Source organism: Eumetopias jubatus, unplaced genomic scaffold, assembly GCF_037043125.1.
Source record: "Eumetopias jubatus isolate StellerSeaLion01/CBP00866 unplaced genomic scaffold, mEumJub1_p1.0 scaffold_2, whole genome shotgun sequence".
NCBI classification, from domain to species: domain Eukaryota; kingdom Metazoa; phylum Chordata; class Mammalia; order Carnivora; family Otariidae; genus Eumetopias; species Eumetopias jubatus.
Window position 1 is genome coordinate 165,664,445 of NW_028274808.1, and position 144,179 is coordinate 165,808,623.

At 35.9% G+C, this 144,179-nt stretch overlaps 3 protein-coding genes across 10 annotated transcripts; 2 read left to right on the plus strand and 1 right to left on the minus strand.

Moving 5' to 3' along the window:
• Window positions 1–35,727: 35,727 nt before the first annotated feature.
• Window positions 35,728–59,337, plus strand: GNPDA2 (glucosamine-6-phosphate deaminase 2). 3 transcript variants are annotated; one of them, XM_028088634.2, is made up of 8 exons: window positions 35,741–35,797; window positions 37,211–37,240; window positions 38,737–38,898; window positions 42,945–43,046; window positions 44,099–44,281; window positions 49,057–49,241; window positions 52,983–53,157; window positions 58,458–59,336. In XM_028088634.2, exons 3-8 carry the CDS (start codon window positions 38,775–38,777, stop codon window positions 58,517–58,519), a joined length of 831 nt encoding a protein of 276 aa, XP_027944435.1. In that variant the 5' UTR covers window positions 35,741–35,797; window positions 37,211–37,240; window positions 38,737–38,774; the 3' UTR covers window positions 58,520–59,336. The 3 variants fall into 3 exon arrangements, with proteins under 3 accessions (XP_027944434.1, XP_027944436.1, XP_027944435.1); XM_028088633.2 differs by lacking the exon at window positions 37,211–37,240 and having other exon boundaries at window positions 35,728–35,797; XM_028088635.2 differs by lacking the exons at window positions 37,211–37,240; window positions 42,945–43,046 and having other exon boundaries at window positions 35,728–35,797; window positions 58,458–59,337.
• Window positions 59,338–62,492: 3,155 nt separating this feature from the next.
• GUF1 (GTP binding elongation factor GUF1) lies at window positions 62,493–84,196 on the minus strand. Of its 4 annotated transcripts, XM_028088656.2 has the most exons (18): window positions 83,821–83,898; window positions 83,413–83,474; window positions 81,981–82,092; window positions 81,682–81,830; window positions 81,117–81,197; window positions 80,162–80,239; window positions 79,111–79,194; window positions 75,943–76,007; window positions 75,060–75,263; window positions 73,563–73,702; window positions 72,281–72,404; window positions 71,750–71,882; window positions 70,797–70,940; window positions 69,574–69,707; window positions 66,210–66,311; window positions 65,268–65,387; window positions 63,664–63,700; window positions 62,493–62,669 (listed from the first exon to the last, which is right to left on the minus strand). In XM_028088656.2, the coding sequence occupies exons 3-18, from the start codon at window positions 82,078–82,080 to the stop codon at window positions 62,532–62,534; spliced, it is 1,833 nt and encodes a 610-aa protein (XP_027944457.1). In that variant the 5' UTR covers window positions 82,081–82,092; window positions 83,413–83,474; window positions 83,821–83,898; the 3' UTR covers window positions 62,493–62,531. The 4 variants fall into 4 exon arrangements, with proteins under 4 accessions (XP_027944457.1, XP_027944453.1, XP_027944455.1 ...); XM_028088652.2 differs by lacking the exon at window positions 83,413–83,474 and having other exon boundaries at window positions 83,821–84,196; XM_028088654.2 differs by lacking the exon at window positions 83,821–83,898 and having other exon boundaries at window positions 83,413–83,814.
• A 17,485-nt stretch (window positions 84,197–101,681) lies between these two features.
• On the plus strand, window positions 101,682–126,961 carry YIPF7 (Yip1 domain family member 7). Of its 3 annotated transcripts, none has more exons than XM_028088651.2 (6): window positions 101,682–101,743; window positions 103,439–103,555; window positions 111,636–111,794; window positions 119,590–119,737; window positions 124,025–124,206; window positions 126,799–126,961. In XM_028088651.2, exons 2-6 carry the CDS (start codon window positions 103,440–103,442, stop codon window positions 126,959–126,961), a joined length of 768 nt encoding a protein of 255 aa, XP_027944452.1. In that variant the 5' UTR covers window positions 101,682–101,743; window position 103,439. The 3 variants fall into 3 exon arrangements, with proteins under 3 accessions (XP_027944452.1, XP_087876991.1, XP_087876992.1); XM_088020865.1 differs by lacking the exon at window positions 101,682–101,743 and adding an exon at window positions 102,841–102,902; XM_088020866.1 differs by lacking the exons at window positions 101,682–101,743; window positions 111,636–111,794 and having other exon boundaries at window positions 103,441–103,555; window positions 119,592–119,737.
• Window positions 126,962–144,179: the final 17,218 nt, after the last annotated feature.

Here is a 144,179-nt window from a genome sequence, read left to right on the forward strand (position 1 = left end):
GCAGCCAATCAAGAATAATTTTGAGTACAAACTGTTCATGATATATAATACTATATCTGCCTATTATCTGGCAGTCTTCTTATGGTACATGTAAATTATTGACTCTTTTCTGATTAATGAAAAAGGTCATCTGTTACTTGTATCATTGTTCGCTTGTATGTCATGTATTGTATTGTTGTCCTTTGGCTGTCTTTAATATTTTTCTATCCATCTTCGGTTTTCAAGAGTTTATGATGTTCCTACATATGGTTCTTTTTGTTTTTATCCTAGTTGGGGCCAACTGGATATTCCTGTTTTTTAATCAAATTTGGAAAATTTTCAGTAATTACTTTAATGTCCTATTCTGTCTTTCCTTTTCCTTTGAGACTTCAATTACATGTATGCTAGATTTCCTGCTACTCTCCCTGAGGACAGGTCACTGAAGCATTGGTTAGTTTTTTAAAAATCTCTTTTCTCTCTATTGTTCAAATTGAGGAATTTCTATAAATTCATTTTCAATCCTTAACAGTCTCCAAAGTAATGTTAAGGTCAATCAGTACATTTCAAAATTTCAGATATTTTATTAATCTATGCTAAATTCTTCATTTCGTTTTCTTAGTTTCTATTTTTTTCTGTTGAGATTCTTATCTCTTCAGTTATTATTATCATATTTACCTCAAGGGATTTGGACCTATTTTTCATAGCTTCTTTAAAATATTTTTCTACCAATTACAACATTTGGGTCACATTGGGGTCTGTTTGTGCAACTTGTTTATTTTCTTTTACCTACTTCTCTGCATATGTATTTATTTTTAATTTTATGTTGGACATTTTGGATGAAACTTTGTAAGGAATTTGGATTATGACATCATCCCTAGCAAACGTGTTGAGTTTTTTCCCCATGAAGCAATTAAATGGTGTATACTTTTGTTCCTATAAAAAACTAAAAAAACAAAAAATAAAAATAAATAAAGTCCTTGTCTTCCAATTCTAACTACTGAATTATCTTAAAGAATGTTTCTGCTGTCTACTTTTCTTTAGAGTATGGGCCACATTTTCCTTTTTTGTTTATGTGTGCAGTAAATTTCAATTGTATACTGTACATTGTGGATCATAGTAAAACTCTGGATTCTGGAATCTTCCTCAAAAGAGGGCTGATATTCGATTAGCAGATACCTAAATTGCTTGATGCATATCTTGAACCTGTGGAGGTTTGCTTTTACACTTTCTTAGGAAGGGTTTATTTCAGATTAACTTTAGCCTTCACCGTAGGAAGAATGCTTAGCTCTGAAGAAATAAGAATACTCCTTAGTCACAGTCTTTCTGGGGTTTCAATGAAAAACCCCTCTCATTTGAGAAGATTTAAATGTCAATTGCTGTCACTGCATGTGGTAGACAGTAATTCAAATCTTTGCTTTGCATTTTCAGTCTACAAGCTGTTGTTTTGCCTACATTCCTTAGAATCAGCCCTCTGCATATATAGTTCAGGTTTATCCAAAGATATGAGAGAAGTTTATACACAGTTTTACGGCCTTTCCCTTCTGTGACTCCTTCCTTTTCAGTACTTCCTTCCTCAATTTCCAGCTGATTTAGCAATCCTAAACTCTAGCTCTAACCACTTAAGCATTTAGCACTATGGATTTCTGCTTGAGCCTTAGCTCCCCTTCACCACATGAAATAGGATGTGCCCTCAGGAAATAAACATCCTGAACTCACCTAGGAGCTTCCCTTATTTCAAGGGTTAGATAATTTCCAGCCTTATTTTCTTTGGGTTGATTTCCAGAGTCTTAAAATAGTTGTTTTATTTTATAGCTCGTCTAGACTTATAACTGCTATCTATGAGAGAGCTAGTCATATATTAGGTACTCTACCATTACCAAAACTGGAACTACCTAGAGATTTATTTAAAAGGCTAAATTACGATGAGAAAAGGCCTCATGGAATCAGGGACTTAAATGGGTTTGTTACAACGATGGTATCATTAGAACATCTTATAGCTGCTGAATGCAAATTTTTAAAATACGGGATTTAATAAAGATTGCTGGGAAACAGCAGATAGTTAATAAGCATTGCTGACAAAGAAAGGTGACTGTTTTTGAACTTATGAGGAAATAGCCTTAGGAAAGAAAATAATATGGTGAAAAAATCAGAATAGTCCATAATGATAATCTAGTCTAATCACTTACTTACAGATAATCGAAAAGAGGTTATAACTTGTTGAAATATACTAGATAGTTAATACCCTGAGTAGATCCAGGTATAGAACCACAAGTTCCATGAGGCCATCTTCTCTCAAGCCCTACATTACTTACAGACATCATGAACCTATTTCACAGTACACAATATTTTCAGTGTGGCCATACCAATGATATCATATTTCTCTCTAATTTTCTAAAGACAGTTAGATAAAGACGAGCTGCAAAAACTCATGGCGATGTCCATAAATAAGGGAGATTTGGTAGGAAGGCTGAATCGCTATACTTATGTACATCATTTCTGTATCATTATATACAGACACTGTTAGGTCTTAGAACAAGGTTAACTTCTACTCGATAGGAGAAATTATTACGTCTAGAGCATAGAGTTAGTTTTCACAAGATATGGCAAGAATTAGTTGTACATGGTAAGACACGGTTTCCAAAGGGATTTTGGCAGAAAGGAGGGTGTAGGTACTTCAGGGAAACAGTAGGTATCAGGGATCTATTAGGTTTGTCAACAGAGTAAGGGAGGAAAAAACCTAAAGGTTCAAGGATGTCTTAGTAGGTAACTGGATTTCATCCAGATGCAATTCAGGATGATGACTAGATCCAACAAAATGGTTTATGGGGGAGAGGGTGCCTAACTTCCACTATTATTATATATATGTAGTTTTAATATATTAAAATGACATTATTTAATTATCTTATTATATATTATATTACAATTATACTATATATTATTATGTTATATTAATACATATGTTATTATTAATAATAATATTAATATATAATATTAATATTATTATTAATAACTTCCACTATTCTCTGGGCTCATCTCTACCTCTACCCCATTTTAACTCAGGCTGAGACAAAGTCTCCTCCTCTGAAACATTCATGTGAAAAGATATACATATATATCCCTATGTTCACTGCAGCATTATTTACAATAGCCAAGATATGGAAATAACATATGTGTCCATCAATGGATGAATGAAAAAGAAAATATGGTGTATATATATATATATATATATATATATATATATATATATACACATAAGGCAATATTATCACAGCCATAAAAAATGGAAATCTTGACACTTGTGACAACATGGATGGACCTCAAGGGCATTATGCTAAAGAAAATAAATCAGACAGAGAAAGACAAATACATGATCTCTCTTATATGTGGAATCTAACAACAACAACAAAAATAAGCTTATAGATACAGAAAACAGGTTGGTGGTTGCAAGAGACGGGTGGAGGACGGGAGAAATCAGTGAACTATTTTTATTTTTTTTTTAGTTTAAATAAAGTGAATAATTTTTTTTTAAAGTCTCCTCGGTACTCCCATGATTCTCTGTGCATCCCCTAACAAAGCTCAGCATACCTACCCTACAGTATTAGCTGTTTGCCTTCCCCTCCCTCCAGCACACATAATAGGATTATGAGGGCATTGAACACATGGACTATATTTTTTATGTCTGTAATCCAAAGATCAACACAGTGCTGGGCACATGTTAGATACTAAATCATTGTGGATAACAGATGGATGGATGGAATCCTAATCAGCTAGGGCCCCCATAACAAAATACCACAGTCTGGGTAGCTTAAGCAATAGAACTTAATTGTCTTACCATTTTGGAGACTAGAAATCCAAGATTAAGGTGTCAGCAGGTTTGTTTTCTTCTCAGGCCTCTCTCCTTAGCTTGCAGGTAGTCATTTTCTTTTTATGTCCTCATTAGTTTTCCTCTGTGCATGAACATTTAGACATGTGTCTGAATTTCCTCTTCTTAAAAAGACACCAGCCAAATTGGGTTAGGGCCCATACTCACAGCCTCATTTTAACTTAATCATCTCTTTAAAGGCCCCATCTCCAAATACATTCACATTCTGAGGTACTGGGAGGGCTTCAATGTACGAATTTTGTGGAGACACGCTTCAGCCCATAACGGATGGCATAGTAAGACAGTCTACTAGTCCAGAGTCTCAAACACAAGGAAACATGCCAGAACAGAGGTCTGTGAACCGAACTTTAGTATAAAAGAGAATCTGGGTCTTAAAAAAGAAAGAAAAGGGAATGTAAAATTTGGACACTGAAGATATGGTTCAAATAGTAGTCAGCTTACAAACTGGACAAATCACATGGATAAATCATTTACCTCTTCTGGATCTTGATTTCCTGAACTTCAAAAAGGGGTTGGTAATACTACTTACTTCCTTTCACAGGGTTGTTACAAAGATAAAATAAAATGTGTGAAATTCTTGGGGCACCTGGGTGGCTTAGTTGGTTAAGCTCTGCCTTCAGTTCAGGTCATGATCTCAGGGTCCTGGGATCGAGCCCCATGCTGGACTCCCTGCTCAGAGGGGAGTCTGCCGCTCCCACCTGCCCCTTGTGCACTCTCTCTCTCTCAAATAAATAAATAAAATATTTTTTAAAATGTGTGAAATTCTTTATAGAATGTACTACAGACACTAGTTATTTTTTGTATCACTGACAGATCTGAGAAACGAGATTGGGAGATACCTGGCTTAAATCTACTGCAGGAGACTGAAACACTAGCCAGCCTGAAGATGATGGGTAAAGGGTCAGTGAATCTGAGAGTGAATCTTCCTCGGCCAAAGGCTGGAAAAAAAAAACAAAAACAATCCAGCAGCTCCTGGGCCAGGAATCTTTTAACCTTTGGATCAATTAGTTGGAAAAATAGGCATAATAACATGAATTCTTTAAGCAAAACTGATCAGAAGCATGTTAGCCTGACCGAAAATGTGATAAAGACTTCCAGGGTGTAGGTTCCCCTTTGTACTTTATATTGCTACGAAAGAAAAACTTCTAGAAACAGTTATTTCATTCTGCTGTCATAAAATGTTCAAAACAACAACAAAAAAAATAGTCTTTTTTTGGTTGTTGTCTTGTCTTTGTCTATCACAGAGATGAAAGAGTAAAAATAGTTTAATTCCTTTTCATCCAAAACCTTTAAAATCAGACAGATACTGACAAGTATTCTTGAAAAGACAGGACCAGAAAGAATGCTGAAATCACGGACACTTCCACCCTCATGTTGCAAAGGAAAAAGCGGGGAGAGAGAGACTGGAACAGGTCCCTAGCCAGTGAGACATGGAGCCAGAGAAGAACCTGGCCCTCCTTCCTAAGTCCTCAGGCACATTTGTCCATTTCCTTGTTCCATGTCTCCTCGGGGGCCTTGGAAAGCAACCAGTCCAAAACTGTCTCAAATTGGTAAAGCATTTTTAACTCCTAAAATATATATATGGGTATTTTGAACATAATTACTATTTAGTTATCTCTGAATAAAATCTCTAGAAAAATCATTGGTTCTGTGGAATCATTTAATTTACCAAGGATGGTATTTTAGTCTCTAGGAACCTCTATCTAAATTTAGACTTTTCCTGCAGCAATATTTCTTTAAAATGTAAACCAAACACAAGTTATCCAGTTACATCACTTCACCTTTAAGCAACCGATTTTTCAAAATACGGATAAATAGCGACTCCCAGCGGCAAAACTTGTATCTACAAACTGAAGAACAAATAAAATGAGATGCCGTTCAGAACAATGGTGACTAATTGTGGAATGTTAGTGGCCAGTAAACACACCTTTATTAAAATAAAAAAGAAAGAGACTGGATGATTCTCTACTGAATTTTCATGAAATATCTCTAATGAGAAATAGAGTATTATTGTCTAATGATTTTGCTATTAAATGGTGTCATTGTATTAATTCTAATACACTGACACTTTCACTATATTCTAAAAATTTATTAATTTGAAAATTGACTTAAAAGCTGTAACTATGAACATAAACTTTTAAACTATGACCATAATAAAGTTTTTTTTTAAATAGCTGACCTTAAACTACATTTTAATGTTAGTGCTATTTCAGCAAAACCCAGACAGAACACAATCCATATATCTAGCAAATTGACTTGTATGTGTTCAGTGAGTGAGACACCAGTAGTGAGTGCAATGACTATTTCTGTGATAAATATTGTCTTATAGGCTGAGCCTATGAAGTCTCCTCAAATTCTTAAATACTATAACTCATATACTTTCCTTCATAATGTGTAATAATTAAATGTAGACATTTAGTGTCTTTTCATACCCTTTTTGATTTTATAAAATAGCTCCAAATTTTCCCACTTACAAAGCTATAAAAATTAATTCTCCCTGGAGCACTTACTGAAATAATATCATGATTCATATTTTTACATTTTTTAAAAATTTTATTTTGTTATGTTAATCACCATACATTACATCATTAGTTTTTGATGTAGTGTTCCATGATTCATTGTTTGCATATAACACTAAGTGCTCCATTCAATACGTGCCCTCTTTAATACCCATCACCAGACTATCCCATCACCCCCCCGCCCTAGAACCCTCAGTTTGTTTCTCAGAGTCCATAGTCTCTCATGGTTCACCTCCCCCTCTGATTTCCCCCCCTTCATTTTTCCCTTCCTACTATCTTCTTCTTCTTCTTCTTTTTTTTAATATATAACATATTATTTGTTTCAGAGGTACAGGTCTGTGATTCATCAGTCTTACACAATTCACAGCGCTCACCATAGCACATACCCTCCCCAATGTCTATCACCCAGTCACCCCATACCTCCCACCCCCAACACTCCAGCAACCCTCAATTTGATTCGTATTTTTACATTTCTATATAAAACATGTGGTGGACTTGCTCATGACATATAGCCAAACTACCATTGAATTTGACGGCCTGGTCTTAATTTTTTTTTTAAAGATTTATTTATTTATTTATTTGAGAGAACGAGAATGAGAGAGAGAGAGAGAATACATGAGAGGGGGGAGGGTCAGAGGGAGAAGCAGACTCCCCGCTGAGCAGGGAGCCCGATGCGGGACTCGATCCCGGGACTCCAGGATCATGACCTGAGCCGAAGGCAGTTGCTTAACCAACTGAGCCACCCAGGCGCCCCCGGCCTGGTCTTAATTTATCCTGAGCTTCTATTTCCTAATAAGTCATTTTGTAAGATTTTACTTTGTTATTATTTCTATCACCAGCAAAAGCCTTCATTCCTTTTCAGGCCTATTTGCAACATAACAGAAATCCACTAAATCCTTCTCTGTGTGTGTGTGTGTGTGTGTGTGTGTGTGTGTGTGTGTGTGCATGTGCTTGTGCACATGCCTTAATGCAAATGGATAATTTGCAAATATCAAGGATCTTCTGTAATCTATAAGCTTTGAATTATTGCTGAGGTTTAAGATATACATCAAAACATGCACATTCACACTGCACATGTGGTCAACAACAACTATGAACTCTCATTTAGGGTAACAGAGGTCTCAACACACTTTGAAAGGGAACTCTTGGTAATATAAACATAAACTGAATTAGAGAAAAGCATACTAACATCAATTGAAGCTGAATGTTTAAAATGCTTGCTTTGATGTCTATGAAATACAGGAAAACTAATTCTGACTTTGACAGTAATTTGTTTACTGTTTAGTTTATAAGGACTTTTCAACTATCCAAATTATTTTGCTGTGTGTGGGAAGGGATAGGTCATTCACATGTGAGGACACATTTACAAATTAATAGAACTTTATTTTGGAAAATCTGGCAAAATGCTACTTGGGGTTTTTACTTTGGGACTTCTCTTTCCAACTAAATGGTTTATTCATTGAGCTAATTATCATTAGGGTCACTTAATTTCCCTGAGATGTTAGCATAACACAAGGATGAGTAAAATACATTAATGGTTGATTTAACTCTAAGAATATATTCAGAATAAATTATCTCACTTTTGATGTTCTAATTTCCCCTATAGGACCAATACCCAATAACAAGTCATTGAATTTTATAACTGGCAAATAGAATCAGAATATACAACTCTGTGATTCTACCATTTAATCTAAGACTATAAATATTACATACTGTTGAAGGAGGTACATTAAATGTTTGTCAGGGTGATATTATATCGACTATAACTTTTTTGGGGGGAGTATTTTCATGGTTAGCAATAACTAATCTGGAGGCCCTGAAACATTCTTCTCTATGATCAATGAAAGGCTCATTAAAATGTTTATTAGTTTTTGGGCACCTGGGTTGCTCAGTCAGTTAAGCGTCTCACCCTTGGTTTCGGCTCAGGTCATGATCTCAGGTTTGTGGGGTCAAACCCGCAACAGGCTCTGCTCTCAGTGCAGAATCCGCTTGAGATTCTCTCTCTCTGCCTCTGCCCGCCCCGACCAAATAAATAAATAAATCTTTCTTTTTAAAGAATGTTTATTAGTTTTCTCTTAACTAGATAACAAACATAGCAGTAACATGAGTAGCAATGACAGTAACAGTGGCAACAGCAGCTTCCATTTGTTGAGCACTATGTGCTAGTCATGTTCTAATGTCTTTGCATTAATTAGCTTGGCTAACACAATCCTATGAGGTAAAGAAGAGAAAAATATGCTTAGCAAGGTTATAGACCAAGGTCACATAGGTGTTAAGTGGTAAAGATTAGAAGTCAGAGGTCACAAAGATATTTATGTGGTAGATGTCATGAGTCTAAAGTCACACAGACAGTAACAGGTAGAGATTATGTGCCCAAAGTCACATAGGCAATAAATGATAGAGGTTAGCTATTCAAGGTCAGATGGGTGGTCAGTGGTAGAGGCTACAAGCCCAAGATGACATAGGTGGTAAATGATCTCATCTCTCTAGCCTCCCTTCTTTCACTGATAAACTAAGGGCTTTGCTCTGAGTGATTGTGGAGGACACTGCTAGTTACCTGAAATTTATTTTTCCTTTTCTGTATAGTAAGAGAGCTAAAGCTGACATGACTACCTAACCAGGACTCTACTTCCCAGTACCCCTTGTAGACTTGCTTACTGACTGAGTTTCACCAATGGAATGTTAGTAAAAGTGACCTTACCTCTTCCAGGTCTGGCTTACAAAACCTAGCACTGAGCAAAAAAATTAACTTTTATTTTCTTTAAGCCACTAAACTATTGTTAGTTCTCTCTGTTACAGCAGACAATCCTTATCTTCACTAATACAGTGAACATTCAGAGACATTAAATTCTGAAATTCTAAAATTTAATCAGAAAAATAAAAAGATGGTAAATGTTATGCTCATAAATTTCAAAACAAACAAATTATGGTTTATGAAACTAGGATCCCCAGCACTAGACTTCTTTTACTAAGATGATTTATAATATACATCACTTCTGAAATTCACTTCCCTGGATTCTAATAATTTTGTCTTTCTTCATATCGTGGCATTGCTAAATATAACCTTAACATCCCCTATTATATTTCCTTAGACTTTTAATACATACCATAATGTTAAGTGAAACTGTAATAAAGAGATCATGCTATTTTCTATGGATAAGATATTCTGTCAGATCAATTTTCTAGCATTTGAAAAACTTTATGCTCAGAATCCATGACTAAATTGAAAAGATATTCTTTCTGTAATACCAGTCACCTGAATTCTAATGAATATAAAAAAGGGAAAAACATTGTGAGAATAAATCAATTCATTCTTTATCAGAACAGCAGTTTCCAGGAAGTAGTATATGGAATAATTTATATTATGAAATATATGTTTGATATTATCTTGTTGAAATTAGTTCTGTGGAAATTATTTTAGGTTTGGCAAGATGGGAGCACATTACATAATAGTAGCAGTTTCATCATTAAATCCCAAGTATTTTGAGGTATCTGTTAAGTGCTCCCATGGATCAGGGTGTCACAAAAATGTATAAGACACTTAGAACAAAGCTGGAGAACTTATGTCTTGATTTCAAAATTTATTACAAAGCTACCATAATCAAAACATTGTGGTCCTGGCAAAATGACAGACTGAGAGGTCAATGGGACAGGCAGAGAGCCCAGAAACAAACCCTTGCATATATACTCAAAAGATTTTCAACAAGATTTTCATTCAATGGGGAAGGGGCAGTTTTCCAACAAATGGTACTGAGGAAAATGGATATCCACATGCAGAAGAATGAAGTTGGACCCTTACCTAATACCAAAAAATAACTCAAAATGGACCTAAACACAAGACCTCAAAGTACGAAACCCTTAGAAAAAAAGAAAACATGGCATTGGATTTGGCAGTAACTTCTTGGATATAATGCTGAAGGCAGAGACAACAAATGAAAAAAATAGATTGAACTTCGTGAACATTTTTAAATTTTGTGCATCAAAATACACTATCAACAGAGTAAAAGTGCAACACACAGAATGGGAGAAAATATTTGTAAATCATATATCTGATAAGGAATTACTATCCAGAATGGAGAACTCCTAAAACTCAACAATTAAAAATAAACGATTCAAAAAAGGACCACAGGCATTCAACAGACAATTCAAAAAAGGGCAATAGATATTTCTCCAAAGATATGGCAATAAGTGCATGAAAATATACTCAACATCACTGAACATTAGGTAAATGCAAATCAAAATTATATGGAAATTCTACCTCATACATACCACAATGAGATACACATATACACACAACTTTATACCCATTAGGATGGCTACTATTCAAACAAACAAACAAACAAACAAACAAGTATTGTTGAGGATGTGGAAAACTTAGAACCCTTGAACATTGTTGGTGGGAATATAAAATGGTACAACTGCTGTGGAAACAGTATAGCAAAAAGCTAAAAATATAATTACCATATGGTCTAGCAATTCCACTTCTGGGTATCTAACCAAAAGAAGCAAACGTAGATTCACAAAGAGATATTTGTATACCCATATTTATAGCAGCATTATTCACAATAGCTAAAATGTAGACTCAACCCAAGTGTCTATTGATGGATGACTGGATAAGCAAATGTTTTATATACACACAATAGAATATGTTCAAGTCTTAGAAAGGAAGGAGAATCTAACATATGCCACAACATGGATGAAACTTGAGGACATTAAGGCAAATAAACCATTCACAAAAAGACAGATATTATATGCTTCCATTTATATGAGGCACTTATAGTAATCAAAATCAGAGACAGAAAGTAAATGACTGTTTCCAGTTGTGGGAGGAGTTATAGGGATTATTGTGTAATTGATATAGAGTTACACTTCTCTCCACTGAGATATATGATATTTGGTTTAGAAACAGTGAATCTATTGGAGTGCTTTTTTAATTTTTAAATTTTTTTAAAGATGTTATTTATTTATTTGAGAGAAAGAGTGAATGAGCCAGAGGTAGGGGTGGAGGGAGAGGGAGAAGCAGACTCCCTGCTCAGCAGGGAGCCTGATAACAGGGCTTGATCCCAGGACCCTGAGATCCTGACCTGAGCTGAAGGCAGATACTTAAAACAACTGAGCCAGCCAGGTGTCCCTGAAGTGCTTTTTTTAAACATCAGAAATCACAACCCTGGGTCAATAAATGCATGAAAAATTAACTTCATCTAATGTTTCCTATTACAACATTCCTGAGACTGTCTGTCTTAAAGCATATATGCATTCCATTCCTCCTTCTAGCATTAGGAACATTAAGTTTATAATAAGAGAACATATTAACAAAATTATATAATAAGCATGACGTCAGCACACAGCATATGTAACTTGAAAATTATTTTACTGTCAAAGATCCTAAATTTTAAATTGTATTTGTATTCATTCATAGCCACTAAAAGTGGCAGAAACTCTTCTATTCTGACCAAATCGGGCAATTTCTACATGCCTTTAGTGTTTCCATGCTCCTGAACTTCAACCTCTTCCTGGGATTTTAGTAATATTATCACCTTCCAAGTTTTTCAAGATCCATACGGATCTATAGTGTGACTCACATGAGCCCTACCTCCACCCTCTTGCCTCCGTTCAGCCCGACCCCACTGGCCTCTTGGCCTACAGTTATCTGCAATCTTCCAACAGCACCCATGGCTTTAGCATTTGAGAAACAGAAAATTAGAGCCTGATCAATATCTTCTCCTTTACTTCCTTTGTTTCTTTATAATGTCCTAAATTCATAATTAGCATTTATAAAGTTCAGAATATGTGTCAAACACTGTTTTACATGATGGAGAAATAAGACCAAATAGGACACCGTTTCTTCCCAAAAGGAACCAACAATCTGGAGTGAATAAGCCAATACATCCCATGTAAGAAGTATGGGCAGGAGACTATAGGGGCATAAATCAGGGCATGACTGATTATCCCAGTGGAGCCTAGAAAAGACTTTACTAAGATGGCACTGCTTAAGGAAAGTATTGGAAGAGAAGTAGTCATATGGGCAGAGAGGGGGACTGGAAGCAGGAGATAAGAGAGGCAGGGATCAAGTATTAAAAAACTGAAGCAACATGAATAAAAATATGGAGACTTTAAACAATATGGTACATACTGGAAAAACTGAGGGCTTTGGCTGGTATTGTAAAGAAGTCATAGTGAAATATGACTGTAGAGAGAGAATAAAAGAACCAGTTCATACTAAGGAGTAACACTGTAGTACATATATTTGAGTAATTGTGATGTGCCAAGTTCTATTCTAGACTCTACTTGCATAACCTCATTTGATTCTCACAAAAACCATCAGTTTGGTAGTATTCTTATTCCATTTTAAGTATGAGGAAACTGAAGCACAGAGTGGTTTAGGAACTTGCCCAAGGTCACATAGCCAGAAAGTGGAAGAGCCAGGAAGTCTGACATAAAAAAATAGGCTCTTGGCCATCAGGCTGACTCCCTTCTGCAGTGTGTATTATATTACATTGAAAATGATGAGCCATTAAAGGGTTTTAAGTAGAAGAATAATATGACTATTCTAATAGTAGAATGATACAGGATTAAAGCTGAGATAGAAGGCAATAAAATTGAAAATGAAATGCAGAGAAATTATATTAAGGAAGTAGCTATGATACTCAGAGACTGATTAAATAAAGGAGGCTGTATCACTTAGCTTTCACTGCATAATTAACCACCCCAAAATTTAGTGGCTTAAAACAACAAGCATTTAATTAAACCATAAGTTTATGGATTAGCTAGGGCCAGAAGGTTTAAAAGGGCCTTGCGCATGTGTCTAAGTCAACTGGTAGGTGAGCTGTAAGATAGTTATGCTGATCTTGGCTGGATTCTCATATCTAGGGCCTCAGCTGGGATGAATCTGTTGATTCAGCTCCACTCTATGTGGTCCTTTGCCCCAGTGGCTAGCCCAGGCCTGTTCTCAAGGCGGGAGAACAAAGGTCTTGGTGAGAACAGCAGAAGTATGCAAGGTTGCTTGATGCCTAGGCTTGGAAATAGCTCCAATATCTATTAATCAAAATAAGTTAAAAGACATTTCTCCAAAGAAGATATACAAATGACCAATAAGAACATGAAAAGATGCCAGTATCATTAACCATAAGGGAAATACAAATCAAAACCATAATGAGATGCTACTTCAAACCCACTGGGATGGCTCTAATAAACAAGACAGTTAATAACATGTGTTGGTGGGATGTGGAGAAAGTAGAACCCTCCTATACTGCTGGGGTGGGAATCTAAACTGGTAAACCACTTTAGAAAATAGTTTGGCAGCTCCTCAGAAAGTTAAGCATAGAGTTAACATATGACTCAGTAATTCTACTTCTAGTGGAATCTAGGCATAACTAAAGACATACATGCATATGTCCATGCAAAGACTTGTACATGAATGTTTATAGCAGCACTACTCATAATAGCTAAAGAGTGGAAACACTCAAATGTCTACCAACTGATGAACAGATAAATAAAAAGTGGTATATCTATACAATGGAATATTGTTTGGCAAAAAAAAAAAAAAACCAAAAATCAAAAATCCTAAGATATTATGGATAACCTTGAAAACAGTATATGCCAAATTAAAGAAGCCAGCACAACAGATCACATGTTATATGTGTCCATTTATATGAAATGTCCAAAAAAGGCAAAGGTAGATTAGAGGTTGCCTAGGATCCAGGGGTTGGAGGGCTATGGGTTTCTTTTGCGGGTGATGAAAATGTCCCAAAATTGGTTGTAATGATAGTCAGTCACATGGCTCTGTGAATATACTAAAAATTATTGAATTGTACATTTTGAGTGGTTGAATTTTATAATATGTGAACTGTATTCCAATAAAATTGTTAGATTAAAAGAACACTTATTGAGCTAAACATAAAGGGAATCTGGGATGACCTTAGAACCACAGACTTGCAAATATGGCTATTATACTTGATACTAGAAAAAAACTTCTATGCTTAATGTATAAATATTTGGAACAAGGGAAATATATATTGTTATGCATATTGTATAATAAAGACACACATACACACATATGTATATATATACATATATATATAAAAATTATCATAATACCTACTCAGATTCAAGGAGAGGGGAAGTTAATCCACCTCTTGCAAAGTCACCTTGTAAAAGGTGTGGATACAGAAAACAGATAATTGTCATCATTTTTTGAAACAGAATTGATAGGAAAGAGGAAAAGAAAACATCAGTAATGACTCCCTGGTTTCTTGCCTAAGAAATTGAGATGATAATGGTGTCATTTGCATAGATGAAGCCAGTAGGACCCCTCACTGGTTTTTCCCCAGAAAGTGAATAAAATTTCCATGCATGCTTCCAGTGGTAGGAAAGATAAATCTATACAAACAACAGAGTGATAACAACGGAAAGACCCATGGTAGAATATTCAACGTAAGACTCAATTTTTTAAAAAAAAGTTGTTATTGAAAACTACGTCATATGATGTAGCAGTGTAATCTACTGAACTTTTATAGCAAACAGTGACAGAATGTGTGAAAACAAGCCATGATTTCCTTTGAGGTCTGAGGCAATATAAAGTCCACTCACATCTGCCAAATCAACCTTGTGGGAATTCACCAAAATGAAACCATTGTCAAGTATGCTATATAAATAGGCTTTATATTCACTGAGCTCTCCTGTTTAAATCAAGTTAAAGGCCCTTCTAGGAATAGGAAAATTTCGTATGTGCTATTATAGAAAACAGCAGAGTAGGCTGTGAGAGAGAAAGTCTTTTGGGTCAGGGAAAATGACTGAGAGCATTCATTGTCATGAACTAGGACACACTACTGCATGACAGAAAGGAAGTCACAGTACTTGTCATGGTTCATAAACGTGCATTCATTGCTGAGCTCAAAGAGACTATCATACTATCAACTGGTTTTATAATTGAGGTTCACTTTTTTAATACAATCTGCTTCTAATTCCTGACTCCTATGTTTAGTGCAAGTTTACCAGGAACGAATGAAAGAAATTCAGTTTTTATTACCCTGATATTTAAGGCTTTCCCCCAGCTTTCCCCATTTCATATCATGACTCATATTTCTCAATTCTCTCTTCAGTTCAGACCGTGCTGGTGTCCAGGTGATCTCTGTGCTATCCACAAGCGTACCCTGTCCTCTCGTTTCTTCACCCTCGCTCAGCTCTTTGCCATCTGCCTGTGCTTCTTCCTCATTATCTCAACTCTTCCAAAATCTTACTTGGCCTTTGAGTTATGACTCCTGTACCAACCAATTCCAGAAACTCACTATGATTTTTCTGTTTCCTAAGCTTCCACTCCACATTGTACCTCACCCTTGTCGCTTATTCCACTCTGCCTTCTACTAAAGTTTTCATTTGTTGCCAAGGGTGGGGAGTTGGGGGTAAGGGAAACAGGTGAAGATGGTCAAAGGGTACAAACTTTCAGTTATAAGAGGAATAAATTCTGGGGATGTGATGTACGGCATGGTGACTACAGATAATGATACTGTATTGTATATTTTAAAGTCACTAAGAGAGTAGGTTTAAAAAGTTCTGACCACACACACAAAAATTATTAACTATGTGAGGTGATAGATGTGTTAACTAACCTTAATGTGGTAATCATTTTGCAATTATAAATATATCATCATTATATTGTATGCCTTAAACTTATACAATGTTATGTCAATTATATCTCACTAAGCTGGGGGAAATATTTTTAATAAAACATAAAAGGTTTTATTTGTCTTATCCTCACCTTCCTTATACATTTCCCAAGGACACATGAATTCACTCTTTTTCAATATGGAGTCACCAAGAGTAGGGAGTAGAGGAGTGAGGTCCGAGCTTTCCCTCTGCCAACAAAACAGTTCGGTTTTTATCAGCTTCACGTAACAGTATATAGACTTCCAAGAATATGTCATTTGAAGAAAATGTCCTGTCAATTTAAAAAATGTTCAAATCTTAGGGGTGCCTGGGTGGCTCAGTCGGCTGAGTGTCTGACTCTTGATTTCCCCTCAGGACACGATCTTGGGATTGTGAGACTGAGCCCTGTGTGGGGCTCCAGCTGGGTATGGGACCTGCTTGGGAGTCTCTATCTCTATCTGTCTCTCTCTACTCATGCCCCTCCCACTTGCTTGCTCTCTCTAAAAAAAAAAAAAAAATTTAATGTTCAAAAATTATATTTATTTTGGCATCCACCCCATTCCAAACATTATTTCTTTCCCTTGGGTGGTGGGTAGCAATGTATATGAGCTAAAATTAGTAAGATGATTAAAATTGTCCTCCACCTACCAGGAGGTAACAGTAAAGGGATATCAAGTATGAGAAAGCTCATATCAAATCAACTGGCATATGTATTGATTGCAAAATCGTTTGCTAAAAAAATAGAAGTGGCAAGCCAGCAAAAAAGCAAGTACTTAAGGTAATTGCTAGTGATGAGTTCAACTTGGATCAAACAGTCATAGAAAAGCATGATCAGAACTTCCTAAAATGATCAGAACTTCTTAAAATAAGTATAAACCTGATATGTGGGCAAATATTAAATTGTAGTGCATATTCACCCTTGAATTCCTTACCTAAACAACCATAACTATATGCTATAATCATACCATTTTAGTCCTCTAATTTTGCTTTACCCACTATGGTAGGCAAAATAATGTGCCCCCAAAGATGTCCATATCCTAATGCGTAGGGCCTGTGAATATGTTACATTATATGGCAAGGGGGAGATACAATTGCAGGTGGATTTAAGATTGCTAATCAGCCAAAATTTGAATAAGGAAATTATCCTGGATTATCCAGGTGGGTCAATGTAATCATAAGGGTCCCTCAAATGGGGAAGAGGGCAGCAGTAGGAGTCAGAACCAAAGAGATGGCATCATGAGAGAGACTTGGCTGGCTTTGAAGACTGAAGGGGGCCAAGAGCCAAGGAATCCAGGAAACCTCTAGAAGCTGGGAAAGACAAGAAAATGATTTTCCTTTGGAACCTCTAAGAAGAAGAAATGCAGCCCTGCCAATACCTTAATTCTAACCCAATGAGACCCACTTCAGAGTTTGGACTCCCAGATCTGTAAGATAATAAGTCTGTGTTGTTTTAAGCTATTAAGTTTGCAGTAATTTTTAACAGCAGCAATAGGAAACTAATATATGTGCAAAAATTATTCCAACCTTCCCCAAATGTCCAGAAACTGCTCCCTTACCAAGTATGCTGTCCTATTTCAATCACCTGTCAGTACTCCCAACTATCTTTATTTGTATGATGATAAATATAATCTGATAAGATAGTGATGTTTTCTATAAATTGCTTTGTCAAAACAATTACTAGGAAAGATATTACTTAAGACTTAATGAATATTTAAGTTATAATTATACAGCTATTTTAATTAAGGTCATTCAGACACCAGTTTAGAAGCAAAATATATTTTTAAGTCCTCAAATCGCACTTAACAATTTTTATGAGACATTTTATTTTTGAGAAGACAAACCTGCTGTTTGTGTTGTGAGTTGATCTCTTCTTAAAAACAGACTATTTAAGAAAATTAGTCATTGTATGTTTGATCTTCCAATAATAGGCATGTAAGCGAAACATAAGAGAAGGAGGAGAATAAAGGTGTTATCTCACTTCTAATGCAATTTCACCAAGATAGTAAAAATGTGTTTAGATGCCTATGAAAGTCAAACACAACTGGGAATTGCAGAACTCAAATTAATATTCATGGGGATACAGATTGCTTCTGTTTCAAAAATGCTTTCATTTCAGTATCTTTTAGAAAGGTATGAGACTCTTGTTATCTAAATGAAGAAATCATCACCAGGGAAGATTTAGCAATGTATTATGAATCCCTGTAAACCTCAGTTTTTCTTTTTTATATGATTTTACTAGACTACCCCATATGGGTTAGTTCTGAGGATCAAATGAGATGATGTATTCAAAGCAACTTGTAACCTGCCAAATTACTTTTTTCCCCCTCAGTTTCTACTACAGGTCAAACACAAAGATAGGCACACGAGAATTAAACAATAACTGAACAATTAACGTACAATGTAAGACACAGAATGCTATGAGGATCTATGGCTAACACAAGTTGAGAGGGGAATTGTGAGATATTTCCATTCCTAGGAAATGAGGGTGCCTACTATGTGCAAGGCACTATGCATACTGTTATATCATTTAACCCTCACAACAAACTGATTAGATAGTGCTATTTTCTCCTGTAACTGATGAGAAAGATCAGGCTTATGTAAAGATATGCTAACTAATTTTTCCAAGGCCTAAGAAAAATAAGAAATAAAGCCAAAACTCATTCATTTTTTTCACGGATTTATTATTGAGCACCTACTATGTGTGAGGCATGTCCCAGATCCTGAGGTTACAGAAGTGAAGACAACAGATAAAAATACCTACCTTTGAGAAACTTATATTCTAGAAAGGAAAATACACAAGATAAAAATTTAAAAAAATATATAATAGTGGTCATGATAAATACCCACTAAAACAAATGAAACACGGAAGTAATATAGAAGGGGAGTGAGATTAAAATTTTAATTAAGATGGTCAGCAAACTCCTCATGTTGAACATGTTAAATTTGACATACTTGTTAGCCATCCAAATGTATTTGTTGAGTAGGCAGTGAATATACGAGAGAAGGTGACATTTGAGTAATTGCTTAAAGGTAGTGAGGGGGTTAGACTTGCAAATGTCAAAGGGAAAAGTATTTGAGGAAGAATAAACAGCAGTCAGAAAGGTCCTGAGATGAGAGGTTGATGTGGCTAAAGCCAAGTGAGAGAAGGGAAGAACAGCAGAAGATGAAATCTGGATGGTAATGGTGGAGCGGGGCAGCTCTTGTACTTCATAGTCAGGTCTTTGGCATTTGCTCCTGATTAAAACAAAAAGACAAACAAAAACAAAAAACAAACAACCAAAACCCTGCGTTTTTATTCTAGGAGGACGTGTTTTAACAGGATCACTTTGGCTCCTATGCCAAAAATAATCTGAAGAGAGGAAGCAGGGAGGCAAGTTAGAACATGTCTTCAGATGCATGGGTAATATTCCATTGTATATATGAACCACATCTTCTTTATCCATTCAGCTGTTGAAGGGCATCTCAGCTCCTTCTGCAGTTTGGCTATTGTGGACACTGCTGCTATGAACATTGGGATGCATGTGCCCCTTCTTTTCACTACATCTGTATCTTTAGGGTAAATACCTAGCAGTGCAATTGCTGGGTCGGAGGGTAGCTCTATTTTTAACATCTTGAGGAACCTCCATACTGTTTTCCAGAGTGGCTGTACCACCTTGCATTCCCACCAACAGTGTAAGAGGGTTCCCTTTTCTCCGCATCCTCGCCAACATTTGTTGTTTCCTGTTTTGTTAATTTCTGCCATTCTGTCATCTAGGAACAAAGATGTTAGTTGAAAGATCGTTTCTCTATGATGTTGTTTCTTAGACTTACGTAGTGGGCACTTTCCTTATGCTTAGACACATATATTTCAAAACACTTCTATCTTCATTAAACAAGATGTTAGTTGCAAGTTGAAAAAAAGAAAGAACATGTCTTCAATAGTCTAGATAGTCTAGACATCAGAATGTAGGGCCTTGTGTTAACATGTTAACAACAGAGGAGTGGCAAGTTATCTCAATATATTTGAAAGTAGAGCCAACAGGATTTGCAGATAGACTGAGTATGGGGTACAAGAAAAAGAGAGGAATCAAAAATGGCAGCAAGATTTGAAGCTTGAGCAGCCAGAAGGATAAACTGCCATTAATCTTTGGGAGGAAGAAGTTTGTTGGGAAATACCAGGGGTTGATTTGGATATGGTAAGTTTGATATTCTTATTAGACACTCATGTGTACTTGTCAAATAGGAAGCTACATATATCAGATTGGAGTTTAGTGGAAAGATTCTGGGCTGGACAAAGAGATTTAGAAGCCATTGACATTTAAGTGTTACTCCAGATCTGTTTGATTCCCAAACCCAGCTCCTAACTGTTGAGAACAATTCCCCAGTGCATTTCTATATGTCTCAGATTACCTTTTTTAAGGATGTTTACACCCCAAACATCCTTAGAAACTGGAGAGAGTATCTCTCTTCCTTCAGGTTGAAAGGCTGATTTGCTTCCTGATCAAGATAATTAAAGTAATGTCTCCCCTGGAAGCAAAGATTGAACAGATTGGCTTGTAGCTTGCAAACCCCTTATGAGACTGATTTCCTAAACTCAGTGTTCCTCAGCTATGACACAAACCCATTGTGTGTGTAATGTCTACTAGGACCCAGTCTTCATCACCCACAGACGATGAAGGGGTATCAAGAGGGACCAGTACAATCATGAAGCTCATGTTGCCTGATGTCCCATGAGTAATAAGCTGTTTAGATCCACTTAAGCTCATTGTTTCCTTACCAACAAAATTTACGGAAATGTGGGAAATAAGTTCATCTAGCAGCTGAAGTAGTAGCTGCTGCTTAGGGACTGTTTGACCACTTAACCAGAACTACTATGTAAGAAAAAAACACTGAAAATTTTGTAACAAGGGCAAAGGCATGATTTGACTTCAGGTTTGAAATTAAAATCCCTCTGATACCAAAGGAATAGTTGGGCTGGAAAAGAAGAAACAAGAGTGGAAGAAGGTAAACCAGGCAGACTGCTATTGCAGTAATCCACATAAGAAATGATAAAGGCCAGAACAAAGGTATTAATAAAGGCAACTGAAAGAAAGAGACAGATTTAAGAGATATTTTAGAACTAAAATCAATTGGCTTTCAAGCTGTGTCTTTACAACTTCAAGTTAGAATAATTTTAACTTTAAGTAAGAGAATAATTTTGGGTCACTTTCTTATATGAGAAGAATGGAGATAGGCATAGTTGCTACATCCCTGTCAGAACTCTGTGCATTGTTCTCAAGCAACAGCCTGGAGCATCATATCCTTAAACAGCGACGTCCATAAGAGGAAGGAGAGAAAGGTCTTTCCCAGAAGTCTTTATGCAGGGTTCCCCTCATGTCGCATTAAACAGACTGGGCTGAATTCCCATGCCTAAATGCGAGTAAAGTTGAGAAAATGAGATCTGGCCCTTTCGGCCTCTATAATGGTAGGGAGGTTCTAATAGCAGTGAAAAGAAGGTTGGGATTGGCTGTTGGAGAGACAACCAATAGTGTCTCCCAGGGTAGCTCTGGAGGCTAAGAAAGAAGTCAAAATAATTGTTTAGACAACTGACTTGGACCGATGTGCAGATTGTATTACCATTCATAGAGGTAAGCAATGCGAGAGGAGAAGAGAGCCAAAGAGGGAAGCTTGGAAAGAGAAGCCCATTTGAGAGATTGAAAGGAAAGTCCATAAAAGTAACAAAGAAAGCAGGAGAGGGGCTACTGGGTGGCTCAGTCAGTTAAGAGTCCAGCTCTTGATTTTGGCTCAGGTTATGATCTCAAGGTTGTGAGATGGAGCCTGTTTGAGATTCTTTTTCTCTCTCCCACTTCCTCTGCCCCTACCCACCTCCCTCCCTCTCTCTAAAAAAAAAAGAAAAAAAAAAGCAGTAGAGAGCAATATTTTAAGATGGATGAGAGGTCAATGGTACTAAATGCTTCCCAGAAATCAAATAAGATGAAGAACGCCTATCAATTTTAGCAACAAATATGTCACAGAAACTATTGCCAAGGAAGAAAAACACATGGGAGGTAGTTATAGAGAAACATTTTTTTAAAGATTTTATTTATTTATTTATTAGAGAGCGAGAAAGAGAGAAACAGCATGAGAGGGGAGAGGGTCAGAGGGAGAAGCAGGCTCCCCGCGGAGCAGGGAGCCAGATGTGGGACTTGATCCCAGGACTCCAAGATCATGACCTGAGTCAAAGGCAGTCACTTAACCAACTGAGCCATCCAGGCACCCTGAGAAATATTTTTTTTAACTATTTATTATGCTGTTTATTTTTTTATGAGGGCAATGTGAGCCCATAGGGAAAGAGCCGAAAGATAGGGGAATAAGAATGATCTCTAATGGTGATACAATTGTAACATAACTGCCAGGAAGTATCCCTGCATCCCTTGGATCACTGTAGAACCAGCACAGTCATCCACCAAGAATCTAGGATGGTCTGTAGAGCTCCATCTTTCTCCCGACATATAAAATATCGGGAGCCACTTCTCATTTCTGCCCTTTGCTTCTTATTGCTATTTTATATTCTGAAGAATAAATTTTCTTTATAAAAGTTAATTTTCTTACACTAATTTGCTTCAGTTTACTACTCACAAATATGGAGAATAATTAAATTTAAGGAATATGCTAACCAAATAAAAGCACAATTCCTGTGGCAGTGATATGAGACAGAGTCCCAGTTCATGTGGAACAGTTGTTGTTTTTTTTTAAAGATTTTATTTATTTATTCATGAGAGACAGAGAGAGAGAGAGAGAGGCAGAGGCAAAGGGAGAAGCAGGCTTCCCGCTGAGCAGGGAGCCCGATGTGGGACTTGATCCCAGGACCCCGGGATCATGACCTGAGCCAAAAGCAGACACTTAACCCACTGAGCCACCCAGGCGTCCCTGGAAGAGTTGTTATTAGCGAAAAAAGAGCCTAACATTTTACATCACTCTATTTTATGTTTTTCTTTTCCTGTTCTCTGGTAAAACTTTTAAATATTATAAATGAAAGTAGATACTAAGTTGTATATTATAGTAAATTTCAGTTTAATGGATTTTTTTTTTTAATAGTCTCTATTGTCTGTTATGGCTATGCTATAGGGGGTCAGCCAGAATGAACCACTATCTATAAAGAATGATAGGAGGGCGCCTGGGTGGCTCAGTTGGTTAAGCGACTGCCTTCGGCTCAGGTCATGATCCTGGAAAGTTCCAGGATCAAGTCCCGCATCGGGCTCCCTGCTCAGCAGGGAGTCTGCTTCTCCCTCTGACCCTCCCTCCTCTCATGTGCTCTCTCTCTCTCTCTCATTCTCTCTCTCAAATAAATAAATAAATAAAAATATTTAAAAAAATAATTAAAAAAAGAACGATTGGAAAAAACAAAACTCACAGTTCTTAAGAAAATGCTGTCCTATCAGCACAGCCTGTTCTATATCAGGTTCAATCATGCCCTCTTGTGTATCACTGTAGCATAGCAGCTTCCATTTTAAATTGAAATACAATGAAAACTATGTTTTCAGGTTCTATGCTGGGCACTGAGGATACACCTGTGGATAAGACCTACAAGGTCCTTATCTTCATAGAAATTATTTAGGACTTACTTTAATCATCACATAAGTTTAAATTCTATTTTAAAATCTGGGGGCACCTGGGTGGCTCAGTTGGTTGGGCGACTGTCTTAGGCTCAGGTCATGATCCCGGAGTCCTGGGATCCAGTCCCACATCGGGCTCCCAGCTTGGCAGGGAGCCTGCTTCTCCCTCTGACCCTCTCCCCTCTCATGCTATTTCTCTCTCTCTCTCAAATAAATAAAATATAAAAAAAAAAACAATTTAAAATCTGTGTATGAAGAGTAAACATGTCATTCTATGGTACAAATAGTTTTATCAGTTACAAAAGAAATATTGTCAATAATTTCTTTAGTCTATAATCTTAAATTATCAATTCGGTTTGCCCCTAAACTTTTCTCCTTAACTTCTACCAGTAAAAATTTCATAATACACTGATTTAGTATTATAGCTATTATTTGCAAAGATATAACCTTCAATAAAGTACATCATTATGTTTAATTCTAAATCTCTTATTTAATCTCAATGTTAGTTGTCACTGAGAAGACTCCAAGGCTATAATTTCATAGTTTATGATCCCAGGAAAACTTTCTTTATTAAATTACCAACAAGAGACAATGCTTTAGTCTATGTTATTAAAATTGAAATTCCCTAAATCTCATTATATGTTCTTACATCTGCATTTTTATGATGCTTACTTAAAAAATCTTCTGAAAAATCTCAGCGCTGATATAAATTCCTCAAATTTTACTATGTGGTTTTGTGGCTTTCAAAAACAAAAGTCTTTGTTTTGATTTAAAGGAATGGCAAATTAATTGTGTTGGCCGATATTGATGGCATATTATGTAGCCCAGAATGAACCTTCCTATAATGAGTACAAATATATGATGTAAACTATGGTAGGCAGATTTGGGAGAATTTGACTTTAAAGAAATATTTAAATCAATACTCATCCATTTTCACCCTTAACAGATCATCATATCTCTGTATCAGGAGATTGTGCAGTCATTCCAAAAGTGTGAAGACCCACTGGGCATTTCTCATTTAATCAATTGCCCAATCCCTCTTATTCTTACTGTAAGAGTGCTCTCTTATTCTACTTCAGTGTTTGTAGGGATTATCTAGTTAAGGTTAGTTGTATGAGTGGTGACTTTAACTCCTCCTCTAAGTATATCAAACCCCAAATGACCCCAAATAAACTTAAATTCTAACTTAAAACACCGAGCCTGCTATGGAAATGTAGCTTCAAATCAAGTTCCCCAGTCTCTAATTACAACTAAATGACTGTTTCAAAAGCCTGCTTACATTAAAAATCTAAATGCCCCCATTGCCCTCGCAGACTGTATTATATTTTCTTTAAGAAACAAATTATATAATCATCTTCTACTTTCCCCTAGGAATGCTTTTGCCCATCTTATTGTATATATTTAAATATCTGGCTAAAATTATGAATTAAAGCTTGTCAAATTGTAATGCTCTTGCAATGCTTACCTTGTCTATGGAGACCTAAGTCATGAACTAATAACCTAATCTGACCAACATTTACTCCTGCCTGATGCAAAAGGTAAGGCAACATCTTTGCTTAGGAGTCATCAAACCCACCTCAGCAGATATTTCCAACATCTGTATGAGCTCATGTTTGAGTGTGGAGGGATCCATACATGACCACATTCTTTCTCTAATGCATTACAACAGATGTGCATCAGTTAGCAATTGCTATAATAGTAATGTGAAATAAACCACCACCAAGCCCAATCATATTAGAAAGGGTGTAGATATAAGGAAAGATAGAAAATTGAAGCCATTTCTGCAATCAGTATGCCACGAGGTATCCAGTAATAATGACTATAAAATTATCTCCTTTGTGAATCAAATCAGACCTTACCTTTGCTTTTATTATAAACTCTAAAATTAAAACACACATGTATGCACACACAAACTTTCTGAGTTCCCCCCCTGCCCAACACTCATGAACTCAGTCATGTTAATCTCTATCTCTACAGTTGCTACTTACAGCAAAAGGTTATTCAAGATTTAGACTCACTTTTCATGTAAGGGCTTACAAATGTTTTCATGTAATGGGACACATAAAAAAAGAACATATACATACAGCATACTGAAGTAAACTAGTGGAGTTTTGAGGGCATCTATGTCAGGCTAGTAGAAAGTTGTATTAACTTCTTCATATTGCATAGTTCAGAAAAGAAGAATGACAGATAAAGCATTAAGAAAGATATTTTTAATTTGTATAAAACTTCCAAATAAAATCTTTTATTTTTATTGGCTGAGGAATTTGAACTTGATTCCACGAACATAACATGTTTTTCTATTAAGTTTTATGCTTGCCATGGCTATAAGTAATCCCTGATAATGACTTTTTAATGAAGAAGTCTCTGAAAGTTTAATAGCCACTTTTGTAGGAAACAAATAGGTTGTAACACTGACAGAAGAAAATGTATTACTTTTCCACTAACCACAGCAATTCACTTCTCAGCATTAGACCGAATTGGGGTAGTAAAATTTCATTAACTGGTATTTTGAGGATCCAACCATTCTTTAAATCTAGCTGAGAGGGAGTCAGAGAGATCTGATTCACCTTTCTAGCTTAAACAAATAAAAAACTGGACAAAATATATGAAACAATAACTCTCAAGACACTGTACATTAGGCAACAAAGGGCAGTGATCTCTGGGTAATGGGAAATGGAAAGCAAGCCTTATAATTATCCCAGCTTAATGCCTAGAGAAAGCTCTCACAATGTAGTACAGGGAAAATAACCCAAGCGGAAACCCATGGTCTCTGTGTTGAGGAGAGACATTTGGGAGTCCAAGGAAGCCATGGTTCCACAGAGCAGCAAGATCACAGATAGAGAACTTAAAAGATCTGAAGAGTGCTCCCCTGAGTATTCAGCTAAGTATCGATCAGCACAAACATGTAAGGAAACTACCTGAGACTGAGAAACCCCTGAAAGGAAAGGAAAGAGGGAATGGTCTCTGAGGCACACAGAGGGACAGACATAGTTCCTGTTCCCACAACTAGGATAGAAAAATCATAATTCATGAGATAAGGTTATAATACTAACAATAAGGTTCTTGCTTTGCAAGAAGGAGAAATTAACTCTAGAAAAATCCCTGCTCTATTCCCACCTTAGAAACCTTAAGAGCAGGACCCAAAGGGAGCAAACTATTTCTAAGTAGCTTAGCCATGTCCCAGACCAATTCTCAAGGACATTTTTAGAAAATAGCAATATCCAGCACACAAGATGGTAAAATTCATGATGTTAAAGTCAAATAAATATTATTAGGAATACAAATAAGCAGGAAAATATGAACCATAATAAGGAGAAAAATCAATCAACTGAAAGAGAACCAGATGTAACATGAGTGATAAACTTAGACAAGGAAATTAAAGCAGTTATTATACTTATATTCAATATGTTCATGAAGCTAAAGGAAAGATTAAAGATGTCAAGTAGAAACATGGACAACAAAAAAAAAAATTCAAACCAATTGTTCAGGGATGAAAACTACAATGTCCAAAATGGAAAATACCCTGTATTTTGTTAGGTCACAATACATGTCTTAACAGATTTAAGAAGGCTGAAAACATATCAAGTATCTTTTCTAACCATAATGGATTAGAACTAGAAATAATAACAGAAGGAACATACACAAATATGTGGGCATTAAGCAACACCCTCCTGAATAACAAAGAGGTCACAGAAGAAATAGAAAGAGAAATCAGAAAATATCTTGAAACAAATAAAAATGAAAACAACATACCAACCTAAATGGGATGCAACAAAAACAGTTCTAAGAAGGAAGTTTATAGCCATGAATGCTTACATTAGAAAAGAAGAAATGTCTCAAATAAACAACCTAACTTTACACCTCAAGGAACTAGAAAAAGAAGAATAAATCAAACACAAAGTTAGCAGACGGGAGGAAATAATAAAGATTAGAGCAGAAATAATCAAAATAGACAATAGCAAAATAGAGGGTGAAAATTGTGATCATTTCAATAGATACAGGAAAAAGCATTTGACAAAATTCTACACCCTTTCATAATAAAAACTCTCAACAAACTAATTATAGAAAGAATTTACCACGGGGCACCTGGGTGGTTCAGTTGTTGGGCGTCTGCCTTTGGCTCAGGTCGTGATCCTGGTGCCCCGCATTGGGCTCCCTGCTCAGTGGAAAGCCTGCTTCTCCCTCTCTCACTCCCCGTGCTTGTGTTCCCTCTCTCGCTGTGTCTCTGTCAAATAAAGAAATAAAATCTTAAAAAAAAAAGAAAGAATTTACCTAAACATAATAAAGGCCATATATGATAAGCCCAAAGCTAACATCATAATCAAAGGTGAAAAACTGAAAGCTTTTTTTCTAAGATCAGAAACAAGACAAAGATGCCTACTCCCACCACTTCAAAACATAATAGTGGAAGTCCTAGCAAAAGCAATTAGGCAAGAAAAAGAAATAAAAGGCATTCAAATTTTAAAGTAAAAAGGAAATTATCTGTTTGCAGATGGCCACATTTTATATGCAGAAAACCCTAAAGTTTTCTTCAAAACTTTAAAGCCCACAAACTATTAGAACTAATAAATGAATTCAGTAAAGTTGCAGGATACAATACTAAAATATAAAAATTGGTTGCATTTCTTTACATTAACAAAGAACTATCCAAAAAGGGAAATTAAGAAAACAATCCCATTCACAATATTACAAAAAAGAATAAAATACTTAAAATAAACTTAACCAAGCATGTGAAAGACATACATTTTAAGCTGTAAAACACTGATGAAAGAAATTAAAGAAGAAAAAAATAGATGGAAAACCATCTCATATTAATGGATTGGAAGACTTAATATTGTTAAAATGTCCACACAACCCAAAGCAATCTACAGATTCAATGCTATCCCCATCAAAATCACAAGGGCATTTTTTACAGAAATAGAAAAAAACAATTCTGAAATTCATATTAAACTACAAAGATTCCAAATAGCCAGAGCAATCAGAGAAAGAGCAAACCTGGAGGCATCACACCTCCCAATTTCAAAATATAATACAAAACTATGGTAATTAAAACAGTATAGAACTGGCATAGAGACAGATATGTAGGCAAAGAGAACAGAATAAAGAGCCTAAAAAAAAATGCATACATCACCCAGCCAACTGAACTTTGACAAGGGAACCAAGAATACACAATGGGGAAAGGATAGTGTCTTCAATAAATGATGCCAGGAAAGCTGGATATCCATATGCAAAGCAATGAAATTGGACACAAAACTCAACTCCAAAGAGATTAAAGACATAAATGTGAAACTGGAAATTGTAAAACTCCTAGAAGAAAACATATGGGAAAACTTTCTTGACATTGGTTTGGTGATGATTTCTTGGAGCACGTGCAGCAATACAAAATAAACAAGCAGGACTACATCAAACCCAAAACCTTTACATAGCAAATGAAATAATCAACAGAATGAAAAGGCAACATGCAGAATGGGGGAAAATATTTGCAAACCATATGGCTGGTAAGAGGCTAATACCCAAACTACATCAAGAATGCCTACAACTCAATAATAAAATAACAACTCAATTAAATAATGGGCAATGGATTTGAATAGGCATTTCTCTAAAGAAGACACACACAGAAATGGCCAACATGAAAGTATGCTCAATATCACTAATCATGAGGGAAATACATATCAAAACCACAATGAGACATCATGTTATACCAGTTAGGATGGCTATTATCCACAAACAAACATAACAAATGTTAGTGAGGATGTGAAGAAATTGGAACTTTTGGACACAGTTGGTGTGAATATAAAAAAATGCAGCCACTATGGAAAATGGTATGGGAATTCTTCAAAAAATTAAAATATAAAACTACCATATGATCCAGCAATCTCACTTCTGGATATATATCCAAAAGAATGTAAATCAAAATCTCAAAGAGATATCTGGAGTCCCATGTTCATTGCAGCACCATTTAGAATACTCCAAAATATGGAAACAACTTAAATATCCATCAATAGTTGAATGGATTAAAAATGTGATATATACATATGATGGAATAGCACTGAGCCTTCTGCCTATGGAATGACATGGATGAACCTGGGGCACATGATGCTAAAAAAGATAAGCCAGTCATAGAAGGCAAATATTACATGATTCTACTTTATATGGGGTATCTAAAAATAGCCAAACTAAGAGTAGCACACAATACTTTGTTGCATGCCAAAGGCTGGGGATAGGAGAAAATGGCAATTTGTTGTTTAATGTATATAAGGTTTCAGTAATGCAAGATAAATAGGTTCTAGAGATTTACTGGATAACATACTATTATGTTAACAAAACTGTACTATACACTTAAAAAATTTGTTAAGAGGGTAGATCTCATGTTAACGGTTCTAACCACACAAAAAAGTAAGGGACAGGGAAGAAACTTTTGGAGGTGATGGTAATGTTCATTTCCTTGATTGTGATGATGTTTTCATGGGTGTATGCATAGGCCCAAACTTATCAAACTGTATACATTAAATATGTGAAGTTTTTCTATAAAAGTCATACCTCAATCTTTTTTTTTTTTAAAGATTTTATTTATTTATTTGACAGAGAGAGACACAGCAAAACAGAGAACACAAGCAGGGGGAGTGGGAGAGGGAGAAGCAGGCTTCCCGCTGAGCAGGGAGCCCGATGCTGGGCTCGATCCCAGGACCCCGAGATCATGACCTGAGCCGAACACAGACACTTAACGACTGAGCCACCCAGGTGCCCCAATCTGTTTTTTTTTTTTTTTTTTTTTTAAGAAGTAAACTTAAAACAAAGACTTGGATAGGTTAAAAGTAAAAAGTAGAAAATACATACCATTTGAACACTAATCAAAAGAAAGTTAGAATGGTGATAATAGTATCAAAGCGATATCAGAACAAAGAATATTATCAGGATAAAGAAGATCCTTTCATAATGATAAAGTGGTCAATTCACAGATTCCAGGTAGTTCTGCTTGTAAGCATTTTCACCACATAACTAATTGGCCACAAGGCAATTTTGCTATAAAAGATAAAATCATCAAAAATAAAAAGGCATTCACTAAAAAAGACATAATGAAACACAAAAAAGGAATAACAAAATTAAAAAGACTCTTGTGAAATATGAAATATTTGAATATACTTAAAATGTGTATGGATTCATGTCAATGCTGTGCAAATAACAGATTTTTTTTTTGTGGATTGTAACTAAGCACTTGTCTTCAAAGTCTTTCATTCATAGTATTATACATTTTTTTTGCTTGCTAATTTATCTCTTCATTCAGCATCACACTTTTTTTGCTCAAATTTCTTCCTTCTTTAAGAGAAGTACCAGTTTCCAAATGCTAAGGTGCAAATATGAACTGAATTTTGTATTGCATTGTGAAAGCCTTCAATGCCGTTGTTTGGTTTTGGCATATTGTCACATGTCCATTGATGAATGTTCCAAAGGCCTATGGAAAATGTGAGTTCAACACTCTGTGCCACTATACAAACCGTTATGAGGGCTAAGATTTCTGTAATATAAAAATGGAAGTACTGTGCTAAAAGGGAAATGAAACAAAACTTCAACCAGTTTTTGTTGTTGTTGTTATTTTTTTATGGAAAAATTGCCTTACGGCCAATTAAATATTCGGTGGAAATGCTTGTGGCCGGTCTACGGAAAAGATGCTTACCGTGAAAATACTGGACATGCCTTGAAAGAAGCCACCAAAAGGCTTGTCTTTTATTTTATCAAACTCAGAACTTTCATCTAATGCTACAGCCAGTCCAGGGGGAAGGAGCATTTGTCAAATACTTCACAGTCAAGTGTTCAGGTGCTTCTGGTTGAAAGACCATTACCAAGAAAAACTGTGCCCAAGTCAGGTTTGTCTCAGCAATGCAAGGTATATTTAACATTCAAAAATCAATCACTGTATGAATCATGGAACACTACACCAAAACAAATGATGTAATATATGGTGATTAACATAACAATAAAAAAATAAAAAATAAATCAATCACTGTGATTCGCCAACAGACTAAAATGGAAAACCGTACTATAAAAGATGCAGGGAGTATCTGATAAAACCTAATGTCCATTCTTCATTAAAAAAAAATAATAAAAACTACCAGCCATTAGTGAAATGTCTGATACTAGGGCTGGGGCAGGGGAAAAAAAATGAGCCTAGTCTTCCTGCATCTAGATCTTTGCTTCTATAATACAATCCTCAGCCATTCTACCTCCTTCCTAAAATACAATCTGCTAGTCTCTTACCACATTCATGAAGTTTAAGAGGCTCCCCATTGCTTACAATAAAAGTCTAAGTTCAATGCATAGTCTACAAGGTACTTCATTTCACCTCTCTCTCTTTCCAGATTCAATTTCTGCTAGTTTTTTGAAATATATTCTACTCTTAGCTACTTGGGAGTCGTTCAGAATTCCATATGTATGTTTTTTCCTTTCCTGGCTGCATATTTTGTGCAAGCTATTTCCTGGGCTTAGAGGGCCTTCTCTGTATTCTTTCTGAAAAAAAATCCAGCTTACGCTGATCTACTCCTGAAACAACTTCAATCTGTTCTTTCTTTTTTTTCCCTTACATACAAATTGGATCATGGTTTACCCTACTAAAATATTTTGGAGCATACAGAAATCTCATAGGCCATACATCCCAATATGCTAGTCTTACTTTTCTTTAATAGCTCTATATAATCTACATCTTAAATATAGCTTTTACTTAAATCTTTCCCTCAAGCCCCTTCTCATGGGAGTAGGAAACCTAAGTCAATTATTTTCAGGTTCATCAAATTATTTTAGTGTTTTCTTAGTCGTCTCAAATATAAATTCTGTCCTGGGCGCCTGGGTGGTTCAGTCAGTTAAGCTTCTGCCTTAGGCTCAGGTCATGATCCTGGGATCCTGGGATGGAGTCCCGCATCAGGCTCCCTGCTCAGCAGGGAGCGCTTCTCCCTCTCCCTCTGCCCCTACCCCCTGCTCATGCTCGCTTGCTCTCTCTCTTAAATAAATAAGTAAAATCTTTAAAAAACGTGTGTTTGTGTGTGTGTGTGTATGTATAAATTCTGTCCTTTCTGAGTACCCCCCTTCCCTACCTTTGACCGGAATGGAATCTAAGGTAGAAAGACTACTGTTAATTACAGCAGTAGAGGCATTGTACTGGTGTCATTCTCTCTTCTCTGCCATCCACTAAAATGATAGTTATCTCTTCCTGTGTATTTTTAGTCTTTGGCATATATCCCCGTTGGTATCTGCTGAAACATTTTTTGCCTGTTGGCTTCCATTTGCATGATCCATGTTGACTAAAACACTACTTCATGCTCTCTGTCAGCCAAATTCAGCGTATGTCAGCTACTCAGGATTACAGGGTATGACTGTTGTCTGATGCTTCACTCGGTGCCCTGTAGTAGACCAGGGCTGTCATCAGCCATATTATCCTGTCACCTACACAGTCACCTCTACTATAGTGCTCCTATGGCACTATAAATCTGTCATCTTCTTTGGGTGACAGCCATTTAAAACTTTTCTTCCAAACTCTCCATCCAAAGCCTTGGTTCAGGGGACCTTTCTGTTAATCCTGCCGTTCCTTGGGGCTTCATTTGGAGAACAAGACACAGGTCCTTTCTTGCTCAAGCCATCTCCAAATATAAAGGAAAACCTTAATTAGAGTCTCATGACTGAGAATACTTGGCCTTTTTAGGATTTGCTGGGTGATTTCCATACCCCCACAAGACTTACTTTATTGCGAGCAAGGACTGTGTGTCTGTTTTACTCCTGTATGGCACATAGTATGATCTTGGCAAGTATTTTTTGAATGGACAAATGAATAACTCAAATGTCCCTGTCTTTGTTGAAAACAATTTTCCTGACTAGTATTGGGTATTTCAATATTTTTAAAGATTTTATTTATTTATTTATTTGAGAGAGAGAAAGAGAGAGCATAAGCAGGAGGAGAGGGAGAGGGAGAAGCAGACTCCCCGCTGACCAGGGAGCCCGATTCGGGGCTCAATCCCAGGACTCTGGGATCATGACCTGAGCCGAAGGCAGACGCTTAACCAACTAAGCCACCCAGGCACCCCAGGTATTTTTCTTTTAATGGCAGTAACCCCTTACTTTAATCTTGGTACAAAGAGAATGGCATATGGGTTGCAAGAGGTGAGAAACACCAATTTGAGAGAAAAGGAAGACAGGATATGATATAGGGCAGTCAAGGCAGATTAATCATAGTAAGTACCTACAGTAGGGGCAGAACTTATATTTCTTGTGTCAGAAACACATAAAGAAGTAAAACCATTGGGAAAGAATATATTACACAAATATCCTTCTATGCTCCAATAATATTCCCAGCAAAGCTCTTTTTTTTATTAGTTGCAGGTCTTTTTGACCACAGTAGATGTATAGTAGATTTTTGTTAGATGATAAGTTATACTGGGAAGGTGTTAAAAATTGCTTTTGTAAAATGAACTCAAGCCTACAGTTCTAAGAAATCTTGTCCTCTAATCAGTTCAGGAGAAACTCTGAAGTATTACCATTGAAAATGGAACATCCCACTCTTGCCTGAAGCATTTCAGAATTTGACCCTGAGAAAGGATTTACAACCCATGTGCAGAACTTCAGATAAAGAGTTTAAGGACATAGCATTTTTCATTTATCTTAACCTTGTCATGTTCAATGAAACAGTTCCTTTGAGTCCGCTTGTCACCTCATGCTTGTCACCTCATGCTGGTAGTCAGATAGTATTGTTCCTAAAAGAACCCTAAACAGGGTTTAGGGAAATGGGAACATTAGTGAGGCCACACGACCCTTCTTTTGAGTGACTGCTGTTTTAACAATAACTTCCCTATCCCTGCTTCCTTCCTTCCCCATCCTGAACAAAGATCTGTGATACCCAGTTCATAGCTAATTCTGCTTCCTACCTCTTCTTAGAATCGTTCAGCACAAGTCCATATCCTATTAAAATCCTGAGCCCAGGACAAGCTGCCCTGAAATGTATCGTAATGGCATATTAATTATTTTGAATTGAAGCTAATTGAGGAAAAACTTGTGCAAGGATACTGAGACCCTCCTGTCACCCCAAAAGCAGGAAACCAACCTCCATGAAAAATACCCTCCCTGTACTAAGAAAGGACACTCCAGGGGCACTTGGGTGGCTCAGTGGGTTAAGCCTCCTACTCTTAATTTCCATCCAGGTCATGATCTCCGGGCCCTGAGATGGAGTCCTGCCAAGGGCTCTGAGCTCAGCACCAATCAGCTTGGGATTCTCTCCCTCTCCCTCTGCCCCTCCCCCCCTTGCTGGTGCGCAAGCTCTCTTTCAAGGAAAAAAAAAAAGACACTCTTATCACCAGAAATAAAGTTGAGAAAGCTGTAGAAATAAAACTTGTTACATTTTTACTAATCTACAACCTTAGCCTAAATTCCCCTTGGTAAGCTCCCAAATGCCTGTTTTACTTAGATTTAAATTCCTCACAAATTTATTGTGTCTAAAATGTATAAAAGCTGCCTGACTTGGTCATTTCTTTGTGTCTCAATATATTATTGGTCCTCTATGCATGGATAATAAAACTTTGTGTTTTTTCCTCCTCTTAATCTAGGTCATGAAAATTGAATTCTTAGGCCAGCTGGAAGACGGTGAAGGGTAGAGGGAGAATTTTGCCCCACAGTGTCCTTCTAGGTTTATTCCTAGTGAGCCACTCCAAGGCTTCCCAGGGTATACGCTTTGCTTTTCTGCAGCATGTAACAAACTTAACTTTGATGAGCTTATTGATAAAAGGCACTCAGTAAACATTCAATAGGTTAGAGATCAAGATGAATTCATATTGCTATTATAAGCAACAATTTAAGTAATGCTTATGTATGAGCACAACAGTCCTACATATTAAATTTCATAAACCCAAGAATCTACCTCAATTCAACCTCTGAGAGTTGATAAAAAGAGTAGCTGCAAGCTGATGGCCCAGGAACTGGAAACTCCCGTGTAGGAAAAGGTTCCTGCCTCACGGAATTCTTAAGAACCTCCGCACCGCTCATCCCTAGAGAGCTAGCGGTATGCGCATGCGCAGTACCCGCGGGCTGCGCCGCGGTCCTTTCTGAGCCTGGGGTTTACATCCGGGTCTTTGGACTTCGCGCTCCACACGCCGGCCCCGGGTTGCTGGGTGCTGGTTGTTTCCGCCGTTCCGACATCGGAAGTGCGGGTGGGTCGGCAGGTGAGTCCGGGCTGGGGACCAAGAAGGGGAGTCAGGCGGGGAACGGGTTGGTCATTGCCCCCTGGGGTGGGCTTTGTGCCGAAACGGGGACGTGCGGCCAGGACAGATTGCGGTCCCAGGAGCTTCGAGGCGGGGCTAGGGATGACGCGTGGCTGCTGGTGCCCTTCGAAATTGGGCCTCCGGGGGCAGGTTCCTATCCCTTCCTCTCTTTTGGCGGCTTTCTCCTGACACTTGTTAAAAATCAGTAACAGTCACCCTCATTTGTATTCGTTATAGTTTGCGGAGTGATTGGGCTCAGCAGCCACGCAGCTAAGGTGGGTTTGCAGCCCTGGTCTTGGCCTTCTAGGTAGGGACCACAGCCTTCTCTGCTGCTTCTCGCCCCACAGTGGGGATGGATGGGGCTCCCCTGCCCTGCACTTCAGAGACATTTTCAGGTCAGGTGCAGAAAAAAAGCTTAGAGCAGGAATTCTGAAGTTCAGATGCTAGTGTAGCTCCTAGACTAACTGTGCACAACCTAAGTCTTGTGCAAGTTCTCCTCCTGCTCCAAAGTTCTGAGATTTGTATTCAGCAGCCCATTCTCCAAGTTAATGCACATTCAGAATGAATCAGCACCAGAGGAAGGTGAGGGAATGGGGAGGGGGGAGCTCATTTTTTTGAGTGCTGTGTGGTTGTGATGCCAGAGAATTGCCCAGAGCCACACCAGTTTGGATCTATGAGGATTGGCAAAAACTGGCAAAAACACATTTTTTAATCTGAATAAATGTGACCAAAACATTCTGCTTTCCTCTGCGTGGGATGATTCATTTGAGACTTGTGTAATGAAGTCTGAGTACTCTGAATTTAAAACAAACAAAACTTGCCTGTACCTGATCTGAAAGACTTAACTTGAACTTCTTTGCAATGAAGTCTCTTCCTGTGGTGGTCTTTTCAAAATTTAACCTGATTGTAATAATCATCCATGATATTTCTAAAAGTGCAGATTCCATGGATCCCATTTCACATCTGTTGAAACACTTATGACAGGTGAGAGGGGCCTGGGAATCCATATTTTTAGCAGGCATCCCAAGTGCTTCTTTCAAGGCACATCTGGAGCGTGGGTCTTTCAGTCAGATAGACCCTCTACCATTAATAGCTTCATAACTTCAGCAGTAAATTTCTGAGTTACAGTTTTCTATATCTGAAAAATGAGGATGATAATTTCTACCCCAGAGACTTCAGCGATTCTAAGCCCTTAATAGTAGGGCCCCTATCTTAATCATTTTTGTGATTACACAGCTTAGTGCTTGGCATTTAATAGGCCCTCATAAGTGTGTTGAATTGAGAAAAAGAGATTGCGTGCCCAGAACACAGAAGATACTTGGAAATTCTAATGCTCTTCCTCCTTACCTTGCAATTCTTTTTTCTTTTTATCAGTAATCAGTTTGCTGAATATTCTTGTTAGAAGTAAGTATATCTCTTGATGGCATACTTATTAGAAGTTAAGTATATCTCTTTATGGCCAGGAAATGTTTCTGATTCTTGGTGTAACTTTGAAATTGTTTCTGGCATTAGATCATTTATGAATTTAAATAGAGGCGAAGTCCATTTGTGTTGGAGTGAATTTATGACTTCCTATGTAGATTATTGTCTGTAAATGCTATTTGTCTCTCGTTACTGTGCCAGAATTTTAAATCACGGTGATCATAATTTCTTGTTGTTATGCCAGAATTCTAAATCTTTATGTTCTTAAGGATATCATTTAGGTTTCATATATTCATTGTAATAAGACCTACTATTCCCATTAATTTCAAGAATTTGACTTATTTTTGTATGTAAAGTATAGAAACTCAGGACTGCTGAAGCCATTTGTAAAAGGATTGGTGTGGGTGACAGATCCATTTAAATATGAAACTAAGAATTAAAATCTGGGAATTATGGTTATAGGATACAGTGTAAATGTTATAAATCTTGTCAATATAAAAATAATACATTTTACAGAAATCAGGGGTTGTGAGTCATGGTAGTAGGTCAATCCACATTGTCTAAAATGGAATCATAGTTTTTAAATGACTCTGATCTCTTAATATTTTGTCTTAACCTTAGATTACTCTTTTAGGAACTAAAATTCCTTTTTATGAAGAATTTTTTTTTTCAGAGATCAGTTTTAGTTCACTTTTTCTTTTGTTAAATTCAGGAAGAATTAAATATTATGCTTTTTATTAAAAACAGCATGTCTAGTATGATCTCATTGTTGAAAATTATTTCTATACATTCTATTTATATGTGTGTGCATTAGATAGACATCTGGAATGTTGTATGCCTAATAATAATAATTTTTATTTATGAGTGTAGAATTTGAGTTGATTTTTTTCTTCCTCTTATACCTTTCTATATTGAAAAATGTTTAAGTGCAGGTATCATTTTTACAAAAACATCTAACAAAAGGGAGGTTTGGTTATTACAGTATTTATGGGGGTGAGTTCTGGATTTTAGTAAGTAACCCAAAGGTTGCTAAGTATCATTATTCCCTTTAACTTGCATTCAAGAAATGAGTACTGCTTTGTTTGCCTTTAGGCTTGTTTTATGTTGCTTTATATAACAACCCTGTCAAGACAGTGTAGTGTCATGGCTTATAAAAACTTTTAAGTTTGCCTTGATATGAATTCTGGCTTTGTCATTTAGTAACTTTGCGACCTCAGTCAAATTATGTGAGTTCTTCTCATCTAAAAGTGGGTGTTGTATTTAATTCAGAAGACTGTGTATGTACTTAAATTATGTAGGCCACTGCTCAGAACGCAAGGTCTGTTCAAAAGAGAAAGGCTATTACTATTTTAAAAGTACAGGTTGTATTTGTGTATGTCTTTTTTAAGTGATGTCCTTTTTAAAGTCATCAGTTTTAATACACTTATGTTTGAGTGTCTGTAAATTACTTAAAATGCTCTACAATGGAATTTTCTTAGGTTTGAACTTCTTGTCCTGGAAGCTGTGCATCACCATAATGAGGCTTGTAATTCTTGATAACTATGACTTGGCTAGTGAGTGGGCAGCCAAATACATCTGTAATCGCATCATTCAGTTCAAACCTGGACAGGACAGATACTTTACATTGGGTTTACCAACAGGTAATATACCTTTTTTTTTTTTCCATTTTAGGTACGTAAAATCATGGGATGGAAGGGTTTCTTTTAGTAAAGTATGTTTCCCCTTTATTTCTTGTCATATCACTGATTGAACATATTAGTATATAAAGCCAGAAATGTGTATTTAACTATCTGGTATCTGTGTTTCATTACTGTTTTCTTGTATTAAAATTATGTATCACTTACCACTCCAAAATGCAAAAGGAAATTTCTTGCATCAAAATTATACATCACTTTCCACTCCAAAATGCAAAAGGAAATATCCTAACTTAAGTGATGGTCATAATATTTTTGTACCTTTATCTAGTCATCTTTTGTTTTTTAAGGATATTACTTTCACTACTCATATACTTAATTAGTAGATTAGCCTTTCTAATGATTGTTAAGAGGTACCTGAACTATGTACTCTTGTCTCTTCATTTTACTTCCCCCGCCTCATATTCTTTTATTATCTTATTAGCCTTTTATAATTTGTGTTTATTTTCTTTTTATTATAGAAGTATTATGACTGAAAAATTGAAGACTGGTATGTCTTCATGACAGAGTAAACCTAAGTATGAATTGCACGTTTTGTTGTATTTAGTTCCTTGTTAAGGTTTTTCTTAAAAATTAACCAAGTAGTGTCATTGATCTCATGGCACTTAATTTTTTTTTTCATGGCACTCAATTTGATATTGTTGACTTCCACAGGAAAGAGTATTGGACATGGAATCAGAGCTACTACTTACTTTCTTGGTGACTGCAAGGCATTTATTCTACCTCCTTAATCTTTGGTTTCCTTTCCTTTAAGAAAGATAAGGATAATAATAGCCGATAATGCTGTTTGAGGCTCAGATAAGGCAGTGTTTGTGCCACTCCCTTGTATACTGTAAATACTGTATAAATTTTAAGGTTCCCATAAGTGTGTCTTATTTAAACAGTATTTTTTTCCTTCTGCTCCTTCCCCCATATGTGCTAATTACATAAAAGCTACAATTATACTTTTTTCCACTTGTGTAATTTCCATGAAAGGTATTGTTTAGCTCATGAAGTTGTTTGTTTGTTTGTTATCTTGCTTTTTGTCTTTTGGTCCAGGGCAGTAGATCTTGGTGAGAATGGTAAAGAGGGACTTTTAAAAACTGTACACACCAGACTGGCACCCTCAACACCCACATTTTTTATACATGAGCCCCAGTGGTTGGACACGGCCTCTGTATCAGTTTGCATACTGTAAACCCAGGCTGCAACCAGGCTAGCTGCTTTGATCACTCTGTCTTAATTATGATGTAGAAATAAACAGTAATTTTAGCTTGGGGGCAGAAAGCCTTCAAAGTGATGAATGCAAGCAGTCCTAAACATACTTTTGTGTGTTTAGATCTACAAATTTTGCTTATTTTAGGATAGTTTAACTGCTAATAATACACCTGCCAATGACGTATCTTGGAAAACCTTTGTTGACATTTTCCATTGACAGTGTTAATCATGCTCTCTCCTCCTTGCTTTTGAAGTTTGAGCATATGTTTATGTAATTGTATGTAGCATGCTGTATTTTAATTATCCCTCCACCAAGCACAGTTTCTGGAGAATATCTTTTCAGTGCTTATTGACGTGATCTTAACAAGCTTCACACGTAAGGGCCTGCATGCTTCCTGCCTCCCAAATTTATGCCCTGATTCTCTTAGTCTGAATCATGATAGGAAAATTAGACTACTTGTAGTTCAAAGAATAGACCTGACCTTGCTGGGTTTACTTTCATCATGTTGCTAGTATGTTACATAATGAAAACTGTATGAGCCATGGAACCAGACAGAATCTCTTGAATCTCTGGCTTCATTATCATATGATATTTGGCAAATTCCTTAGTCTTTTTGACCCATTTCTTCCATTCTCAAAATGAGAAAGATAATGCCAATTCCCCAAGGTTTACATGAGCTGATGTATAGCATCTAGCACATGGTAAACATACAAATGTCATTTCTCGGCCTCCTCCCCCATCTTTTTTTGTTCTCAACTACAACCTAACCCTAATTTTAACTATTGGAATTCTACCCTTTCTTCAAGACTTAGTTGAAATGTCATCTTCTTGGATATCCTTCCTTCAACAAACAAGACTATAATCTTTTCTTCTTTGATTTACAACAGTTCTCCAGACTTCTTATAGGTTATTTAGAATATTTTTGTTATGATTATTTGTCTATTCCTATCTTGTGAGGTTTTTTAGGATAGAAACAGTTTTAATTTTTGTTTCATCTGAATCATAGTAAGCACTTGGTAGTAGTTATGTTAGTAAATAAGTTTTGCAAAGCAAATATTAAAATGAAGTTTCTTTAACTAGTGCACCCTGTACCATATCTTTCATTATTTCTTTTTCTTCAGCCACTTGGATTAAAAAGTAGGAAATGAATGTGGTTTTTTTTGTCTTCACCATTGTGACTCCTCATCTTTTTTATTCATATATTCTTAAATCGAGGGAGTCCTATAATTAAACTCTTGACATTGAAACAAACAGATTTGTTTATGCTTCTCAAAAGAAAGAAGGAAAAGCACATTTATCCATCTTTAAGATAGGTCTTATGTTAGTGGGTTATAGTTCTTTGAGATGGAATTGTAAAATTTATAAATTATTAATTACAATTTAAAACAGTATGTTTGCTTAGCTTTTTTTTATAACTTTTTATTGTTATGTTAATCACCATACATTACATCATTAGTTTTTGATGTAAGTTTGCTTAGCTTTAAAAATATCTTTTAGTCTTCTGTTCTCTGAACCTATATTTATTATTTATAGCCACCTGTATTATTCTTTCATCTCAAATGAAAGGCAATTTTTTTACTACTATAGAATTTCCTTTTTTGTTTGTTTTTTTGTTTTGTATTCTTTTGCCAAAGACTGTTTAGTTCTGTCATACTTCTCTCTGCCACTTGAGTAGAAATTTTGTGTGCAGATGTTTTGTTTTGTGATGGTGAATATATTAGTAATTAATACTACCCCCAGGATTGGGAGGGCCAGATCACTTGTTAAGAATGCATTCATTTGGGGCGCCTGGGTGGCTCAGTCGTTAAGCATCTGCCTTTGGCTCAGGTCATGATCCTAGGGTCCTGGGATCTAGCCCCGCATTGGGCTCCCTGCTTGGCGGGAAGCCTGCTTCTCCCTCTCCCTCTGCCCCTGCTTGTGTTCCCTCTTGCTGTGTCTCTGTCAAATAAATAAATAAAATCTTAAAAAAAAAATGCAGTCAATCTCTAACCTTCCAGTTTGTAGTTAAAATGAAAAAATACAGCAAATTTAAAAACGGAGGCCATCTTCAAGTGGCTAAATTTATCTTTGTGCCATGTCAAGAAGCACTATCAAACTGATTTTAGTTTTATAAAACATGTAAAAGAATCACATTTATAAAACAATAAAATCAAGAACTCAGATGAAATATCCAAAGCCAAGATCCCATTTCCCAGAGGTCATTTTACTTTATACATTTTAGTTGATACATGCTGAATATAATGCAAAATAACAGAACCTCCAGTTAAAATCATAAAAGCTAATGTTCCTCAAACAGTACTTGCCAATTTCTGAGTCTACTTTGAAAGTAGAGGCAGTATTTAAATTTAGCTCTGGTTTCTCTTCTGATTTCATTAAATGGTCAACTTGACCTTTTTGTATTTCATTTATATGATATAAATCCTCTATAAAAGCTTTTTCTCAAAAGGTGAGGTGTTTTTCTTTTAATCCAAATGTGCTTTCTAGAAGTTTCTAATCTTGTAATATACATTAATTCCAAATACTGAACAACTCCAGAATAATTTTCCAAACTATAATTTCTATTGATAGATTTCTAGTTTTAGTCAGCAAATTCTAATTTACTAAGATTTCAAGGTGCCTTGCAAATGTATGTATAATTCAAAATATATTTGTTAATTGAATATGTATTTAAATTAATCATTGTTTCCCTAGTAAATGAGAAATAGAGAATATCATTAAGAGAATAAATATAAACTTTTTTAAAAAAGTAGGTTTTTCATATTATGTTAGAAAATGGACTCTCTATCTGTTTTAGGAAGTACACCTTTAGGATGTTATAAAAAACTAATAGAATATCACAAGAATGGAGACCTTTCTTTTAAATATGTAAAGACCTTTAACATGGATGAATATGTAGGTAAGTATATCGTTTGAATATATTATTTGGATATGTTATATTTTAAATAAAATGAATATAATTTAAGAATTAATATGTTATTTGAATTTATGTTTTGAATGTAATATAATTAGAAGATAACGTACTGCCTTGTGGTGAGGTTGGGAGTTTATATTTAAAAAATCTATATTTTTGTGATGCCAGCACAATATCATGGAGGAATATGGAACTAGAAATCAGAAGATCTGTATTCATTCTTGGGCTGTGCCACTTACCAATCATGCAACTTTGAGCCAGTCCGTCACACATTTTGGTGTTTTTTTTTGTCCCCTTAAGGCAAAGTTAAAACCAGTGTTGTTGTGGGGTAGAGCACCACATATGTAAAAGTAATTAGTAAAATAAAGATTTTTCAAATATATTTATATTTGTGGCTATGAAGCTTTTATGACATATTGACTGTTAACTTGCTTAATAGGAAAGATCTGTGATGCAAATGAACTCTTGTTTTAAACTTTGAACATAGGAATACATTTTTAATGTTAGCCTAAGTGATAGCCAAAGAATTGTTGTGATTCAGTATACTTTGCATGCATATAGGAAAAATAGATGAGAAACATGGACCAACATTCCAGATGTATGGCTAATTATGTTGAAATTAATATGTAAATCAGTTCCATTGGTAGAAGTTTTGTGCCTGAGAAGTGGAGTACAGTGATTAAATGCATGTGAACTAGATTTCTGTTTGAATTCCAGTCTATGAGCTGTGTGACCTTGGGAAAGTTACTTAACGTTTCTGTACTTTTGTTTATAAGATGAGCATGATAAAAGTAATTCCATAGATGTTATAAAAATTATTTGAATTAATACATACATGTAAGGTGGTTAACACCTGGCATATAATGACCATGTATTCCACATAAAAATGCCTGTAAATTGGATTTAATTTGGATATCCATGGGATGTGGAATAGAAAGATTATATATTTTAAATAGCATTTATGGCTTAATCAGAAAGTAAACTTTGGATTTATTCCTGGAAATACTTACATTTTTATTTATTAACTTTTTATTTAGGACTTCCCAGAAATCATCCTGAAAGCTACCATTCTTATATGTGGAATAACTTTTTTAAGCATATTGATATAGATCCTAAGAATGCTCATATCCTCGATGGGAATGCTGCAGATTTACAAGCAGAATGTGATGCTTTTGAAAAGAAAATAAAAGAAGCTGGAGGAATTGACCTTTTTGTTGGAGGTACGTAAAACATTTTTTCATTAATCTTACCTTTGTGTAATGTAGAGAACACCTGTAACTGTAATACCCATTTACTCAGCTACTGATTTTTATTTTACTTTATTTTCATCAAAAAATAATATTAAAGTTGCAAGCTAGAATTGCTTAAATTATGTCTTGAAAAATAAGTCCAATACCTGCTAAACTCTTTTATATTATTTCTTTAGAATTAACAGTTTACCACATCTTTCAAAATGAGTGATGTTTCTTTTCCTGAATGATAATTCTTATCTTTTATGATTTCTTTAAAATCCCAACCCAGCTTTCTTACCAAATTACAGGGTTAAATCTCTAAAAGTTTGCATGTGGAACAGTGGATTTTAGCATTTCTGTACTGATCACTTAAATTACTTCATCTCATTAAAAAAATCAGTTAAGACTGATGTGAGACTTTATTTATCATCACCCTTGAGTAAATGTGAACTAAGCTGTATAACTGTCTTTATAAACGCCACATGAATAAATGTTTAACTGGCTAAATTCCACTTGAAATTTATATATATCTACACCCATGCGTGTGTTCGTAATGTACCATTGAAAATAGGAAATTTCTTTGTAATGACAATATGGTTTTCTGTCGTCATTATGAAGCCTGAGATAGCTATTTAATTACCATAAGAATAGTATAACAACAACAAAACTGAAACCAAAATGCTTTTTGCCAAAGTTTTTAGTATTCAACTAAATGTACTAAAGCTCTAAATTAAGTTCTCTGGATATATCTTATATTTATTAAAAGACTGCTTAAAAGTACATGAATTAGATCTTCAGTAGAGCTGTATTGAGGCTGACTGATGGTTGAGGTGGCCAGGTATAGTTGTGGTTGGTTGCCCTTGGGGAAAATTGGGTATTACAGTCAGACATGAATTCGCATTCTGTTTTGGTCACTTATTATCTGTATGACCTTGGGAAGTTTATTGAAGTTCAGTATAATTAAGTTATTTGTAAAACAAGAATTAATATTAACCATTCCAAAACTTGTGAGAATTCATCATGTTATAACATGTAAAATGCTTGCATAGTGGTTGCTGTGTAATTGGTACTCCAATAAGTGTTATTCAGTTTTCTCTTTCTGAACTGTAGATGATGAAATAATTGTTCCTTAGTTCATTGAATTTCCTGCTTTTTTACTGAATTACTTCTAAGGGTATCCAGTGAGACTGAGATTTTCTCTTTGAGGAAATTTTTTTCTCTACCTAACAGAGCCAATATCATTTACTTTATTTTGTAAATGGGATGGTTTTATCTGAGCAAGAATCTAAGCTAGACTGTTTTACTTTTCAAAATAGAAAGTTACCTATGTTTTAAATAAAATTCCAGTATTCCTGGAAAATATATGTATTCCAGTTTTGTCCATATGATTCAATTCTGAAATAATTACTATTTGTACTTGCCAATATCTAGGGTGATTTAGGAATGTTTAAGGAATACACTACCCATGCATTCTTTAGGTTTTCTAAACTCCATACAAAAATCAAGTAGAATTACTATAATGTATACCTAATTACTGTAATGTAATTATACCTAATGTATCTGTATTTTAGTTATATCAAGAAATATTTCATTTACCATTATACAAAAAGGCATGGTAGTTTAATAGAGGTTCATTATTAAAAATGGTTTAAGATATTTTTATATCTTTACTTCATTTAAATATCTTTTTTTTCCTTTTAATTTATTTGCCTTACCTAAGGATCCATGTGACAAATCCCTTGGGGATTCTATGCCAGAAAATAGAATTTATTTGGGTGGGGGGACCTAAGAACTCTTAAACTCCATTTTTTCCCTTTGTCTGCTTTCCAGGAAGTATTCACAGCTTAATGTGGTGTTTAAGCCTGAATATCCCTTATCAAAGATTTCTCCTAGAACTTTCTTCATTTCCTATAGCTTTAAGTCACTTCTCATTTCTTTTTGGCTTAGGATTTTTGGTGTATTTCCTCACTATAGGTCACCTTAGTTTTCCCTTTGAAACAGATGGAGTGTAAATTATGTGTATCACTGACTCTTATACTAGAAAGAACCTTACTTTGTTTTCTAACCAGTTTTTGTCTTAAGCTTCCTGTAGACATTTTCTCCTGACCAATCAATCAATTAATCAATAAATAAGATTTCCTTGCCTCTTCCATTAACACCTTCTCTGTAGTCATGTCATGATCAGGGTCTGCCATTTTATATTTACCATCCAAAAGACATAATTACTCTGTGTATAGGGGAAGAAGGTTTAGCTTATTGCATTTTCTTTGAACTTTTTCCTATTTGGGGTACCTGATAATTGGATGTATACTCATGCAAGAATCTCATTTGATTCTTTGCCTTTGTTGACCTAGATTTGTTATTGGATTTTCAAGATGAGGCTTGGTATTTGGGTCTTATCACTTACCCTTCTTTTGTTCCAGGGTTTGTTGGTTAATAAAAACACTAAGAACTGAGCCAAATGGGATCAAAATATCAGCCTTATTAAAGGTAAAGTTGGATTAGAGATTTCAGGTTGGGCTTGAGGCCAAAATGGGGTTTCTTATTCTTCCCCTCTAAACTGGAAATAGTAGAATGAGAAGAGCTCAAGACTGTGAATCCATCATGTCTTACTCCTGGGAAATAGAACAGGAATTCCCTTTCCTCAGTAGAAAAGAAAAAGGAAACATACTGCCAAAAGTTCTTATCCTCCCTGTCATGACAGAATTGCTAAAAGAAAGAGTAGAGTGTATCATGCAATCCCTGACCCACCCCCAGCAGTAAAATACACAAATATGAAATTTTATAAACTCTAAGGATATTACTAACTTTAAAATTATCTTAAGATACTGTTTTTTTAAAAAAATAAAAATAAGACTGTGGGGAAAACCTTAACCCTCTCCTTTGGGTACATGATTAGAATCTTTGGTTTGCAAGTAACTGTAATCTACTTTGGGACCAAAAGTGAATTAACTAGAATGATTCTGGGCTAATGCACAGAATTGTTCTAAGAGTTGAAACAGCCAAGTCTATGGAAGAACAAGAACCAAGGCGCCTCAGATCTCCAAAGCAGGAACTTATGGATACTCTCCTGCAGTGCAGTCATCAGATACCTCAGCTGTAGGTGCCTTCCTTCTTTTCTCCACCCCACTCAGGTTTCAGAATTTCCTGAGAGAAATTCTGACTGTTTCAGCTTGGGACAAGTATTTGTCACTAGACCACAATCATCCTGACTCAGAGAGATACAGAGTAGATAAAGTGAGGGGAGCAGAGCAAGGTAGAAGGAGAAGAGAAAAACTATACTGAGCATACCAAAGAATAGCAACCATCTATTCATTATTCAACCATTATTTATTGAGGGCCTCCTATGTGTCATGTATTGTTCTAAGGGGTAAGGGTATAGTAATTAAGAGAAAGTCCTTACTCCAATGAAATTTACATTCTACCCCACAGAACTGTAGGAACACAGGGAAGGCCTGTAATCCAGACTCATGTTTTAGAGATGTTTCCTAAAGGTGTAAATGTATTAGTTTAGACTTAAAGACTGAATGAGAATGTGCCAGACATATTTATATCAGGAAGCTCAATTTCTAATAGTTACTTATGGTCAGTAAGGGAATATATTGACCCTTCTCTGTCTTGAACCACTGCTGATAATTTCAGCCTTACTCTATACTTTTGTATGACTCACACACAATGCCAGTTAGAACACTAATGTTGATCCTTGAGGACTTCCTATTTTTTCAGGAACTTTTATTTTCCTGGTCCCAGCCTTTCTTTTTTGTACACACATAGAGAAATATAAATATTTGCACAGATACATATTTAAGAGGAGAAACAGTAGTTTTACAAATCTGGAGAGAAATGCATATCTATAATTTAAAACTTATATTTATAGGCAGATACATATACACTAATGGAAAAATCCATACATAATAACCACATGTAGGTCAGGCTTTATGTCACCATATTAAAAATTCCTAAAATGTGGTGCTTTGGTAGCTTATATTTGCTCCCTAAGATTTTCATTTCTTCTTTGTTCCATCAAAACCAGGTTATTCTTTGTCATATTTTACTTTGTTGTAATCTGGGAGAAATTGGTTTGAATTACAGGCTAAGAGTCAGTAAAATACACATATCCGTCATTAAAGTAAAATGCAGAGTATAAATATAACAGCTATTTTGACTCAGAACTTGTGGGTTTATTTTTTCATTGAGGTTGTCAGAACTCTGACTAGCTAGTAGGGTACACATATGTAAAACTTGATTTATTCATTCCATAGAAGGATTCTTCATTTTACAAAAAGATTTACTTCCAGTTTCATTCAAATAAGGAATGTCATATTTTTATCTATATTTTAGAGGCAGTCCTAGAATATTTTAGAGCTGGCAGTGGGTCTCTTTAAAGCAGTGTTTTCAGGTTGTGGTTGTCACCCATTATTAGGTCATGACATATCAGTATAGCCATTCACATTCTGCATTTTCCTTTTGTATGTTTTCCTTGTGAAATTGAATGACTCCTAGCAGGGGTAAGTATTGTTTCATGCAGTTCTTGTTTTTAATTACATTTGTATGTGTGTATATGTGTGCTAGATTGCAGTGTCAGTTACGTTCATGCTAGCTCAGTGCTAAGCATATGGAATACATTGAAATACTTGTTGAATCAAATACAGGAACAAGTATTTAATGCAGCATTAGAATATGACTATTTGCTCTTAAAAACAAGATGAACTTTGAGAAATCTTATTTTATGTGTCTATGTGTGTGTATACCTCTTTTAAAAGGAATTGGTCCAGATGGTCATATCGCTTTCAATGAGCCAGGATCCAGTTTAGTATCAAGGACAAGATTAAAGACTCTAGCAATGGACACCATTTTGGCAAATGCTAAATATTTTGATGGAGATTTATCGAAGGTGCCAACTATGGCTCTAACAGTTGGTGTGGGGACGGTGATGGATGCAAGAGAAGTAAGAATTCAATATTCTTTGATGTCTGTAGATTTTGGAGGAGTTATGGCACCAAATAATTTTTGTTACATCCTATTCACTAGGTAAATTGTTATCTAGCTCTCAGTGACTTCTGTCTCATTGCCATGTTTAGAGTCCAACTAAGTCTTTTGGAGCTAAGAATTAGGCACCACTCCTTCTGGAATACTGCTACCTTGGCCTATTCTGCTTCTCAGTTTGAGTTCCTAAAATCATACTGATCAAATGGTCTGTTTTTAAGTGAAATGGTGTGGTGAAAGGTCTGTTGTAACAAAAATGCAATGCTGGTTAAACTATTTTTGGAGGCTCAGGATAATTTACTGTAAAGTACTTCTTGACTGTGGGAGGATAGCCAGTTAGTTTCCAGCATAAAAAGAACCCATTTAAGGCTGAATCTGTTCTAAATTTGGTATACTTAAGAAGGCAAGTACTCTGAACAATATATCCTGCCTAATTTTTAAATTTTTAATTGGGCTTTCATTTCCTTCCCTGAGAATAACAGAACAAATTATAGTCAGCTCAGGATTCTAAGTGGTTCAATTATATGGAAACTCCATTCCTTCCTGATAACAAGATGGGACAGGTTCAGAGGAAAGCATACAGACAAGTTATGAATAAGTAATGTATCTTAATGTAAATATGCCTAGACTTGAACATACAAATAGAACTGTTATTCAAAATGTAGTTTTTCATCTAAAAATCATCAGTATGTGAAGAAAGACCTTCACGAATTGAAATTCCATAGTAATTAAGTTGAAAAAGATTTCAGAGCAATTGTATTTCTAAAATATGAAACTGAAAGTTATGCAAATAGATTTCTTACATTTAACAAGATTTAAGTTGTAATGTAACAAGCTAATTCTTAGAATGAACAAAGTTATTAAGATACTGATTTTTTTTTCTTTTGGTCAGTTTGTCAGGAAAATTTTATGTCACTCACCTCACAGTACTCACGCTCAGCGTGATTACAAAGAAAATTATTATGGCAAAACTATTCTAGGACTTCATTGTTTTCCCAGGGGCCCTAGTGCTTTGATTTTTCTATCATTCTTTTGAAACAAGTATCACATCATCATACTTAATGATTTTCTTATCTTTAATTATAAGGAGCTTAATGTGTACAGATTTTCATTTGCCAGTGATTTTAACTGTGATGTGAGCTGTTCTTCAATTTTAGTTTCATTAAGAACAGATACACTTAATAAAATTTTGAATCAATGTGTGGGGAAGATGCTATTATTAGATGGAAAGTACATATGAATGGTAAACTAAATTTCTAAGTGGTTAGTGTATCAGGAAGCAGCTTCACAATTTGGCAGCTCTGTTAATGGGGACCTTCTGTACATACCTTGGAAGTGACACCCTGGAAGTTATTATAGGTTTCCTTAAAATTTGGGATTTGTCAACTAGATAAGGAACCACTCCAGTCACTACTTTATCACTCTCCTTGGCTTGAGGCCTTCACACTGATTACCACTGTGAAATGCTCTACTTTTCCAGACCTTGCTTAACTAAAATGGCACCTTTCAGTTTTTAACTTTCAGAATTACCTTTCTTGACCATAATCCTCATAGTCAAAGTTACTTTCTTCTGTTTTCTCTTAGACCACTCTGTTCTTTTCCTTTGTAGCACTTCTCACAATTTCTGATTGTTCTTGTATGTTTACTGGTTTTAGCATCTTTTTTCTCACTAATATACAATCTCTGTGAGTTTATAGGTCATGTATACCTAGCACCTTACACTGCCTGTCACATAATAGGTATTTAATAACTGTTGGGAATAGTGTGAATGAATTATGTTCGTAATTCATGTTGGACAAAGTTCTATCCACAGTCATTTACTTGAACCACCAAATCTGATTTTTGTTGACTTTAGGCTCTTCGCCGAAATCTAAATTTACCTTCAAAGAATTGAAATTTGTTTTTACTGAGGTATATTTAAAGATAATGTCATATATTTTAAAGATAATTTCAAAAGAAAAATTATTTTCCACTATTGCAACATCTTTATAATTGTTATATATAATAATAATACTTTGGATATTTATTCTTAAGATGACATAGGAAAAACTAATTTAAAAATCTGCTTTTGATTTTGCTACCTTATTGAAAGTCACCGAAGTCAGTAATGACTTCTTCATTGCTAACAACCGGCATCTTTTCTGCAGGTCTTATCCTATTGGGTCTCTTTTCATCATCTACTACTGTTGACCGTCCCTCCCATCATAAATCTCTGCCATTACTCTTCTTACTTTCTGAGCATTCCTTCTCAGTCTGCTTCTCAGGCTTTTCTTCTTCATCTGCCTTTTGAATATTGTTTTTCCCTAGGGTTTCATTCTGGAACTGCATATTCATTCTGCATGCTTTGGGGCATGACCTTTTTTCTTTTTTTTTTTTTTTAAATATGTCAATAGCAGTCACTCTTTGGAACATTCTTTCAGTAGTTTTATCACTATTCCAAAAAGATAAAGTACTCAATACAGTGATAATAATACGTATCTTTATCTTGTACTCCTGAAGCTGCACGTTTTGTATTTCCAACTTCCAGCTGACATCTCCATATTCAGACTCCCTATACTTAAGCTGTCCAAAATTTAAATTTATCTTTCCACCAAATTTGCCTTTCTTCTGAGTATTCCCTCCCTTGGTGAATAGCAATACTCACCATGAAAATTAGCTTGATGGGGCGCCTGGGTAGCTCAGTTGTTAAGTGTCTGCCTTAGGCTTAGGTCATAATCAGAGGGTCCTGGGATCAAGCCCTTCATTAGGCTCCCTGCTCAGCAGGAAGCCTGCTTCTCCCTCTTCCATTCCCCGTTTGTGTTCCCCTTCTAACTCTGTCTCTCTCTGTCAAATAAATAAATAAAATCTTAAAAAAAAATTATATGAGCTTGAAACATGTGTCATTCTGTTTCTTCTCTACATCTAATCAGTCACCAAATCCCAACCATTTAACAAATAACTTAGAGGTAAATAAGGACTATTAAGCCTATATATCAGTTTTTTCAAGGATTATTGCAAACCTCTTCTCAATCATAAAAATAGTAAAGATTCATTCTGACACATACACACTTACATTGGCACATGTTCTTTGAATTATAGGCTTTTAGGAATTTGGGACCAACAGCTTGGATTTTCTGTAATTCATAAGGGTATTCTTAGTCTTGTGTGCTTCTTAAAGGACAGTTCTCACATTTAAGTAGATCCCTAATCCTTCTTTAAATCTAGTTTTTGTTTCAAGACAACTTTGATAAAATCTGTTCAGTAAAATAGTCTTTAGGCTTCTTTCTCTAACTTTCAAAGTAATATCTACTGTATTGATTGGGTTAGGGCAATTTGGTATATCATTCCTGCTTATGTCAATTCTTTGTTGACCTGCAATTCTGCTTTTGCAAAACAGCCCTTTTCTTTCTTTTTTCTTCATTTTCCCAGGTCACTTATACACATCAATATCTAAGTATTAAGTACCTGCATTATGGTATATTCAATACTTCATAAGAAGATACAATTTTACTTTCTTAAACCAGAAGTTACACTTTATGCTTGCCTTTTACCTCGAAGAACAAAAATAAATACCTTGAACTGTGAAGAAATATGTAGCTATTTATTTTTATTTTACCTTCAGAAGAGTATTGGTGCTAACATCTTCAAAAAAAAAATAGAGCTTTTTAGTCATTTGAAACATGTTTTAAGAATTAATTAACATGTAATGGTCATGACTTTTCAGGTAATGATCCTCATAACAGGTGCACACAAGGCATTTGCTCTCTACAAAGCAATAGAAGAAGGAGTAAATCACATGTGGACTGTTTCTGCTTTCCAGCAGCATCCCCGAACTATTTTTGTGTGTGACGAAGATGCTACTTTAGAATTAAGAGTTAAAACTGTGAAATACTTTAAAGGTGAGCATTGAAATTTCAGAAGCAGAATGTAAGAATGTCCCATTGTAGATGACAATTAAAACTTAATAGACTGTGGAGTCATATCCTGCACTGTGCCTATTGAAACCAGCATTTTGCCAACACAGTAGCCAGTTCTTTTTAAGGAATAGAAAAATCTCACCTCAAATAATAGCTTTCAAAATAGTTTCCTATTTTTTTCTTGAAATCCAAAATTTAATAAAATATAAAATATCTTACTTTCATAATGTATATATAAGATTAAGTAACCCAAAAGAAAATATATATATACCTACACACACACACACACACACACACACACACACACACACACACACACACACACACACACACACACTCACTCACTCTCTCTCTCTCTCTCTCTCTCTCTCTCTCTCTCTCTCTATTTTCTTTTGTTTCCCTGCCCTACCTTCCTCACCAAGGTATGGTTTAGAATCTAAGCAGCAGATAAGTTGGGTCGCCCACTATCTCATTTAATCTTCACAATTTCAAATTATTCCCATATATCAGTTATAATGGTTCAGTGTCAGAGCAGTATGGAATAAGCTCTGCAAGTTAAGTAGGGGTTTGACTGCCCAGACTTCTGCATGTAGCTTGTGCTTTTGACTCTTTCTGCAGTCTGGTTCAGTAATTCTTAAACCTTCCCATACCGGGTTGTATATATGAAACCACATGTGCTTGATGTAATGGGTGATTTAAGAGATTTTCAAGGAAAATTTGACTATACTGTTTAGAAACCATTCCCTGCTTAAGAGTGAATTCCGCATATAGATATACACACATAATAAACAAGCTGTATAAATAGGTGCTCTTTATAAAGTATTTTATATAGCTGATATGAAAATATATAACTGGTCATCTATATATATATATATATACACAGAGTATGTAGTATGTGTACTATTGATATTACATGAATATGTATTTTTAATCTTTGTACTCTAGTTACTAGGTGCTTATTTAACATGTATTAGAAAAAATACACTAAACCAATCAAACTTGTATTCCATAAACATCGTTTTGACAGTTAAAGAAGTTACCATATTTTATTGCCTGTGAGACACATCTTTTTTCACATCTATCTTGTCTGAAATTGGGATGTGTTTAAAATTGGTCATTATCAGTTACCTAGTAGTATTTTTTCTTGATACATAATGTGTGTCTCAGTCTTCAGCGTCTCATTCATGAAATAATAGTATATAAATTTAAATTACAAGTCAATTTAAAAAATCTTTAACTCATAGTTCATGTAAATGGTGTGGATGTGGCAAAAATCTTGATGATACACAAATGAAGTTTGATGAATAGTGAACAATCAAAATTTTAATCATGCTTAGTTTTCTATTTGCATTTGGCTGTTGTGAGCACTTTCCTATTTCACAATTCTTCAAAAGCATTTTTAATGGCTATATAAGTAGATGTATCAAAATTTACTTAAACCTTTCCTTACTGTTAAATGCTTAGATTATTTCCAGTCATTTATATTTTTATCAAAAGTTTGTTTTTCTTTTACCAAGCCACAGAAGTATCAAATTAAACGGAAATATTGTCAAGTTTTTAAATAAGTTGACAGGTAAAAGAGAAAGATTTGTGATAAGTTATGTATAAGAGTCCTTGTATGGAGTTTTACCCATATATTTCCAGGTAGTCTTTCAGATTTCATTACAAATAATAGATTCCTTGAAAAGATTAATAAAAGGAATCCCCATTATCCACATATTTTAATGCCAGAGATCATTTAAGATTCCCATGTTCTGGTACCAGCAATCTTCAGGTAAACCCTTGTGCTTATCAAATGTTGTCAATTCCGTTTTTATAAAATGTTTACATTTTAGTGTAGTAAATATTTAATAGCAGCTAATACTTATATGACCAGGCACTATTCTAAATGGATTATACTTGATTTACTTAATTCTCACCATGCAATGAAGTGGGTATTCTTATAATCCCATTTACAGATGAGTTAACAGGCTTAATAGAGGTGTTAAGTCACCCAAAGTCATACAGCTCATATGTGGGCAGAGCTGGGTAAGTGAAACCAGTCTTATCTGGTGTCTGGGCTTTTGTCCACTGTTTATACTCATAGAAGGGGAATAAACTTTGGCTATCTAAATCATATTTCTGTTTGTTTGGGTTGCTTTCATACTGTAATAATTGCTTCCAAAAAGGCATGGACATAAGTTAATTTAAAAAACAAGAGAGGTAGATGATTACATGTATTTTGTTCTTTTAATTCATCTATCCAGATTCTAAGCTGTTCTGACACATTTTGAAGTATAGACTATTCATGAGAGAATCGCTGCACTGCTCTTTTGAGGACATTATTTTCTAATATGGATCTGTATATATTTCTGGAGAGGTTCAGGGTATCAGCCTGTCAGAGTGCCTCCCATCAATATGGAGAAAAATGGAATTGAGATATTATTCTGGGCTATATGCAGACCTCATTTTACAGTAAGGTATTTTAATACAGGGTAGAATAATTGAATATTCATAACTTATACGTAAGTATAGTTTTATATATTTGCCATATTCTCATTGAGGTATTTTACCACTTTAAGATGTACCGGAGGATATGAATCCTATAGTTACCTTCTGTAGTTCTTCAGATTCCAGTCACATTACTACCCTATCTTCTGCCATCACTAAAATGTGCATAAAAGGGCTCTAATTATGTAGGTCCAGAAGAAAATCTAGGTTCTAAATCTAGCATCTAAAACAATAAAAATCAATGCAAATGGAAGTTTCAGTATGTACCTTTTGGAAGATAGAAGTAAATTGCAGGAAAACAGTTTAATATTTTAGTCCAATTTTTTTGTTTGTGCTGATTTTATATAAAGCCTGTGTTTTATGTCTTCAAGAGTATATTTTTAAGACCTCCATCATTATGGTGAACATTTTTGTTTGTTTCATCCTTTGTAGACCCTATTCCAGTAGCTTGAGACAGAGATTGAATGAGTCAGATGGAGTCAGAACCATAAAGTTGACATTCAGAATCTATGACATTTAACTTCTTCTGGCAACATGTTAGGAAGTCTGTACATTTTAGTACTCAGAATTTATTTTTTTCTGTTAATGATTCAAGTAGCAATGATTTGTTTCTATCAATTCTTGTATAAAAATTGTTTTACCTTAAGTCATAATAAATTCTTTATCATCCAAAATGCATTTCTAGTTTGGAAACAGCCTTATGTGTAAAAGTTACAGCCAATGTATAGTTAAACTTTATATAGAGTTGAACTTTTAATGTTTATTCTGATATTTGGGGTTTTCAAGTTCTAATGTATTATTTCCATGATCAAAGCTGTAAGTAAATGATAGATGAATTGTATCAAGTAGAATGATCCTCTTAATTACAGTGGCTTCTCCATATGAGGTTACATCTTCTCAACTGAGTGGCTAAAATTACCATTGTTTCTGTGTCCCCTCTCCTCCTAGGTTTCTCCAGTTACCATTTTACTGCTCTTTACATTCTGGTTGTTGAAATGGATTAAACTTTTCAGTTAAATTCTGTTTTTAATAGCATTGGTTCTATTTAGAGATACTACCTGGTTAATCATTTTCATTAGCAAATATTTCTTCTGCACTATAAAAATTACCCTTTAATGTGTATTTTTAGTAAATATAAATTATATTTTCCAGTTAGTGTCATCAGCCAAGAAAACAGGCCAAAGTGCCTTCAAGTACATAGTCTCACATGGTGTTAGTAAAAAAAAAAAAAGAAAAAAAAAAAGAAGTGTAAGATCTCTTCCTGAAAGTAGTTGACTCAGCATCATAAAAACTTGGCTTTATATTAAGTGATTTGAGAAAATAAAATGTAATATATTTCGTTAAAAGCTTCACAAAGGTGATAGGGACTTAAATTTTGTTCACTGCATTATTTCAGCATCTGGAAGTGTGCCTGGTACATTGGAGGCATTTGATAAATTGTGGGTAGTTGGGACAGATGGATGGATGGGAGAACATAGAACTATGAAACCACCAGTCTAACCACTAAATTATGTAAAATCACCCTATGAAGCCCAAAGGATATTAAATAAAAAGAATTAAATAGTAGTTGAAGAAAACTTTTTTTTGAGTTGATAGGATGGAAAGCCCTAGAAAATAGATGATAGCACTCAAATTGGGAGTTAATAGCTCTTCCATAAAGCTAACAGGAGCAGAACAAGTTCCCATTAATAAGTTCAAGTATATATATTGATAAAGGCCTAGACTGTATTTTTTTTTTTTTTTTTTTTTTTTTTTGTAATCTCTACACCTAACATGGGGCTTGAATTTACAAACCCAGAATCAAGAGTCACATGCTCTTTCAACTGAGCCAGCCAGGAGACCCTGGGCTAGATTATACTTTAAAAGCAAAAGGAAATGTAGAGGTTAAGAGCAAAAAGGAAAACCAGGGTTCAAATGTCATGACTCTTCACCTCTTTTGGGTCATGGACCACTATGAAAATCTGGTGAAGAGACTGTCCTCAGAAAAAAATGCACACATACACACACAAATTTGTATATTAATGCGGGAGAATCAAAGACTCTTTGAACCATCCCTAGCTCTTTTATATCCTAAGATTGAGGCTGTACTTGATTTCTGCCAGGTGAACAGCTTCCAGTTGTCAGTTTGGGAGTCAGAAATGATTCAGTACTGACTGCTCTATTTTGGCATTCTAAATTTAAATCTTTGGTTATGTTTAAATATGGAGTCTTCAACTTTTTAATGGCACCTTGGATTTTTTTCTTAACCTCCTTCAGTATAGTTTATCACCCCTGTTGTAAATACACATGTCAAAATGGTGGAAAATAATTTGCCAGATGAATGGATAGGGTAATACTTTGGGGAACTTAAAGCTATCCCAGTTTAATAACGGTTCTGAGTTCCTGGGCTGGAGTCTGGTAGAGAAGTGCAAAGGATCAAACTCAAAAGACTTATAGGATGTAATTAAAGTGTATTAACCAAGTCATTATTCAAATTTGTTATTTTGCCATATTGAAGCTTTGAAGGCAAGAACTGCTTCTACTCCCAAGGAATTTGTACTCATTCATCTACAGCTTCATAAATAACTGTAAATTATTTACAGCTAAACATTATTATTTATAGCTATTTGCTAGGTAGTTACAACTAAACATTATGAAACATTTCTATTTGCATTTTTCAATAAAACTTAACTTTTGTATCAGATGGGAACCAGTATACTTATTGTATCTTATAAACTCTTCTATTTTCTAAGGTAAATGAGAGATAATTCAAAATTAAAAATAAAACTAGAATTGTGCTTTTTTTCTTTAAGGTTTAATGCATGTGCACAATAAACTTGTGGATCCACTATACAGTATGAAAGAAGGAAATTGAAGGAGATTGGAGCAAAATTCTGCTTGAATGAACAGAACACTTTTTTAAGTAGTAGATGAATTTTCAGCTATGCAATATGATAAAACGGGGATTTTTTTGAAGACTGTCATTTTTGAAGTCCAATATCTATATGTTAAACATTCCATATTTAGAATGTGTCCATTTTATATTAAGGTTTAGGAGAAGTAGTTGGTTCTCACAAATAGCTGTTTATTATAAAGTACAGAAGCCACACAGCCACTCTGTAAAACATCACAGAAATGAAATCTTTGTTTAAAAATTTCAAGTCATTTTAAATGTGAAGAATCTGTACACCAAATATCATTCATATGAATCTGGTGGCATTCTCAGAGTTTTATTTTTTAATCACATAAAGACACTCCAAGCCTTTCAGATATCAAACAATCATTGCAAACCTTTACTTTTGGAATGTAATCTTTGTATTTTCTGTGCATTACACAAGCTTTTCTGCACGTGGTTGCCTTAGTCATCTTTCTGCAGTAGCATCTGGACATCAAAAGTCCTGCTATATATTGTTGGAACAGAGAATTTGAAGAGATGCCAGTGCCTAAAAGTACAGTTTACGTCCTTTTGGAAAGTATGTATAAGTGCATGATTTTTGTGCACCACCTTCTATAGCACTTTTTTACAAATGTGCTCTTATTTTTATTTAATGACTTGGGTTCATGCTTTTAATATAAGTATTTTGGCAATTATGAACTTTATACCTAGCAACATACTTAAATTCTTTTGAAGACAATTTTCTGATTATTGTTAAATTCATAAATGATTAGCTTTATTCCTCAATTATATGTCTAAAAGGATAACATGATAAGTATATATAAAAGGAATTACTGTAAACTTAGATTGCCATTAACAACTTGCATCATTAAATTGCAAATAAAAGTATATTGTTTTCTATCTTTAACTCAAATAAAGCTTATAATAAACAAATGTTATCTAAATTTTATTTCCAGAGATGAAACTGAATACATGCATCTGAGATATTCCAACATTATTAGCAGTATTGATTCTGCATTTACTTTTGGTTGCCATCAGGCATTTAAGAGATTTAAGTTAAAAGACAGTAATTCTACCTGTAATTTCTTAGTCACTCAGTGGGGAGTAAAAAATTCTCCCTCTTCAGCATATTTTCCATCTTACAAGCCCATCTCAGAGAAGCATTACTTACATACCTTAACTGAAATGTGACTGAAATGTATTTACAATTAAGTTCCTTAAAATAAAATAAACAGCAAATAAAAATAAATAAAACTGTTAGTATAAAATAGGTTCCTTAAATCCCAAATAACGTAGTTATAATTGCCTTGTGTTATAAATGGTCTTTAAATAAGTCATATCATCTTCCAGTCACATACCTGGTAATAAAGTACTGATTACTACAAACTATCCTATCTTATAAAGTCATAGTATTAAAGTGAAAATGCTGTTTTGGTGCATGATTCAACTAGTTATTTCTGTGCTTAAATGTGCCAGCTGAAAGAAGATCTTTCCATCACTGCCCTTGATGTTAGGGGGCTATTTTGAGTCAAGCCCATGTACACAAGCACCTCAGCAAACTGATTTCTGGCCACTCTAGCTCCCTAGCTCAGAGGCTAAGCTGCTGTTAAAGAACCAAGAAGCGTATCAGATTTCCACAAGGCAATAAAGCACGGTAGGTTAAGAACTAGTAGAAACCACTGTTTGAATCCCAGCTCTGTCAATAACTGACACCGGCAAGTGTTAAGTCTGAGCTGCTTGCCCTATAAGATGGTAACAGTACTTGTACCTCGACTGTTGTATAGACTGAATGAAGCAATGCCTATGGAGCTCAGCTCAATGGCTGTCATATATTATACTCAATAAATGGTGGCTATTCTAATACTCATATTTAAATTATTGTAATGTTTGCAAAAATCTCAGTACTGTTAAGGTCCTCTGGGAAATATGCTTAGAAGGCACACAACTCTCTATCATGAAAATCATCTGGGAGAGTGGTTGGGAGAAGCGAACTTAAGCTTATACTACAAAATCTGAAAAATACTTTTATCACTACAAGTAAAACTGCTTCCTGAAAAGTCAGAGGTTAAAGGAAGAGAACTAAATGTGTCCAAATTATACACATACTAATACAGCACAAATATTAAATAGTAGACACATGGTGCATACTTCATGCCAGGTACCAACTTGTAACTTTCTCCTGACAATAATGGTAGAACAGAACATTCTGTCTTAGAAATTATATGTAAATGCTCTTCTAGTTTCAAATATACTATGCAAAATACAAATATTGTTATGGAATTTCATATTTCATCTGTTCTATTACAGCTGGAGGGGATAGGGAAGATAATAGGAGATAATATAAGTAGGACGAAATCATAGGCTAATTAACCTCCATTCACAATTTTAAGTAAATCCCACTATCTTAAAGTTAGAATTACCTCATAATGTAATAACCTTAGTATAAAATATATCGATAGTCTTATCCCTAACAAGACGTTTACCTCATTCAGTTCATTCAAGGTAGAGGACAAAATTCAATGGCTAATTTGCAACGACGTTGATGGAACTGGAGGGTGTTATGCTGAGTGAAGTAAGTCAATCAGAGAAAGACATGTATCATATGACCTCACCGATATGAGGAATTCTTAATCTCAGGAAACAAACTGAGGGTTGCTGGAGTGGTGGGCGGTGGGAGGGATGGGGTGGCTGGGTGATAGACATTGGGGAGGGTATGTGCTATGGTGAGCACTGTGAATTGTGCAAGACTGATGAATCACAGATCTGTACTTCTGAAACAATGCAACATATGTTAAGAAAAAAGAAAAAGAAGCAGATAGCAGGAGGGGAAGAATAAAGGGGAGTAAGTCGGAGGGGGAGACGAACCATGAGAGACGATGGACTCTGAGAAACAAACTGAGGGTTCTAGAGGGGACGGGGGTGGGGGGATGGGTTAGCCTGGTGATGGGTATTAAAGAGGGCACGTACCGCGTGGAGCACTGGGTGTTGTACACAAATAATGAATCATGGAACACTACATCAAAAACTAATGATGTAATGTATGGTGATTAACAATAAAAAAAATTTAAAAAAGTTCAATGGCTAACCTCATTCAGTTCTTTCAAGGTAGAGGGCAAAATTCAGTGGCTAAAGTATCTTATTGTAATACAGTCTGCCCTCTGGTTTGTTCACTAACTGGGTGAATGGAAGTAAGAACCAGCATGGTGGCCATTTACTGGCTGTGTGACTCAAGTTACTTAACTAAAGCTCTGTCTCAACTATGAAATCTAGACAATAATTATTAAACTGCATTAATAATAGCTGCTAATACCAAACACCTATCGGTTTGCACCAAATGCATCTTAGTTATCAAGATCAGACAGCCCTACCCTTAATTTAGATGTGTATTAAACTGTTTCAAACATAAAAAATTTAACACTAGACAGCACATGTCCAGCTAGAATGCTATTTGACTTTATTTGATAACTGACTCATATAAATCTAAATTTCTCCAGTTAACAAATTGATACTTAGGTGATTTTGAAAATACTTTAGCTTAGGCTTGAACTAGATAGAATCTAAAGTATGGGGCCTTGTAGTGTAAAAAAATATGCCTGAAAACAAAATAGTTAAGATTCACTGAACAGTACTGTGTCATACACTCTTCTATTTTAAACATACTAATACAATCTTCACAACAACCTATGGAGGTAAATAACAGTATAATCTTGACTTCACTAAAGAGTAAACAGAGAGGTTAAGTAATAATTTACCTTGCTAGTGAGTGGTAGAACAGAAATTTGAAACCAGACTATATAGTTTCAGAATCCAAGCTCTTACCTGCCCACTACTTACTCTTCAAAGAGCTAATAGGTTATTTAAACCTAAAAACCCTGAAAGTAACAAGCAAATTTTAATAATTTTCATTCTTTTGTCAACATATAAATTGCTATGAAAAATTAAAAGATACACGTTTTAATTTATGAAAATTCACTGTATTTTTTTCCACCAATTACTTATCAGGTTGTGTTCTTAGAACTTTTATAAAAGCATCTTTTGGAACTTCAATGTTGCCAATTTTCCTCAGTTTTTTCTTTCCTTCTGCTTGTCTCTTCAAAAGTTTCATTTTTCGGGTAATATCACCACCATACTGAAAAATATTTTTAAAAACTGGAAGTCCAAATCACTCCACAGAAAATCATACAATTGCATACAGACATCAATACAATTATAATAACCTTACAATTATTACCCATGAGGTAGACATCTGCAAAGTTACCTTTCTAATCACCTTCACAGCAGATCATAATTTAACATCTTCGAAGAATGATAAAGGCTTTATTTTTTGGATGGAGATGAAGATTACCAAGGAAACCCAATATTATATTATATTATGCATGTCAAGAAGAATATTATCCTCTTACTGATTCAAGTCTTAAAATTCTGGATCATATAGTCTAATAAATTCATACTGCCAGTCCTGACACTAAGGATTTAGAAAAAGCATTTACCATTTACTTCTCATAACTGAGTTAAGAAATTTTAATAGAAGGGGGGGCGCCTGGGTGGTTCAGTCGTTAAGTGTCTGCCTTTGGCTCAGGTCATGATCCCAGGGTCCCAGGATCGAGCCCCGCATCGGGCTCCCTGCTCCGCGGAAGCCTGCTTCTCCCTCTCCCACTCCCCCTGCTGTGTTCCCTCTCTCGCTGTGTCTGTCACACAAATAAAATCTTTAAAAAAAAAATACAAAAAAATTTTTAATAAAAGGGACCCAAATGGCAAAGCAATGTAGGAGAGGTGGATTTCAAATTGCCATACTCTTCCCACTGTAAGACACAGTCATTGTCTTCAAAATTTCTCCTTATAAATTAGATCAATAAAACATGTTATCCTGATCATAACAATTACAAAAATAATTTATTGGGTAGTACTTCATATAAGGAAATTTTTATAAAGAAGATGGAAAAATAAGAATGTTATCAAAATGAATATATTAACAGTCAAGCTGAGATTTACCTATTTAAAAAGAAAACTGGAGATGAAATGGTTATTGTAGAAACAATGGAAACCAATATATAACCCCCTCTGATTTTAAACTCATGAAAACAGATATATTAATAAAAAGTAGAATACAGGCAGGTACGTACACATTTTGCCAAAACGTTTTTCCTATAAGCTTTCACACTGTAAAAAGAGGAAATTTTATATAAAAATTATGTAATTTCAATGTACTCTTTAAAAAAGAATTTTATTTTCCAAAACAATCTCCACTTTCAAGATTTAAATAATCATGTCATACCTAAGTAAAACTGCCATAAACAAATGGATAGGTCAAATGCTCTTTTATCTATTTTTATGTACTTGACATAAAATAGAAAATGGATTCAACATGAACATCAACATAAGTTTTATTAAGAATAAAAAAGGTCATGGATTGTGGGTAGTCTTGATTAGGCCAAATTCAAGAGTAAGTATAACCTTAATTATAAGAATTATACAAGGTCATTTCTGGCTCAACCTAAAACTGTTCTTACCACTACTATTTCCAAAAAATTTAAAAATGGTTATCATGACATTACTGACTCTACCATTTATGGGTTAAGAGTGACTAGGAATATAAAAAATATATTACTTTTATAAACCCCTTTTCAGGGCAAACTAATTTTAATATATCCACCAAAGCAGATACAAACTAATCTATTTCTATAGTGTTTCTAAGAAATTTGGAAGATAAGAAATTTGAAAAAAGTTCCATTTATATGTATTCCTTAAGAAGATATAAAAATCTATTTTTTTTTCTCTAAGGTATCTTCTAACCCCAACACAATTATGTTAGAATTATTTGCTATTTTAAATTGTACTTTCCAGGATGTTCCCTGGTTATCAACTCTACTCTGCCTAATCTCTGGGTAACTCGTGAAACTCAAAACAATTAACTAAAGCAAAATTGTGTTGGAAAATGAAATTCACTGCAAATACAGGCATAAAATTTGTCCCAAGACTATGTAAAAATGTTGGTTGTAATTTCACCACTACTAATACATGTAGGTTTGGGTTTAAACTACAACTGAATAGCAATTTCCAGCTAGGGTGTACTTCTGATTTTCCAGGAGTCAAGGAAATATGCTGCATGGTACTTCCTGCATTTACTGTTACCTAGTAGAGCAGCTTATTCCATGTTCTGATCACATCTCTCATAAAAAAGACCAGTTTCCTACATAAATTAGCCTATTTTCCATGTCGACTATAGATTACATAATCAATCTACAATGCAAAGCTCAACATAACAGCATTCCTCTGTCTGTCATCTCTGATTTCTAATTTGGCTAGATCTGAGAAGTAATATTAAATGCTTCAAGTAAAAATCGTAATTTAGTTTTGTCTTTTGGAAGAATATCTCCAAAACTTTTTTTTTCCCTCAAAACTTAAGTTTCAGTTGCTATTAGCTTATAAATTATACCTTACCCAGGAAATTCAGTAATCATTCAGTAAAATGAATGGAAATAAAGCAATTCCTCAAACCCATGCCCATTATATTATTATAAATAATATCTCTCAGTGTTAAGTAAATCACTAACAGTTATCAATTAAGTGGAATTAAAAATCAGATTAGTGTTTCTACAAATAAGAATAAGGCTTAAGGCCAATGTGAAGTTAAATTTTTCAATATTATTTCATAATACAGTGCTAGTCCTATCATTTCTAACCATTTACCATTTCTAAAACAGAACAAAAATGAATTTCAACTCACGTTTCTCTTGCAATGATTTTACTTCCAATAGCAGCTTGAATTGCTATCTCAAACAGCTGCCTAGGAAGAGAATCCTTAAGACGTTCACATATGGCTTTGCCAACAGTGTGTGCTTTGTCTCTGAGAGAGAAAATGCAACTGTTTACATATCCTAAGTATGAATATTTAAAGTACCTTTCTAGTCCATATACATAATCAATGTAAAGGTGATTTCTCAAGGAGGTTCAAATGGAACTCATTTGTCATAAACATCCCTTACTATTAATCACATGACTTTTCTGATTGCAAAAATAACATTATGACCATTACAGGAAATGTAGAAAAACATACATAAAAACCATTATTGATGCCCTTCCCTTCAACCACAGAAAACCAATGTTAAACATTTTAGAATGTCTATGTTAAACATATATCCTCCCGTTATTTTTCTGCATATGTTTGATATTTTAGTTTGAATCGGAGTGTATATATGTCTACCCTTTTATTTAATAGGCATTTTTATATCACTTAAGATTACTTCACAGTAAAGTTTTAATCGCTTAACAAGATTATTAAATAGGTGCTCCATTATTTTTATCACTCTATTTGCTGAACATATAGGATATTTCATTTTTCATTAATATAAATTTTTTTATGAATATAAAAACCTTTTTGTTCTCAATTTTAAATCTATCATAAAGTTTATAACCATTTCTTCTACTTTTCTTACCCTGGTGAGGGAAACATTTCTTTCCATGACACTATTCTTCTTGGCTATTTTAATTCTATTCTTTCATATCTAACAGTTTGAAAAGAGAAGCATGGAAAAAGAATGGAAGGAAAAACTAGTACAAGGAAATTTAAGTTTTCAAAATGTAGCTGTCAAATAAAAATAAGCAATCAATAATTAAATAAAAACATGTCAAAACTGGTTACTTTCACATTAGTTTCTATTCAACTTACTTGTGTACAATAGTTACCAGCTCCTCTACAAGATTTCCATTCAGTAGAATATCCATTTTTACAAGGTCTGCAGTCTGGTAGCCTGCATCTTCGTAATCAAAACTAACAAGGAAAAACATCCAAGTGATAAATAAACATACTTCCCAAGAGACTGTATGATTTTTCTTTGCAAAACATCTTTTTTCTACCCATCCCCATACACCCCACCCAAAGATCTAACTTTCTAGCAAAATACTAAATATACATTTCACATAAACGGATGTAGATGACCACAGTGAGGAACAAACTCCCTCATCTTTTTACATTTATGAAATGAAAGGCAAAAGCAAGGGCTACATGCTTTACAGGGGAAAGGAAAATAAACTGGTAAGCCAGTCTAGGAAAATGGGACACTGAAGGCAAATGTCACCTTCTTCCCAATGTTTCCTCCCAAGAGCTGGCTGGCTGTAGACAACAGTATATATTAATGGGTCATTCTCAGAGATTCATTAAGTTTGGGTTTCTGTTTAGCTTTCTATTACCAGTTAAATAAATGCTATGGCACTGATAAAGAGTCACTATAAATAAGACTTCTGGATTTCATATACTACTCTTCGGTTTGAAACTTCACGGGGCTTTTTTGAGGATGAAATAAGTTAATACGTGTAAAGCACTGAAACAGTACCTAATACAAAAACAGTGTTTTGAACAGAGCCTAGCTTAGCACATAAAAGCACTTGGTTAGCGTCAGCTATCACTATTAAACAATATGGTCAAAGCTTACAATGCTAATCAAAACAGGTTTAACTCTCAAAGCTGAAGTCTAAGGAGAAAGAAAACTTTAATTATGCTTACATTGTCTTTTCAATTATGGATAAGAACATGTACAGTCCTAAACTGTCTTAATTTTAAAAGCACTTGGTTAGCGTCAGCTATCACTATTAAACAATATGGTCAAAGCTTACAATGCTAATCAAAACAGCTTTAACTCTCAAAGCTGAAGTCTAAGGAGAAAGAAAACTTTAATTATGCTTACATTGTCTTTTCAATTATGGATAAGAACATGTACAGTCCTAAACTGTCTTAATTTTAAAACAAAGTGATGCCTAGAGCTGCAAAGTATTTGGTTTCTAAACCTTTACCGGGAAGGTCACAAATTGATACTGATACTCTCTAAAACCATATTATTACCTAAAATTTTGCTAAAATCCTTTCTTCAACAAACAGTAAGTGTTTACTATATGAAAGATACCATCTTGGGGCGCATGGGTGGCTCAGTCGTTAAGCATGTGCCTTCGGTTCAGGTCATGATCCCAGAGTCCTGGGATTGAGCCCCACATGGGGCTCCCTGCTCAGCAGGAGGCCGGCTTCTCCCTCTCCCACTCCCCCTGCTTGTGTTCCCTCTCTCGCTGTGTCTCTGTCAAATAAATAAAATCTTAAAAAAAAAGATACCATCTTAAAAGTACTACGCAGAATACAAAGAAAGAAAAAAACCTAGACATAGTCCCTAGACTTCACCTGTTTACAACTTTAAAATCTTCAGTGTTCCAAAATTTTAAGAATTTCTCCACTCATTTTTTCAAAAGAAACCATTAAACAAATGTCTGTGTTTCCAAGACAGCCAAATGGAAACCTAACCTCTACTCAAAACACAGTTATTCATTCAAGTGTACCCCTGAAATGCGGGAAACAGTTTTAGGACTCCAAAAGGCTACTTGGGGGTTTAAGGACAAATAGTTCCATCAAGTTAAGTATCAGAAGCAGCCTCACTACAGTCTTCATATAACAAAGGAATCCTTCTTCTGACCCAGCTGCAGAAGATTCTTGCCACCTGGCATAAGAGAAATTGTTCCTTATCTCAGTCCACAAGAGGCCGACGGCCTGGGCTAGGTCACAGACTGTGATGCATTTTTGTTAGGAACTGAATATATGTAAAAAAGATCCATCTTGAACACAAGAATCACCTTAATTCTGGAAGCTGGCATTATTTTATTTTTACATAGTTCAAAATTAAACATGTTCTTTGATTTAATCTGAAGTATGTTTAAGTTTCTAAGCTAAAAGATTTTAAGCCCACTTAACTCATAAAGTGGCATCCAAATGCAAACTACAATTGACAGACTTTGTTAAAAACGTTTATAAACACTTAGCTTAGTAATCATTCTTTTAATCACAATAATTTTGTTTTGTTTAAAGATTTTATTCATTTATTTGTCAGAGAGAGAGAGTGCACAAGCAGGGGGGACAGCAGGAGAGAGAGACGCATGCTTCCCACCGAGCAAGGAGCCCCACGCGGGGCTCAATTCCAAGACCCTGGGATCATGACCCGAGCTGAAGGCAGACGCCTAACTGATGAGCCACCCAGGCGCCCCCACAATAATTGTTTTTTAACAACATGCTGCCTCAATTCGTTTTACTTTAAACCCCACTGCCACTTATTTGCTTAAGTTCTTGTCTAGAAGAAGACACGGAAGAAAAAAATTGGGTGAAAAAGTAGAAAAGTAATTTCTCAATACAAACACAAAGAACACTCCTTTATATCAATTATGACTTTCATTCTAAAGCTCATTTCATAAAGCTAAATTTCCAGGTCACTGTCGGATGTTCTTTGAACAGTGGAATTTTTCTTTGAATGTTAGTATTAAATATGCCTGCACATGTAGGTGCATGTGTATTTTACAGATATGAATGTTCATTTTCCCCACTTCACAGTGTATTTTATATTTTCTTTATATTCCAATATATGCTATCCAATAACATAAGATTTTAGGATACTAAGTGCATCTAGAGTTATTTACCCCAACAGAAAATACTCCCAAAATGCTATGCATGGAGTTCTTTGTTAATAAGTATTAAATCTTCCTTCACTTCTATCAGGCTGTTCCTCTATGCATTCCTGGGTATGAGACAATGGTTTTCATAATGTGGACCACTTATTCTGGAGAAGACCAAGTTATTAGAGTGTTCACAGATACAGGGGCACACCTGGCATTTTTGAAACTAAATATGTACTTCTGTTTTCCAAATACATACAGGTGCTCCCAGGATTACATAACACACACATACAATGTACCACTAAGATCACAGTAGCTTCTTGAAATTAAGTATAATTTTTAACAGACAGGGGAATATACTCTTTCATGAAGAGGACACTACTTTTTTTTTTTTAAAGGAAGGGTAATAGTTTGATGAACGGAAGGAATTCATTCTTCCATAAGCAAATTGTGAGTACTAACACTTTTAAGGTTGCTTCAAGCCTTTCTATCCTTCTCCACTATCTTCAAGAGAGCATAGATTATTAAATAAGTGGAGTATTAGTATACTCATGTCGGTCATTATTTCAAAAAAGTTATCCAGGTATCTGAATTTCCCATTAAATTTTTACCTAGCATATCCAGAAGACAGGGATTTCAAAGAATCATAAAAATCCACCACAATTTCATTCAAAGGTAAGAGATATTTAAGCATAACTCTATTTTGATCAATATACATCATATTCTTCTGAACTGCTCTTCGAGCCTAAAAAAGAAAAATGTGTTTAATGATAACCTATTTAAATGATTTACAATGAATATAGAAAGATGTCAATTACCAACCTAAAAATTTCCTTACAAATCCTAATAAAGAGAGGGCAAAATGAAGGAATATTTAATGGTCTACTAAAAACTTGCAAATACTTATAATACAAAGAGAACTATTTCATATTTCAATTATATTATTACCAAAGCTTTTAATCCTTTGTCTTTATCTAACAATTTTATCTTTTTAAAATTATATAGTATTTAATGATAAACCAAATGTAACTACAAATAACATCAAAGTTCTAATTTCTTGTTTTACAAACAAACTTAGGTCCAAAGAAATTCAGCAAGTAACCAAAGTTTTCTAGTTTGTGATTACAGAATTAAAATGCAAGTCCAGGGACGCCTGGGTGGCTCAGTCCTTAAGCGTCTGCCTTGGGCTCAGGTCATGATCCCAGCGTCCTGGGATCGAGCCCCACATCGGGCTCCCTGCTCCGCGGGAAGCCTGCTTCTCCCTCTCCCACTCCCCCTGCTTGTGTTCCCTCTCTCTGTCTCTGTCAAATTAATAAAATCTTCAAAAAAAAAAAAAAAATTAAAAATAAAATAAAATAAAATAAAATACAAGTCCACTAGTAATCATCTGAGAGTTCTTTCCAATATATGTCAGAGTACTTTTTTTTTTTTAAGATTTTATTTGACAGAGATATAGAGATATAGTGTATATATACACATACACACACATAGATGTAGATTTTTATGAAAATTTCTTACAAATTCAATGTGTTCTACAGAGAGAAATCTTTCAAAACCTGACAGGGAAACCACCGTTAGGACTAAAATTTACTTTTATATTAAATTGTATTATACTGGGGCGCCTGGGTGGCTCAGTCGGTTAAGCGACTGCCTTCGGCTCAGGTCATAATCCTGGAGTCCTGGGATCGAGTCCCACATCGGGCTCCCTGTTGGCAGGGAGTCTGCTTCTCCCTCTGACCCTCCCCCCATCTCATGTGCTTTCTCTCTCTCTCATTCTCTCTCTCTCAAATAAAATAAAAAAAATCTTAAAAAAAAAATTGTATTATACTTATACCTGGCAAAGCATCATTACTTTTCCAGTATATTCATCTGGTGTGATAATTGTACCCAAAATAACTGGCTCCAAATATTCTGTTACTTTTGATTTATCAGGGAATTGTGCAGGATTGATGATTGTAATTTCCTTTTCTCTGTATTCCTAAAAATAAGAAAAATCACCAACAGCTAAAAAAAAGTCTTAATTACCATGTTTTAAAATTTGCTTTTAATTTATAGTAAGTGTTAGAATTTATTTATAATTGCATTTGCTGAATAAAAACAAAAGAATTCCTAAAACTTAGGCTAGTATCTTAACATGCCTTGTATTTTAAAAACCACCCAATTGTAACCACTTAATATTTTTTAATAAGTAACATATCTTGTTCATCGACATCTACTAAACACATCTCATGTACCATTGAAAAAGTATGATGTAAAAGCACATTTTAATCTGCCCTTTATAAGGCATTATCAGTAGTTTCCTAAGTTAATTTTGTTGGAAAATATTTACAGACACCAAAGTTAAAATTTGTTTAAAATGAAGAGACTGCCATTCAGATGGAATACTGTCTCTACCACTACCTTGAAATCTAAAATTTCCTACAGCCAGGTAGCAATGAATACTTCACCTTTCGTAAGATAAACTACTTATGACCAAATTATATTCTTCATTTCTGTACTGGATTTAGACAGCATTTTAATTACTAATTCTACATTTTACTCTCAGTAACAGGCTAGTATTGACATTATATAGATTTCTATCAGGTTAAGAAAAATACTGCATAAATTAGTTCTCAAGTGGCTTCTCCATCATTAGTCATAAAGTAATTCAGTTTTTAAATGCTACTAATCAGAGATTTCATGTAATAGCTAGTCAGCTAATGGTGTACTAAAAAGTTTCTCTTGCATTCTGCACATACATACATACAGGTATTTCGTTTTCCCTTGTTTGCTGGTTCACAACAGTACCTTTATCAATTTTGCTGATGAAAGAACAGCTTTATATGGAACAGTTGGGGTTGTCAAAATTACAGAAGCATTATATTCTTGCTCCAGTCGCTGGTTGAAAACTTCCATATGCAAAAGTCCAAGAAATCCCAACCTGGGGGAGAAAAAGCCAAACTCCAAAATGCTTATGTCTCATGGGCCCTGGTTTCTTTAATGAATATAGTGTTACTTTGTGGGGGGTAGAATCAAAACTCATTCCAAAAAAAAAAAAGTCATTCAAGCAATTCACATAATTAAATGCTAACAAAACTTCATTAAATAAGATCCAAAATTTCAAGAAAAAAAAAGAAAAATTTCTATCGGAATTCTATTTAAAATTGCTATAAAGCTTACCCATAGAATATGAATACAGTGTGAAACAGACATATACTTGTTTTGGTTCACTTTATACTAATAAGAATTTATCTTCAGAAATGAAATGTTCAGGAGCAATGAACCACTTAAACTTCACTTTTCAATAAAAATTTGATCCTACAGGGAAAAGAATCTTACCTCCAGCCAGCACCTAAGGCAAGGCTACTATCCCGATGAACTGTCACACTGGAATCATTTATAGTCAGTTTTTCTACAGCACTCTTCAGGTTATTATATTCAGATTGGTCTATAGGGTACATTCCTGAGGACACAATGATTTCTAATTATCACATGTGAAAATCTGCCTAAAAACTAAATATACAATGCTTCCAAGATCAAAATTAATCATTTAGCTTTTAAATTACTTCCCTATATTTCACTGACCACTATAATTGGTTTGCTAAAGAAACTGAGTATTAAGTTACATTGGCGTCAAAGTACCGTGCAAGTTTCAAAGCCTTAATGAATTTACAAATGGATTCACAACCCAAGTGATGTTTTTATGCTTTTGCAAAAATATAAGAAAAATTAAAAAGAACCATGGGAATCAGGCCTATTAGAAAAATACATTATTTCAAGAAACAAAAGTTGAAGACATCCTACAACCACAAATGAAACTCCCTTAGTAGATGAAAAACAGAAGTAGAAATGAAAGCTACACTGAGTTCTGGGGCAGATAATCTATTAAAATCAAAGATAAATTCTGCTTTTCTCAATTCACCAACAAAAACCATACAATTACTGATTCATCAGATTCTTTTTCATCTGACACCTCAAGTCCTTATCTCTCAAGTCCTCCAAAATTCAAATGATTGGCTTTGCCTAAAGGTGGGGGTAAACACACTTCATACTTCCCCGAGACAGATACAAAGGGAGAAAAGCAAGTGGAGGATACCCAGCACAGAGTAACTTGACGACCTTCAATCAGGCCTTCCTTTTCCAAGTGTCTGTTAACACCACACAGTAGTTAAAAGTTGTGAAGTCATGCATATGAGAGGTAACACTATCCTCTGCCATGTGTACAGTAGTACTGTACAATATTAAAGAAAGTCCAATAGGAAGGCAGTCAGTAAATGTCCACTGACAATTAGTAAAGAAAACATCCTAACTAGAAAAATATTCCAGATGCAATGACCTACTCTCTAGGGAAACAAAAAGGAAATTCATATCACTATGTTCTTTTATATATCAGAGAGCTTGTTTGTTTTAAGAGCTTATACTTTTTAAGAGGTTCTAAAAAAATGTAGGAAATGATCTCCCACATAAAGTTTCACTATACATATGAAATTAACTGATACATAAATAGCACACAAAAAAACTAAAAGAAATACAGTATTCTGGAATTAGCTATTATTTAAAATGAATATTTCTAATTTAAAGAATAAATTGGCCCTCATCCTTGACTTTGTGAGCTCCTCACCTGCAAATACCATTGGTTTCGCTGATTTAAACCCAGGCAAGGGCTCCACTGGTTGTTTAGGTAAATATAATGTATCTCCTATTTGTGCTTCAGTGACATCTTTCATCCCAGCAATCAGATAGCCCACCTGTCCTGCATATCTAAATAAAATTATTATATGGAAATATTTACCGCTTTAATGTTTCAAGTGCATACTCAACAATTAGCTCTACCTTTCCCGGAATGATTACATTTTCCAAACAAACCTCATCTAATTCAAAGTAAGTACTACATATCAATTCTCAATGCGAAACTGTCAGCAAAAGAACATACCATGCCTTACAGTCCATTATCAAGGGCCTCTGCAACACAACAAGTCTACAGCCTTCCTCCTGACTCTGCCCACCTTTGCATATTAAACAACAGCTTCTAAAATATAATGTAAACATAGTGAAACTAAGTGCAGAAACACAAAATAACTTCTTGTAGTGTAAAACACTATTTTATTAATGAGTTGTGTCACTAATGTGTTTTTTAAAAAAAAAAAAGATAAATTTTTAACCAAGCAGAAAAATGTGAACTCTAAACAAATCTGACACCAATCTGATGTTCCTCTTGTAGGAAAAGAGCACATCCCAAGATTTCAGAGTTTTAGCTCAGTTTTTGTTGTTTTTTTAAAGGAAATTCCCTACATGATAACAAACTAATTTACATTTAGGATAAGGTATCAGAATCTTAAGATACAGTAGTGGTCAATGTACGAACTATATGATGGAACACAGACTTTGGAAATATTTGAGTAAAATTAAAATAGACTATGACTCAATTAAATAAAAAATGTAATAAGCAAAATAGTACTGGTTTTAGACATACATTAAACTATCAAGTGTGACCTATATACTTACTACCTTAATTTTTACAGATGAGGAAACAAACACCTTAGAATGCTCCAAGTATGTGCCAGATGATTTATCTCATCAGTACCTGGAATACTGATGGAGCAGGCACTCAAGTATTTGTAAGTGAACTCAAATTCAGTTTTTCTAATGCACACTACACCTTGCTAACCCCATCTGTCATGGATTCTAATCAAAGTTTTACTGTGAATTCCATACAAAAGGAAAAAATTACCAAATTTTCTTCACTACTTTTATGTTGAAAAATCTAATTATAAAAAAATTAAATATCAAAATTGATACCCAGTATGATTTGGATATGGGTGAGAGAACTATCTCTTTCACTGTCTCATCAAATTCATCAATATAGGACCCAATGTGCACCAGATCATAAAATTTATGACTAGTCAAAAGGAATAAAAATGTATCAAATTTATACTGTCCTTCACACATGAGAGTCCCCTTGCAAGAGCATTTACTATTTAGTTGCATTAAATAATCAGTCTGGGTTTTTTTTTTTCCTGAGTTACCAAATTGGGATCATTCTGAGCATACCAAGCTGAGAAAGGCAGAGATCGAAACACATACAAATATATTTTAATTGCTACTGCAGATTACTTACAGTTTATGTGTTGGCTGCTCATTAGGATTCAGAACTCCTACTTCATTAACTTCATATGTCTTTTTAGTATGTGCAGATATAATTTTATCTCCTTTGGAAACCACTCCATCAAATAATGCTACATTGGCTATCACACCCCTATACTGGTCAAATGTGGAATCAAATACCAAAGCTTTCAGGGGATTTTTGCGATGCACTTTGGGACTATTAAAAATAAGTAAAAAGAAAATATACACAGAATTAAAATCTTAATAAAATGCCTATTTTAAAATCAAATATTATGCTTAATTTATTCTAGTACCTGAGAAAGTCACCCAAGTGACAGCCAAAATAAAAAGATCTTCCTAAAGTACAATGCCTATTTTTATATTAGTTTTATTTCAACCTTGAGTTTTAAATGACTGTTTTAAGGACGCCTGGGTGGCTCTATCGTTAAGCGTCTGTCTTCGGCTCAGGTCATGGTCCCAGGGTCCTGGGATCGAGCCCTGCATCAGGTTCCCTGCTCAGCGGGAAGCCTGCTTCTCCCTCTCCCGCTCCCCCTGCTTGTGTTCCCTCTCTGTCTCTCTGTCAAATAAATAAATAAAATCTTTAAAATAAATAAATAAATGATTATTTTAAGATGATTTATGAAACTGATGAAATACATTTATTCAGTATTAAAACACAATAACTGCTAATTTATTCAAGTCTCTTTATTACAATGATTATTAGGAAGAGAACCCAATCACCCTTGTTTGCTTTTTTTTCCTATACTATGCTTGATTTCTATGCATAATAAAAATAATGTATTTTCACTCACCACAAGAATGGTCTAATCTAAAATTACAAATCAGACTGACGGCCTTTGTACGATTAAACAGCACAAAAATAGCAAAATACTTACGGTGGTATTCTTTCAATGACTGCCTGAAGAACTCTTTCAACATTAGTTCCAAGTTTAGCAGAAATCTGAAAAAATATGTATTAAAAAAATAAAGATTTAAAGATACTTTTCAATCCAGGTGACTGAGCTTTATAATCAGAAAAAAGAAAGAATTCTAACAGTTATCAATTTGAATAAAGTAATAAAAGGAAGCACAAAGCATATACTATACTGACAAATGTCCTTCCATTACAATTAGGTAAGTCTATGGTTCGTGGATTAAATTACAAAAGCATTCTAATTATGGTACTGAAAGAGCAGTGGTCTAAGAGTTTAAAAAAATCTGAGTAACAGTTACAATTCTGTATGGACTGTATGACTTTGACCAATACATATTTGAGCTTCAAGTTCCTCATCTAATAAATGATCATTTATATTTTTTCTAAATCTCAAAACTGTTGTGTAAAGAGAATAAACAATATATGTGGATGACACACATGTAGTTACAAGGCATACTACTACTATGGTTCTCCCACTGAGAGAATGAGCATGAAGACTCAAACACAGGTATGACTCACCTTTGTCATCACTAGTAACTGGACTGCCTCTTGAAATCTTGATTTTTTTTTTTAAAGAGTTTATTTATTTATTTGAGAGAGAGAGAGAATGAGAGAGAGAGAAAGCACATGAGATGGGGGGAGGGTCAGAGGGAGAAACAGACTCCCTGCCAAGCAGGGAGCCAGATGCGGGACTCGATCCTGGGACTCCAGGATCATGACCTGAGCCGAAGACAGTCGCTTAACCAACTGAGCCACCCAGGCGCCCCTGAAATCTTGATTTTAAAACCCATTTCCTAAAAACCACCTCTTAACCTTTAAACTCTCTCTAGATCAGTTTCTCAAGTCAGCACTAAGGACAGTTTGGGCTGATAATTGTTTTAAGGGTTGTTCTATGCACTGTAGAATGTTTAATAGAATCTATGGAATGTCATCTACCCACATGATGACAACAGCACCCACTCCCCAGTATGACAACAAAAATCATTTCCAGATATTGCCAAATGTTTCCTAGGGGACAAAACTACCCCTAATGAGAACCACTGCTCTAGACTCCAGTACCTTCTTTGCAACAATCCATCAAGTTCCCGTCTCTAAACCATTGAATGGACTACCTTTTTTCACTATCCATTAGCCCCCAGCCCCCTCCTTTCCCAGCTGAGACTCCAGGGTCCACTATTTACAATCACAGTTCAACCACTATCTATTCTCTCCCTATCAAAAGTTTGGTAAAACTCAAATGTGACTGCTTCCAACAATGTGTCTTGTCTTTTTTTTTTAAGACGGTATTGATTTGAGAGCGAGTGAGTTAGCATAAGCAGGGGGGAGGGACAGAGGGAGAAGGAGAAGCAGACTCCCTGCAGAGCATGGAGCCCAACACAGGGCTGGATCCCAAGGCCCCGAGATCATGACCTGAGCCAAAGTAAAACACTTAACTGACTGAGCCACCCAGGTGCCCCAACAATGTGTCTTTTCTATGCTTATAATACAAAGGGCTTAACATTACTGGAGAAAAAACAAGTAACTGGTCTGGCGGGCTTCTTGTGAACTCATGACCACACATCTCAAGGTGCAGTTAAACTTCCCAACTTCCCAGGACGTGTCCCGTAGTAAATTCACATTACCACTCAGTAAGGTGTTTCACACCACCTTCCTTTTCAATCTACACGTTTTCCCCTCTGGCCAATTCACGCTTGATGACTTAGCCCGTTATTTCATTTAAGGAAACAGAAAACACAACTCCCTTATCCAAATAAACAAATCTGTCTGTATCTATACTCGTAACCATTCTGTGGTCTCTCATTACAATTTGAGAATTATTCCCCCTTCTCTGAAGACTCAATCCTTCCACACTTTCTATTCTGAATCCTATTCTAATCCTTCTCAAGCTCTTACTCATAACGCCCTCAAATTGACAATAATGTAGTTTGGCTTCTAGGACCTTTTCTCTACACTTCTCCCTAGGAAACCACATTCGTTTACAAGGCCTCAATACCACATACATGTTAAAAACTCCTAAGTATCTATGTCTGACCCCAATTCTCTCCATGAATGCCTGAATTGTAGATTTACATAATATCCCTACTTGGATGTCTAATAGACATTTCAAACCCACTACGTCCAAAGCAAAGCTTTTCCTTTTCTCCTGTATCATTTCCTCTCCAGCTCCTCCTCCTATCGATATTAACGTCTAGTATCAACTACTTGCTTAAACCCAAAGCTACCTGATTCTTCCCTTTATTTCACTTCATTACATGTAACCCACCAGCAAATCTCTCCTATCTACAAATATACATTAAATTCGCCCACTTCTCCAGCATCACGATCACATACTTAGCCACCTCCACAGAACCTGAGCTATTACGGGAAGCTGGTTTCCCCTTATCGCTTATTGTTTTCTAATGAATTCTCTATAAGGCAACCTGATCAGTTTATTTTCCTCACTTAATTAAATCCTTTAACTTAGGGTGCCTGGGTGGCTCAGATGGTTAAGCGTCTGCCTTCGGCTCAGGTCATGATCCCAGGGTCCTGGGATCGAGTCCCGCATCGGGCTCCCTGCTCCTTGGGAGTCTGCTTCTCTCTCTCTCTCTCCCTCTGTCTCTCATGAATAAATAAATAAAATCTTTAAAAAAAAAAAAAATCCTTTAACTTAGAATAATTTTCAATACCTTCGAATCTTAAGAAAGTGATAAGACCTTTGTTCCTTAGTTCAACTGGATCACAAGAATAGTTCTTATCTGTCCTAACCATGTAACAAGGATTTTTGGTGAAGATCAAATGAAATATCAGTAAAAAGAACTTTGCAAAACTATGAAAACTTTATATACCGATGGGCTACCAAATACTATGAAATTTCACTTAGGCCAATACCTGAGATTTTTTTTTTTTAAGATTTTTTTATTTATTCATTCGAGACACAGAGATACAGAGAGAGAGCATGAGCAGGGGGAGAGGCAGAGGGGGAGGGAGAAGCAGGCTCCCTGCTGAGCCAGGAGCTGGACGTGGGGCTCGATCCCAGTACCCTGGGATCAAGACCTGAGCTGAAGGCAGACGCTTAACCATCTGAGCCACCCAGGTGCCCCATGAGATTTTTTAAAGTATAACTATGTCTTCAAGAAAAAGGGTATTTTACCTTAATACATTCATCACTTGGAATATCAAACACTTTTTCAATTTGCTTTTCAACCCTTGCAGGATCAGCATTCTTCAGATCTATCTTAAGAAAAAAAATTCATTATGTCTTAACACAGTAAAAATAAAATGTATTACATATTAATAGCATTCAGAGACAGTTAAAAGCATACCTATAACTAATCCCTCTATTTTTCTTTCCAAAAGTATTAAAATAATCTAGATATAGGCAATATAATTTTAACAAGTACGGCCACTGAAAAACAGAGAGCAGGCAGAGCAAAGCATGCAAAAAATGTAGACAGCTGGCAATTCAAGGTGTAAGAGTTCAATAACAATTTATCAACCAACACCATGTAAACTGATTTTGTAAGTTAGATGTAACTTATGACAACAAACTGTCTTACCATAGGCAACTTTACCTCTTTTAAACTTAACTCCATTATAAAAAAATTCAACTGAATGCAGTGCATTGTTTTGTTTTGTTTTTTAAAGTAGGCTCCATGTCCAGCAGAGCCCAACACAGGACTTGAACTCACAACCCTGAGTTTAAGACTTGGGCTGAAACCAAGAATCGGACACTCAACCGATTGAGCCCCCCAGGCGCCCCATAATGCAGATTTTTAAATTAAGATTTTTTACTAATTTCAAAATGTAAAAGTTATGGTTTATTAACAGCACTCAGCTTAGCACTTGGCTGTTATGTTTCATTTGTTACATTGTTTTCCCCAAAGTCATAAGTGCTTTTTCTTTTCCAATATATGTTTTAGTGTGATAAACTTTTTGTGGCTGCCCTGCACATACTCCTTTCCTACAGAAATAGCCTTCAATCACTCCATGTCAATTCAGGCAGACTGTCTTCTCAACTACCTGTAAGGACATAGGAGTTTGAGTTGCAATTCCATCACATGCAATTCAAAGAAATAAATCCTACCAATATATTTAATATATAGTTGAAGACTCCTCATATAAAAAAAGTATACTTAATACTCAAACACCAAATCCACTTTTAGAAAGTAAAATACTAAACACTGTTGTCCCATTAGAATTACCTTGTTTATAACTGGAATTACCGACAGCTGTGCTTCAAAGGCAAGAAAGAAGTTTGCGACAGTTTGGGCTTGAATACCCTAGAAATATCAAGGCACAAGATACTGATATGACCATTCTACCATCTATCACAAAACTTTAATTTAAGACCATTCCATACATCTTCACCAAAAACAGAGGTATAAAGTATGGTATCTATACTTCCATGAATCTGGATAATTCCTTGTGAAAATTCCTTTCATTTTGGGAAATATTACTGGAGACAAAAAAGGTGAAACATGAACCCTCAAGGTCATGAAAGCCCACTAAAGGACACAGTATGTGATGTGGTTTATAGAATCCTGTACTATGTATACAAGGTAGACACTGACTTTCCCTGACAGGAACAAGGAAGGTGTGACACAAGAATTATTTTGGGTTTTGAATGAAAAGTTTGTGAGAAACCGAATTATATCAAAAGGTTTACTTTAATAGGACATCACAGGTCTTACATCAACAATGAATATGTTTTTATGGTTATTTTGTACCACACAAGAACCAGGTAATGTTATTGACATGTTTCTTTAAACTTAACACGTCCCAAATTATTACCTTAAAATCACCCAAGTGACCTCCAAAACAGATTCATTTTCAAGTTCTGCTAAAAATTATTAAAACCCCAAACTAAGAACTGCTAAAAATGGAGGTTTTGGTAGGATGAATGTATAATATACTTCAACAACCCCTTCATTCTTCTGATCAGCTTAAAGTGTTTAAAATATGAACTAGTCAATTTCACAGACTGCTTTAGTGCAATAAAATTCAAATTAACAGGACCAAATTGTATGTTTTGGCTTAAGTAATACAATAAATCTTATTATTTTCAAACAAAAATTCTATTTCCAAAATATATTTTAAGGAAAACCTCCTGAAAAAACTGAATAGCATGTCATACCACATAAAATTAAAAGTACCTACCTCGTTTGCATCAACCACAAGTAAAACACCCTGGCAAGCAGACAGTGACCTGGATACTTCATAACTAAAATCAACATGGCCCTGAGAAACAGAAAATATTGTTACTTCTTTTTTTTTTTTTAAGAATTTATTTATTTGAGAGAGAGAGAGAGAGAGAGAGAGAGAGAAACAGCATGAGAGGGGAGAGGGTCAGAGGGAGAAGCAGACTCCCCGCTGAGCCGGGAGCCCGATGTGGGACTCGATCCCAGGACCCTGAGATCATGACCTGAGCCGAAGGCAGTCGCTCAACCAACTGAGCCACCCAGGCGCCCAATATTGTTACTTTTAAAGTTAGCTGTAATTTTTTTAGGGAGGGGCATTATGGCAAACCTACTGACTCCCCTTGATAAAAAGTTAATACATTTCTTTTTTTGGCCTATACTTGTGAAACAATTTACTCAAACATAAGAACACTGAGAAAACAAAAAGCAAAGTGTTTAACGTTCAGTTCAAAAACTGAACAAGGATTTGTGCGCACTATTAATACAAGGCTGACTTAACAAGAGAGACAAAATGTTAAACTTACGGGTGTATCAATGAGATTTAAAAGGTACTGCTTTCCTTCACAATTATAGAAAAGAGATGCTGTCTGGGCTTTAACAGTGATTCCTCTTTCTCGTTCCACTTGCAATTTATCAAGAACCTGCTTATTATTTTTTGTTTTATCAATTGTGCCTATAAGGAGAAATATTAATATTTCGATGGGCTTTTAAAAAGACACTATACTGCATATAAAATTAAAACCAAAATTTTAAAAAGCACAGTAAAAATGATGATTAATTACTCATGGCTATCAATTAACTACGTAACGTAAAATGAAAATACCTGTTAGTTCCAGGAGCCTGTCGGCTAAAGTACTTTTGCCATGATCCACATGTGCAATGATACTGAAATTTCTAATATTTTCAACAGAGAATCTAGACATGTCAATTTTTTCCTAGAAAAGGAAGAAAAATAAAACATTTATGAGTATACATTTTGCATTAAATGAAAAAAGTATACTAATTCAAAGATTATTCCTTTAACCTGAACAATTTCATTTATAACATATTATTCCTATGACAATAAAAAGATGCATGGCTAAACTCTAATTACAAGCAACTGATTACAACAGCACTCATCAAATACATCAGTTTCACTGTCAAGGTAACAACTTAGCTAAAGAAGAGTCCCTTATAAATATTTCCACCACTTAGAGGGCCAGTAAGAAAATGAATTTATTTTCATGAATGAAGAACACAAGATACCTAGAACTCCTGAACAGCCTTAGAACACCTGGTCTAATAAAACTGCTTGAGGCAAAAAAGCTACAGAAGAGTTTTAAGGAAAAAAAGGAAATTCTTTCCCCCATCACACATTTAGTCAGCAGTCAAATCTATTTAAAAATCTGCGCTCCTAACAGAATCGTCACAAGTTTAATTTACATGCAATCAGGTTAATTGGCAACTTCTTTGGAGAGGAAAAAAAGATATCAGCAAAAAAACTAAAATCAAAACAAAAAAAACCTCATCACTTAAAATTTAAAAATATTTTAAAATGTAACTCCTGATTTTTAATTGTATACATCTTCTTTAACGTTTTATGAAGACTCATTGCAAATTGCTAAAAATGGTTATTCAAGTTGAATGTCAGTTTTTTTGTACTCTAAACATTTTATTTTTCCAAGCAAATCCATTCCATAATCAGCATTTAAAAAGTAAAATTACAATGAAATACACAATACTCATGAGCTTTACATTTTCTTTTTATAAATGAAGACGATGAAGGTACAACTTCTATCTCAAAGAAATTGAGAAAAAAACTAAACCTGATTTGTTTGCCCAGTGGATTCCCCACACCACCCTTTCAATTGCCATTCAATTAAAAAGATATACAGGACTGCACCACTTTTAAGAACTTTGAATTGCAACATAAATTCATTTTACATTCCACAATTTAGAAGAGGGCAATTATCATACTTGTCTTATTTTTTCCAGGTACTCATAACTTGCATTCAATTAATTACTCTACTTTTCTGCCTAAACTGTATCTCTTCCTAGTAAACAAAGAGTGTATTTTTAAAAGGTTGCTGAATTCCTCACCTTCTCCACCACAAGAACAAAGACTAAGAAAACAAGTTGGCTTTGGATCACGTAAAATAAAATAATAAACAGAAGCTAAAGCATATCCAGCACTTCTTACATTATAGATATTGGACTAAAAAGTTCTGTGCCTTACATAGTACAAGGCTCATGAAGAGCCATTCTTTTATCCTTACCTCATTTAGCAAATGAAGAAAACAGGTACGGAAAGTTCAAGCAGCTTCCCCAGGCCACAGAGCTAGTAAGTTGCAGGAAAACGGAGGTTACACTAGTGGCCTCTGCAGCAGGCTTTTAAGAGAATTAAATGCACGCAAAGTCCCTGCATCAGTGCCTCGCATAACCAAATAAATTAGTTACTGACATTACAAACTAGTAAACTCGTGAAGTGACTTGCCCAAGGTTGCATTGATGAGCTGTGGAGGATTCAGAAACCCGAGAGCAAGGCGCGCTCTTAGCTCTACCTCCCTCATCGAATCTCAACCTGGATTCACAGGTAGTCTCGGAAGCCCTTCACGCTTCCATTTTCGCAAGGAAGGCCCACCCAAGTTTTAAAACACGGTGAATCAGAGACTAATGGCGGTCACCTTGCGGTCGGCAGAGCTGTAGAGCCTGTCCGCAGTCCTGGACTTGGCAGCAGCCCCACGGCTCGGCGTGAGGCGAGGCTCCAGGAGCCCCCGATGTGCAGCTGAGGTGGCCCACACCGTGAGCGCGCGACCGTGCCACCTGCCCCGACCCACAGGAGTCCACATCCCTCCGCGCTACGGAGGCGTCAGGAGAAGGTCTCCAGACAGCTCCGCGTCATAGCCTGCGGCGCGATTTTACACAAGACGCCCGCCGCTAAGAGCGGGCGAAAAACACCCAACCAGCTTTACGCAGCAGGAGAAGAAAAAGTACCGTGGCCAGCGTGGCCCAACTAGCGTCTCCGGCGCGACACCCGAGACGCAGCGCCCCTCGTCTGCGCCTCCACGTCGCACGACAGGATGACGTCAGCGCGCCTCCACGCGAGACTGTAAGGAAGTCACGTGAGGGCGAGCGCTCCTGTAGTGTTAATTGTGCCCCAAAACTGCGTTGTGATTTAGCTTCTCCTACCAAATAGCAAAATAATACAGCAACTATTTTAAAATTTGAAAGTCGAAATAAACTCCCCCCCGTTGTTTCTGATATGGCTAATATTTTAGTGCATCTGTAAGGAAACTGGCAGCAAAATTAATTCCAATAATGTATCCTAGGAAAGTTTGGACCAGAACGGAAGGTGAAAAAAGTTACACCCTGAACTCCCAGAAGTCTCCATCATCTTCAAGTTTGATTTCAACAAATACTGACCTTGCAGAGGGCAGATCCCTGGCTAAGTAACGTAGGTGCTAACGATAAGAGATCATGAGACCTATGTAGCACATCCAGAGTCTGTCTCCCACGATCTCTCTTGGGCTTTTCTGGAATGTCTGAAGTTTGGTGCAGAGGAATGAGACAACGGCTGTGTTGAGTTCACCGTTGTATTAGTTCTACTTCGTTCTTGGACTACTATAAATCAAAACAGTACTTGATACAACACTAAGTGCTGCCAGCTTTGTTAGATTATAAACTTAACAGCTACCTTGAATTACAATGAACACAATAATTCATGGCAGTTCATATAAATCAGTTGCAAACTGCAATAATTTGAATATTAGTCTCCTTGATTTCACTATATATACTATTATATACTTAAAATTTTTTCCTTAAATCAAATTACCTTTTATACGTAATTTATTTTAAAAGAAAAATTTGTATCATTACCATACATTGAAAAGCACTGTGACCTGTCATAAATTAAAACGTAAAAATAAGTGTAATTAATTTTTAAAAATGTGATTCAATGCTAAGGTCTCACCTGGGAAAGGCTCTGACTCTCTCTTGATTAAACACATAGATTAGCAGGACATGATCTCGGCTGGGGTCATAATCTGGGGCGGTGTGATCCAGTCAGATACCAAGCTTGGAACCTGCTTAGGATTCTCTGTCTCCCTCTGACCCTGGCCCTCTCCCCTAACTTGGGACTCTTGCTTGCACTGCATGCTCTCTCTCAAAACAAACAAAAGCCAAGAACATACAAATGTAGATTAGCAGACATTAGAGAAAAATAGCACTAAACAAAGATTTTTTTCTCCTTGACCTAATTAGCAGTATTGAAATAAAATTGAAAGGAGAATTTTCTTGGGGCGCCTAGTCAGTTAAGCACCTGCCTTCCGCTCAGGTCATGATCCCGGGGTCCTGGGATCCAGTTCCAGGTGGTTGAGCTCCTTGCTAGGCAGGGAGCCTGCTTCTCCCTCTCCCTCTGCACCTGGCTTGTGTGCTCTCTCTCTCTCTCTCTCAAATAAATAAAATCTTAAAAAAAGAGAGAGAGGAAAAAAAGAAAGGAGAATTTTCTCTGAATGATTGAGTATTCCTGATGCCATACTTATCTCAGCTAAAATCATCTTGGTACTTTCATTAGTCCCACACTTCGGGAACACTGCTGTATCTTATGTAGTTGATGCTACATTCCCAAACCCACAGATGAAATATGTATTCATTAGAAAAGTAATCACTGAGCATTCCTAAGTCAGGTACTATACTTGATATGGAAACTCAAAGAAATTAAGCAAGTTGTCTGAAATTACATAATAGGTAAATGGAAAAATCTGTATTTGAAACCAAAGCTCAACTCTCTGCAATATCTGTAACAACACGTTTATTTAGTTTTCAATCTGGGAAGAAAAGGGAGGTTGAGTCACTAAAGCTTCAAAGTGGAGGTATATTTTCCTCTGGGCCTTGAAGGATAAAAAGTTTTTCTCAAAGAGGTAACTAGAGCCTAACCAAGAGAGGAATGAGGGACAGCATAATTGCACTTACTATGTTCCCGGTATCACTCTACACACTTTCTATCAACTTGTTTAATCCTTACAGAGACCTCTAATGCAGGTACTCTTGTGACTGTTTATATACAGACATCTGAGAAAAGTGTGGCTTTTTAAGTAACTGCCTACAATTGCACAGTTAGTGATGAAGTGGGCTTTGAATCCAAGCAGTCTGGCTCCAGAGTCTGCACCCTTAACCATTCCATTAAAGTCTGCTGAGCAAGGGTAAATGTGTAAAAACATACTTCCTATTGAGTTAATGGTCAGTAGAGGGCCATGGGCAAGATTTGGGACAGTGACATTTTACTTGAGGCAAGGATTTCTGAAGAGTTCATATCACAAAAAAAGAATCATTTCCCCCTATGGATAACTATAATAGGGAGATTACAATCTTACATATTATATCAATCCATAACTATCATATTTATGTATGTTGTATGTATATTTAAAAACATTTGAAGGGCTTATTAGTGTGCTAGGACTGCCATAAAAAAAGTACCACAGACTGGGTGGCTTAAACAACAGAAATTTATTTTCTCACAGTTCTGGGGTCTGGAAGTCCAAGATCAAGGTGTGAGTCAGCAGGTTTACTTTCTCCTGAGGCCTCTCTCCTTGGCTAATAGGTCATGGTCTTCCCTCTGTACTTGTTTGTGTCCTTAATCTCCTCTTATAAGCACAGGAGTCATTTTAGAGTTGGGCTTACACTAAAAACCTCATTCTAACTTAATTACCTCTTTAAAGACCTTATCTTCAAATACAATCATATTCTGAAGTATATTGGGGTTAGGATATCAACATATGAATTTGGGGTGGGGGACACATTTTAGCCCATAACAAAATGAATAATAAAAACATAATACAGAAATAATTTTAGCACCTGTAAATTTGTTTCAAAGTTATGTGGAGCATTTTAACACTAGCATACTATTAATAATGTTTAAATAACATTGCAGTAGTCCTCACAAGCCCATGCACAAATTTATAAGCATATCCACAGGATGTTAACAAAGGACCTCCAATACTGCTGGTAAGCAGCTAAAATGCTGCCACGATGTGTCTCCAGTGGGAAATACAGTTTGAAATTCATTTTTAAAGTCAGTGTTTAAAATCTGTGATTATTTTCAGAATTTCATATATTTTCAAATTAGGGCCTTATAAATATTTTTATATCACAAAATAGAAGGTTTTTGAGGAAAGAAAGAGAAAAGTGGCAGGAGTTATATATGGAAAAAAATTTCAGTCAAGTTTGTGAAGACCTTTAAATAGGGTCTTGCTAATTAGCATTTCACCATTATCCTGTGCAGAAGCCATTGTACCATAGGCAAGGAAATACACACCAGGTTTTTGTTTTAGGAAACCTACTCTAACAATGGTGTGTAAATAGATTGAAGTGGAAAGCAGATGAAGTGATGACAGAGAAATGGGACAGAAAGAGAGATGAGAGGCTCCTATTTTTATACTCCAGGTGAGACATAGTAGGGGCCTGAATGAGTAACTGGCAGAGAATAGAGATGAAAGAGTAATTGATGGATATTTTGGAGATAGAATTAACAGGGTTCATTTGATGTAGAGAGAGGGTAGAGTCCAGGATAACTTCATATTTTGTAGCTTGGGTATATTGGAGAATGTAATTGATGTTTATTAGAATGTGAAACTTAGATACTCAGTATCTAACAGGTTTTTATAAATGGAGCTTGGAAAAAAAAGTTCAGGGCTAAAATTTTAGAAACTCCATATATAAAGACAATGACAAAAAGTGGAAGTTTTTGAAGTCAGAGAGTAGGAAATAAAATAGTTGAGAAAAGAACCCGACACACTAAGTAGGATACCCTTTCGTGAAAGGAGAGAAACAGTTCACAGTCACAGAATCGCATGTACGATGTGTGTTTACATTTTTTAGAAATTCTGGTAAGTATCCGAGAGCACAGTATTAAGTTAGGGAGGCAAAAATGAAATAGATATGGTTACAGTAACGAAAGGATTCACAATCAAGGGAAGAAAGCCATTATATAAAAGATAATTGTATTACAGTGTTCTAATTGCTATGATAGAAATATGGATAGGTTATTACAGGAGAACAGAAAGGAGGCACCTTCCACAGTCAGAGGGTGGAGGTGTCAGAAGTCTTCACGTGGCAAGTAAATTTATACACATTTCTAAGGACTTAGTGTGTGCCACATAGTCATCTTAGCCCTTTATAAATATTACCTCAACTAATCTTCAAAGCAACCCTACAATTATTATTATATCCCCATGTTAGAGATGGGGAAACTGAGGCTTCAGCAGGTTAAATAGTTTGTTTGCATTCACATACATAGTATGTAGCAAAGGGACGTTCAACACTCCTCTGATAGATTTCAAAACCATTCCACTGGCCATAAAGTTATACCTCCTACATTGGATGTAAAGGTTTAACCAGGCTGAGAATTGGAAGTGGAGGATGGCATTCCAGGCCTCATGTAAGCAAAGGTGTGATACACATAGGAAGCTTCTACCACTTCTAGTTGCAGGAATTTATAGAGTTGAGAAAGAGATGAAGCTGGAAAAGAAATCAGAAGCCAGACCCTGGAAGGAGAAGCCTGGACTTCATGTTGTAGGTAATTATAGCCACTGCAGGGTGAGACAAGGGGATTAACACGGTGAGTTAGTATTTCATGTAGGTCTTTCTGACAGCCGCCTGACGGCAGGGGTTAAGTTAGGTTTAAGAGATAAATGATGATAGCCTATTATGGCAGCAGTAGTGTGGATGGAGAAGAAATAAATTTGACTAGAAGGTAGAATTAGCCTGCTTTGAAAAGAGAATAGAATGTGAAAAAGGCAACTTTTACAAAACCAAAGTAAAAAAAAAAGGATTTTCCTATTTCACACTTGAAATGTATCAACGGCTCTGTGATTTTCATTCATCACAGGGATCATCTATTGGTTTAAAAGATTAAGTAAGAATACAGGAGAAGAGGCAATACTTTGTTTTGCCCCGGTGAGACTCTTGTGACAGGCTTTACAGATGAAGACCAATTCAACTACTTTCTAACTTCATGGGATATTAGTCTTTATGATTAAGAAAAGGAGAAGAAAGAAAGAGAAAAACCTTAAAAGCAAAGCTTCTGGTTCACAAATTCCTCCATGAAACATACTGATGCCGGGATTTAGAAATAACTGAAATGACGTGCCTCTGGCATTCTTACTTCTATTGTTTGGGTAGACAAAAACCTGTTTGATGATCTGGCTTAAAGTCTTTGACCTGCTGAAAAGACGTGCTACTCATGCACCAAATTATGTCACACATGAATGGCAGGGCCACTATGTTCATTAGTCAAGTAACTTTCATAACCACAAGGGAATGCCCAACAGTGGCTGTATCCTTTGGAATATCATGTTTGGGAGCACAAATCTTCACTAGTAAAGCTATGAAAGCAATGTCTTCTTCCAAATGCTATGTCAGTGAGCATTTGTATTTCATTTAAGAAGAGTACTCAATTTAAATTTTAAGCGATTTTGTTATACGGAATTAAATTCCAGAGCGCCTGGGTGGCTCAGTCAGTTAAGCGTCTGCCTTTGGTTCAGGGGCTCAGGTCATGATCCCTGGGGTCCTGGGATTGAACCCTGCCCCCAGCTCCCTGCTCCTGGAGGAGTCTTCTTCTCCCTCTCCCTCCACCCCTCCCCCGCTCTTGCTCTCTCTCTCACTCTCATGCTCGCACTCTCTCTCTCTCTCTCAAATAAATAAATAAATCTTAAAAAAAAATAAATTCCTAAGTAAGTAATTTAATATGGATGTCAATGTTTAATTTTTTCCTCTTAAAATATGGGAAAGCATCAGATTGCAAGTGGTTTTGTTCATTTGTTTGTTAAGTAGGCTCCACACGCAACAGGGGGCTTGAACTCACAGCCCTGAGATTAAGGGTTGTGTGTCTACTGACTGAGCCAGCCAGGCACTCCCAAGTTTGGAAGTGTTTAAACCGAGAAAGTGTCTGAACCCAGCATGTACAATAGCGAAGTAAAAGGCAGCAATAAGATCCCTTGGTTATTGCAGCGTTTCTACCAGAAGATGTGCTGTCATTCTTGTCAGAAGCACAGAGCTCCCAAACCTCAGCGGGGTGTTCTCCAAAGGAGAAACTAGGTGCTGACAGGAAATGAGAATAGTGGTGGACGCTAGTGGCAGTAAATGTCCATGACAGGAATTAAAGGATTCATAACCAATCCAGGAAGGTGCATTTCTAAGAGCAAAAATGCCAAGGAAAATAGATCCTTATTCCTCAAGGGAATTAATTTTTTTGTGACTTCATTTGTCTTTTAGAAAATCACTTTAGCATCGACTTCTTATTTATTTTTGGCCTCTCTGATATTTTCTTTGTGAATCATTATTTGTACAGTGCTGATCATTTTTTCCTCTTCTAATTGCTCTGACTTTATCATTAGTTTTAGATTCATCAAACCCCTCACAAATATTCATTTATTTGAAAGGGAGTTACCTTAGGGTGTGTCATTCCATTTTGTGCTTATTTCTCTTTGCCGGTGGTGAAACTTATTTATTGCTCTGAAGGAAAGAAACCATTTGAAGGAAAGAAATTGTCACATCTAGAGTAAAGAATATGAGGAATAAATACTTTTAAAGTTGTACTAAGAACATGAAAAAAGTAAACAACTGTCAAAAACAAAAAAGGATTAGAGGCTCTACTGAAAAGAATCTCTGCAGATTGCAGATTTAAGTTTGCAATAAAATGTGTAAGCAAAATTGTTGACACATTCAGGGTGCACATCAAGCAACTTTGCTCACAGATTATAGTCTCCCATCAGAAGCTTCTGCTGTGACCACATCAAGGGTGTGGCATTTTTTCTAGATGTACTTATTTGCAATATTTCAGTGGCTATTGGAGGTGTTTTTATACATGATAGTCCAAAAACTTCATTTCATTGATGAGAAAATGGAGATCCAGAGAAGCTAAGTGAATTGCCTGAGGTCAAATGGGGGAAGAAGACCTCTTACGTTATTGGATATAAGCCTCCAAGTTTGAAGGAAATAATGACGAGGGAAATCTCTGAGACAAAACTCGGTGGCTATCTTAGTGGAGAAACTTGATACTGTTCTCCCCTCTAGAAAAGGGTGAGCTGTAGGTCCTCTGATATCATGTAAATTTTGTTGGATGAATCTAATGTCTCCCATCTCCCTTCTTCGTCCTAACAAATGATTTAGGGAGAAATAATGTGAGTGTCTGACATCAGGAGGAGACATTATAATGGCTACTGCTTTGGCTTGCCAGATAAATTATCTGACTTTCTTAGGAAAGGAGAGTTGCATAATATTGGCATGATATTTACGAAGATGAATTTTTGCTCATTTAATTAGTTTTTCTTTTTTTTAAGAACTTACACAAAGGCAGTTTTACTGACAAGATTATTTTATTATCTACTGTTAACAAAGCAACACACATTCATTATCTCATAGTTTCTGGGTCAAGAAGCTTCCCATGGCTTAACTGGGTCCTCTGTTTTATAGCCTATCACAAGCCTGCAATTAAGGTGTTGAATTAGGAATGTCATCTGAACTAGAGTTTCATCTGAAGTTGCAGCCAGAGAAGGGTCTGTTACCTGGGGCCTCTCCCACACTGCAGCTTGCATCATCAAAGTGGGCAAGCCATGAGGACAACAGATAGAGTCTCCTAACAAGACAGAAGTCATAATCATTTGTATTTAATCACGGTCATAACACCCCATCACCTTTGCCATGTTTTACTGATTAGAAACAAGTTACTTGTCCAGACTACACTCAGGGAAAAGTGTCGTAAAAAACATGAATACCCAGATGCTAGATCAATGGGAACCATATAAGATGCTTCCTATAACAACTAGAAAGCAACTTTTCCAGTAAGACTTCTCAGTAAAATATTATCCTGTGAGAACCGTAGTATTATATCCACAGCCTAATAGTCACAACCTAAAAAGCTGCTTAGCAGGAGATTTCCATATAGAAACAATGATGCAACAGAAAGTAAAAGGAAGATTTTGAAGATAATTTCACTGTATTTAAAATACATGATAAACTTACTTTGGCAATAAAAAATTACCAGAAATTATTTATAACCAAAAATTTATTTCTCCAACCAAAAAGATAATCGGGGCACCTGGGTGGCTGAGTCAGTTAAGTATCTGAATTCAGCTCAGGTCACCATCTCAGGGTCCTGGGATGAAGCCCTGCTCAGTGGGGAGTCTGCTTGTCCCTCCCCCTCTGTCCTTACCCCTGATCATGCACACGGGCTCGCTCTCTCTCTTTTTCTCTATCTCTCTCTCTCAAATAAATAAAGGAAATCTTAAAAAAATAGGTAATCAAACATACTTATTAATGGGACTTGAAATATTTATTTTTAAGACTATTTTTTAGGAGTAGTTTTAGGGTCACAGCAAAATTAAGAGGAAGATACAGAGATTTCCCATATCCTCTGTGCTCTGTCCATCAATCCTAACTCCCTGAAACCACGGGTGATTTACTGTCTGTATAGTTTTGCTTTTTCCAAATATCATATAGTTGGAATCATATCGTATATAACCTTTCCAGATTAGCTTCTTTAACTTAGTAATATGTATTTAAGTTTCCTGCATGTCTTTTCATGGCTTGATAAGTCCTTTCTTTTTAGCACTACCTAATATTCCATTGTATGGGTGTACCAAAGTTTATTTATCCATTTGCCTAGTGAAGGACCTCTTAGTTGCATCCAGGTTTTGGCAATTATGAATAAAGCTGCTATAAGCATCAATGTGCAGGGTTTGTGTAAACATATATTTTCAATTCCTTTGGGTAAATGCCAAGGAATGTGATATATCTATTTTTTTTTTTTGATAGAAATGTTTGTCATTAAAATTTGCTGAGTGGACGCCTGGGTGGCTCAGTCAGTTAAGCGTCTGCCTTCGGCTCAGGTCATGATCCTGGGGTCCTGGGATTGAGTCCCGCATTGGGCTCCCTACTCAGCGGGAAGCCTGCTTCTCCCTCTCCCACTCCCCCTGCTTGTGCTCCCTCTCTCTCTGTGTCTCTCTCTGTCAAATAAATAAATAAAATCTTAAAAAAAAATTTGCTGAGCAATTAACTTATCACTATGCTAATTACTGTGAGCTATTACTGTTTCTAACTCCATGCTATATATATATATATATATGCACATACGTATAAAACATATATAATACTGTTAGATACATATTTAATAAAACAAGCTCATATAAGTTCTAAAGGACATTACATGATTTGAGAAATATATATAAAATGGTCAGTCCTGAAAATCAATTCTGCCAAATGAATTTGAGAGTGTATTTCTTATTAGACTTATTTGTTGAATGCTATGAACAGAATAGTGGATATTCAATTTATCATTTAATCAATTTATCTGTTCTATTGATCTACTTTTAATAAACTGCTAATTGGAAAAGCTATGAAAAGTGAAAAGTAATTGGTGGAGATTTTTACTATGTTATGTGATATTTTAGAGTATGTTTGATAAAATGTTAAGAAGGTCTGTTACACAGAGTACTTATTCATAATACATATCCATTAGTCTTGATAAAAAATCAGGTAAAATTTTCATTGACCTCATTTGGGTATTCATTAATTCAACAAACTTTAATGGAGCATCTTCTATATCCTGGCACTGTGCTATATGCTATGAATGAAATACAAATGCAAATGAGCTCTCAAATGTCTTACCAAAATAAAATACCAGCCTTGGACATAATTATAGAAGGTGGTAAATTATGGCAACTCTGAGATATGTGGAAGGAAGATTTACTTACAGGAGTAATTGTCATGATATATTTAGACTAAATGTTGTGTTTTCCCACAAATGGTTCTATTAGGTATACCTCTCTATCTATTTGGTTTCACAGTCATACCCTTGATTATAATCACCTAATCCCATACTATAACAGTGGATTCTGGGTTTTAACTTTGCTCTGAAACCATTTCTTATTTTAAACATCTTTGCTGAGAGAGAATGGAGTTGGCAAATAGTTTTATTTTCAAATCAAGCAAATCCTACTTCTCTTATAGTTTTTCTAAATTCTGTTCAGAACCTTAAGAGTTCCAACTTCTATTCATCTTTCTCTCTGCATATTTTTCTCATGGTTTGCTGAAAGAAGCTGGTTGGTATTTTCTGTGTTCTGCCTGGGAAGTTCACCTTTCTATTTTTTGCATTAACGTGGGCAACATTATTGCCAAACTTTCTGATCCTACATAAAATGGGTCCCCAATTTTTCCCTCTTCCAAAAACATTTTTTTTCCCACTGTTCTTCAAGCTCTTCAAGCTTCCACCAACAGTCAACTTAAGGTACTTACAGCTTTTTCTTCCTGCCCAGTTCCAAAGCATTTTTAAACATTTTTAGAAAACCAATGAATGGGAGCAGAATATGCCACCCAAAATATGTCATTTAGACCTGAAAAGGCTGTATAAACAAATCACGCTAAATCCTCACTAATTTACTACTCTAAGCCCAAACTTCTTTGTCTTGTCAATTCTTCACAAGTTTATTTTTCTGTCTTATATCAATTCTATTTTCAGACCAACCAATCTAGAAGAAGGGAAAAGTTTTCTATCCCTCCACCAATTCCACACACCAGATTGTGTTCCAGTTATTTATTGCTGTATTACAAACCATTCCAAAATGTAGTGGCTTAAAACAAGAACCATTCCTTTTGCTCATCAATCAGCAGTTTGGGCAGGACTTGGCAGGGATGACTCACTTCTATTTCCCGATATCTGTGGCCTCAACGGGGATGACTGGAAAAGCTGGAGACTTAAAATGCCCAGCAACTCTTTCTCTTCCTTTTGGTCGCAGGGCTTCTCCAGCATGACAACCTCAGGATAGCTGTTCTTATGACATGGCAGTTGGTCCAAGAACAAGGGTTCCAAGAGACCCAGGCAAAAGCTGAATGGCTTCTTGTTTGTTATCCAGCCTTGAGAATCTGAGAATACCACTTCCACCACATTTAATGGTCAAGCAAGTCACTAAGGCCAGCCCATATTTAAGATGAACAGAAATAGATCCCACTTCTTAATGAGAATTTACAGCTATCTTTAATGTGTCTCAAATTGCAAAGTGTTCATTTGCAGAGGTGTATCACGGTTTCTTTAACTAGTCCCTTAATATTAGATATTCAGGCCAGTATAAGATTTTACTCTATGTGTATCCTTGATTACATCCTTAAGATAAATTCCTTCAATTGCATTTGATAAGTCAGGGGACTATCCAAGTTTTATAATGTGTTTCAATGCCTACTTACCTGCTAAGGATTTTTAAATACAACATATACTGAAATAAACTCTATGTGAGAGTTCTGGTTGCCTTCATCTTTACTAAAACTAGATGTTTTCACTGAATTTGATCTATGTTAATTCGATAGGTCAAAATTATATCTAATTTTACTTTAAATTACAGATCGTTCAAATATTTTTCACAGTTTTGCCTATTATAAATTGCTGATTTCTTTGCTGTTCTTTTCTCTTTCATTTTAATTTTTTTGTCCTTTTATTCTGAATTAGAAGACAATATCTTGAGTGTGTTCTCTGTAGCCCTGATTAAATTTTCTACACTACCGTTTGTACTCTGTCATTTCCACTGAAGATTGAAATTATTCTGTTTTACTGAATGGCTTTTTTACAAGCTTCCTAAATAACACAATTCCCTTTTGGTGTCAGCTTCCTGCTGTTATGTTTTGTTCTCATTCATTGTCTTCTCATTTAATCTGTTCTTTGACTTTGAAGCCACGTGTACATATTGTGAGAAAAATTTAAGTTAAAAAAATCCATTGCATTACTCTAGTTAGTGGACATTTATAAACCACAATATGTTGGACCTACAAAAGAGAAGAGATGAAAATGGGCACCACTGGCAACCTCTCCAAGCTGTGGCCTCCCCCTCTTCCCTCAGGAACTCACCAACACTGCAGATAAGCCCTGGGGCAACAGGGAGGGTACAATATAAATTTGTATCATTTTTTTTTCTTCTTATTAGCTAAGAGTAAATACAAATAGTAGTTCTTCTATTGGTTTCTGTATTCCACTGGGTCATGCTGCACACCTTGCACATCAGATTCTTCGGTGAAAGTATCGTGGGAACATGAAAATCTCTCTTCCCCCAATGTACATTGTCACTAAATAACTCATGTCTTTGACCCCACCAACAGCAGCAGAGAGGGAAGACAATAGTTCCCAGGATGCATCAAACCGTGATTAGCAAGAGCGTCCACCCCATCCCACTGCAGCAGCTCCCCTTCATATTTCCCAGCACCAGTCCTCCTCGCTAGAAGTGATCTTCTTTAAATATGTATCAGCCTAGCAGCAGGTGGTTGGATTTTTCTACTGGCACTTTATTTTTTTTTTTTAATTTTATTTATTTATTTAACTGACACACAGAGAGAGAGAGAGACAGCTAGAGAAAGAACACAAGCAGGAGGAGGGGGAGAAGGAGAAACAGGCTTCCCGCCAAGCAGGGAGCCCGATGCGGGGCTCGATCCCAAGACCCTGGGATCATGACCTGAGCCGAAGGCAGCTGCTCAACCAACCGAGCCACCCAGGTGCCCCATCTACTGGCACTTTAAAAAGCATCATCCTTACAGTAGTGTATAGCTGCTTTTTTTCTTCTATTTAGTATAAAACCTAAGACTCCAAGGATCTCAGGACTCTACCTACTTCTTTTTGTATGAATGTCTGTTCTTCTGCATGACAGAAAGAATGTGATAGTCAAAAGTCATTTTTCTCACTGCAGACTTATCAATTTTATTATAGAAATTCCACCCAGATTCTGGCAGGAAGCTGATTCCAAGCATCAGTTCTTGAGATTGTGGAGTATTTATCTTTTTCTAAACCCCCATGAGTATCCTTCTGGGAACTGTGAGGTGACTTTCTAGCCTGGTGCTATTTTAAACCAGAGACCCAAAACATTTTTTAAAAAGAAATGAGATTGTATTCAAAATATTGATTTGTTACTCTGTACACTACTTTCCTACTTCATGTTCATGAATAAAAACATAAATACTTCAAAGTACAAAGTTGTTTGTAAAAAGGACGCCTCTATGTCAAGGCAATGCTTGAGTAAATGTCCATTAAGGCAAAATTTTAAGCTGTAAGTAATTAGTGAGGTCCTAGTGCCAAAAGGTGGAGATACTGTTTTCTGAAATAGAATTTCTATGTTAACAATTACATTCAAATATTTATAATATTCAGTCATTTTTTTTCCAAACTGCTGAAACTACTTTCACCCACTCAATATAATAAAATATTCAAATTAAACTTGGAATATCTTGAAAAAATCCAATGGTACAATTGCAAAGGTATAATTATGGCAGAACATGGGAAAGATTTTGCCTTTCGTTGTTGAAAGAAATACAAACAACTTATGCTTGCATCATTTCTCATTGGCATCTATGAGAGTTTAATCAAAATAACAAGTGGTATTATATTTGTAAGAAAGTCCTTTCTTAGTCTTTCTGTATTTAAAAATTTTATTTTTTTATAAAAAATAAGAGATAATGTTGAAGCAATGTTTTATGTCTAATCACTATGTCTACATAACAGATACCCATCACCTTCTTTTGGTGAAATGGATTTGTTCATGTAGATTTATGTAATAGCAATGTAGAATTCACTAAGAAATATTTATGTCGTGAGTGACTGTAAATAGTGGACACAGAGTGAATACAAATACCTGGTATTCTCCAAATTTATTTCCACCTAGAAGCATAACCATAACAGATAACATTTACTGAGCATTTACTATTTCTTCCACACTGTGTTAATTATTCCTATTACAAAAGCCTGTTTAATCCTCCTATTTTATACACAAATTTATTTATATTTACATATTTACTTAAATTATTTATTGATTAATAATTTAGGTATATTATAAAACATGGAAAAAATTTGGGGAAAAAACATGGAAAAAATTAAGTTGATGAGCTAAATGTAAAAAAATAGTCCTTAAGCAGTAGGGATACATTTTCTTCTTATTTTACAGATGAGAGAACTGAGGATCCATGTGGTTATAGAACTTGTGGAGGAATTTATGTAATTCCTAGCAAAGATGTCCTATAAAAATTCTGTTGGTCTACTAAATGTATATAAATTGGATTTTGCTATTACATTTTAAAATGATTTTATAATAGTATGTTTACTAAGAATGTATAACTCAGCTACGGCTCCTATCAACTTTCATAATTTCAGATGCAAAATATGTTTTTGCTAATGTTATTATCAAACCAAAAGTTCATGTGTTCAGTAATCATTCTGCTAGTTTCCATTTTTTCTCAGACATAAATGGAAGCTAACAAGAATTAGCCAAATTGGAACTCAATGATAAATTATGACAACATTAATGAGGGAAAACCCTGTAATTCTATTTTCTTGCCATAGAACACATTGTGCTCTTTAAAATTTATGCATTGAAACAGAAATTTATGTCCATTTTCATGTGACTGTGAAATATTCAGGGCTGAAGTTTCAGGCTTATAAAATGGAAGCAGCATGGTCTTTAGAGGGCAGATGATCAGGAACAGATCTTATGCGGTATTAACAAAAGAAGCATGTATAGAATACTGACCAAATATATTTTTTAAAAAAGTAATGGAACACAGATTGTATTGTATTCCTTCTGCCTTAATAAAAGTAGCAATTTATTTTTTTTTTAAGATTTTATTTATTGGGTGCCTGGGTGGCTCAGTTGGTTAAGCGACTGCCTTCGGCTCAGGTCATGATCCTGGAGTCCCGGGATCAGTCCTGCATCAGGTGCCCTGCTCAGCGGGGGGGTCTGCTTCTCCCTCAGCCTGCTACTCTCCCTGAGTGTGGGCTCGCTCTCTCTCTCTCTGGCAAATAAATACGTAAAATCTTTAAAAAAATAAAATAAACTTTCTATATTGGAGATAAATATATATATAGATAGATATCTTCACCATATACAAATGCTATGTATATATTAGATGATTCATTAGTGGGAAAAATTTAAATGTATATTTTATTCACATACCATGTTGCATATATAACAGTAGCTTCAAAGTATCCTGATGTATGTATTAATGGTTCATTAATGCACTTACCAGCAGGATGAAGTCATTTGGTTTTCAATGTTTCATGGCTTATGGTTCACTTGAGGCTTAGATTAATTTCATTTTTATATGACATTTTCGGTCCATGTATTTCTGCAATTCATTTAATTAAGCTGTTTTTTCACAAAGGAAAATTAAGTTGAAAAGCACAAAATCACAAAATAAAGTTTAAAATTTAAATGGACTAAAATTGAACATACTATCCTCGGTAAACTTTTCAGTGAATTTGTATGTCAGAATGCACTCTGAGTCCTTGCTGTTAGAGGAAGGAATTTATGTTCTCACACAAAGAACTTTGAAAGAAGGAATGGAAAGTATGACGATCTAAATTTAGCTATTCTATAACAATTTGGCCTTTTCCTATGACATTAATACATGAGGACAAGGAAGTTGTCAAAATTCTAGAAATCATCCTCAACGATTGTCCCTCTTTTCCCTCCTATTCAGTAGAAGTTGAATCCTATCAAATCTTCTTTCCACGTATATTTTTTACCTGTTCACTCCTAGCTCCATGAGACCTTATCCACTTAGAACAAATTACCATCATTCATAAGAATGAACTTCTTACTTAGACAACTGCCCCAGTCTGGACCCCTCCAATTCATCCTTCCTTTAGCTGCCAAGATTCTTTCAGCAGTTCTAGTTCCAGTGCTGTCCTCATCTAAACACCTGTGTCTCATGCCTCTGTGCCTGACACAACATCCTCCTAACCGATCGCTGCAAAAACTGATCATATGATCCCACTGCTTAAGATCTTGCAGTGGCATCTCATTTCAAGTATAATAAAATCTAGACCCCTTACCGTGTCCTTTATGATCTGGTCTCTGCCTATGCCACCGATTTCCATCTCCTTCGACTTTTCCCTGATTCAAAATCACTACTGCATGATTTCTTTCTAAACCACAACCTGCAAAATTCCTTGCCATCTCAGAGAATTTGCCTGAAATTCTCTTTACATAGTCTTTCAACTGGCATCTTTCTCAACAGTCAAGTCCCAATCCAAATGACCTTCTTAAGAGGACTTCACTGAATACCCAATCCCTCTCCCCTTTGCATGCTGCATCTAAATAGCATATGCTAACTTCTTGATAGATTTCAGTTGATTCCTGAAATTATCTCAGATAATAATGTGGGCTCTGGATTTAGCCTACCAGTTTCAAACACTGGAACTTCCACCTTCTAGCTTCTACTTGGGAAAGTTATTTAATCTCTATTTCTTTCCCTCTAAAATGGGATAATAATACTTCATAAGTTTGTGGCAAAACTTAAATGATTTAAACCTAAAGTTCATAGAACAATGCCTTGCTAGTCATTATCATTTGCTGCAGATATAGTAGAATCAATAGTAAAATATATCTCTTTATAAGTTTGTCCACTTCTGTAACTATGACATCTGGAACACAGTCTAGCACTCAGTAATAGATCCTCAATAAATGTGTAAGCCACTGTCACCTGACTAGTGACCTGGTAAAGGACAGCTCTAATCAGAGAAATACAAATTCCAAATGTTTTAAAATAATATGGGAAAATTTATGTGATTTACCATTCTTGCCTTTGGCTCTAGTTGAAAATTTCTGACTGCCAAATATATTCACCCTTGAACAGCAAATTTCAGTTACCGAGCTCTGGATACACGGGAAATCTCAGTCTTATAAAGGGGAATCCGAATGAAGAAAATCCCAGAGGAAACTGACTTCCAGCTATGAGGTTGATATTAGAAACAAAACCACCAGATCTAGGTGGGACTGGGGAGTATTAGGCAGGCTACCTGGATCAGAACTAGGGAGAAGACTCCTGGAAATGACCCACAGACATAGAGAGATCCAACTCAGGTAGCTTCTAGGGGAGGAAATGGGTCTCATGCTTCCAGTGGTCAGGATTGGCTCAAAAATGGAACAGAACATGCCTTACAAATAAGCTCTAGTAGATTAGTATACCATCTTGGGCTCTTCTGGAGAAGTAAGAAAGGAAAAGAAATGAGACATAGATTATAGGTAACTTTCTTAAATGTTGTTTATATAAGTTAGCTCAGATTTGGATAAAATTGACAACACCCCATTTTCAGATTGTTGATAAAATCATTATGTTAAATTAAGGTCATGTACCATATATTGATTTTTACTACATATTATTAGGAAATTTTGTCTAGGTTGAATATATTCTTAAAAGCTATGAAGCAAACAGAATATTAAGGCCTCTTTCTATCCATTGCTTGCCTCAAATGAATGATCTTAAGTTAGAGTTTAATGGGACACGCACACAGGAAAACTGAAATCTGCCATTTCACTTTATCAAACTGTATGTCTCTATACCATTCACTGTGTTTGTAAACTTTAACAAGTCCTGTTAGATACTGGATACTATGTCTGGCTTTTGGCAGGCTTTTCTTTTTCCCCATTTGGTGTTTGGCGGTAGCATCTGTTCAGACTGTCAGAGTACAAATTTAGAAACTTATATGGAGAGCCAGCAGGTCATCATTTCACGAACTGATTTGTTATAAATTTCTCAAGTAAAGCTACATTGCTTGGAAGATCTTTTGATGTAAAAAATACAAAGGTATGTATCTAATCCTTCTAAAAAACTTGGCATTTAAACAAAACATGAAGCTGAGTTATGTAAGGACTCTCTTACCAATAATCACGTTACATAAAGTATTGCATGTTATGAAACCTTACTGTATTCTCCTGTGACATTACTCTGTATGCCTTATAATAACATGTTTTCATGGGCTGAGAAAGTTATGTTATTAAATTTTAAATTCTTTAAATTTTAAATTGTTAAAAGACAACATTCTCCTAGTCTTGATTTTAGTTTACATAATTCACATAATTCATAGCTACTTTCATACATGTTACTAATGAAAAGTCTTGATTTATTAAGTCAGATATATGAATTGCTGCATCTAATTTTAGAAAAGCTTTCTGTATTTCTACCGAACTAAAGAAATTTGATGTATTTGACAATTACTCGAATATTTCTGATTAATGAAGCTCTTAGGGCTAAGCTGTTTATGCAATTTCATTTGAAACTTATTATTAGTATTCCATAAATTATTATATTATGTGGATTGCTCCTCATGATTTTCAAATTCACTCCTTTGAAATAGAACGCTTTTCAAAGAAAAATAAAGATTAAAATGTTGAGTTGAATAACCGTATCTATCCACTTGAAAAGTTTCTCCATTCTGTAATTTTCATCCAAAGAGCCACTATCATCCTTTTTTTTTAAGGCTTTATTTATTTATTTGACAGAGAGAGACACAGCAAGAGAGGGAACACAAGCAGGGGGAGCGGGAGAGGGAGAAGCAGGCTTCCCGCGGAGCAGGGAGCCCGATGTGGGGCTCGATTCCAGGACCCTGGGATCATGACCTGAGCCGAAGGCAGACGCTTAACGACTGAGCCACTCAGGCGCCCCAGAACCACTATCATTTTACTATTACTTTCTTCCCCACCTTTTTCTCCTCTTAAGTCCCTCTTCCTTCCTCTGGTATTGCTGGACACTAGGTCTAAATCAAGATCACACACTCGTCTTCATTCCCTAAGAGAGTATAAACTATGTAGAGGGTGTGTATGGAAATATAAGACTCCTCCCTTAGCAAGACTGAGCCTTTCTCCCTCTGACTCAGACAGAAGCCTAGGAGCAGTGGACAAGGCATGAGAAAAAGGAAAATGTTCCAAATACATTTTAGGAATTGGAAAGTAAAACTAGGAAATTGGTTTATAGGATTTGGATGTTTTTTGTTTGTTTGTTTTGTTTTGCAGGGGGTGGGGGCCTGCTAGCACAGTTTAAAGCTCTAGGAAAAATGAAACTCAAATAGAATTATCATCAGCCATTTGCTTTCTGGCTTTGCAACATGTGTGCACGCATTTAAAGTGAGGAACTAACACTGTTTAGGGGAAGGCCTTCAAGATGTGTACCAATTTTAAAGCTTTTTCTCTTAAGATTCTGGGACTAAGGAATTTGGTGAAAAAGATTAGTTCTTTCACATCAGTTAAAGTCAATTTAGTCAATGTCACAGTCCTTGTGAGTGAAAACTTCAGAAAAGTTCATTGAAGGTACACATTTTATAAATGACTTACTAAATACATTTCCATACCCTTTCCTAATACTTAATTTAACCCATCCAAAGAATACCTTGTTCTCTAATAGGAATCCATCCATAATCACATCATCAATTAATCCTTGTAAATATCTCAAAAGAAGTTTTATTGACTCATAAATTTCTCAGTAAAAAACATTCTTATTTTTCAGGATGTCAAACTTGGGACAATTTGACTCTGATTTTTACCAATCTAATTATACTATTGATAATCAGGAGCAGAGTTCTGAAGATTCTAATGCCTATGGACATGTTTATGGATCAAGAAAGTAAGTCCTTTTATTGAAAAATATGCTTTCATTTTAAGAAGGCATGATATTTTAGCAAGGATTTCCACATTGGGAGGGCTTCTTGGGGAAAGCAAAATCTCTCCCCAGCATATCTTGCTAAAATACCCAAGAAGAAATGTCAGGAAAGGTCAGAGAAATTAATTCAGTTCACTGCAGGCCCATTTATAAGTGTGTGGCTTGTCTTCTCTTTTCAAAATACCATTTAACAAGGAGCCTGAATACAGGCCCTAGACAGAACAGAAAACATTTTCATTTTACATGATTTTTTTTGGGAAACTGCTCACAAAATAGATTTTATTTGACTAGTAAACATTTATCAAGTGCTTGCTTGTGTGTTAGGAATTAAGAAGGGTGCTACAAACCTAAAGATAAAAAAGAAGTTTATAATCTTGTCCCTCATAAAATTTAAGAATTTATGTCGGACAGTGGTAATTAAATGTGCAATTATAATACAGAGTGAAAACTCTTAAATGGAATTGAAATAAACGTATTTCAGAACGTGTTATTTATTTTGCGTTGACAAGTCAACTTGAGTTGAAAATAAAAATGACTAGAATTTAGTAATTTGCCCTTTACGAGGGTAAATAGGGCATTTAGGATAAGAAGAATTGGTTCAAGTTCAGGCTCTAGCCTTTGTGATATAGGGAAAGACTTTTAACTTCCCTGACAATCTTACACTGAAAAATAAGGACATTAATAATTCCTACTTCATGGAATTATCATGAAGAGCATTGTGCTAATGTGTAGGAGAGTATGTTTTAAAGTAAAACCGTTATGTAAATGTTGTTTTTTCCTATAACTATAGCTTGCCAAAGCAATGGACACTTTGTCATCTAAAGTCCCTTAAACTTATTTTATTTGTTTATACAGTTACTGCTTTGATGTTCTTTTGTGGGTCTAGATTGGTGAAATGTGAGAAAGGTCAGAACTTCCAACTTTCAAGATAACTGTTACTGAACCCTCACTATGTGTTAGGTACTATTGTGAACTTTATGTAAGCTAATTCATTGGATCCTCAGACAATCCTGAGATGAGGGCCAGTATTTTTCCCTGCTTTATTTATGAGAAAGCAGGGACCCAGAGAAACTAAGGAACTTTTTCGAGGACACACAGCTAATAAGAAATGGGTTTGGATTTTAGTTCAAGGTTGTTTGATTAGACCCAGTACTAGGGTGGACATATAATTTATTGTACAATCCAGACATTTGTAAGAGTAAAATGTATGCTAGTAATGATAATGTTGGTACAATAGGACTAAAACTGGGTCATCTTAGGTAAAGATGGGATGTGTGGTCACTGTTTCATTCTGACACATTTAAGCCAAATAACCACATAACAAATATTTCAAATTTATTAATTCTTGAAGTTTAGTTTTCTAAATACAGATAAGTGCACTGAAAGCTCCAGATAAAGGAGGAAAAGATAAAATAAATACAACAGGCAGTGGGAACTCTTCTGTTCCAACTATGCACAGAACAATTTGGAAATTGTTTCCACAGGCTGATCAGTCCTGAAGAAACAGGCAGATAGGTGCTGTTTTCTAGCTACTCCTGCTGAACCACTACTCAAAGGTGATAGGGAAAGGTATTGATATAGAGTATTTTTTTAAACTATAAAAGTTAAATATCTGGAGTTTTATTCCGTTCACGAACCTAGTCAATGTTGTCCAGCTTACCATAAAAATTTCCTGAAATGAAAAACAATCTATACTCTTCCCTTCCTCCCTTGCTCTCTCTCTATGAATGTTATCATTAGGCAAATTAAGATATTTTAAGAAAAATAAGACAAAAGGATAAGGCTGTAGAGACTTGGCTCAATCACTGCAGAATCTAACTATAGAAAAAGAACTTGACTTTATTTCATTTATGATTTATACTTTGGAAGGTCAAGAAAAAGTGTTTGGTGTCAGAAAAGTGTTAATCAGGCAGAGGGAGTAGTTTGGGCATTAAGGTCTTAACAGGATGATAACTCAAAATATATAATCTACAATGAAAGCTATCTAATAGGATTTTTCTGTTCTGTTCTCCTATTTTAGTGAAAGAAACCAGTCATCTTCTGTTTCTTTTCTCCCTTCCTTTCTCCAGATGGAATAAACACCTGGGTAGCATCTACAATCTACATTTTCAGATTAAACTAAATAAGAAGTCTAATAAGAGAGAAACAAAGCTTTCTCTTTATGCAGGGACTCATGGACCACAGCTTTCTCACCCTCCAACGCCCCACCCGCAAACCACCACCCAATTTTCTTTCTCCATTTGATTACACATATCAACATTGCCCAGAAATCAAGATGACAAAGAAATGGAAATTAACATAACCAAATGGGGAAAACTCAAGATTGTGTTGTATTAAGCTGATGGTCTAACCTGCTTCAGTTGCTTAGCATTTAAATCCAAGTTGTGATTTGGACACAGTAACATTTAAATTCCAACCCACACTGCAAGTCTCAGGAATTAGAAAAGGGCATATTAGCTGTGGTAGTTTTATGAGGTACATAAAATATGGAGTCAAGTCAGTGACTTACTAGTGTACATCAAACTCCAGAGACTCGATTTTTTATTCATACAGTGAATAGTTCAATTAAAATACACCCCAAATCAAAATAAGATGCTAACCATCCTGGCAAAAAACACAGGAATCCAGGGGATTGTTATAGTCAGTTAGTCTCCTTCTCTCTTGTCTCTCTCTCCACCCTCACACTCGTATATGGGAGTTTGTTTTAAAGATTTTATTTATTTATTTACTTATTTGTTGGAGAGGGAGAGAGAAAGAGAGAAATTGAGAGAGAGAGAACGCATGCACACGCATACACGCATATGCCTGTAGGAGCAGGGGAAGGTGAGGGGGCAGAGAGAGAGAGGGAGAGAATCTCAAGCAGACTCCACCCCGAGTGTGGAGCCTGACCCTGGGCTCAATCCCATGACCCTGAGATCATGACGTGAGCTGAAATGAAGTGTTGGGCTCAACCAACGGAGCCACCCAGGTGCCCCTATTGGAGCTTGTTTAAAAAGCTTGCTCAGTGGCATACTGATCTGAAAGCTGGTCGACTGTGCTTACACAAAAACAATATTGTTTTATTGTTATAAAACAATAAAAATATTTATACTTAAAAATGATGAGTTTTCTTATTTTAGAATAAACAAGAAGGAGTTTCCTCATTTGAAATAACTGTTCACTCATTCGGATGGGCACTATTTCCAATCACCTGTAGCCAGTCGTCTAGGCCATATTTTCCCACTATATTTTTCTATTTTTTTAAATGAGAAATCTATTCAAATTATTTAGAGAAAGGAATAGATACTTCTGCAGAAAAGGTGACAACAACTGGAAAACTCCCTTTGAATGTTTTCATAGGACTCTAACAAATTGAAACTGAATCCCCAGCTTTTCTGAATCCTGGGAGCTGATCTTCCTCTAGTATCTCAAACGTAGTTTTGACACTGCCTATGGCATGTAGTCACTGTGCACCTGCTGTTTCAGCCAGAATCTGGGAATGTTGTATAAGTCAGCTCCCCTGCCACCATTCCCTAAAACGCACCATCATTCAACTGATCCTGTACATTTTGTTCTTACCAGGGATATTTAAAATGTCTGATTTTACTGGCTCACCTGGAGACTGACATGGATAAAATATTTCTGAAAGTACAGACTACATTTTTTTAATCAACAGGGTATTTTGGTTGCCAATCGGTCATGCTGTTATCTCAGGCTGTTTCAGGTGATGGTGTTGCAGATTCTGAAACCCTTCCTAGTGTCAGGTTCCTGGAGGCACGCTATGTCATCTGGCTATATGTAATATATCCATACTTTGCTATTAGTTAAAATATGCAGGTGGACTTTCAATGATTTGTACTTATCTGTTGGTACATTTTTTACCACCTGATTTACACTCTAGCCCTCCATGTGACTCTGGGAGTCAGTTCATCGCCCCCATGCCTCCTGGGTCAGATTGACAAAGGAAAGCAGCATCAGGTAACCATCGTGAAGGAAGTCCAAACCGACAGTTTTGGAAGAACAAAGCTTTTAATAAAATATGTAGCTAGCGACTATGAGACAGGACACAGAAAGCATATTTCTGTAATCATAAAAATTATAACTGAGTCTTTGAACAATGATCTTCTATATTTGCTTTGGATGGTGAATGCTAGGTCCTGTTGCCTCAGAGCCTGGTAGAAACTTTTCCCCAGCTGGAGACTACACTTTATCTTAACACAACAGCATCCATCTGGAGACTTGTTGGAACCCTATAAACCCAGGTATGGGTGGTGAAAAGGGAAATACTGAAGAATTGGTGAATGTACAGAAGGTTTTTATACAGACCAGGTGTATGGCCATTGCTTTATTGCTTAGAGACAGAAGTCCTGCCATGGGTGTAGGGGAGGTTCTCCTGGTAAGAGAACACATGACTGCTGGGATGTTGTCAAAGTCAGTCTGGGTGTTCCAAGGAAACCAAAATGGTAATAAGTGAAAGATGACCAGCACAGAAGGCATATAAACTCCTGGCCTCTTACTTATGTTGTTTTCTTTGAGGAAGAGACAACTACTTACAAATGGAGAAGATGCTGTTCCAGGGTTTGTGGAAGGTGTCTAGAATGCTTTAGTGCAAGTCTCAGGAAGAAAAGGGCATACCAATACATAGCTCATGCTTATTGATCATTTTTTGCATGCCCAATACTATTCTAAATGCTTTACTTATTTCAGCCAATTTAATTTACAATAATCTTATGAGGTCCATTATTATTATTATTATCATTATCATATAGCAGACTTTTTTTTGGCTTGGGTATAATTGGTAGAAGAACCTTAAGCCCTGTTCAACTTTGATATTGACTAATACTTTTTTTTATTTGGTGCTTACTGGTTCACATTTTTTTGAGGTATAGTTGACATACAATGTTATATTAGTTTCAGGTGTACAATTTCGTAATTAGACAATTCTATACATTAATCTATGTTCATCATGATAAGTGTAGTTACTCTGTCACCATGCATTATTACAGTATTATTGACTATTTTCCCATTCTGTACTTGTCATCCCCATGACTTACTTATTTTATAACTAGAAGTTTGTACTTTTTAGTCCCCGTCACCTATTTTGTCCATCCCCCAACACTCCTTGCCTCTAGTAAACCACTAGTTTGTTCTGTGAGTTCTATTATTATTCTCATTTTACAGATGAGAAAATCAAGGCACAGATGTGAGGTAATTTGCCTAAAATTATAAAACTGGGATTTGAACACAGGCAGTCTAACTCGAGGCATGTTTGCTAACCACTGTCCTTGGTTTAGGATAAATTCTATCCTTGGACTGTTTTTACAAGCAGAAGTGTAACCCCCACAGAGTCAGGAAGCAAAAGAAGAGTAGTATGACCAAAAATGTTGCCAGTTATCCTAAAGGAATCTTTTGCAGTCATCTCAGAATTGTTCTAAGTAATTTTTACAGGAAGAGGAGATGCCTACTAACAAAGTGAATGTTTAAACTCTACCAGCCAGAGTCTGATGTTTCTTTTGGTCTAATTCAGTTGACATTTGTTTCATCTGGACTAATGTGCTGAGTTAGAGATCATCAAAATTTCAATATGCATCTTCTCATGGAGCTAATTAAGATGCTGTGTAATCAAGGAGAAGAGGAATATTTTGCTGATATACTCTGCAAAACTCCCATTACCATACGAAATATAGATATGATATAGCCTTACCATCTTAAGTATTGGGTACACTAATCTAACTCATGCAGTTGACTTTAATAGGTTAATAGTTCAGGGCTATGGGGTTGACAAAGCAATTAGTAAAGTGTTCAAGATAAATGGTTAAGAGCACACTTATGATGAGCACTGAATAATGCATAGAATTGTTAAGTCACTATATAATACACCTGAAATTAATATAACCCTGTATGTTAACTATATTGGAACTAAAATTAAAAACTTAATAAAAAAAAGAAAAAAGAAATACATGGTTAAATAAAAGTATGGTTGTTCATTGCAATTTTCAGAAAGAGGCCTAAAACCTGAGAATTGGGTTTATTTACAGAGTTTGTTGGGTAGAACTGTGGACTAATCATGTGACTATATTGGTATTGCTTAGATTTTGTTTATTGAGATGTAGTGTAGAATATTAGAGTCAACATGTACAAAGTTATACGATTAAAAAGAGAGAATTTTAATTCAGACAGTGATGGCAGGTGACCATGGTAATTTTTGTAGATAAAAGCTTTTGAGGTTTCCTTTGTTGGACAGATTTTGAAATTATACTTTCTTAAATAAGTAGTAGGAAAATTTTAATATTATGCCTCCATTATAATAAGGACAAAAGAGCCCAAGCTCCTGATGAAGAAGTTTTGCTGGATGAAGGAGAAGAGAGAGAGGAAAGAAAGAGAAAGGGATGGGATCTAGCTGGTAATGGGCGCATTTTTTTTTTTTTAATGTGTTTTTCTCTTTGCCGGGGTTGGGTCAATCACCTATGCCAAATTCCCTCCTTCATGGAAATTGCTTTGCAGGGAGTAATTGTGAAAGTTACCTTTCCTCAAGCCTGGTTAGTCAGACCTGGGCATGAGTTATGGTGACGCTAGGACAGTTTGTCAGTGAAATAGTCTTGGTTAGATGCTGCCCCATTAAGTCAACTTCATTTTCCCCTTTTTTACTTCTAGAAATGCTTACATTAAAAAAAATATGGATCAAGGGGGGCTTTTCATCAACCAACAGGCCATTCAGTTTCTTATTTATAATTAATTTCTACCAGTACTTTTGATAGTAGTTCTATTTTGCTGAGAAAAAGAAAAAAAAAAAAGGTTAGGAATATGCCTCATGGCTAAGGGAACAATAACAGTAATCAACGTATGCTGTGGAGGATTCAAGAAAGATTACACCAGGTCTTTGCCCTTAATGAGCTTATGTTTGAATTAGTGAATGATTAAATGCATATATCTTTATTTTGGTAGCTTTGTTTTCCAAGAGAAGGTTATTATGTCTGTCAGGCTTACTCAGGTAAGGGAAGTTGAATATGTTATTATTAGGCTTCATATTAAGATTAATGTTGGAAGGAAAGAATGAAAAGCCATTTTGTAAATATTTTAACACAAAGAGATCACAGGGAGCTGCAAAGTTCAGAATCCTGAGCTGTGTTTTTAGCTTAGCCTAAGGGGTTCTGATGAAAGAAACTTAAACATGTTAATAAGGAAACTCCTTATGTGTCTTCCCCTTCCTTCAGGTAAAAACAATTTAAAATGATCAAGTAACCTCATATACTTCCTTTTTTCCTTCCTTCTTTTCTCTAGCTCTAAGAAATTATGTACTGAGTGTTGTTTTCCAGCTTTCTCACACAAATGGTGAAATAAAAAAACAATAAAAATGTGGTCAAGGAAGTATCAAAGTATCATGTTTCAACAAAACTAAATTGCATATTTCAAAAGAAGGACACTAGGCCAGACGTAGAATCCTTTTAGGTACTCAAAGATAATTGGCAGTAATTGTCTGGGAATGGCCAGAGCTAGAAGGTCAATTTATGTATTTGTTTTTTCCTATGTACTGACTCTACTATTAAAACTGTGATTTTTTACTTATTGCTTCCACAGATTTATAGGGAATGTCATGTTTGATGATTGCCGCTGAAAATCAGTAAAAAAGCAACATCGTATAGTCTGAGCACTGCTCAGGCAGCTTCACTTAGGAGTCCAACACCTGAAGTATTATTTTGTGACACTGGGCAAGTCCTTCAGTCTCCATGAACCTCTGTCTCTTTATCTGTAACATGGGATTAAAACTACAGCTTTTACCTTACAGAGTATTCATTATGGGAGAAAATGTGAGGGGAAAGTTTCCAGCACATTGTACATAATCAATAAGTGTTAGCTGGTATGGATCTTCCTTCTAGAACCTTCTCATGACCAGTTACTTCATTTTTTTTAAATAACGGTAAATTTTAAGCAAGTTACTTCTTTCATGGGTAAATAACCACAAAAACTAGGAGAACTCATAGAAGGAGAATTGTAGTTTCCTTCCGCGATTGGTCATGATATCCCATTCTGAGATGTATAAAAATCACTATTTTCCTTTTTCTAGACAACAAGCCAGCGAGCAGCCTCAGCCTGTCTTTGTCCCATCAGAGATGCTCATGTCATCAGGTTGCGAGGGACAATTTTTTCAGCCAGCATCCAACCCGGATTATTATTCACAATCTTCTTACGTTGACAGTTTTGATGAAGAGCCTCCTTTGCTAGAAGATAAGTTAAGGAAGTGCTATTAGTGTGTGATCAGCTAGAAGAATAATAGCAATAATCAGCACTTAATGTGCACTGTCAGCATGCCGTGTACAGTGTTTTATGTGTGATCGTTCCATGTATAAACAAGTCTGCCAAACTAAGGTGCATAAACCATTGGAAGTTTGTCTCATGCTTGTGTGGGGAAAACTGGAAGTAGAGTGTTGCCATTGCTGTGCTATTAAACGCTGTTATTAAATGTTTCTTCGGTTTGTTAAAAGTGTGGACTCCCTGACGGTTGGGGGGGGGAGGGGGCCTAGACAACAGTGAACACATCTTTTAGCAGAGTGGTTGTATCAAAGTAACGACCCTTCCCTACCCCAGTTAATGAAGCTACTTCATAACAGCATACTGTATCTTCTGCTATGACGTCTGGGAGCCTAGCGGGTAGTTTCTCAATATTTCTTTACTGTCATGGAGGCAAACCAGTTCTTTTTCTTCCTTGGCTCAGAGGAGCCCCTTCATGTCAGCTAGGTATGGCTAAGTGGAGAGGAATATATGATTCCAGTAAATAACACTGCTGGTGGCAAGGAAACAGGTGGACCTTTGCAGCTGAAGGTCCTTCAGGGATTTCAGGGATGTTCCATTCATTGATTTTTTTTTTCTTTTTTTAATCCAGTCTACATCTGCTACTTTTGCTCTTATAGCAAATCAACATTGATGCCAGAAGCATAGGGGCTAGAAAACTAAAACTCAAGTAGATTTAAATTTAAGAGCCAAGGAGAAGTATGACTATATGAATAGTTAACAATTATGCTCTCACCCCTTTATATGTGGTCAAGTGAAAAGGGCTAGATTAAAATTCCCAATATTTTACACCAAAAGATCAGTGTTTGCCTCATATGAACAGAGCCAACCACTTGGTATTAAAACATTCTTTCTTTATGGAACACTACATCAAAAACTAATGATGTAATGTATGGTGATTAACATAACAATAAAAAATAAAAAAATAAAACATTCTTTCTTTGTCTTCAAAATTAAAAAAAAAATGAACGATTTAAACCACTCAGAAAAGCACAGAAAATTATATCATAGGATTGTTGGCTCTTTAGAAGCCAGTTAGATTTTGGGATCAGTTATCTTTAACCAATTCATTCCAGTTTGCCTCTGGATAATAATCAATAGCTGAAAATTATAACTTATCCTCATTAAACATTCTCCTTGATTCCACCAACATCTCTACTTAAAAAAACTATCAGTTTTTATACAATTTACCTATATTCAATATGGAAATTTGGCAAATAGAGAAATATATGAATAAAAATATAAAAACCACCTAAAATTTTGTCTCTATGATATGACTGCCATTAATGACTTGATGTATTTTATTCCAGATTTTATTCTATTTTTATGAATGTGTATGTATGAAATACATATATGTAAATATTTTACATAAGTGTGTATATATTTTAAGTATATATGCTTAAAAATGAAATACAATATTTTTTGAATATGTATGTATTTATGAATACTTAAAAATGAAAGTTGGATCATTCAATGGCTATGAAGTTTTATAGCTTTTTTCTAAAGATTTTATCTATTTATTTGACAGAGAGAGAGAGAGAGAGCACAGGCAGGGGAAGCAGCAGGCAGAGGGAGAGGGAGAAGCAGGGTCCCCCCCTGAGCAAGGAGTCCGGTGCTGGGCTGAATCCCAGGACCCTGGGATCATGACCTGAGCTGAAAGCAGACACTTAACTGACTGAGCCACTCAGGTGCCCCATGTTTTGTAGTTTTTAAAGTTACCTTATACTGTTAAGATCTGCCTTAGGCTAATGACTTTCAGCTCAGGTCATGATCCCAGGGTCCTGGGATCGAGCCCTGCATCGGGCTCCTTGCTCCACGGGAAGCCTGCTTCTCCCTCTCCCACTCCCCTGCTGTGTTCCCTCTCTCGCTGTGTCTCTGTCTATCAAATAAATAAATAAAATCTTTAAAAAAAGTTACCTTATACCAAAAGTATTTCTATGCATGTATTCTTTAAAGTCATTAAATATTATTTGAAAATATGATATAGAATGGCTTCATAATATTTTATTATATAAAAGTACCATAACTTAGACTCACCATAAAGGCTATTCCTTATAATAAGTAATACTTTGGTGAACATCAAAGTAAATAACTTTCATCTCTACAGAGTCTGTCCTTAGGATGGATCCATAACACTGGGATTACTGTGTCAAAAGATATTTATATTGCCAAGCTGATCTAGAAGAGCGTGATCCCCTACACCATCATAGTAGAATATGAGATGTTTTTGTTAATTGGATGGGTAAAAAGCAATACTTTGTAGTTCTTGGTTACTAGAAAAGTTATACTTTTTTTTTCATGTTTATTGACTATTCTTCTTGTTTTTCATATTCTTTGTCAGATTTCTTATTGGAATCTTAAGATTTTTTCCCTTCCTTGTTTGTTTTTAAGGATATTTATATGGTAAAGATATTTAATGATTACCTGGACTATGTATTGCAAACATTTTTTTTCCTAGATGGTGTTTGCCATCTAATTTAATAGGATATAAAAGCATATAGAAATTTTAATACTTATGTTTTCAACTCTACAATATTTTTCTTGGTAAATTTTCTTTCTGTTTGCTTTTTTGTTTAGAATATATTTCTCCAGCTCTTGGTGCTGTTTATGTCCTTTTGTACATTCTTAAATTTTTAAATTATCTTTTTGTTTTGCACTTCAATTTTTGATTCATTAAAAATTATTTTAGGTTAGAGTGTGAGGTAGGACTTAACATTTTTTTTCTTTAACGAATAACAGATTTTTCCTGTAACATTTATTGAAAATAATCTTTTCTTTTCTGCTGGTCTGAATGTCTCTATTGTGATACTCTAAACTAGAATGCATCCTCCCTAATATCTTATTAAATTCAAATAAGAAATATACTAGATTTCCCCTCCCACTTTATATAGCTTAGAGAAAATTCTTAGATTTTATTTTCTCTTTGTGATTGTCCCCACCAAATTGCTAGTGTATTAAAGATACAAGAGAGCACACCTAATATAATTTTGCATTTTGAATCTATGAAATTTCTAGATGCTTATTCAATACGTTCTTCAGGCTGGGTGAATTTGTGAAAGCCTCGAGCCTCATCTGTTTCAAAGATATGAAAAAGCCACAGGCAGGGTTCCTAGGATAAGGGGATAAATGTCATTTGCTAGTTTTTATTGAGAATACACCAAACAGGGTTATCACATTATGAAGCTATAATAATTAACATCCCTTGCACAAAAATACGCTATTTGAAAATGTGCTTCTTTATTCCTTAAATACTTTGTTGTCTAAAAGACTTATTTGGTGGTTTTATGTAAGAATGATAACTTTTGCTATTTGATTATATACAGTCAATATGTTAACAAACGTATCTTGAAGAATAATAGTCAGTTCAAGTCTGTCAAACCAGAAAAATTACTGTGATATTCAGTACTTATATTTGTAGCACAGCCTGATGTTTATATTTAAAAGGCCAGTGCCACAATTTGCATAGAAAACAAAGATATTAATTCATTTTTATATCATATATATCATATATTTTACTACCACTAGATGACAGCAAAACAATAACTTTTATATTCAAATTTCACAGCAGTTTCATCCTTTATCTTGTATAATAAGGTATTATATTAGGTTATCTACAATTAATAGATACTTATAATTTCATTTGCATACCTTGTAATAAATTTGAAAGACAAATTTTATGAAGATGTATTTTGGTAACAAACACAAAATCTTTTTTGGTATGACAATATTTAGTAGGTCTTATGTTCACTCACCATTTTCATGACTCAATGTTGAAACATGTGCAGAAATTAATTATGCCATAAAATAAGTGTTTGAAATCAGTAATAATGTCTCACAAGGCATTTTTCATTTGAGTTTCTTCAGGAATAATTATTTTGCTTTTTGAGGAAAAAAAGGTATTTTGAATTAAAGGCCACTTTGTTGTGGTAAATGTTGAAAACATATTGCTAACATAAATGTCTTAATTGAAAATAAAGTTTGAAAACAACATAAGGCTTAGGTGAAATTAGTTTAAACGTTAATATTTCCAATTTTAAAAATCTTCTGCTCTTTAAAAATCGGATTAGACATTCTGACTTCATTTTAAGCTTGTTGAACTGCTCATCTCCTCAAAGTGTATGTTCATTAAGAAATATATAACTGTACTGTGATAATAAAAAGGATCAGCATGGAAGTTGAAATGTACATGATTTACTCACTATTAACCAGTCAAATTCTTTCTTTTCAAGCTAGGGATAGCAATTGCCAACCTGGATATGAAATGAGTGAAAAAATATTCTTACTACTGCCGTGTAGACCAATGTCTGTCCAAACTTTTGAAAATGTCTCAGTCCCTGTTAGAGTTAAGACCCCTCTATGTCATGGCAGGCGTTAAAGTCCATCGGGTATTCTGTGTATAGAATGCCAGATACGCAAGATGTCAGGTGTTATGTCAGATACGCAAGATGTCAGGTGTTATGTCAGATACGCAAGATGTCAGGTGTTATGTCAGATACGCAAGATGTCAGGTGTTATGTCAGATACGCAAGATGTCAGGTGTTATGTCAGATATGCAAGATGTCAGGTGTTATATGTTACGTGTGTGGTAGCACAGGTGTTATAAAAGCAGTTGAACTATACTCTGCATCTGACCAAAGATGATCACTGAATCCTGGGAAGGGAAATTGAAGGCCTCATACAAATGATTTAGGAAAAAATCCTTCACATGGGAGAACTGGGCTCAATTAAAAAAAAATACAACTATTATGAGATTAGATACACATTGACATCCACAGCTATATGATTAAAAACAAGATTTTTGATTTTTTGTTTTTGTTTTGTTTTGTGTGTGTGTGGGGGGTGTGCCTTTATGCGGACCTCTTGCTGTTCTCCCACCTTCAGCTAACCACTTTTCTACTCTATTTCTATGAGGTTGACTCTTTTTTCTCCTTGATCTTAGATTCCACATATGATACCACACAGTATTTGTCTTTCTTTATTTATTTCAATTAACATAATGTCCTCAAAGTCCATCCATGTTGTTGCAAATGGCAGGATTTCTTTCTTTGTCATGAATGAATATTCCATCGTATGTACATCCCGCATCTTTTTTTATCTGTTCATCCACTGACAGACATTTAGGTTGTTTCCATGTCTTGGCTGTTGTGAAAAATGCTGCATTGAACTTGGGAGCTCATATAACTCTTTGATACCTTGTTTCCATTGCCTTTGGGTATATATCCAGAAGCTGGATCATATAGTAGTTCTTGTTTTTTTCTCTTTTTTCTTTTTAAACTGGCCAGGTTCAGGGCTCAGGTCATAGCCTCTGGCTGCCACCCATTGCTGCCCTGGGGACTGACCCGCACGGCTCCGTGCTAGAGCCACCATCTCTAGGAGCCCGTATCCTCCGGCAGTAAGTGGACCTGTTGTCGGCCTGGCCTGGGGAGAGCCACAGTGGGGCAGTTGGAATGCCAGAGCCCTATTATTTATTTATTTTTTAATTTTTGAGGAATCTCCATACTATTTTCCACGGTGGCTGCATGAATTTAAATTCCCACCAACAGTGCACAAGGATTCCCCTTTCCCCACATCCTCACCGATACTTATTTCTCATTTTTTGATAATAACGTTCTAATGGGTGTGAGGTGGTATCTCATTGTGGTTTTGATTTGCATTTCCCTGAGGATTAGTGATGTTGAGCACCTTTTCATGTACCTGTTGGCCATTTGCATGTCCTCTTTGGAAAAATGTCTATTCAGGTCCTCTGCCCAGTTTGTAATTGGATTGTTTGTCTTGGGGAGGAAACATGGGTTCTTGAATCAGATTCTCCAGTGTTGAAACCTATATTTTCTGCTTGTACTTCTGTGACTTTGAACAAATTCTTTATATCTCAAAACCTCAGCCATCTGATGCACAAAATAGGAATAAAATAATAGTCCTAGCCTCATTACATGTCTGTAAGACTAATGCATACAAATTTTGTAGAGCTCACAGCAGAATTCAGTGAAAACAGTAAAAAAAAAAAGACAACAACAACAAACAAAAAAACCCCATTCAATTCTTTTTAGTTGAAATGCACTGTTCTTTACAGTAGTTTATCTCTAATTATTCTGGGCCTCTGCCTTACTCTTGTTCAAATTTAAAATGATAGAAGGAGAGTAGCCAGCTTGATTATTGGTTCCTAATAAAGTCATGTTCTTCTCCTTTTTGAATGTCCTTTTTTCTACTCAAGATACATCTTAATGTTTATAGAACTGGTGAGAAAAGAAACTGATGTGGTGTTAATATTTATTTCTGTATTCAGTGGATGTCAGATGGCTGGATTTTTTAAAAAATTTTGAAACAAAAATGTAAGAGGGGCAGGATCTGGCAGAAGGGTCTGTGAGGTGGCAGTCAGAATTACTTAAAAACAAGGCATTGGGGGGGAAAATTAGGTATTTCTAAGCGAATTTGGACTCAAGGACACTGAGCCCCACTGACTTGGAATATTTTATTCTAACACCACCACTAACAAAAGGGAAACGTTAACCTGTCTCGAGAATTTAATCTTTGGGTGTACAGACTCAACCACACTAGCACTGACCTAATTAAAATATGGGCGCAAGAAAGAGCCATCCTCTTTCCCCTTTCCGGAGGTTCAGGCAGTTAGCATAGAACTGCTTTTGTCATCAGGCAGGGTGGAAATAAAATCCCAGATCTGGGCTAAATACCTTCAGTTTAGATAATACTGCTAATTAAACAATTATACCATGTTTGATATAAGTATGATATGATTTCAAAAGTGTTGCAGGATTTTCTGCCTTTAGTGCCCACAGTTCTTGGTCACGCCCACAGTTCTTGGTCACGCCGCTTCGAAGAATGAAGAGGTAGACCAGAAGAGTGGTGGGCAGCAAAGCAAAGTATAATGAGTGATAGTATAAAGCTCCTGGAGAGGGTGGGGGGCCCAAGAGGGTTGCCCTTGCAGTTTCTAAGTTCAGGGGTTTTTATGAGCTCTTTTGCAGAACTATCTTAAGCAATCAGGGTGTGCTGAGTCATGACAATCAGGGCTTTGGTCAGGTATCTGTCTACCTATTAGGTTAATGTCAACATACTGATGGTCTCTTTTTGCTGACAACTGGGGCTTATGTCTTAACTGCCCACTGCCTATGAAAATGACAGATGGTTTGTGGCTAATTGTCTTATTTTAGGATGTTTTGCAGAAGTCATTTCTGCAAAGGCTGCAAGCAGAATGCTAGTGTAGTCCTGTTTAAGCTGCAAAACAGGATGTTAGTGCTGTTTTAGCTGTCCTGACTCCATATCTTCTTGTTGAGGACCCTGGCCCTGACTGCCTAACTGTCTAACTAACTCCTAACAGTGTTATCAAGGGAAAATGGAGGAAAAGGACATATCTGAATAAGCAATAGGATGAGACTTTCAGTCTGTTAGCTACCATTTTATTTTATTTTATTTTTTATTGTAGAACATCTATTTCCCAATTTTCAACTAGATTTTAAGCTTATATTTGGTGCATAAGGAAGGGAAATTTTTCCTTGGTGTAATTATTTCTCTAAAATATTTCTTTAGTTCCTTGTTTGGGAACAACAAATTTTTTTTTCTTTTAATTAACTATATATCGCATAGAACTTTAGATTTTGAAGGTGTAACAATCAGATTAAAGTGCTAAGTAAATTGACGAGATATGTTAAATTTAAGTGAATATTATTCATGTTTATTTTTTATGTTTGTATTATTACTTTTTTTTTTCTTTTTGCAGAACTTGGAATTAATTTTGATCACATATGGCAAAAAACCTTGACCGTGTTAAACCCGCTGAAGCCAGCAGATGGCAGCATTATGAATGAAACGGACCTCACTGGGCCCATCCTGTTTTGTATTACTCTAGGAGCCACCTTGCTTCTGGTAATAGCAACAAGCACCAGATTTTAATGTGTGTCCTTTCAAGTGTCATTTTCAAAGAAGTGTTTGTTAAAACAGAAGAAAATATGTTACTTTATAAAGTGTAAATTGTTTAATTCATAACTACAGTTTTTTGGGGGTTTTTTTTGGGTGAGAGAGACATAGTTAATTGAACCGTAGTGACAAAGAGAAATGGTCCTCAAGTATTAGGACAGATAAAATATAAATGTAAGCAGAATTTCAAAAATCAAATCACCAAGTAAGTTTTCAACAAAGCAGACGATCCCTTATGTCTTTCTTGTTATTCAGAAAAGATTGTCAATCTGAAATATTTGAAGGAACACATGGAAATAGAAGCCCAAATTTTAGTTCTTGTTTTCTGTGACATTTCTGTTGTGACACCAGAGAAATCCCTTCTCTTTGCTCATCATTTTCTTTGCTGGGGTGTACCTGTAGAATATTTCCAATACTCTGTGAGGTATGAGTATGAGATGAGTCGCCTTGTTTCTGGTTAGGTTAATATAAGTACATTACTTTGCAATGATAACCAGTGATTTGTTTATTCAACCTATATATTTTTCTGTTATTTGAATTTCCTGCTTGTTATATAGGCAATTTTTCTCCCAGACTTTACCATTTGTCTTGTGTATGGGCTCCTTTCTTTCTTTAAATCTGGAGTAATGAGATTGAGTCCCCAAAGAAGTAAAGAAAAACACATTTCCACCCAAGCTAAGTTTAGAAGACATTTTAGCTCATACTTTAGAAAAATGTCTCATTTAAAGAAAAAAGAAGAAAAAGAGAAAAGTCTATGATTTTAAACCAAGGAGGTAATGACCATATGTTAAAAACTGAGGATGAAAAAGATGGTTGGGCCAGTCTGAAAAGTGTAGTTTCATTAAGGCACAAAGAGATAAACTTGACAGGAGAAAGAATACAGGAAATTAAAAATTCTAGGAAAAGCCCTTAAAATAACTGTTCAGTCCACTTCTCTGTCTCTTGGCTATCCACTTTCCATTAAGTGTTTTTTTTCCAATGTAGCTACAGTTTTCAAAAGTAGATGTAAAATGTATTTGCAACTAAATAAATTTTCACTCTTTATTTATTAATTTACTTTATACCAATCAAAATGCTGATAGCAATCTAGTTTCTGCATGATGATATGATTAATAATCACATCATATTTATCTAATACAATAGTATTTAATGATAGCATCTTATTTCTTCCTTTGAACTACAGCAAATGGAAGTACTCTGTAAATCAAACACTATATCAACTAGAGTTTTAATTTAGTCTCTAACCTCCCTTCTGTCTTTGTCACAGTAATTTGATAATCTTAGCTACACTAAGTTAATACCATGTCAATTAATCAAATAGAAACAATCAATTTAATATTTTAACCCATATTTATTTTTCAAGTGATTTCTAATATAACAACTGTTTGTTTTCTTGTAGAAAATGTTACCATTTCCTTAAAGGAAAACATTAATCCCATTAAGATCTCTTTGGGGGTGTAATGTTAGTCAGAATTATTTAAGTATCCTCTTTTTGTTTTAAGTACAAAGCAATATAGGCAAAGACCTCAACTGGAAGTGAGAAAATTGGATGTACCCTTGCCTCTAGGTATGATCTTGAAATTTTTGTTTCCTATTTCTTCATTTCTTCATTTTGAAGACAAAAAAAATGTTATGTAAGTTCCTTTCAGTTCTAAAATTTGGAGGAATATGTGAAAGTGCATATTTTCTGAAACATTTTAAGCAGACATTATCAGTTTAATTTTACCATTAGACGTGATTACTTCAGAATTGATTCTAACACATGTAGAGCAATAAGGACCAAAAAACAACAAAAAATCACCCAAGTATATACTAATGAAGTCAGATTTCACTCAGAGTGCATTTAAAGCTAAACTAACCATGCCCTGGATATCTAGAATTAAAATGTAAAAGAAAAGTTTATGGGCTGGAATATGCATTATACTAGAGAAAGGAAAACTAAATCCAAAACAATACTCAACTTGTTCATTTTCTCCAGAGGCATAAAACTTATAGTCATATACTTATCATTTTTATGATTTATGTTGACATAAGGCACGACATAATATCTTTTACTGGACTTTCTTCATGTTGAAGAAGGCAAACCAAAGAGGACAACCTCAAACAGTTAGCATAAACTTAGTTGTATTCTTGCTCTCAAAATTATTTTCACCCCCAAACAAAGATCAGTGGTTTAAAAGTATGGCTCTCTTTAATTTTTCCAGTAGATCTAAGAGTATGATCTGGAAAAGGAACGTGCATGACCAATGTAAAAGCATAATCACAAGAATAATGAGTATTTCAAATCCAGATATAGTAATAAAGCTGGTACAAGGAGGACCCGTAAAGTTTTGAGGTTAAAAAGAAATGGAACATTTCCTTTCCATTTCAGTTACAAGCCCTTTTTCAGAATTTGAAACTAATTAAAAATGGCAGTGGCCCCTGCCAAATGGAACTACAACTTAGAATGGATAAACTAACAAGAAAAGAGATGAAGAGAAAAGTCACTAACTGATATTGAAAGGGACAGTTTTACTATCAAATTAGTCTTGTCCACCCTCTGTATACCCCAACCTATTTATAAAACTGCTTGGGGTCAGGAAGGTCCAGCTCTGTGTCCTTTGGTTGTGAGGAAGTTGCCCTTCACCATTAAAACCGTCGCTACCTCAGAATTAGCCCATCCAATTAAAATATTAAGTAGGATGTTTCTCTAATCGATTAAAGTGATTTTAAATTGTCACTATTTTCCAAGTGGAGCAAACTCACCCAATAGAGCAATAACTGAAGGGATTCTTAAGCATGTCCATTAGCATTATTAGTATTATTTCACAAGATAGCCATGAGAATACAAAAGTCACTCAGTAAGAACTCGTTATGGCTAATGCAGGAGAGAATTCTGCAAGCATGGCCCAGGGACATTTTGTGAAAGGACTTGGTAGTGACCAATCTCCCCATCTATGTAGAGGAAGAAGAACTCAAACTAGCTAGACAATTTTGAACATTCAAATGGTCATAATATTCTCCATTAATTAATTGCAAAGTAAATATCTCTTTACTCTGTAAGACATAAAGACTGTACAGATAATAGCCATGAAGAAGAAAACATGACAGCTAAAAAGCTCACTCTCTGAATTTACCAGATCCTTCATTGTTTTGCATGATTCCCATGAAAAACAGAGTCCACCTATTCAATATTTATCCAGAATTTCTAATCAGCTTAATGTAAATAGAAAAACTAAATGTGTTCTTTACTGGAGCTTTGGCATCCTCAGGTAGCAAACGTTAAGATATCCCCTGTTGAAACAACAGTAATTTGTGACTTTCTCTGGGTGAGTTTAATGGGACTATTTCACCTCCCAATCCCTAGTGCCTGTGAGAGATGGCTATTCTTATGAGTCCTCAGAAAATCAGTGTTGTATCCTGAACACTACTGATTTCCCTTTAACAGTACTTCTTTTATGATTCATTACCAGTTGGTTTATATAAACCAGCTTTTCATAAGGTATGTTCAGTTAAACTGGTAATAAAAATTAAGAAAACAAAGGATTCTATGGTCAAATAAGTTTAGGATATGCTAGGTTAAGTAAGTCCCATTATTTTAAGACTTGTGAGAGCTCCTATAGATGTCCAGGATCTAATTTTAGAGCAAAACTGACTAGGTTCAAAGCCACGTTCCACCACTTAACATTATTTTATTTTTGGCAAGTTACATATTCTCTGCACCTTAGTTTCCTCATGGGTAAAATGAGTATAATAATGGTACCTATCTCATAAAGTTGTTGTGTGGATTAAATAATTTAGTACATGTGAAATGCTTAGAATAGGATCTAACAGTAAATCCTACAGATATTTGCTAACATTACTAATTTGCCTTGCAAAATCTTCAAGATGAAATTGGAATCTCTTTCATTAATTAATTAGTTCATTTAATTATTTAACAAATAGGGGGAGAAAATATATTCTTACATCTTGTACATCTAATAAGTGATCTATGATTAAAAAAAACACCTAGAAATTTTTCATCTTCTCTGTGGCACGATGTGCCCCCCAAATATAATCAGGAGTGTTTGTTTTCAGGACCCGAATTCATGCGATAGCCAGTGTTTTTTTCCAGAGCTCCCAGTCTCCTGATGACTGTACCTGAGAAAGACATGAAACAGTGCTGCGCTGATTGATTCTAAAATGCTCTCTTTTTGACGTTCCAATTTCCTCTTGATGTTTGTTGTGTGTTCACCTGTGTTCTTCCCATTGTTTCAGGCGGGAAAAGCTCAGTTTGGTTATGTGTATGGCATGAGTGCCCTAGGTTGCCTAGGAATTCACACCTTGCTAAACTTGATGAGTTCCTCAGGGGCATCTTACGGCTGCGTGGCAAGTGTCCTGGGTTACTGCCTGCTCCCCATGGTCCTCCTGTCCATCTGTGCCGTCTTCTCTTCACTGCAGTAAGTGTCTGCGTGTGCTAACGGACCCTGCATGCACAGTCCTCTCTCAAACTTGCCACACCGGGGTAACAGCTAACCTCTTTCTGCTCTTTTTGGGAATGGAATTGGGGAAACTTTGGCTATTGAAAGCTACAGACAGATTCAGGAAAGTAGGTCAGTTTTGGCTCAGGTACTGTTCCTATTTGGATGATTTAAACAATAAATTAAACCAAGTTATCTGTGAAAGTGGCACTTTGGAAGCTGTTGCCTTCTTCAATATGAACTATTGTCTGGGGTAATAGAACGACGACAGAAAATTCACTTGTTTGATTTTGGAAGAGGAAGTGCCTGGTGAACATTGGAAAATTCCTTCAGCTCCCAGGCACTCTGCCTTCTAGGTGGCAAGCAACTGTTCTTTCTCAGCTGGGCTCCTTGCAGTGAAGAATTCCCAGGAACCCTGATGAGGATATTAATGCTGGAGAACTTTATAGCATATATGCTCAGCCAGTAGATTTTTTTTTCTTTTTTACTTTCTCGGAAGTTAGGATTTGCAATTCAAAACTATTAATGAGGATCCAGTAGATATGTTTCTGTTGGGCAGTTGCCCAGGGCATATGCACGTCACTACCATGGTTTGGGGAGATTAAGTAATTACATAATCCTTTGTCCCCTACATGCTCTGAACCCAATAAACATTTGCCATCAGTGTTCATTCTTCTATATCCAAGGAGGCACAATTTGCATTTTTTTTGGATGATCCACATTTTAGGTTATTAACACTACATTGGATAGCATATTATATAAAGAATGTACCAATGTCAAAGGTAGACATTTTAGGAGAGCCTTTAAAAATTTTGTTTAGATATCTCATATAGTTTTTTTTCATAACAGTACTGAGAGTGACTTAGTTGGAAATGCTACTTTGTTTTACATGGTCTCTATTTATTTATTTATTTATTTATTTATTTATTTATTTAGCTCGAGTGGGAGGGGCAGAGGGAGAGGGAGAGGGAGAATCCCAAGCGGGTTCTTAAGCAAGCTTTTCCATTTACTGTGTTGTTTGGTACAGATATTTGACGTGTTAATACAGAATTTAGTTCTACAGCTTCTATTTTGTTAAATGCTTCTGCCAAAGAATGCTATAGTGATTTACCATCTAAAAATTTTAAGTTTAAAACATTATTTCCAGCAAAGTTAAGGCTTGTAGCATCTCAAATGACTCTAGATTATTAGGGGAAGAAAATAAAAACTAAAATGAGATTTTGAGAATCATCAGAAGTCTGGACCTTTTTTTGATATTCATTCTGAAATGATAAAGGATGATTTAGAAATCCTTTAAATTATATTAAAGGAGAGTAAATTATCCAACCTCTAAGGCTATTACACTGAAATTTCCTTTTTGGGCATATTTCTATATCATTCAAATCAATCATATATAATTTTACAGTTTTGTTCAGAAAAACCTGTATATTAGGTTGAGCTGTAAATTATTCCTGATAAATATTAATTAAACCAATGCATATCATATTTATTAGAGTGCACTTTAAATATTTTTGGCTTATTTATAATCCAAAGCATCATAAGCTATACTGTACAGTTTTTCATTTGTTTTTCTTTGGTTCAGTTATCAAAAGTAAAATTTTTGTCATTTTCACAAATAATAAACATAATTCTCAAGTTCACATTATACCAGGATCGAGTGAGACAGTGTAGTTTGATGGTGAAAGGAGCAATGTGCCATAGGAATTAAGAAATCTTGACCTAATGCCCATTTCGCTGTGTAATTTTCCTCAACTCACTTCATTGTTCTAAAGCTGGGGACTAGATATCGCGTGATCTTTCATAGATCTTATAGCTTATTTTTCTAAATAACGCATTCTTTTTTGCACATAAGGAAAGAAATTCACTCTTTACTCCCATATCTCCTCTTTTATCCCCATGGTGGCTAGATTTAACTACCTTATTTGCCCATTTCTTCTTAAAGAGCCAATTGCCTCCACAGTTATTTTTGAAGATCCCAATTTGAAAAAATCCATTCCAATATTCTAAAAATCCACAATACACCTACAAAAGGAATCTTCAGCGATGAGGTGGGAGGCCACACACATACTTGTGTTCCTTACTTGAACAGCGTCAGGCTTTGCTATCTCAGATAGAAACCTGAAAAGCAGACCTGGGAGCAGTGGGGATGAGGCCCCCTACTGGAGGGCAAGTCCAGTTATCTTTCTGCTCATACGGTGCGTCAGTTTGGGAAAATAGTGTAGGAAAATGAATCTGTAACTATTAAAGAGAACCCTAAGCATAGATTTTATAAAAGATTTTCAGGAGTTGGGATTTGAATGTTGACAGATAAGGGTAATTGCAGGTGAATTTTTGTACTCCGGTTAGTTCAAGTTTTACTGAAGTATAAAATGTTTACCTCTGATGGGGAATCTGACTTCCAAATTTTCAAGCTGGCCAAGGCCTTTGACTTCATACAGTTCTTCACCCTCATTTTGCAAACGGAGAAAGTAGTTATAAATATTGTACCAAGGACATTTGAGAGGCAGCTCTGAAACAATAATCTCCTTTTCTCTTGATATAAGGTAATCATCTCTTTTGTCTTTGCTGTAGGGGCACCTTTGGAACTGTGTTGGCTCTGGTCATCGTTGGCTGGTGTAGTCTCTCAGCTTCCAAAATCTTCAGTTCAGCCTTGAGCATGAAAGGACAACAGCTTCTTATCGCCTACCCTTGTGCCTTACTTTATGGACTTTTTGCCCTCCTAACAGTTTTCTGAAGAGTATTTGAGATGGGGTTTCAAGATTCTATTTGTTTCCTGTTCACATTATCCTGGAAATGTATTAGCATTCAGATTTGGTAATATGACTTCTGCTTTATTGCTGTTGAGAGAATAATAAGCAAAGAGATAAAACAGCACTTAAGGATGGTACTTTAATAACTTGTTTGGTTTGAATGATGTTTTGCTTTTCGGTTTGGTGCATGAAAACATTTTAAAATGCTTTAAAATAAAAGAGGGTATAGTTGTTGTACTGCTGCTGTACCCTGCTTTTCTCAATGCATCTATTTTTAAGAAATTGTAAGTAAATAAAATCACATGATGACGGTATAAAGTAAATCAATGGTGAGCCTTTTGAGAAACGTTCATGACAATTCAAGCTATGTTACATGGTTAAGGTCTCCCCGTCCAGTACCTTTGAAGAATTGCAGGGGAAGGTTACATAGGGTTTTATTTACCTGAGAGCTCAATGAACTTCCTGTTTTTCAGTTCATTTACTATAATGACTGTTCTTTTGTCCCGTTTGAACAATGCATTAACTCACCACTTTTCAAGGCTTCTTTCTAGGTTTAGATGCCATAATTCATTATTATAATTTCTTTCTTTCATATGTCCTCAGTAGCCTTACTGTTTGCTCTCTAAACATACACATGTGATGAGAGGAAATCCCAGTTGTTTCACTTTAATTATATTACTATATCTTAAATGGCTCCACAGTTCTGCCTTTTGAATCCTACCACATTATCCTACTGAACTTGCTTCACACCTTCCGAGATGATTATATCATACCACTTCACTATTCAAATCTTCAATACTCCTCCCGCATTTCTCACTGTCGGTTGATGACCTTTCTTTGCATTTTATTGAAAAATTAAAACATCCAAAGGTAAGTGCTGCATCTTCCCACCAACAGAATATATATATATATATGTATATATATATGGGTGTGGGTGGGTGGGTGGGTGTATACACACACACAAGAGTATTCTGCATTCCCTCCTGACACTGTTTCTTCACAGCCAGCCGTTCCACCTATATAACTAATATTTTCTTCTTGATATATATATAAATTCTGATTCCAATTCCTGTGTGTAGGGGTTTTTCCCACACCATCAAGCAATGCTCCAACACCAGCTGGATGCCTTCCAATTTGACTCTGTTCTTATACTATCTACCTGGATATAGTTCAGATCCCACAGGTTAAGTGCTCAGTCCACAAGTCCACTCTTGGCCCCCATTTAAGATGCCAATTGCAAGTCCAGGTTGTCACCTGTACTTCTGACCAACCAGTTATAGATTGAAGGTTCCAATGACCTCTTCCTTGGGTTTAATTAATTTGCTAGGGCAGTTCATAGAACTCAGAGAAACATTTTACTTAATAGATTGCCAGTTTATTATAAAAGGATGTAACTGAGGAACAGCCAGAAGGAAGAGATGCAAAGTATGGGGAAAAGATACAGAGCTCCTGTGCCTTCTCTAGGCGCAGCATTCTCCCAGTAACTCCCCATGTTCACCAACCCAGAAGCTTCCTGGTCCTTTTGAGTTTTTATGGAGGGTTCCATAAACACGATTAATTAAATCATTGGCCATTGCTAATTGAATTCAATCTCCAGCCTCTCTTTCCTTCCAGGAGGTTGGGGAGTGGGACTAAAAGTTCAACTCTTGGCATCCAGCCCCCAGCCTTAGGGGTTTTCCAAAAGTCACCTTCATTAACATAACAAAACACAACGTTAGGAAATTTCAAGGGTTTTAGGAGTTTTGTACCAGAAACAGGGTTGAAGACCAAATGTATATTTCATACTATAAATCACAACATCACACCTGTCACTCATAATCAGAACATAAACACGTTTCATTATCTCCTATCTGAAAATAAAAATCCTTTTATTCACTGTCACTTTCCAGTTGGGGCCCATTTCTGTAACAAAAATCTTTGAAACAGGTGTCTATTTTCTCTGCCTCCACTTTATCACCAACCATTCTCTCTCTTTTTTTTTTTTTTTTTTACAGTCCAGCCAAGATTCATTACCCTATTCATCGAGGCCACCTTTGCCAAATCAGCAATAACCTCCACATCTGGCTAAGTCCAATTGTCAATTCTCAGTCATTCATTTTATTTGAACTCTCACAGGTATTTGAGTACCCTCCTCACCAACCCCTGTGCTGAAGCACTTCACTAGACTTCTGGGACATCGCACTTTTTTTTTTTACTATCTCACTGTTGGCTCCTTCTCTACGCTCTGACTGGGCTTTCTTCCTTTTCTCAATCTCAAATCTCTGCTGTATATACTCACTTACTAGATGAGCTCATTTAATTGCATAACTTTAAAATCTAATGGCTCCCAAATTTCTATCTCCCATCAGGCAATCTCCCCTAAGCTCTGGACATGAACCACAAGTCACCCAGTTGCTCAGTCTAAAAACTAGTAGTCTGTCTTCATCATTCTTACTTTTACTTCTAACATCTGATCCATCAGAACATCCTGTTGACTCTATAATCAAAATAATCAAAACGTATCCAAATTTGACCATGTCTCATGAGATCTTTCATTGCCAATGCTCCTTCAAGCCACTATCATCTGTTGTCTAACTGAAAGAATCTTCTTATTGGTTTCCAGCTTCCACACTTTCTCCCCAGTAGGCTTTTCTACACACACAACCTTCATGATCCTTTAAAAATGTAAATCAGCTCTGTTATCCCAAGTCCAGAGCTCTTTAATGGCTTTCATTCACATTTACAATAAAATTCAACCACCTTTTCATAGCTCAGAAACTTATTATTCAAAGAGTGGTCCTTAGAACAACAGCAATAGCATCCTCTGGAAGATTGCTAGAAATTCAGAATCCCAACCCTTGCCCCAGACTAACTGAGCCAGAGTCTGTGTTTTAACAAGGTCTTAGATGATTTGTATGCACAACAAATCTTGAAAAGCACTGCTGGAGAGAAGAAAGCATTGACTGAATGATCTGACCACGTTTTGCCTTCCTGACCTAATCTCCTTCCATTCTCTCCCTTGTTCCCTGGTTTTATTGCTACTTCTTAGACCACCAAGTTTATCCACCTCAAGATCTTTATAGCCATTCAGTCTACCTGCAAAATTCTTCCTCCAAATCTTTCATATTAGTCAGGTCTCTGTTCAGATTTTACCTCCTTAGAGAGGTCTTTACTGGCTATTCTTTCTGAAACAGTACCTCTCCTCACTTTGCTCAATCTATTGTATTGCCTTACACTCCCAGAGTTCTTACAATTACCTGAAATTATGTTATTTATTTCTTTGTTTTCTATCTCTAAACACTTTGAGGCCAGAGACTTTGTCTATATACATCAGTTCCTGACAAAAAATAGCAGGTTAATACGTGTTGATTGAATGAATGAATGAATAAGACTGTGGTTTGCTATTGATTGTTGTAGTAAACAAGACAACCAAGGTTACAGCCCTAATAGAAATTACAATGGCAATGGGGGGAAAATAGACAATAAACAAGACAATTACAAAAGTATGAGAAGAATACTAAGGTAGGAATGTGTAGAAAAGAAGGGGGACTTTAGTAAATGTTGGGCTTCTGTAGTTTATAACCCATTAATGGGCCTGTTAATAAAGCATGGAATTTTCTTAAAATCTTGCTCTATTTGCACTGGGATGGTCTTACCAACTCTTTGTTTAAGACACATGAAGTACCACAGGCGCCTGGGTGGCTCAGTTGGTTAAGCGACTGCCTTTGGCTCAGGTCATGATCCTGGAGTCCAGGGATCGAGTCCCACATTGGACTCCCTGCTCAGCAGGCAGTCTGCTTCTCCCTCTGACCCTTTTCCCTCTCGTGCTCTCTATCTTTCATTCTCTCTCTCTCAAATAAATAAATAAAATCTTAAAAAAAAGAGAGACATGAAGCACCAGTGCTGTTTAAGTGATTTATTTATAAAATCATCCTATTGCTTAGCTATGCATTTACATGATAGACTTAAAATTTTTACCTTTCAAAAGTGCTTTTACATAAAATAAATTATAGGTAAAGTTGCTCTAAATTCAGGATGTAAGCTGACATTTTCTATGCATAGAAATAGTAATACACAGAAAAGGTTTGATGTTTTTACTATGAAAAATTATAACCTCCATATAAATATCCACATAAACAAAGTACTAAATATTTCATAATAGCAACACATAAGAATAAATTCTATTTAATAGTTCCTAATGGCAAAATTATGAAATACATAAGAATTAATGTAAGGGGGTCCCCTGCTTGTGTTCCCTTTCTCATTGTGTCTCTCTCTGTCAAATAAATAAATAAACATCTTTAATAAAAAAAGAATTAATGTAAAAATATAGATGATCTCTATGAAAATAATTACAAAGTACTAGATTCACTTTTTTAGGAAGATTAGAATATGCAGATGGATATACTATACCCCAGCACAAGAAATTGAACTTTGTAAAAGAACATCCCCAAAATAAATGTATATTTATATACATATACATATATGTGTATATACATATATATACATATACATAAATGTGTATATACATATATATACATATACATAAATATAAATATATTTAATTCCAATTAAAATTCCAGGAGTATTTTTCTTGGAAGTTGGCAAAGTGATTTTAAGGTTAATCTGAAAAAAATAAGCAAATATATAGTCATGAAAAATCAGAAATAATCTAAAAATTTATTACAATACACAGTGAGTTAAGTCAATTATTTTTCATCTCTATGGTAGAAGGTTAGGTAATGATAGAAAAATAATTTTGAAGAATCATGAGAAAATACCTGTATTAAATTCTCATAATTTTGATATTTACTGAGGAATTACTATGGGTTGACCTGGATGCTTTACATTATTAACTCACTTAATCTTCACAGTAACTTTATGAAGTGTTCTTATCATCACCTCCATTTTACAGATGAAGCTACTGAATACTAAAAGGCAAACTTGCTCAAGATTACTTAACCAACAACAGGATTTGAATCAGGGAAGCCTGACTCCAGATTCCATAACCACAATATAACACTGCCTATTACTGAGCAAAACCCCTCATTACATCTTCATGGCCACCAACATGTCTACTATTCATTCTACTCAGATTTATCCTTTGCCTTCAACCTTGGCCAATGCTAGATAGAGCCAAAAAGCTTTACCTGATGGAGAATAACAGTATAGAAGAAGAATCCAGAATGTCTAAAAGGACTAAAATATTACCTTCATGACTCCTGGGCCCATTTCTGAACTCTAGTTGGAATAAGCCATGCATATTCAGATCTCGTTATCATTTAGATAGGAAAATCTCACAAAATATAGGCCTCTTCTCCATTCCAAGTTATAAATGAGTGTATTATATAGATTTGTATGGAATGGAGGTACTTTTCTTTTCTAATAAATGGTGAAATTTATATTCAGTAGAGTATATTACAGAATAAGTGATAAAGTGAAAGGAAGCATAATTAGGGTATACAACTTGAAATATGTGTTTTGGGTTTAACAGACTCTGACAACTCTTTTCCCTTTCCCTTTTCTCAAATGTTTTCAACTTCTTTTATCTGAGAAAGTGACATTTTTCCACTTTTCTGTCTTTACTGGTTGGATAAAAGTTACAGATTGTGTACTAAGGGTAAGTGGTACATTTGGAGTCAAGAAATGGCCTTCATTTCTACAGGAATGATCGGGGACATGTGCTGAAAATAAAAGTCCTGAATTACTTAGAGTCAAGTGCCCCAGTTCACAACAGTTTAACTAGGGCAGTGGCCTTTGCAACATTTGAGGACAGATGTTTTCCTACTCTGCTCTGGTTCCCAGTGAAGAATGCCAACTGTGAGACCACATTAACCATCTCCCACTCCTCTTTTTCTTAGAGCACTGTAGGTTCCGTACCATTTCTCAGTGACACAGTCAAGGATCCATAGCTTTTCAAATCCATTTTCATTTCTAAGTGGAAGTTGGGAATGATTTTTTTTTTTAAGTTTAAAAACCAGTCAGGCTACGTCACAGAGAATCTCTGATGATGGTGAGTAAATACATATTTTCAGAAAAAAAAGTAGATTTTTTAATGAAGGTAGGATTCATGGGCTTTTACACTGCTAATTAGCCATGCAAAGTGGTGAAAATATTATGTATAAGGACTTTGATATCAAAGAAAGAAGAAGGAAGGAAAGAAGAAGGAAGGAAGGAAGGAAGGAAGGAGGGAAGGAGGGAGGGAAGGAAGAAAGGAAGGAGGGAAAGAAGGAGGGAGGGAAGGAAGGAAGGAGGGAGGGAAGGAAGGAAGGAAGGAGGGAAAGAAGGAAGGCAGGAAGGAAGGAAGGAAGGAAGGAGAGAAAGGGAGAGAAGGAGGGAATCCTAGATTCTGGTCCAGGGTTCTGCACATAGACAGCTTGGTGACATTTTTACACAGAAAATGAAGTCAATGATGCAGTTTGCAAGGTCCTTATGAGGTCTAAATAAGATGCTGCATATAAATTACATAGCCTAGTGCCAGCCAGGAACATAGTAATTACTCAGTAAATGGAAACTTGCCTCGGTTCTAATAGATCCTCTAGAATGAGCTTTTAAGAAAGACTATTTGCTTTTCCATTATATCATGAATAAAATTATGAGTAAAGGATAACGACCTCAATTGATATACATACGTAGTGGAAAACAATTGTTTTGACATAGTAATGCAATTGGTGAGGGGATCATGTCAAGGCTAGCTAAACATTTTTTTAAGTGTTGCTAGAAATGTTAACACAATTTTACAAATTTGAAATAAAGGTCTTTGTTGAAGTTTAGTTATGTGTCTACCAAGCATCTAAACCTCTTTCTTATTTTCAAGATACCCCCCACCTGCCCCCAATCTGCCAGAGCAGAAACCAAAGCAGGCAGTTCTATCCTCTCTCTCTGACCCCTGGCCCCTAGTGGCAAGTGAACCAGGATCAGCCAGTTAGATCCTCTTGGTTAGGGCTTGGAATCCTGATAAACCAGTAACAAAGGCAGAGGGACAATCGAAAGTGCTCCTGGAAACAGATGATCAGATTCAAGCAGGGGCAGAAGGAGTGCGACAGAACAGCAAGCAAGGGCAGATCCTGGCGAGGGCCTTCCTGGTGACCTAGTAAAAGGCACGCACAACCCTCGGTCGCTGCCTATAACCAGCAGCAGTGAGCTCACCACCGAAATAGGCACTGCAGTTTGTCTTCCTTTTGGAAAATGTGGAAACTATGGAATTTATCCTTATTTAATAAAAAGTGTGGGCCATGTAGATAAACGGCCATTCGGAACTTCCCTCCAAGGGTCATTTGTTGAACAGGCAGGCGGGGAGGAGAGAGAAGCCCAGACAAGCACAGGCAAGACTGTCCTTGTGTCAAAAGGCTACGGTGAGCGCTGTGAATTGTGCAAGACTGTTGAATCACAGTTCTGTACTTCTGAAACAAATAACGCAACATATTTTAAGAAAAAAGAAAAAGAAGAAGATAACAGGAGAGGAAGAAAAGGGGAGTATGTCAGAGGGGGAGACGAACCATGAGAGATGATGGACTCTGAAAAACAAACTGAGGGTTCTAGAGGGGAGGGGGGTAGGGGGATGGGTTAGCCTGGTGATGGGTATTGAGGAGGGCACGTTCTGCATGGAGCACTGGGTGTTATGAACAAACAATGAATCATGGAACACTGCACCAAAAACTAATGATGTAATATATGGTGATTAACATAACAATAAAAAATTAAAAAAAAAGGGTATTAGAGGAACTTTTACAGAATCTTTTTCTTTTAAAGATTTTTTTTATTTATTTGACAGAGAGAGACACAGCAAGAGAGGGAACACAAGCAGGGGGAGTGGGAGAGGGAGAAGCGGGCTTCCCGCTAAGCAAGGAGCCCGATGCGGGGCTCGATCCCAGGAACCATGGGACCATGACCTGAGCCGAAGGCAGACACTTAACGACTGAGCCACCCAGGCGCCCCTTGCCATATTTCTTGGGTTCTCTCAGAATGATTATTTGCAGAGGCCTCAAAATGCTATTTAGTGTTTTTATGTTTAATATTCTTCATTCTCCCAGAGAGACTGCTGGAGAGAGTCCCAAAAATATATAGAATATGCAAGGATATTTTTATTCCTAGCATTATTTCTGGAAACACTGACCACAAAAGCATTTATTTTATAGCTATTTGGATATGACCCTTGGTCTGTCTCTCTGCAAGGAACCGTAGAGCCTGGGGTAATATTTTGCACACCTATAACTTGCTTTATTTATCTGCCCTGAGTCATGAGTGCTATTAAGAAACAATGCTTAGTTAAAATGATAAATCAGACATATAAATAACTCCTCCCCAAAATGCATTAATGCTTCCTTATCTTATTAGAAATACCACTTCTAGGAAGATTTCCCACGTTAAATTCCCTTTAGCATAAACTATTCAATAAACGTTTTATCATGTATAAGCTTTGATAATAAAATAGCTTCCTTAAATAGCCATTGATATTTACTTAAACATATTTTCATAGATTATTATTTTAGAATAATGAAAAATTCTATTTACTGATCTTTGCTCTCAATTATAGTTTCATCTTGAGAAGATTCTTCTTGAGCAGAATGAACTAATCCAGAATATTTTTAAATTATCACCAGAAATGTCCTGGATCATGTGCACGACTTCATAGAACTTCAGAACCAGCAGCCGTTGGTAGTGAGAGGCTTCTCTCTTAACTGACCCAGAGCTGCCAACGCCAGGCTGCCCCACCAGCTCCGTGTGTGCTGCCCAAAGGATAGGCCAGTGGAGTTGTTTGGGTTTGTTGTTGTTGTTGTTTCAGATTCTTCCCCTCTGGTTGTCTACTTTTATTTCCCTTCCCTGTGGTAGAAAAAGAAAAAACATTATGTGTGTATACAATGGGCTGGAAGAAAGTATCTAAAGAACTAATACATGGGGACATCTACTCTATTTCAGTGTTTTATATGGAATGTCCCATTTTATCATCAGAAAAAAAAAATGAGGGGGGCGCCTGGGTGGCTCAGTTGGTTACACATCTGCCTTTGGCTCAGGTCATGATCCCAGGGTCCTGGGATTGAGTCCTACGTTGGGCTCCCCGCTCAGCAGGGAATCTGCTTGCCCTTCTCCCTCTGTCCCTCCCCCCACCCTGTATGCTCTCTCTCAGTCTTAAATAGATAAATAAAATCTTTTAAAAAAAAGAAAAAGCAAAGAGCATTTATGCTAATGAAAAATATAAAGTAAGAGAATGCCTTTTTAATGTGTTCCCATGGCGTCCTGTGTCCACTCCTGTGGCGGGTATTAGAAATGCCTCTTTATTTGTCTACAGCTTCAGTGGAGCTAAGTGTCTTGAAGATACTAATTGCATTGCTTTGCTAGGGTTGCTATCACAAAGTACCCCAGACTGGGTGTCTTAAGTCTAAGATCAAGGTGATAGCAAGTTCGGTTTCTTCTGAGACCTCTCTGATGGGTTTGTAGGTGGCTGCCTCCTCCTGTGTCCTCATGTATTCTTTCCTTGGTCTGTTTTCTAAGTCTGAATATCCGCTTCTTCCAAGGGCACCCATCCTACTGGATTAGGGCCCACCCATATGACCTCATTTTACCTTACTTATACCTTTAAAGGCCTTACCCACAACAGCAGTCATATTCTGAAGTACTGGAGCTTAGCCCTGCAACATACAAATTGGGGTGAGGGGAGCACAGTTCAGTCTACAACACTCTACATGTCTCATCATTTTTATATCTTTTATCATTTTATACACCACAAGATCAGTGCTTGTTTCTATCATACCATCTGTTTATCAAGTAATTTTCTAATCTCTTCCTCAACCTGCTAAGAACAACAATTTTCCATATTCCGTATGACACACCCCTCCCCCTGCACCTCTCCAACACGTGTAGGCTCTGTCAGGAAATATGGCCACTGCCAACAATTCCTTCCCTCTCTGTACACATGTGCTAACTCTTCTTGAATCTGGGCTGCTTGCAACTTATGGTGGAAAGGACCATCATGGTTCTGAGCCGAACCCTTAGGAGGGCTGGCTGCTTCTGCTTCCTGGCTCTTAAAGCCTTGCTCCACTGTTCAAGAAGTTCAAGCTTTTCTGTTGGAATAAGACACTACATGGAGGAGCACTGAAGTCCAGAAATCTTAGTGATGAAGATGTCTTGGACATGGAGCTCCCACCTTGAGAATATGTTGATGAGAGCTCAAACTGAAAGGACTGTCTCTCCCTGATCGCTGTCCTTTGAAGCCACAACTACCTCTGTGCTCATTTGCCTTCACTGAAGTCCCCACCCCCATTTTACCACCTTCAGAATGGATGGATTACCATCACCTTAGAGAATTACTTTGCACCAGCCCAGTACATAGAGGAGGCGATGAAAGCAGTCTCGTCTTCTGTCCTTACCCAAGAAGTTAGCTGGCGCTGTCCAAAGGGAACTCCAAACCTCTAAACAATTTAATAAAATTAATGTATTTTTAGGACAAACTCTTGCACTTTTCACATAAAACCAATTTCACATAATTTGAAATCTATTCACTGGAGCAACCATCCACAGACTAGTTCTCAAATATTCTTGAACCTGAAATGCCTGTTAAGGTACAATTGGTACTGTCAACATTCCTTGCACAATTTTAATGAGAAAAAAAATTAAAAGCACACTCTTCTGTATGGCCAGTCATTAATCATTGTAATGATAGCTGGGAAGTAAATTAACTGATACTATAACCTCTTCCCCTTCAGAAGCTAAGTAATCATAAAGTTACCACAGGAAAATTGGTTACATCTGAACAAATTTTTTAAGGAGTGATGATAATTAAAAATGTTAAAAACCATTGGGGAGAGTATGTGCTATGGTGAGCGCTGTGAATTGTGCAAGACCGTTGAATCACAGATCTGTACCTCTGAAACAAATAATACATTATATGTTAAAAAAAGAAGAAGAAGAAGAAGAAGAAGAAGAAGAAGAAGAAGATAGCAGAAGGGGAAGAATGAAGGGGGGAAATAAAAAAAAAACAAAATGTTGGGGTTTTTTTGTTTGTTTTGGTTTTTTAAATTTTATTATTATTATTATTTTTCTAGTTAAAAATGGAATTCTGAGAACTCCAAACATGGAGGCAGTACTGCAATTCTCATCTTTTCCCCACTGTCACTTCCTGAATGCTTCTCAGGCCATGCCTTAACCCTCTTTCTTGTGACTCCCTCCTCCAGGGGACCCTGTTATATCCACTGAGGATTTGGGATCCTTATTGTGTCCTGCTCTTTTCTCAAGGGACCTGCATAACCTGTAGATGGTCTGTCCTGCACCCCATCTTCTGAGGTCCTCGATCACTGCCCTAGCCCTTTATTTCTCCTCTGTCTAGTGTCTACTACTACAGTCACGCTCTGGACTTCGCTGTTTACTTGCATTGTTTAATCTCAAAAGAAAAATTGCCTTAACATCATCTATTCTTCATTCTTCATTCTTTCCTTTTTTATTTTGGTATTTTTTTCCCATCCCAAGACACTTCACTTTTGTTTCTCTCCAGGCCAGATATCATGGTGTCTCACGCTCAACTCCCATAGCCCTCTGCACCTTCCGTCAACTTGTTTTGCTTAGCTGCAAACAGCCTTGGATTATTATAAACTTCTGGTTTCCTAATTTCCTACTTGGTCTTGTGGGAGTGGCTTGAAAACTGGGGAATCACACATACTACACTGATTAGTTTGATTTCAAGTTTATAAACTCAAATATCAAATGGGTTCTCAAAGCAACTCAATTTTTATAAAAGTAAAACATGTTTATTATACAACTCATAAAAATAAACAGCAAACTGTGGAAAGAAAAAGGACCTATAATATCACACAGAAATCTGCTATTAAGATTTTGGTGCTTTTCCTTATTGTTATGTATGCAAAATGCGAAAGGTGCACATCATTTTTACAAAATGTCCCTTAACATTATAAAATACTCCTAGTCTATAGTCCATGAAATTTATTTCCAATATCTAATTTTTAATGGTTTCATAACATTCTCCCTTTGAGACACGTTACAATTTAGTTTAACTTTCCTTTCCTGGTGGATATTTAGGTTGTTAGTGATCAGCAACACAAACTTTTTTCTCTAGAATGAATTCCTAAAAATAGACCCTAGGAGATAAAGGGAAAAAAAAACTTTCTGAAGTTCTTAATATACTTTGATAAACCATCTTGGGGAAAATTGAGACCAGTAGATACCAGTAACAGTGGAAGTAACAACTGTTTTGTCCTGCATTCGGAACACTGAGTAACATGTGTAGAAGTCATACTGAGAGCATCTAAAAGTTTTGTTAATTTAAGTGACCAAAATTTGTGTGTCTTTCTTTGATTATGAGTAAGATTCAAATTTTTCACTTTATAATTTTCTTGGTATCTATGAATTAGCTCTTCACGTTTTCTAGGTCATCGTTGGGACAGTTCCTGACCATCCCACTGTCCCGTTCCGTTTAGTTTCCCTCAGTGGCCATTGTTGTCGTCTGGTAGCCACCCACTCCAATGCCACACCTTCCCAATTTTGTTACCGATATTAAATTATATTGAGTCTGTCTGGCAAGAATATTCCTTCCCCTGCCATCCCCATATTCTCTGTTTTACGTACTGTGTAGTTTTGTTTACAGACAACTCTCAGGATCATTATTCCCTTTGCGTGTGTTACTTTGAAGCACATGGGTTAGAAACCTTGGAATTAAATTTACCGAAATTCCACCAAGAATATTCCAGGTAAGATTCCCATGAGTCTTTTATGCAAGATGTAGCTGCCTGAAGAGAAGCAGAAATCATCATTTATCCCAGGCAGTGGTGGGCAAATATGAGCTTTGTCAGAAGGCAAATACAGATGGTTCCCAATATAGGATGGTTTGACTTAGGATTTTTCGACTTTAAGAGAATGTGAAAGTGATACTCATTCAATAGAAACTGTCCTTCAAATTTTGAATTTTGATCTTCCCAGGCAAGCAATATTTGTGCAGTCTGATACTCTCTGATGATGGGCAATGGCATCAGGATGCAGCCCTCAGTCAGCCATGTGATCATGAGGGTAAACAACTATATGCATACAACCATTCTGTACCCATCTCACCATTCTGGTTTTCCCCACTTTCAGTACAATGCTCCATAACTTACGTGAGATACTGAGCACTGTTGCATGATTTTGCCACACTGTAGGCTAATGCAAGTGTTCTGAGCACATGTAAGGTAGGCTAGGCTAAGCTATGATGTCAGATGGGTTAGGTATATTACGTGTATTTTCAACTTATGATATTTTCATCTTATGAAGGGTTTATCAGGACATAACTCCATCATAAGTTGAGGAAGATCTGTATGAGGTTTTCCCACCTTCAGGGTATTCTCTCATTGGTCATCCAATTTGATTCTACAGGCAGTGGAGATTATCACTGGCATTTTCCCACAATTCCCATATAAATTGAACTCTTGATTTCTAGAGGCCTCCTTGTTAGGTGCCCAGTTCCAGACCAAAATCCTACATGATCGTTCAGGCTGGACCACAGGCAACTACAAGGCTTTGCGGAACAGGGGGGAAGCTGCCCTCATCTTAGCAGACTTGTTGCATAATCAGGGCACTGAAGTTCTCTGGAAGGAAGGATAGTCAAGGAGTCAGGCTCCTCTGGGCCAACCATGTTCATGTGCACATTGGAGACCACTTCATCAGGAGGCCTAGGGGATCTCTGTACTCCCCAGACCTTTCCACTGCTGGCTCTTCCCTGAGTCCTACCTGTCAGCTAATGGATCCATAAAGAGGTAGAGGCTTTTGTTCAGGACTTCTCAGTAGTGATATGATCCCTGCCATCCTGACCACATCCACCTGACCCCTGGCCTGTGCCATTCCATGGGGAGAAATAGAATACTGGGAAGTCAGTGTCTCCTTTTGTCCTTTGCTTGCACTGTGGCAGCAAGTAAATAAAAGCTTGAATTATTTTTCAGTTTGGCTTGTTACCCTAATTGATCACATCACACCTGATCACCGGACCCCCTCATCTTTGCTGTCCTGGTTCTAACACCATCTATTATATCTCTTCCAACATCAAATACCTGGGGTTGTTTCTTTTGTTGACAGAACCCTTACTGATACATGCAACTAGTGTTTTTTCTTTCCCTCCCATTTCCCAGGAAGAAATGTTACATTTCCTGCTCAGGGTTAATAATTCATTTTCTCAGTCATTTATTCAGCTATTCACTTAAATATATTTATTAAACATCTGTACTGTGTTATTATCACTGGCACGGTGTTAGTTCCTAAGAATATAAAATGAAGATGGTCTACACCCTCAAGGAGTTCATTGTCTTGACTATGACACAAATGGACAGATGATTACAATTCAGAAATAATTGAGTGCTATAGGGAAACAGAGGGAGGTCACTCAATATAGTCAGTAGTCATGTATTTACACAGGAGGTGATATCTTGGTCCAGAAAAATCATACAATAAAAATTTGTTGAATAATGCTGAATAGAAATGGGCGTTTGTCAGAGGGTGTGAAGCTGAGGAAACTAGGAAGGGGAAAAGCAGGGAAAGGTACCATGGCCAGAGGAGAGGGGAGAGCTTCAGCCAAGAAATGGAAAGGAAAACCACTGTGTGTGTAGAAAACTATAGGCAGCCATGTTGTTTGATCATGAAGTGTGAAGGAGGGAGGGGGAGAGATAACCCGGGAAATCAGGTGGTGGCCAGCAAATATAATAATTTATACACTCTAAGGAGGAGTTTGTGCTTAATCTTGAAGGTAATCAGAAGTTATTGAAGAATACTATGCAGAGAAGTTGTTAACTAAAATATGAGTTCCTTGAGCAATTTTATACACCCATCACAATAAGATCTTTCTGTAACATGGTGCTAAAAACTTAGGAATTCTTGGAGGTTTCTAGGCAACTTCCTATGAAGAAGCAGGGGCACATGGAGGTGTGTAAGACAAGACATGCGTAGGGTAGACAGCGAAGGATCTTGCTTTCAGATCCATCGGTAACCAAATAAATTAAATTTAATAAACTAAAATTGCAACTCTATACTGCATTCACCCCTAAAATTAGTAAAGATAAAAATGAATGTTAATAATTATGAAGGTATGGTCAAGTGGACACTCAGCAGTAGTAGTCTAAATTATTACAGATTTTTCTTGAACTCAGTTTAGCAACATTTGCCAAGAGCCTAAAAATATTTATTATGTTTTGACCCAGTAATTCCACTCTTGTGGGTAATAAATGCAGACAAGGATTATCATTACCACTAGAAAATAAAATGGCAACAACTTATGATGCTGTGAAGAGTAAATCAGATAATGTTTGTAAAACACCCGTAACACTGCCGGGACAGAGAGGAGTTCAGTAAATGTTAGGAGTCATTCTTCTTTTGCGTCTTGATTTAAAATATGCTGATGCAATAAATAAATGAGTGAGCCAACCATAGAATGTGTTGACTGCTCCTTATGGGCCAGGCCCTCGGCTTATTGCTGAACATATAGTTGCGGATATTGTGGCCCTGGTTCTTATCCTTGTGCAATTATCTATACCATTATGGTGAAAATAGTCTCTAAATAAATAAACAGTATAAATAAATAAATAGTATACACATTGAAGGAAATGAACATGGTACAGGGAGAGAAAAACAGAAGAGATTAAATTTAGAGAGGCAAGGTCAGGACAGCATTTGTTGATCTAGTGAGCCTTAACCAAGGATCTTATTATGGTTTGAATTGTGCTCCTACCCCTGCCATTTGTATGTTGAAGCCCTAACCCCTAGTGTGATTGTATTTGGAGATAGGGCCTTTAAGGAGGTAATTAAAGCTAAATGAGGTCATAAATGTGGGGCCCTAATCCCATAGGACTTTTGCCCTTATAAAAAGAGGAAGAGAGAACAGAGTTCTCTGTGTGTACACAGAGAAAAGGCCGTGTGAGGACACAGAAGGAAAAAACCATCTTCAAGCTGAGGCGAGTGGTCTCACCAGAAACTAATTCTGCTGTTACCTCAATCTTGGATGTAGAGCCTCCAGAAATATGAGGAAATTAATTTCTGTTGTTTAAGTCTTCCTCTCTATGGTATTTTGTTATGGCAGCCTGAGCAGACTAACACAAATCTGAAGGATGGGAGGAGATGGCCATGTGTACAGTAAGGAGATGAGCATTTCCAGGAAAAGGGGACAATAGACACAAAACCCAGGACGCTGAAAAAAGCCTGATGAGCCTGGACAACCAAAGGAAGAACAGTGTACCCGGGGTCCTATGGATCCATAGTGAATACTTCCAAGATATCTTTGTGAAATGAGGCGGAGATGGCATGATGATTAGTTATGGAAATAACAAATGGATTTTGAGTCTGGTAGACCTGAGTTCCAGTTCTAAGAAGTAAAATGTGATGGATGTGGGAGAAGAGACCAAAGTTCTATGTGCTGGCCGTGCCTGAGGCAATGGTAACCACTGGGTAAGTTCAGCCTTTACATGTTACAGATGTCAAAACCCAAACTCAGAGAGATGAAGAGTATTAACAGGGCTTAAACAGACATACAAGGGATGCCTGGGTGGCTTAGTCAGTTAAGCATCTGCCTTCGGCTTGGGTCATGATCCCTGGGTCCTGGGATTGAGCCCTGCCATCGGGCTCTCTGCTCAGCGGGGAGTCTGCCTCTCCCTCTGCCTGCCACTCCCCCTGCTTGTGTTCGCTCTCTCTCTCTCTGTCTCTGTGACAAATAAATAAAGTCTTAAAAAAAAAAAACAGACATACAAGATGCTAGCTAGTGTCAGGCACATTTAAAGAACCTATACGTTTCCCGTATCCATTTCGTATGTTTTAAAACAACCCTCATTAAACCAAATTGATGTCTCATAATTTGGCAATGGCACCAAACCTAGATTTCTAAAAAAGCAGTCTCCATAGTATGTGAATAATTTTTTTAAAGATTTATTTATTTATTTCAGAGAGAGAGAGAGAACGTGTGAACATGAGTAGGGGAAGGGGCATAGGGAGAGGGAGAGAAAGAATCCTCAAGCAGACTCCCTGCTGAGCACGGAGCTTGCTGTGGGACATGACCCCAGGAACCCCAGATCATGACCTGAGCTGAAATCAAGAGCCAGCCACTTAAGCCACTGAGCCACCCAGGGCCCCAGTATCTGAATAATTTTAAGGAACACAGAAACTGTAAGCTAAATGCATTAACGGTTAATGCTCTTGTCAAATATATTTGCATCTATATTCTTAATAGTACTGACCAGGCACTGTTTGAAGGTCTAGGGTTTGCAGGTC

What these genes read in the sequence shown, in the direction of transcription:
- GNPDA2 (XM_028088633.2), top strand. Translation starts at nt 38,775, where the DNA reads ATGAGGCTTGTAATTCTTGATAACTATGACTTGGCTAGTGAGTGGGCA. An exon ending in TACATTGGGTTTACCAACAG is followed by an intron (nt 38,899 to 42,944) that starts GTAATATACCTT and finishes TATCTGTTTTAG; the next exon opens with GAAGTACACCTTTAGGATGT. An exon ending in TAACATGGATGAATATGTAG is followed by an intron (nt 43,047 to 44,098) that starts GTAAGTATATCG and finishes CTTTTTATTTAG; the next exon opens with GACTTCCCAGAAATCATCCT.
- GUF1 (XM_028088652.2), bottom strand. Translation starts at nt 83,985, where the DNA reads ATGTGGACTCCTGTGGGTCGGGGCAGGTGGCACGGTCGCGCGCTCACG. An exon ending in CAAGTGATGAATGTATTAAG is followed by an intron (nt 76,008 to 79,110) that starts GTAAAATACCCT and finishes ATATTTTTTCAG; the next exon opens with ATTTCTGCTAAACTTGGAAC. An exon ending in AAAACGTTTTGGCAAAATGT is followed by an intron (nt 62,670 to 63,663) that starts GTACGTACCTGC and finishes AATATTTTTCAG; the next exon opens with TATGGTGGTGATATTACCCG.
- YIPF7 (XM_088020865.1), top strand. Translation starts at nt 102,841, where the DNA reads ATGAGAAAAAGGAAAATGTTCCAAATACATTTTAGGAATTGGAAAGTA. An exon ending in GAAGAGCCTCCTTTGCTAGA is followed by an intron (nt 111,795 to 119,589) that starts AGATAAGTTAAG and finishes TTTTCTTTTTGC; the next exon opens with AGAACTTGGAATTAATTTTG. An exon ending in GCCGTCTTCTCTTCACTGCA is followed by an intron (nt 124,207 to 126,798) that starts GTAAGTGTCTGC and finishes TCTTTGCTGTAG; the next exon opens with GGGCACCTTTGGAACTGTGT.